The sequence below is a fragment of the Aedes albopictus genome, chromosome 3, assembly GCF_035046485.1.
Source record: "Aedes albopictus strain Foshan chromosome 3, AalbF5, whole genome shotgun sequence".
Lineage (NCBI taxonomy): Eukaryota > Metazoa > Arthropoda > Insecta > Diptera > Culicidae > Aedes > Aedes albopictus.
The window spans coordinates 99,237,482-99,381,660 of NC_085138.1; the positions used below are offsets into that span (position 1 = coordinate 99,237,482).

General features: G+C 40.3%; 1 protein-coding gene and 1 long non-coding RNA gene across 2 annotated transcripts; one reads left to right on the forward strand and one right to left on the reverse strand.

Annotated features, from left to right (window-relative positions):
• The first annotated feature begins 40,115 nt into the window (after nucleotides 1-40,115).
• On the forward strand, nucleotides 40,116-98,569 carry LOC134290296 (uncharacterized). Its single transcript, XM_062857396.1, has 5 exons — nucleotides 40,116-40,440; nucleotides 42,053-42,801; nucleotides 45,015-48,503; nucleotides 84,323-84,339; nucleotides 98,080-98,569. Exons 1-5 carry the CDS (start codon nucleotides 40,116-40,118, stop codon nucleotides 98,567-98,569), a joined length of 5,070 nt encoding a protein of 1,689 aa, XP_062713380.1.
• Nucleotides 98,570-142,296: 43,727 nt separating this feature from the next.
• LOC115269062 (uncharacterized) lies at nucleotides 142,297-143,243 on the reverse strand. Its single transcript, XR_003898609.2, has 2 exons — nucleotides 142,754-143,243; nucleotides 142,297-142,686 (listed from the first exon to the last, which is right to left on the reverse strand). It is a non-coding gene; the product is annotated as an uncharacterized LOC115269062 (long non-coding RNA).
• Nucleotides 143,244-144,179: the final 936 nt, after the last annotated feature.

Consider the following 144,179-nt stretch of genomic DNA (forward strand, 5'->3'; position numbering starts at 1 on the left):
GAGGATCTCACGTGTGTTAAACGGGTGCAAGTGGGTCTTAGATGGATTCGGAGGCGTTAGGCAGGCGTTTTTGGGGGTTCAGATGCGTTACATTGGGTCCGAGGGGATTTTAGAGGGATTTTGGAGGCATTTCAGGAAGTTTCAGAGCATTTTTGGCGGGATTCAGAGGCCTTATGGAGGCGTTTTCGGGGGTTTCGGAGCGTCGCAGGTGCGTTACATGGGGTACGAGGCGGTTTAAGGGGAATTTTGGAGCCATTTCAGGATGTTTCAGAGCATTTTCGGCGGGATTCAGAGGCGTTACGGAAGCGTTTTTTTTTTATGCACAAATTTCCCTCATTGTATGCCTTTTTTAATTTATGCACCCCCAGCCATGTGCATAAATTGAGGTTTTAGTGTAGTAACTTGTAATTGCGCACTCGTACATAGTGCGGCAGACAATTAAACGTTCCTCTCCTCTCCTTTTCTTGGCGTAACGTCCTCACTGGGACAAAGCCTGCTTCTCAGCTTAGTGTTCTATGAGCACTTCCACAGTTTTTAACTGAGAGCTTCCTCTGCCAATGACCATTTTGCATGTGTATATCGTGTGGCAGGCACGAAGATACTCAATGCCCAAGGAAGTCAAGGAAATTTCCTTTACGAAAAGATCCTGGACCGACCGGGAATCAAACCCGTTACCCTCAGCATGGTCATGCTGAATACCCGTGCGTTTACCGCCTCGGCTATATGGGCCCTTTAATTAAACGTTCCATAATAAATAAAAAAAAATCCATAAGGCGCAGTCCACAAATTACGTAACGCTCTTGGGGGAGGGGGGTAGTATGGCCAAGCGTTACGGCCCATACAAAAATTTTTTGATTTCCATACAAAAAAGCGTTACGGAGGGGGAGGGGGGGGTCGCAAAAATATAAATTTTAGCGTTACGTAATAAATGGATGCTGCCTAAATAATTTTTAAGTTATGGCATGAATTGAATTATTAGAACCTGAATTCTTCAGATTTCATTACATCGGAGAAAATTGGGTTGATTTTGAAATTCCTCACATTTTGTATGTATGTAATGAAAAATTGACCCCCTCAATTATAAACGAACGTCGTTATGACGTCACGCGGGGAAAAGCATGCATGCTGTCATTGCATGCTTTATACACCTTGTGTGAAGAATATGATATTCGCTAGGATTTTTATATAATGATATATAAGTGACTAAAAAGTAACTAAAATCTCAACAGGATCATTGAACGAAATATGTTGTTTATTCGGCAATGAATGACATGCATTCATTTTGGGAGCGTTTAAACATAAATCGATTATTTTCTGAAGATTATTGGGGAAATTCTAAGTTCGGCGGCGTGGTGAGTTTTAAGCTGGCGGCGTGCTAGAAAATCAAAACATCCGGCGGCGTGAAGTAATAAATCTCGACGGCGCACATCTCTAGTCCTTGAGACAAAATGAGATGAATATAGGTACTAGGCCGAAGAAGGGGGCTTTTACCCTAGTTTGGAACGTAGCTTAAACAAGCTATCTGCAAAATAATTTATCAAATTGGTTAATAGACGACAGAGCGCTTGTGATGGGTGAAAAATCGGTGACAGGCTGTAGTATGTGACTCAACTAACCCCTTGTGCTCATGCCTCAATCCTCACCGGAGCCACCAAACGTGTGCAATATTTCCCCCTTACCTTAATCTTTATCTATTTGCTAGCTATCTGCCGCTAAGAATAACACCAAATGGTTAAAATGTGAATAATGTGTGAAGCTTAGGCAGCGTCCATTTATTAAGTAACGCTAAAATCACCACTTTTGACCCCCCACTCCTTCCCCATCCGTAACGCTTTTTGTTTTTTTTTTATAAAAACCTTAATATTTTTGTAAGGGCCGAAACGCTTGGCCGTACTTCTTACTCTCCCCAGAGCGTTACATAATTTGTGGGAGGCGCCTTATCGTCGATCGTTACCATTGAGCTCTCTTCAGAGAAGTTTGATATGATCGAGCACTCATCGACACTGATAAAATCAGGTTGTTTCAACTTGCGATTTTTCATCACCTTGACTCCTGTCATAAAATGGACAAGTTCAAACGTTGTACAACTAATCCAATCTACGATTTAACATACTGCCGTTGATTTAAATTCCTCCAAGGACGCGCCGTATACCTCTATCTACAAGAAAATAATACAAATATTTCAGAAAATAAAATGTTACTAGACATAAGATTTGAAGTATTTAAAAAATGACAATTGAAAACTTTATTCCCAAGACCAACGGGAGAGTAAGAACCAAAATATGTTATAGAAATCGGCAACTTTCAATAATAACACTAGTTTACAACATTTTTGAACTCGGTAAGCTTATTATCATTTTAGTGTAGAATCAAGTCCTGAGTTCGAAAACGTGAAGGGTTTTTCCTTTTACTACAGTAGAGCGGAATTTTTTTCGACTTGGTGTTTATTCAAAGATATTTCTTTAAACTTTCTTTTGCATCACGTTGGCAGCACCTCGCTGACGTAGTTTACGGTTTGGGTCAAAAATGACCCTAATGCCTTTCCCTGACTATGATTAAAGTCCAATAATGGCTCAACTGAAAGCGCAAAACCCAAAACAAAACGTTAATAAATGACCTTATGATCCTATGGTTTTACATATATAGCAAATTGGAACGTTTAAAAAAATCCCCTTTTCAACCAAAAAATGAATAAAAAAAATCATATCATTGACAGGAAATTTGCAACGACACGACACATAAATAGCGAAATCCCGAAAAAACCGCTTGAGAATTGTTTCCACATTCGTAGTCACCGTATCGATTTTTTTTGGGGAAACATGATTCCGATATAATCGCGTTTTAAGTTTCAAATATACACTACACGCCAAGAATGAGCCGCGATCAGGGATGGAATCATTCATTTGCAAAGAATTACATTCACTTACTACTAGCTCAGTTCAGAAGCATGATATCAAAAAACAATGTATGGATGAAATTAATCTTGTAGTTTTATCTGAAAGATTGCCGAATGACATTAGGGTCGCACACGCGTACCAAAGTCGAGAGCGAGCTGTGAAGGCAACTCTCCACGTCATGAATGTTAATTACAGTCACGCCATGGAGAGTTGCATTTGCTGCCTTCTGTTGACTTAATTATTGATGCTGCGCTAGTACATTGTTCTACAAAGTTTTAGGTTAAACAAAAATAAAAATGTGTTCCATACATTGATTTTTGCTACGATGTTTCTGAAGAGAGTTAACAGCAAGTGAATGAAAGTGATTGCAAATGAATGATCCCATCCTTGGCCGCGATACGCTATATCTTTGCTTCTACTGCTGGTACTCTATGACAATTTGATCCAGCATTCTTAAGAACCTGTACTTGAAGCTAAAAGAATAAAAATCAATTTTATGCCGTCACCAATATATATGTATATTACCCCCTTAGCTTGAATTTGACCTAAAATTCAAATTTCGTGCGATGAATTCTATGGCATAGTGAAGTGTTGAATAAGGTACTTTACATTATGTGTATTTTTTTATGTTGTTTGTTTTTTAAATGTTATGCATATGAAATGTCAAATAATAATATTTTTTTAGATGTTTTGTTTATATCTCAATTTTTCTAAGAGCTTTAAACCCGCAAAATATTATATAACAAAATAAATACTGCAAAAACAATAAATAATGCTACTTTCCTTTTATTTTTTTTTCAGGTATGTATCAAGATTATTATTGACATATAATCGTTGGACAACAGCGTTCCTAGGTACTGGTACTGTAAGTAAAACTGCAAATAAGCTATATTCTATGATAAACGGTGGATTACCCAATTTCTGCACAAGAACTTAATGGTTTGGAACCACTAAATCGAAACCTTAATATCAATATTGTGCAATATTGATTTCGTATAGTACATAAAACATGAAACTACTAGAATCTGCATCACTTCAACCAAGTTTTTGAATGAAACCCAGCCAACACTCATATCCGAATTGTTATACTGTTTGTGTAACTTTGCGAAAACTTGTAATATGCTTAGGAACACTGTGGTCAGATCGTTATGTTTTACTAATCAACTACAAAAGCCTGTATCCGCAATAATCGGGACACAGAACTACAGCTGTAACTCTGCAATAGATACATTAAAATTGCTCAAATTTGGCCTGATAACATCTTTAGATCTGGTCATTTCACCTACAAAATTGCACGTGAATCGGTGCAGTACTTTTTGTTGTAGCAATGAGAGAGTCGTATGTGTGCCATTGAATTTTGTACAGCCCCTCGTTTTGCTTGTCAAAGCTGTTACTTTTGAATTTGACCAAGGAAATGGCTGAAATTTTGAATACAAACCTCTCAATCTACATTTTTTGCATAGGCTACAGGCAAAATTTCAAAAAAAAAAAAAATCGTTGCACTATCAACAATTTTGTAGTCGAAACATGTATTGGGACTGAACGTGATTTTAGTCCCTCCGACAGCAAAAAGTCAGCACCCTTTATTGTTTCGATTATACTATGGAAATTACTATAACAATAATGATCAAATTTTGCAGGCATAATATTAACTACATTCTGTGAAAATTTTATTAAAATTGACAGAGAATTTAAAAGTTATTTTAAATTGACTGAGAATTTTAAATATTCACTAACACTCACACTTATCAACACCAGTAGCTTTCCCAAGTAACATTTTCAGTTTTATAATACTCTATTAGTGGTTTTCATAACCAATTTCATAAAACTGCTAATAAATCCAAGTATTCCATAAAAACCTTCTGACGACCGCTATAAGAATGCTTCCTAACCTAGTGGACCACGTTTATAAAGGTTTTCTAAGAAACATTAAGAGCAATAATAAGTACGCAATACAACCAACATCGTGTTCATTTTTGTTCGAACAAATTTGACATCTAGAATTCATTCAACATCAACAGTGTGAGAAAACAGAAACAAATAAAGTTGAAGCCATCATGGAACTGCGATTTTAAGCGATAATTGCAAGTGAGAATTAATGGCTTTTGAGCGTTTTCCGTAGCAGTGGAGTGTATGCGGAATCAATTTTACCGTGAAAATAGTGATAATAAGCACTGAAACCTAGCGCGCCCTCTCAATAGTGCTGTTTTGATGAAAAATTATATTCGATACAGAAAATGAAAGTGATTAATTTTAACTTACTGCTCCCATTAATGCCTCTACCAGAATGTGTCTTTGTTTAATTCGCTGGAGAACTCATCAAATTATCAAGGTTGGTGGATATTGCTTAATTTATCGATTCTGTGCCAAGAAAATACAACAAATTTCAATATGGCAGCAGCTGCTTTCCGAGACAATATGTTTGTTTGACGATAAACCTGATATCTCTTCGTCATAGCCTCTATAAGTGCGGTTGATCATGTTGTTACCACATTAAGCTGACAATAAATACATCCATAATTTCCACTACTCATTATGAGATGGCGCTCAGATCGACCATGAACAGTAGCTCACTATGGTCGGCTATGAATGGCCACAAATATTTTTTGAAATTTGTGAACGAATTACAATTGTTCAAAGAACATGTTTGTGAGAAATAACTTTGAGAACGGCGTATTATAAATCAATTAATAATTCAATAACTTATGCATTTGAGTCATAGTTAAGGTTGGCGTTAGTTTTGACCACCTTATATGACATTGTGCATTTGCTGTCATGATATCCACGCAGTGAATACTCCTCCAATATTTGTTTTGTAGTGTCTTTGACATCCACAATAAAACCTTTTATAAATCAAATAGGTTGCTGTGTTTACAATCTTTATGAAAATTTTATTCGTGCTTTGTAGATCGCTTTCAGTATTTAATAAAGCTTATACCGTTGGCATTGTCAAAGACCGGTATAAACTTCTCATAAAACTAATATAAATCAAAACAGGTCTGGAAATGTTACTTGGGTTCAAACCAATTGATCAATTTTTTTCAGTCAGTTGTTTGACAAATTTTACCAATTCTTTACAGAGCTACATCCGTACTTCTGTGTCCCGACTATTGCGGATACACGCTTTATGTACCCGATATTGTCAGCCCCATTTTAACACAAACTCTTGGCTCTCATTATCTTACGATTGAACTTTGACTAATAAGTATATATTTATGTCATTCTCCTATAATGCGCAAAAACGCGGCTAAAATGGACACGATTCTGGAATAAAATCGAAGAACAGGCCCCAGTCCTCCTCGGAGCCACCATACGGTAATACTTGACGGGGAAAACTGATGTAAAATTTCGCCCTCACCACAATTTCACTCGCTAGCTGCCTGCTTCTCCGTAGCCCACTTATACCTGAAATGTACAAAACTTTCCAAAGTAATTTGCGCCGTTCCCAAAACATAGTGTTTTTGTGAAGGATCTTTGATCTCAGCAATGATCAGACTATCAGACAGATACTCCCTTAAAAAATTCTACGTCATTTGTAGAAGCTCCCTAAATATTCGAACATCTATTGTTCACGTTCCCACGCGAGACTAGCAATGACGTAAACATTTATCCAAGTAAAATTGTAAAGCAATTCTCAATAAGAATTGGATCTCCGTACGAAGATTCAAAAAATCCGAAGGTCGGACATCCCAGTTTTCGGGGGCTCGGTTTCTCATAAATATTGCTACAAAATATTTCTTTGATTAATTTTCAAGTCGGTGTATATAATATTTAGCAAAAAATATGTTTTTAACTTGTTGCTTGTTGATTCGATGTTATGAAATAGTTATTTTGTAATTTAGGTTTACACGATAATACTGAAATAGATAAAATTTCCTTAAACCTGATATTTCAAAGGATAAATCTTATACTTCATCAGGTTATTTCTATCCATGCCAAATGATGAGCTGGCCACACTGTCATAATGTTTTAAATATTTTTTTTTACTATTTGCATTAGTTGATTTGAGATGTGAAGTGCCTTCATAGAAGTTGTTTGTATATAGTGTTTCTGAATAATGTTAAAACTACTGTGATAATTTGAGAATCCACTGAATCGTCATTTGTCTGTGACATTTCACAATATTTTGTTCACCGGTTGTGCATCCGACGCCCCTGTCAGGAACTCGATCGAACTTGTGTACGCTAGTCGCTGCAAAATCATGTGTGAAATTCAACTGTGATAACAATTTCGGGCCAAGTCTATTAGACTATTTGAATGTGTGCAAATGTCGCAAAATAAAAGAATTTCTTTCAGATTAATCTGCGCAATAGTAAGACCAAACGTTAAATGAAAGATGTACATGTCTGATGTACAATTTTCTAAATATTCATTGAAAGGTTTCGCCAGGGCGATTTAAAAAATACAAATTTTAAGTAAATATTTATCTCTACCAGAAATCACGACATCCATAATTTTTGATACTATGTATACTCATAAAAGTTTTTCAGGAATCCGTAGTATACCGCCAACCATGCCTGAATCAAAAAATGTATTCTATGTTTGAACAAACTTCCATATGAGGGGCCCGGATGCAAAGAGGTGTATTCGACCATTTAACTGAGCATATAAAAACAGAGGTCAAGCTTTCGAAATTTTTTTTAAGATTACTTTTACGATGATTACATTTCCTATGGGATGACAAATTGGTGAAAAACTTATAACATCATTTACTAGGAAGTGAGATTTTGTCACTTACACCCCTTTGCTTCTAATCTCCTCATAACCGATGTACACTTGTCCGGAGGATACACTATGGGGAAAGTGGTGGCCAAAAATCGAAAAATTTACTTGCTTTGAATGACGTGTCTTATGTACCATTTGATAGCCAGATAGTTCAAACCTAGATTCCCAAAATTTTAGCCCTCTGCGATGGAAACTCATTGCGCCACAGATATCAGACTTAGAAAAATAGTGAAAATTGTAGAAAAAATGCATTTTAAACAAATACAATTTTCTTAGTGAAAAAACGGTTCAATTTTGGAATTTAATCCACCGTTGGAAATGTTATTGTCTGAACTTTAAAATGGGTGTGTTGTTGGGGTTACACGGTTAATTTAAATGAGTAAAAAATGGGTAATTATTGACAAAAACAGCATTTTTTGCCTAAGTTGGTCTATATCTAACAAGCAGGGTCGAGCAGTCTCAAGAGACCGCCTCCACAGTTTAGTTTGGGGTCCATACTATCTGCAGAACGCGAATCCAGCTGCGGATAGCTGCGGATGAGCATTATTTTGACACAAGCCCGAAAAATGGATTTTTTCTATATTTTTTTGTTAATTACGATCATTGATTATGCGAGCACATACAAAAAAGTCGTACAAATTAAACAGTGCTTCAAAGGTGGAACTGTTAATTGTCAAATAAAGTCTTTAAAATGTTATACACTCAATTATTTTTATGTTAAAAATGGGTAAAAACTGACCGAAAATTATCTTTCCATACACAAACTGTATTAACTCATCTGGACTGAAATGCTTCTTTTGTTCACGAAAATCTTGTTTATATTTTGAATACATATTTACCAACGGGGGAAGAAAAACCACATCTTATATATTTGTTTTACTAACAATACCTACTTGTATTTAAAAGACGAGGGCAATATTTTCAAATCATAAGTTTGTTTTGAACTTAAACGCTAGCAACCTGAACATCGCACAGTAGTTAATTAAACGTAAACAAATCTGAAAATAATTGTTTGTGGTAATATGGAACATAGGAACATCGTGTTTCCACAGACAAACAGACGTATCACTTGGAACAAAATGCGATAAAAATCATCGCCACGAAAACATAATCGCCCAATGCTTATTACGTTAAAAAGGGAAACGATCTGAGTACAGTGGGACGTCTGTTTGTCTGCGGTGTTACTTTAGATCTAAAAAAAAATCTCAAATAGTCAATGCAACAAAAGCATTTGAATATATCAAGGCAAAATATAATTTTGATCTTCCTAAAGAAGAACGACTACAGTAGACGATCGCTCGGTGCAAACGCTTTAACTGCAATGCTTTTTAAGTCCGCTAAGTGCAACAATTTTGCAGTTATTGCACCGCTATCCATCATAATGAAATGTCAACATGCACATTGGCTGCATTCTGCAGCAACTGACAGTTCTATGACATCTACTAGTTTTTGCAGTTATTGAATTTTATTCGTTAAGTGAAACGTAAACATGTTGCAATTATCGAACGTCTACTGTACTTCAAAAGTTGAAGTACGTAGCACAATATTTTAACAATGCATAGAAAAAGGCTCACGCAAAAAAAAAAAAGCTTTGAAAAATACAATAACGATTGGCGCGACGCTTATTCGGAACTTGGAAACGATGTTATGTTTGGTGGTAATGTGGGCACTTTACAAAAATAGCATATAGACATAACGATTCGAATATGGTGAATTTGATTGACCATGTTCTGAAAAATCGTGAAATTGATATTGCTTGTGAATTTGATTAAGTTTCTAGAGACAGTGAAAATTCTGTTCTATTTAGCACTTAGCAGTATATTTATTCCTGCAGTATAAAAAATGGAGACATATCATCAACTTTGTGAATGATGTTGATATGTGTTCAGTAAAATAATAGAAGCATATTAAAAAAATATCCATTTGACGAGTTTGAACTTATATTACTGCCTATTGGACGCAGTGGCTTAATTTCCCCAACAGGGGAGGAAAAAAAAGGGGGGGGGGTGGCAGGCAAATTGGAGAGGGGGGGGGCTTCTGGTTGATAAACAATTCTTTACCATTATACCTGATTAACATTAAAAAAATGGGGGGGGGGCAGATTTACCTCGAAGAGGGGGGGGGGGGGGAGTGCTTCCACCTCCGTCTCTCCTTATTTTATCTTATGCATGGCAATCTTATTCTAGTTTTGATTTGCCTTTGAACTGCCTTAAAAATTAAAAACAAACGTTTAAGTTTATGTTCAGGAATAAGTAGTTCCTAACTGGGTTAAATACTAGTTACACCTTCCAAATGTGATGAAAATACATAATTTCGACTAATTTTATGCTAATCTTACTAGAATACTTTAAAAAATGCGGAAAAACCAAAAAAATATTTTTGGCCACCACTTTGTATGGAGCCGCCCCATAGTGGGATGGTTACATGAGAAAAATATAAAAATTGAAATCTTGTTCCTGTTTACATTTTGAATTCCATTTTGGACCTAGTTCAATTGAACAAAATTTCACCTCGATCTTTCTTAATGTACATATGGAGAGAATCACTGCAACTATGTTTTTTTTTTATTTGTCCATTACTAGTGCATACTTTAGAATTTCAAAAAGGTCAATATAGCGCCACCGTGCCATAAGTGATCTTTATTTTATGCTCCCAAGTTCATCCTATTCGAACAAAGAGATTACGGAACCGATTAATTTCGTTTTTTGTTATCATTCGTGCTCAGTTCTAAAAAAAAAATACATAAATAAGATTCAAAACAAACCGCGCTACATGCCTTTGTTTTGAGCAAAATGAAAATGAAAACGTACATGCTAAGTAAGGGAGCGATTACTCTCTAAAATTGTAAAAACGTAATAGGTCAGCTCTCAGACAAAATATTTCATTTTTTTAGTCACAGGAACTTTGCATATGAATAGTACATTCAGGGATAAAATTTAAAAAAATGCATACATTTCTTATAGTCTGGTAAAAAATGCCCAAAAAATAAACATATTAGAACATTAGCGATTACTGCAAAAAAATAATAAAGAATCTGTTGTCAATATAAAATGTTAAGATTTTTTTTCAGAATTTTAAAGAACATTGCTCATTATTCAAAAATTGTCCTGGAGGAGCCTCTAAATCATTTTTTTAGAAAAACGAAATGTTTCACGAGGCTTTGAACATGCATATCTTTTACTTTAGGATTCACCTCAACCTTTCGAACATGTTTTGGGACAACCTAGTCAACATTTTAGAAGTTCCAGAGATGAAATTTTACCTAAACATAAAAAAAACAAAAATACACTCCCGAAAAACTTTTTTGGATCACCCCCACAAAAACGTGTGAATTTTTTAAGGTCAATATTTTTTACTCAATTAACGCCCGATTTCAAGATCCTAGATCTCATTCAAGTCAAAAAGAATATAAAAAATGAATGAAAAATATCAAACAAATCAGTTTTAGATGTTTTTCCTAAGTAAGCTCAAAATTCTGGTAGATAACATCAATAGTTAATTCACTTAATATTTCTATTTCAAGATTGTCTAGTTCATTAAAAAGCTGTTATTTTTTGAATATTTTTTGTTTGTTTTTTTTTTATAAAGTGTCACCTGAATCATCAAAGTTTATTTCACTTATTTTTTTATTGAATGATACTTAGGTCTTTAAAATCGGACGCAAATGGCGAAGATATGAATCTTGAAAAAATACATGTTTATGTGGAGGTGAATTTTGATCTGGAGTACAGGGGACTATTGGTTTTCATCGATTGTCATAAAAAGCTTCATAATACTGGCAACAATTTGTTGATCATTAACTTTTATCAATTTAAAGCAATGTCTATTTTGAAATAAGAAAATTTCCTGTTACGAGTAGGTTATTCAGTGCTTGCTAATGAAGTTCTTTTTGCCAGTCTGATACGAGCGAATGGTTTCTTTGAAGGCACCACAGTCTGGTGAAATACACCAAATATAAACTCTCTACCACCATCACCGAAAAAGACGAATCATTTCGTTCTGCAAAACCAGACGGATCAGAAAGCTCAAAATAGAATTGCTGATTTTATAGCTCATTCTCCACTTCGTATTTATTTGGCAAAACAAGAATAAAAAACAACAACTTAAAAGAAAACCCCAAAACCGAGAGTTCAGCTTTGGATGGCTCAATTTCTGGCATTTCTTTTCTTGATTGGGTACCTACGCTTCCCGTAGCAAACCATTTGCCAAATCTATAGTCTGGGAACTTCGATTGATGAGATGGATCGGTTTGATGCTTTTTGTGTGTCTGGATGGCCGTTTAAAAGGGAGCTTGTGGGAGCTGTGATTGCTTGATTGATAAAAAAAAACTGGGTTATGTACACTGGGAAAACTTTAGAAAATCATGATTATGTGCAAAAAGAGGGATCTTTTGGGGTTTTATTTGGTAACGGGGTTAGAGTACATCCTCAGATTTTTGATTATCTCATTGCCAAGAGCAATTCTATACTCCAAAATACATCTTAATGCTTTCCGACACGAATGCACAAGTGTGTAAAAAGTCCATAATGAACAAACAAACAAACAAACATCTTAGTGCTTGCGTTCTATTAGTTATGGTGAGTGTTCACAGATTTCTAAAATAAAAAAATAAACAGTATTTCAATTGTACAATTGTAATTCAATTGGGTACGATGAAAATGTATTACCCTGCGGAGCAGTACAAACGGTCTCCCAAGCTTGATTTTAAAAATTTGATAATCGGCGTTTTCCCCTTTCAATTTTTGAAATTTTCCTATTTTTTTAATACTGACAACGATTAAACTCATTAAGGCGAAACTGGAAGCATTTCCTCACTTTTTGGTTTTTGATTTTTTTTAAATAACTAAACAATATTTTCAAAATCGGTTCTCGTACACATGTAGAGTATGGATCAAGGTATCATCTGATTTTTTTTGTGGTGGAAAATGTTTTTCGTTTTTGCAGAAACCATATTTGATCAAAATTTCACAAAAAAAATGGTTTCTGCAAAAATGGAAAAAAAAAATTCCACCACAAAAAAAAATCATAAGAAAGTTTGATCCATACTCTACATGTGTACGAAACCCGATTTTGGAAATATTACTTCGTTATTAAATAAAAAATCAAAAACTAAAAAAAATGAGAAAATGCTTCCAGTTTTGCCTTGAAAAGGAAATATATTGACAAATCATCAACATGGAATTAATGAAATCATCAACAAATGCTCTTCAAAACGTAAACTTGAACACAAGTTGATATTCTACCACAAAATATCAACTTAGACACCTTTGCCTTATGTTCCTGTACCTTATTCATTTTTCCAGTTTTTTTTTTTGATCAGTTGAGCTGAATGAATTCACCACAACTTCCCAACCAAATTCGTTTGCTTTGTCCCACACCAAAAAATTGCCACTCCAAACTATTACCAATGATACTGGACGACAGTGACCGCGCTCTCAAAAGCACACATAAAGAACGGATACAAGCCAGGGACGTTTCTGGAATTTTGATTCAGCACTTAGTATAATTGAATTTTCACAAATTAAATATTCCATTCACAGCAGTGCAAAAAAAACTCTCTCTAAACGGAATTCGTCGCTACCGCCGCCACGCCAGTTGCGGTATGTATTGTATCAGATTTTTTGTTTCGCATCCCTCTGATTCTTTCAATGCGCGATGCCACATTTTCACTTTTTTTTTGCGCTACCGCATTTCAGTTCCTCGGCAACGATACAAAGTCAGTTCGTTATAATTTTGTTATTTGATTTCTGTCCTCAGTTGGAGCTGGTTGGAGGAGGTGTTTGAAAAGTTCTTTCCTCGCGGAACTGTGTTTTATGCTCAGGGTTCAGTAGTGGTTGCTCCAGCATATATTTTGGAACGACGCGATGCTCGATGGCGTTTCCATTCAATTTGGGAGTGCGTTTCCGTGCCTTCAAATGTAGCTGTCTGGAGAACGGGAGAGAACGGGAATAGTAGAGATGTAAGCCAATAATATTTCCTAAATCAGTAATCTTAGCTTTTCTTCTGGAATTCTTCCAAAAATTATTTCATGAGTTCCTTCAAGGATTCGATTAAGAATTATATCAGTAATTAGAAAGTCTATGGATTGATACAGCAAGTAGTTCAAGGATTCTTTAAAGGACTTTTTCTAAAAATTACTTACCTTGCCGATCAGGCTAAGGCCTCTACTATACATAGTAGTCGTCTCCGTTCCACTCGGTCCATGGCTGTTTGTCTCCAGTTCTGCACACTGCATAGGGTCCGCAGATCGTCCTCCACTTGGTCGACCCACCTAGCTCGCTGTGCACCACGCCTTCTTATACCGGTCGGATGACTCTAGAGAACCATTTTAGTCGGGTTGCTATCCGGCATCCTGATGACGTGACCCGCTCACCATAGCCTCCCGATTTTCGCGGTATGGACGATGGTTTGTTCTCTCAGCAGCTGATGCAGCTCGTGGTGCATTCGCCTTCTCCAAGTCCCGTCTTCCATCTGTACTCCACCGAAGATGGTACGCAACACCTTCCGTTCGAAAACTCCAAGGGCTCGTTGGTCCTCTGCACGTAGGGTCCACGTTTCGTGCCCATAGAGGACGACCGGTCTAATCCGCGTTTTGTAGATAGTTAACTTCGTGTTACGGCGAACTTTATTCGATCGTAGAGATCTGCGGAGTCCAAAGTAAGCACGATTTCCTGCCACAATGCGCCTCTGAATTTCTCTGCTGGTACCGTTGTTGGTGGTCACCAGTGAGCCCAAGTACACGAATTCTTCAACCGCCTCGATTTCCTCACCTTCGATAGAAATTCAGGGTGGCGGGCGCGGAGATTCCTCCCAGGAGCCCTTTGCCATCATAAACTTTGTCTTCGGCACATTAATGACTAATCCGATTCGCCTGGCTTCACTCTTAAGTCTGATGTACGTTTCCGCCATCGTCTCAAATTTACGAGCAATAATATCAATATCATCAGCGAAACCAAGCAGCTGAACGGACTACGTGAAAATCGTCCCAATCGTGTTTATCCCCGCTTTCCTTATTAGACCTTCTAACGCAATGTTGAACAGCAAGCACGAAAAATCATCACCTTGCCGTAACCCTCTGCGAGATTCGAAGGGACTCGAGAATGTCCCTGATACTCGAACTACGTACATCACTCGATTCGGTCGCCTTGATCAATCTTATCAGTTTATCCGGGAATCCGTATTCGTGCATAATCTGCCATAGCTGTTCTCGATCGATTGTATCATACGCCGATTTGAAATCGATGAACAAGTGATGTGTGCGCACGTTGCATTCGCGGCATTTCTGCAACACCTGGCGGATGGCGAACACCTGGTCCGTTGAAGCGCGTTCATCATCATCATCATCATCATCATCATCATCATCATCATCATCTGTTATTGCCCCACGAACTCTCTTGCAATCGGTGATAGACGGCGGCATAAAATTTGAGAGAGTATCCTGTAGGTAGCGCTCAGAAGTGAGATCACGCGGTAGTTCCCGCAATTCAAATTGTCGTCATTTTTGTAGATGGGACACACGGAATCTTCCATTCATTCCTCCGGTAATACTTCCTCCTCCTAAATCTTGGTAATGAACCAGTATAGTGCTCTCACCAGTGCTTCTCCACCGTATTTTAGAAGCTCGCTTGGTAGTTGATCTGCTCCAGCGGCTTTGTTGTTTTTCAATCGGCAAACCTCCTCCTCAATCTCTTGGAATTCAGGGGTCGGAAGTTTTTCATCCTGTGCACATAATCATAGATCTGTTACCTCGCCACCTTCGATACTTGCAACGTCGCCATTGAGGTGCTCATCGTAATGCTGCCGCCACCTCTCGACCACCTCACGCTCGCTCGTGAGAATATTCCCGTGATTATCTCGGCACATATCGGCTTGTGGCACAAAGCCTCTGCGCGAGCGGTTCAGCTTCTCGTAGAACTTTCGTGTGTCCTTAGCGCGGTACAGCTCTTCCATCGCTTCGCGATCACGTTTTTCCTGCTGGCGCTTCTTCATCCGGAACACTGCGTTCTGCCCAAGGTTCTGCCTGTTCCGTGACACTAGCCGCACGACCATGAAGCCACACAAAATTTTTATCTGGGATTCTTCAAGAAAATCTTAAATTCTTCTTAGAAGTTTTCATGGAAGTATTATTAGTATTCTCTAGAACATTTTTAAAACAATTTCTCCTGGAATTCTTCCAAGAATTTTTCCATAAATTCTTCCATTTTTTTTCAGAAATGCTCCCTACGGTTATCCTTTAAATTCTGCAAGGAATCAATTGAATTTCCCAAAGAAACATTCCCGAAATCCTTCCAAGGAAGCTTTCCGGAATTTCAGCAAAGAATTTTCCAGGGAATATTTAAAGCATTTTTATAGGATGCCCTGCCAACATTCTCACAGGGAATACTCGAGTCTTTCATTCAGAAATTCTTCCGAAAATTCCTTTATTTATTATTCCAAGTATTACACAATTCTAATTATTCCTCCAAAAACATATTAACATATTCCTCTAGCAATTCCTTTAAGGATTCTTCGAGTAATTTAGCTAGAAATAATAACTCGATAAATAATAAATAATAACAAGGACCCTTGTAAGAAGGTCTGCAAGGGCTCCCTAAAAATTATTAAAAAAAATCTTTCAGACATCCTTCAAAGAACTCGATCAGGAATACTTTCAAAGATTACATTAGGTTACAACTCGTTGAACAATTTGGTTGGTAAGATGCAGATTCAACTTTTAAAGGATTCCCCAATAAGAATCCTTTAAAAGTTGAATCTGCATCTTACCAGCCAAATTGTTCAACGAGTTGTAACCTATGCCACATTTGAAATATTTCTTTAAATTTCTCTTAAAACGTGCAATAGAGTTTGAAGATATACTGATTTCAGCAACTTTTCGGCGTGACTTTATGAAATTTTACCCATAGAATTTGTCTTTACGTTTAAATAGAAGTAAACACACACCATCCGTCACACACTACGGCTTTCTTTGGCGAAAACACGGCTAGGACTACATTCTAGTATAAAATCGAAGAACAGGCTCCAATCCTCCCTGGAGCCACCATACGGTTTTTAACCACGGAGGAGGCCGGTGCAATAAGTTACCCTCATCTCAATCTAGATTCATTCGATATCTGCTTGCCACTCGCTGCCCCACCTATCTCTGAAATGTGTTCAACGTGTTCAGCTTATGTCCGCAAGACATGTTTAGGAATAGGATACCTCAAATCGCTTGCTAAATTATGATATACCAAAAAATAAATATCAGAAGTGTAGTGACGTGTAAGATGTTATTTGATATATTAAAAATCTTTTCACTTATGTGATTAATCTACACAGTTGTGAGATCAAACATAAGATAATTCATAAGTAATTGATGTTTTCATTGAAGTTTAAGAGAATGTCATTCCAGGAAACTTTGGCTGACTATTCTGTCAAGGAAATTTAACGAAATGTGTTTCATTTTACGAATAAGTTTTACTGTCAGGCCAAAGTCTACGCTCCATATAAATTTAAAAAAATTTGTATGGACAAAAGTCAACGACGGTGTGGGGGGGGGGGGCAAATTTTGGTATACACTGAAGTTTTTTTTTACGACGGTAATGGTCCCGCGTAAAAAAAAACCGCGTAAAAAAAAACCGCGTTATTTCAAGACCCGTCGTAAAAAAAAACCGCGTTATTTCAAGACCCGTCGTAAAAAAAAACCGCGTTATTTCAAAAAACGTCGTAAAAAAAGTCAAGTCACGTTAGATGTGGTACTGTCTATTTTACGCGTGTTTTTGAAAAAACGCGGATTTTTTTTACGACGGTTTTTGAAATAACGCGGTTTTTTTTTACGACGGGTCTTGAAATAACGCGGTTTTTTTTTAGGACGGACCGCGTAAAAAAACCGCGTAAAAAAAACCGCGTAAAAAAAAACCGCGTAAAAAAAAACTTCAGTGTACGTGGTTTATGAACAGCCCCTTCGGAATGACGAATCAGTCGTACGACCGATTGCCCCCCTCCCCCTAAAGTAATACGTCATCGAAATGGGACAACTGGCATGGATATCCAGCGCTTCGACGCCGACTCAAACCCATCCGATTGCATGGGCTGGGTGGAGGAGGCTGACCGAGCATAGCACCCCACCTCACTGCCATTCATGGTTCGATAGCGATGGCGATGCTAAGTGACGGACGGGAGGCAGCCGAAGGTTTTCGTTTTAAATTACGTTCCTATAGGATATTTACCTACACTGCGAACTCGGCATTACCCTTTAAAGTGCAAAAAGTACCCATTTTTTGCAGATGTATGGAGCTGTCAAAAAAAAGGGTAAATTAAAATTTTACGAAAAGAGTAAATTTTGCCCTTTTTGGTGAATGGAGCTCTTACCCATTTCTGGGTGAAAATCATCTTGAACATCTTCCTTGGTCCCGAGCTTGGTCCTATTCCTAGTGGTAAATAAGGGAATCGCGCCTCTTGGGCGGTGGTTCTATATTCGTCTGTTTTCCACTATAACTCAGTCAAATTTGAACCGATTGGCACAACTTTTGGAATGTGGTGAGATAGGTATAGTATCTACCCGTGTACAACATTTCAAGTCAATTGGTTCAAAATTGACTGAGTTATAGTGGCAAACAGACGAATATAGAACCACCGCCCAAGTGGCGCGATACCCTAGTTGGAATCTTAAATTCAAGTTTCTTCAAAGTTTCGCAGCTTTCAAATAGAAAACTGATTGTAGATGTGCTGGTAAGTGCCTTTTATACATATTTGCAACAAGTTGTAATCCTCGAGAAAATATTTTTTTTTATTTTTGCAGGTTATTTTCGAGGCATCGAAATCCGGACCAGAATTTGGGATCCCAAAAGATGGCATAAATTGTATTCCTCCCACCTACGAAAGATCCCCCGGAATATCTCAGGAAACGAACGGAGTACATATTCCGAAAACAATTATTGTAGTCTAGCCAAAACATAGTTCAAAAGCTAAGTACGGATGATGTCGGCCTCACAATTAAGCAATTATTCATTTGCATTGCAAATAGTGTTAAGTTATAAACGTTTAAGATGATTTTCTGTTGCTTTTAGAGCAAATAAAGTATCCTCCCATGCATTGCTGTAAATCCAAAATTTCCTTTAAAATTAAAAACTTTCAAAAGTTCTGAAAAAATAAATAAAACAGAGTAAAATTTACTCTTTATGCCAGCCGAATTAATTAAGAATAATGGGTAAAATTTTTTGGGCTGCGAAACGGTGAGTCGATAAGGAGAGCGTCCAATATAGCTCTGGTCCTCACAAGTTCCTACCTCATGCTTCCACGGGTCAAGCGATGACAAAGACCGCCAGCTAAGAGTTGTGTGCTTAGCTGGTAGTGCAGCCTGGGCACTGTTGTCCTTCTGACTTCAGCTAGATTGAGGAGGTACGATCCGAGTGTCTGTTCACCAAGGAGGTGCGGCTCAAACAGCGTCTGTTCTGGCATCCAGCGGCTGAGTAAGAAACGCTGCACCACGCCCAGCTAGATCCAAGGTGGTAGCCCCATCAGCGTGGTCGTCCCAGTGTTGGTTGGGACGTTAAACAGAACTGGCACGATGGCCCTCCGGCGAGACAGGAGTGTTGGCGTAGGCCCAATAAGCCACCCGTAAAAATCCCCATTGCGAATAACATAGGAGAAAATACGACTCGATACAATCGGCAAAGACCCACGCGACGAAATAAGGACTACGATTGGAAACTTGGAACATAGAATTGCAAGTCACTAGGTTTCGCAGGATGTGACAGGATAATCTACGACGAACTACATCCCCGCAACTTCGACATCGTGGCGTTGCAGGAACTTTGTTGGACTGGACAGAAAGTGTGGAAAAGCGGGCATCGAGCGGCTACCTTCTACCAAAGCTGTGGCACCACCAATGAACTGGGAACAGGTTTTATAGTGTTGGGCAAGATGCGACAACGTGTGATCGGGTGGCATCCGATCAACGCAAGGATGTGCATGTTGAGAGTTAAGGGCCGTTTCTTCAACTACAGCATCATTAACGTCCACTGCCCACACGAAGGGAGACCCGATGACGAGAAAGAAGCGATCTACGCGCAGTTAGAGCAAACATACGATGGTTGCTCGCCGCGTGACGTGAAAATCGTTATCGGCGACATGAACGCGCAGGTAGGAAGGGAGGAAATGTACAGACCGGTAATCGGGCGAAACAGCCTGCACGCCGTATCGAATGATAACGGCCAGCGATGCGTAAACTTTGCAGCCTCCCGTGGTATGGTAGTCCGAAGCACCTTCTTCCCCCGCAAAGATATCCACAAAGCCACCTGGAGATCACCCGACCACCAAACAGAAAACCAAATCGACCACGTTCTAATCGACGGTAAATTCTTCTCAGATATAACCAACGTCTGCACATACCGCAGTGCGAATATAGATTCGGACCACTACTTAGTAGCTGTATGCATGCGCTCAAAACTTTCGACAGTTATCACCACGCGTCGAAGTCGAACGCCGCGGCTCAACATCGAGCAACTTCGTAACGTAGAAGTGGCCCAAGACTACGCGCAGCACGCTATGTCTGAACTAGAAGATTATAAAAATTGAATGTACATCGGGTTTCTTTCCACAGAATATCAGAATTCATGCTATATTATCATATGCAGAAACTTTTAAAATATTTCATCGGGGAAATTTTGATTTTTTCATCTTTTTAGCTGTTTTTCATACAAATTTGCATGAAATACTCGTTTTCGGCCAATTTATCTCCCATACAAAATGTATGGAAAAATTTTCACCGATAGAGTATTTTTAAACCTTCTGCAAATGAAAATATAGGTTGAATACTGATGTTCTGCGGAAAAAAATCCGATGTACATTCAATTTTTATAATCTGCTGGTTCAGACATAGCGTGCGCAGCAGTTAGCAGTGGCCCTACCAACGGAAGAGCAGCTTGGCGTAGCTACACTTGAAGATGGCTGGAGGGACATCCGATCCGCCATAGGTAGTACTTCGGCTACAGCACTAGGCTTCGCGACTCCGAATCACAGAAACGACTGGTACGACGGCGAATGTGAACAGTTGAAAAACGAGAAGAATGCAGCATGGGCGAGAATGCTGCAACACCGTACGAGAGCGAATGAGGCACGTTACAAACAGGCGCGGATCAGGCAGAACTCAGCCTTCCGGATGAAGAAGCGCCAGCAGGAAGAACGAGATCGCGAAGCGATGGAAGAGCTGTACCGCGCTAAGGACACACGAAAGTTCTACGAGAAGCTGAACCGCTCGCGCAGAGGCTTTGTGCCACAAGCCGACATGTGCCGAGATAATCACGGGAATATTCTCACGAGCGAGCGTGAGGTGGTCGAGAGGTGGCGGCAGCATTACGATGAGCACCTCAATGGCGACGTTGCAAGTACCGAAGGTGGCGTGGTAACAGATCTAGGAGTATGTGCACAGGACGAAAGATTTCCGGCCCCTGACCTTCAAGAGATTGAGGAGGAGGTTGGCCGGTTGAAAAACAACAAAGCCGCTGGAGCAGATCAACTACCAAGCGAGCTTCTAAAATACGGTGGAGAAGCACTGGTGAGAGCACTACACTGGGTCATTACCAAGATTTGGGAGGAGGAAGTATTACCGGAGGAATGGATGGAAGGTATCGTGTGTCCCATCTACAAAAAGGGCGACAAGTTGGATTGCGGGAACTACCGCGCGATCACACTACTGAGCGCTGCCTACAAGATACTCTCTCAAATTTTATGCCGCCGTCTATCACCGATTGCAAGAGAGTTTGTGGGGCAATATCAGGCTGGATTTATGGGTGAACGCGCTACAACGGACCAGATGCTCGCCATCCGCCAGGTGTTGCAGAAATGCCGCGAATACAACGTGCCCACACATCACTTGTTCATCGATTTCAAATCGGCGTATGATACAATCGATCGAGAACAGCTATGGCAGATTATGCACGAATACGGATTCCTGGATAAACTGATACGGTTGATCAAGGCGACGATGGATCGAGTGATGTGCGTAGTTCGAGTATCAGGGACACTCTCGAGTCCCTTCGAATCTCGCAGAGGGTTACGGCAAGGTGATGGTCTTTCGTGCTTGCTGTTCAACATTGCTTTGGAGGGTGTAATAAGAAGAGCGGGGATAAACACGAGTGGGACGATTCTCACGAAGTCCGTTCAGCTGCTTGGTTTCGCCGATGATATTGATATTATTGCTCGTAAATTTGAGACGATGGCGGAAACGTACATCCGACTAAAGAGTGAAGCCAGGCGAATCGGATTAGTCATTAATGTGTCGAAGACAAAGTACATGATGGCAAAGGGCTCCAGGGAGGAATCACCGCGCCCGCCACCCCGAATTCATATCGACGGTGATGAAATCGAGGCGGTTGAAGAATTCGTGTACTTGGGCTCACTGGTGACCGACGACAACGACACCAGCAGAGAAATTCAGAGGCGCATTGTGGCAGGAAATCGTGCCTACTTTGGACTCCGCAGAACTCTACGATCGAATAAAGTTCGCCGTAACACGAAGTTAACCATCTACAAAACGTTGATTAGACCGGTCGTCCTCTATGGGCACGAAACATGGACCCTACGTGCAGAGGACCAACGCGCCCTTGGAGTTTTCGAACGGAAGGTGTTGCGTACCATCTACGGCGGAGTGCAGATGGAAGACGGGACTTGGAGAAGGCGAATGAACCACGAGCTGCATCAGCTGCTGAGAGAACCAACCATCGTCCATACCGCGAAAATCGGGACTACGGTGGGCGGGTCACGTCATCAGGATGTCGGATAGCAACCCGACTAAAATGGTTCTCGAGAGTCATCCGACCGGTACAAGAAGACGTGGTGCGCAGCGAGCTAGGTGGGTCGACCAAGTGGAGGACGATCTGCGGACCCTACGCAGAGTGCGGAACTGGAGGCAAACAGCCATGGACCGAGTGGAATGGAGGCGGCTACTATGTACAGCAGAGGCCAACCCGGCCTTAGCCTGACCGGTAAGGTAAGTAAGGGTAAAATTTACACGGTGAACTGCCGTACGGGCGCATTACTCTTTAAAGAGTAAAGGACGTTTACCCTTTTTATGAGTTCACCTAGTTACTCTCGAAATGGGTACTTTTTTACCCTTTAAAGAGTACTTTGATCTTACAGTGTAGTTGATCGCGGATACTGCCTTTCCGCGTTTCGTCGCGAAACTGGGCCTAGTTTTGAAGTGCATCCCACCAAGGTATTTACATATTCTAAGGTAGTCTTAGATGTCAAAACTGGCTGAGCGGCCATTATTTTTTCACCGTGAGAAATTCTGGAAACAAATCACCCGCCACCTCAAATTCCTTTGAAATTTCGCTTCCTCTGCTCTGCCGTTCTACGCATAATTGTCCCATGTTATATGGGATTCCCATATAACATGGGACAATCGGGCGGAGAACGGCAGTGCTTTTCTCCACAAACTGAACGTCATGCTCAACATTACAATATATAAAAACCTTGCATCCCACTACCGGCACCAATGGACTTATCCACCGATGAACCGAATTCATCGCGGCCCGAGAATTTTGACACTAGAGCGGGGTCTGTTCCAATCAGAATCGTTCAATTCTAATTGGAAAGACCCCGCTCTAGTGTCAAAATTCTCGGGCCGCGATGAATTCGGTTCATCGGTGGATAAGTCCATGCAACATCAATGCTGGGATAGTGCGAGCGAAAGGGTTGTCACTCGCGAATGATGTTGTTGGCCCACCGAAAGTCTGGTGCGCGCGGGCAGGATCAGGATCACGCACACAGCCAGCGGTGATGCGCGGACCGGACAGCTGACTGGTTGGGGTGGGTTTCGGTTCGGGTGGCTGTGGGTGGTTGTTGGGTGGTGCCGCGCCATTCGGATGGACCGAAACGAATAAATTAGATTGATGGATATAAATAAAATAGGGTAAAAGCCCCCTTCTTCGGCCTAGTACCTATATTCATCTCATTTTGTCTCAAAGACTAGAGATGTGCGCCGTCGAGATTTATTACTTTACGCCGCTGGATATTTTGATTTTCCAGCACGCCGCCAGCTTAAAACTCATCACGCCGCCGAACTTAGAATTTCCTCAATAATCTTCAGAAAATAATCGATTTAAGTTTAAACGCTCCCAAAATGAATGCATGCCATTCATTGCCGAATAAAAAAAATCCTTAAACGATCCTGTTGAGATTTTAGTTACTTTTTTAGTCATTTATAAATCATCATAAAAAAATCCTAGCAAATATCATATTCTTCACACAAGTTGTATAAAGCATGCAACGGCAGCGTGCATGCTTTTCCCCGCGTGACGTCATAACGACGTTCGTTTATAATTCAGATCCTATTGCGGATTTTACCCCGTAAAAGACTCATACCTGAAAAATTTTATGCCACCAAAATATTGTCACACCGCTTTTCCCATAGATTGAGTTTTGCCGCCGCTAAAAAAACACCATTGAACGCACTCTCTCGGTTGGCACAATGAATACATGGTTCATTCAGTTGCTAGATGCCATGCAAAGTGACGTGTGAGTATTTATTTTTCCACTTCAAAGATTTGATCGAAAGTCTATCAACGAATGAAAAATGCAATAATATTGTTACAAAAATATTCTTAAGATACCACATTCAATGAAGCAAATTAGCCGCCGCCGTTTAGCTATTTCACCGAGTTGATAGTACACTCTTAAATCGCGTTCTAGCAATCGCTAGAATGAAACCGACAGACAATTCATATAGTATGTGTGTTCCATCATTAACAATCTTACGCTCCCATATTCATCCTATTCGAAAATAAGCGAGTAGGGTAGTGGAAGTATTTTGGCCCGGGGCATGTATTTTGGCCCACCCTGGGTTTTTTATTACATATATCATATAATCTCTACCAAATCTTGGCAAATGATTATTGGAACTTCCAATAATCATTTACCAAGATTTGGTAGAGATAATTATGATAAATGTAATAAAAACCCAGGGTGGGCCAAAATACATGCCCCGGGCCAAATTACCTCCACTACCCTATCTTCTGGAACAGGTTCGTTGACATTTTCCGGTGCTAAACAGGGTGTACATGATGACTGTGATAATTGTTGGAAAACGACGATATAAACAGGTAAAATTACGTTCGGAAATGCCAAAAATTACGTCAGAGGACATTACAAATTTATCTGCTGTGTATATTTTGCATGGAAAATATGTCAAGATATAAAAAATGATTACTTGAATATCTATATGATGAATCAATATTGAATACGGCGATTGTTTTCTAGAATTTATTCTCTGAAACCAAGTAAAATGGTTCTCCTTGGATAATTGAGGAAGATATTCGGAATTATAAAAAATCCACAATTGAAATTTTGATCATGCTCATATAAAATATATCCATATTGAGTGGACTTAATTTATCACTTGTGTTTTGTTGAAAGGATACTTTATGGCACGAGAAAGGCACCATCACCGCTAGGTGGATTAATTAGGGTTTTTTTCTATGCGCGTAGTTTATAATTAATAACAACCTCGCCAAGATCTTCCTGAAAATATACAGATTTCAGAGTAAATGTTTGTGATGTTCTGGTAAAATTGTTGTAGAAAACTTTGGTTTAGTGTTAAGAATTGTGAACAATGAATTTCATGGTTCGCATTTTCAAAGCTTTCAATAATTCAGTCAGAATCGGCACTTGCCTTTAACCTTGACACGCCGTGCGACGAAATACTTTCACCTTTCCGCCGGGAGCTGTCTGGCTGTATTGAGACGCGATACCACCCTCCAAAACGTCGCACCTAGAATCAACTCCTAGGGATTGAATTTAAGGCTGCGGCATTTTTGCCTTTCTCGTACACTAAGTGTACTGGAAAGGCTATATGTTCACTCCAAAAATGACTTTTTGATAGAAGGCCCGGAGGGTCGAGTCACATATACCAATCAACTCAGCTCGACGAATTGAGGTGATGTCTGTGTGTGTGTATGTATGTGTGTGTGTGTGTATGTGTGTGTGTGAGTATGTGTGTGTACAAAATAAACTCACATCACTTTTTGGCAGTAAACCTCAACCGATTTTAATGACCGACGGTTCATTCGACGCGGAATCTGGTGCCATTGTTTCCTATTGAAAATGGTTCGGATCGGTTCAGCCGTTCCGGAGTTATGGCCATTTGGGTGTTCCGGATCGGTACCCCAGGGAGGGGCCAGATATGAAAATGCTACAAAACCATGCATGCGACACATCAAACCACGGCTATTTCGATAACCCGACGAACGGTAAGCAGGAAAATACTCTCAGTTCATATCTGAACCAGTAGTATTCCGGAATCGGTTCCGGATGTCCCGCCGGAAGTGGCAAAATATAAAAGTGAGCCGAATCCATGCATGCGACACATCAAATAGCGGCTTTTTCGATAACCTGATGAACAGTGAGCAGGAAAATAGCCTTGGACCCAGCAGAGACTACCGGTAGTGTTCCGGAACCGGTTCCGAGTGCCCCGCCGGAGGTGGCCAAATATAAAATTGAACCAAACCCATGCATGCGACACATCAAATCGCGTCTCTATAGATAACCTGATGAACGGTTAGCAATAAAATGGAATCAGACTATATTTAGGAAAACCAGTAGTATTCCAGAACCGGTTCCGTGTGTCCTGCCGGAAGTGGTCAAATGTAGATGGGAACCAAACCCAAGCATGCGACACATTAAATAGCAGCTTTTACGATAACCTGAAGAACGGTAAGCAGGAAAATAGCTTTAGACCACAGCAGAGACTACCGGTGGTGTTCCGGAACCGGCTCCGGATGTCCCGCCGGAAGTGGTCAAATATAAAAGTGACCCAAACCCATGCATGCGACACATCAAATAGCGGCTTTTTCGATAACCTGGTGAACGGTTAGCAATAAAATGGAATCAGACTATATTTAGGAAAACCAGTAGTATTCCGGAAGCGGTTCCGTGTGCCCCGCCGGAAGCGGTCAAATGTAGATAGGAAATAAACCCATGCATATGACACATTAAATAGCAGCTTTTCCGATAACCTGAAGAACGGTTAGCAGGAAAATAGCCTTTAATCACAGCAGAAACTACCGGTAGTGTTCCGGAACCGGCTCCGGATGCCCCGCCGGAAGTGGTCAAACATAAAAGTGACTAAACCCTTGACAAAATTCATGCATGCGACACATCAAATAGCGGCTTTTTCAATAACCTGGTGAACAGTAAGCAGGAAAATAGCCTAAGATTACAGCAGAGACTACCGGTAGTGCTCTAGTAACAGTTCCGGATGTCCCACCGGAAGTGGTCAAATGTAAAAGTGAACCAAATCCATGTATGCATCACATCAAATCGCGGCTCTTTAGATAACCTGATGAACGGTTAGCAAGAAAATGGTTTTAGGCCATATTCTAGACAACCAGTAGTATTCCGGAACCGGTTTCGAGTGTCTTGCTGGAAGTGATCAAATGCATATAGGAGCCAAACCCATGCATGCGACATATCAAACCACGGCTTTTTCAATAACCTGGTGAATGGTTTACAAAAAAATAGACTCAGATCACATTAGAGACTACCGGTAGAACCCATTTTGTATGTCTCACCAGAAGGACCAAAATGTAAAATTAATCAAATCCATGCATGCACATCAATTTTCGGCTTTTCACAAAAACCTGTTGAACAGTAAGCAAGAAATTAGTCTCAGACCATATTTGAGACAATAGGTACAGTCTTGGAACCGGTTCCGGGTATCTCACAGGAAGTGGTAATAACAGTTAAAATAATCTATGCAAGCGATAAATATGTGTAAAGTGATTTTTGGTTGTGAAATAAATTATATTTTTAAGCTTGTTATTATCGTCTTGGTATTGATGGGTCTCCAGTAATAGTAAAGGTGGTCACGCAGTCAACTAAGAAGTCTGATATTTTTCAGCTCTGCCTATAAATTGAACTTAATACCGGAAATATGTGTCATCAGTAAGTTTCCCAACGCGACGGTGGCTTGGATAAAATTCTTGCTTTTATAAATAAAGTATTCACAGGATTCAGGATGCTTACGTCGACGGAAAGATCATGAGTACATATTCGACGAGAAAGGCACTATCACCACTAGGTGGATTAATCCGGGTTTTTTTTTTGTTCCAACGCGTTCAGAAAACTTTCTCGTCTGTCGACTAGCCCGCGAATAACGGGAGTGAACTTTGACATTTTAGTTATGTGGTAAGGATTTTTTTATTTTATTCCCATCCAACACTAGCGCCCTCACACCCTAGAAAGTGGAACGTACAAATCTGTGGCTTTTGAGGTTGTGGCATAGTTTTGCTTGTTAGGTAAATTTTTGGTGGGTGACAAATGGCAGCCGGGATTTTCTCGGCTAAAGTTCGGAAAGGTGAAAGTTGAATTAGGGCTTCATTCGTTGAGGCTGGTAACGGAAAATTTAGAATTTTCCCGAATATGTATTTCAAATAATTGCCCCCACGACACAACGCACAGACAGCTCATCTCACATTTTCACAATCCATTTGGGGCTAGCGGATTCAATTTCCGCCGTAGAAGTACAACAAGCAAACCAAACACCAATCAACCATCCAATCGCAAACCAACACGGCCATGGCTGCGACCGGTAGAGCATGTTGTTGGAAAGCGGGTCCCTCGAATAATAACGATTGGATGCGCTTCGAATTCTCTGTCCAGATAGGAGGTCCAACGTTTTCGCATTTGTATTTGTTCGAACTACCTATAACGCGGGAATATTGGTAGAGGCGATTACCAGCATGTGTGGCGATTCCCCCCGGGGGTAGAAGTAATTTCGGAAATGTTTCCCCCACTTGATACTGGTTGGGATGTGTTTATTGGTTTTCGGGACAATTAGGAAGAATTATGATGGGATGGATTGAGAACTTTCGCAGCTGGAGAACTGAATTCCTCTAACAAAACCGATCTGTTTGCACATGGTGAGCAGTTAAGCAGGAAGCCGGCTATCATCAGTGGCTTTTTATTTTGCGTGAGATAGATAATACCTTCAGCAATTCAAAAACAATGAAAATTACGCAAATTGCAGGAAATTTGTGTTTATGGTTCGTACTCAGCGTTCATATTCGGTCATTCCCTTGACCCCATTACGATTACTTTGAAAATTCCTTCTGCAATTTTCAAGAATTTTTTTGACAACTTTTTTTTTGTAAATTTCTTCTGAAATTCCTTTAAAATATGCTAGTCAATTCACTTTTTCAGCTAAGATTTGTGTGCTTGGCTTGAAGTGCAGCCTGAGCACTGTTATCCTTCTGATTTCAGCTAGATTGAGGAGGTACGTCACGAGCGTCTGTTCGCCAAAGAGGTGCGGCTCAAACCGCGTCTGTTCTGGAATTCAGCGGCTGAGTATGAAATGCTCCTCCACCGGAAGCTATACCTAAGGTAGCAGCCCCACTACGGTGGATAGGGGACCTTAGGCCAACAACCTACTGTTTTCGAAACCAAAAAAAAAAAAACACACATACACAAACCGATAACACTGCTCGACAAAATTTTACAAAATTTGGTGTTATGTGATGAGAAAAAAAGAACAGGGGTTTGGGACTCTACACGCAGAAAAATGAGGCTTGTTTAAAACAACAAAACGCATGGTTGATTTTCAAACTGAGAATTTACTTATTCCATTGTCATATTTCATTGTCTTTATTTAGAGTTTATCGATAAAAACTTTTTGGATTCGACTATGATAGATTTTAGCTTGAAAATGGCTCTTCCAGTCTTGACAAAATTTAAATACAGCTATTTAATCTTGTCCGACGTTTCGGTCTCATTTAGACCCTGAAGAAGGGACTAAATGAGACCGAAACGTCGGACAAGATTAAATAGCTGTATTTTAATTTTGTCAAGACTGGAAGAACCATTTTAAAGCTAATATCGATAAAAACAACCGATTACCTTCATTTCATATAACGTTAAAAACTTCATTTGTTGCTACAAAATGGGAGCCATAAACATAGCCCGGAAGCACGCACACATCTTTTAAATGCTTACCCCAACATTGCCACAACGAGGAAGGTGTAACAAATCCATCACTCCAATATCCAAGTGCAGTTTTGGCCGTGATGGATAACGCGCAGGTACTCACGACAGCATCCACAAAAAGTTGGTCGGTTTCGCCTTTTTTTTTTAGTTGTTCTCCTTCCCATCCACTTGCCGGCGGTCTAAAAATAGATTTCCGAGCTGCCGCAGTTGCTGCCGTCACCAACACAATCACATTCCGACTTTGTTAGTGGCAAAAATGCAGTCGTTTAAAATAATCCGTTATTTTATGTTGAAACTACCAAATCTCTGTTTGTTTTAACCAACTGTCAAAAATTTCGACAAATGAAAATAATTGTATTATCAAACAATAGAACAGTTCAGTTTAAACTAGAAATCAGTTTGTCGTTATAGTAAACTGAAAAATCGGTTGATTTGAACTAGAATTTAACTGTGTTTACAAATTATTTTTTTGCGTGTAGAAGTGTCAAAGTGAAAGAATTTTTGAAAAATATTGGACCGGGCCTTCACAGTTTAAGACCGAAGTTTGTATGGAGAACTTGTGGTGTTCAATTGATATGCGTATTAGAATGTGTCGTGCATATATTTAGGCGTTTTCGGTATTTAGATTTGTTTCGTTAATGTCTAACGCCTAAATATATGCACAGCGCGTTCTAATGCACATAACAAGTGAACACCCCAAGTTCTCCATACAAACTTGTATAACTTCAGTCTTAAACTGTGTAGGCCCGGTCCAATATTCTTCAAAAATTCTTTCCCTATGACAGTTTTTTTCTTTTTTTTTCACTTCTAGGGTCCCAAACCCCTGTTCTTTTTTTTCTCATCTCATAACAAAATTTAGTGTTGAACGGTGTAATGATTCGGGCCTCTACACCACCATGGGTGCTCAACGCTAATGCTGAGTACAAAATGCGAGATTTTTTCAACGTGTTGTACAAAATACAACAGCGCGGTTATTCAAGGGTCATGATTTCTATTTAAATTTTACTAAATACTAATCTCTTGGAAATTCTTTCCAAAATTTCTGTAAAATATTCACGACCTTTTTTTTTGAAGATCTATGGGTAATTTCTTTCAAACTTTCTTTTTCACAGGAAATTATTAGAAGAATTCCTTCCACATTTTTTCGGATTTTTTTTTCCGAATCGCTTCGGCAATTTCTTTGGAAATCTCTTAGACAATTCTTTTGGAATTGCTAAAGGCACAGAATCAAAATCCAACCATCGTGCTACAATAATGGCAATGTCGCAACCTTAATTTGTTCAATCACTCAAGAATCACTCAAGAAAATTATCAAATGAAGTGCTTAAACAGTTTCCAATAACATAAAATGCTTGTGAAATTTCCAAAATGATTTGCATAGAAACTTCCGAAGAGAATTTCCCATCAAAATTTTCTTAAAAAAATCAATGGAAAAGTTTCTGAAGGGCAGCTGGAATTCTTGGAAGATTTTATGGGCGTATTCCTGGAATTTCGAAAGCGAGCCACGATCCAGTTTTGGAAGGAACATGTGGAAAGTATTCCAAAGAAATTCTGGGAATTCCTTTGCAAATTTCTACATTAATCCTGAGGGAGCATCCTTTAGCGGCGTAGCATTTTTGTCCGATTTTTGTCACCCCTCCCCCTCGTTGCCCATTCTCCCATACCTATTCGATTTGACAGAGCTCCGACCTGCCATCTAGAAAAAGTTTACCGTGTGCGTGAAGCGTTGCTGGTGGAGTATAGAAATGAAAATGCTTCTAAAAAAATAACAGCCTTTTTTATTGAAATGTAGATTAATGTACAAGGCTAGAATATTTAAAATCTACTTTCGGAAATTTCTTCGGATTTTTCTCAGACAATTCCTTTGGAGTTACAGAATTTAAAATTAATCGGAAGAAACTCATAATGGAATTACGATATCCAGAAGAGTTAACGAAGAAATTCGAAAATGGAATTGCCGAATCAACTTCAAAAAAAAATCTTGAAGGAACTGTCGCTTAAAAAAATCGAAAAAACTGTCTATGAAATTTTCAATGGAACTGCCAACGAAATTTTGGTGAAAATCACCAGAGAAATTCCTTAAGAAATTTCCGCTAGAACTCACAGAGACATTTTTTAAGTTTGCCACAGGAATTTCTAAAGCTATTTTAGAGGGAATTGTCGAAGGGTTCCGAAAGAAATTACTAAAAATGGCAAAGATATTTGCCTGTGAAAGTTTGGAAGGAATTGCAAACAAAGTTTCTTAAGAAGGTATCGAAGCAAGATCTAAGGCGATCACCGAAGCAATACTCAAAAAAAAAAAGCTGCAGAGATTTTCAAAAGCATTGCTGACTAGAAGAATGACTAGAGAATTCATAGGAATTGCGAGAGAAAATTCACAAAATAATATTGAAAACTTCTTCTGTAAGGCATTTTCGAAGGAATTTCTGGCAAAGACTGCTTTGATGAAGAAATTCCCAAAAGTTTTACAGAAAACATGCCCGAAAAAAAAGTGCAGAGGGCATTCCCGAACTAATTGCTAAAATCATTACCGAAGAAAACGCTGGTTAAATTTCTGAAAATTTACAAATTTACAGATAAAATAAAAATTATAAAAAGAATTGCTGAAGCAATTTATAAGAAAATAAAATGCTTAAGGAATTTCCAATATAGAGTGACGTTGGTTATTAAGGGCAGGTTTGTTCTCTTCGTCAGGACGGAGGAGTTTGTGGTATTAACTGCTGGACACGCTTGACACTTGGTCGTATAATCCAGCTTAGTTGGGAAAGATATTACGCCAATTTTAAGTTCAATAGTTAAAAAAAAAACACGACTAATAGAAAAAATCTTCCGAGAATACGTAACTTCCTCAAATGGATGAAAAGTATCTCGTAACAACTTCCGAAAGGAATTTTGCCTGAAAATTTTCATAAAAAAAATCAATTGAAATGTTTCTGTAGAAGCCACTGGGGAAATTTCTGTAAGAATCTTTGGAAGATTTTGAAGGATAATTCCTGGAGGAATTTCGAAAGCAATCCATGAATCAGTTCTGGAAGGATAATACAAATATTGCTGCCACAACAGCCGACTTGTACTCTTACTCACGTTTTTATGAGCACCAATCTTGAAAATCCGTAAACAAATGCGCTCCATTAGGAAAAGCTGCCTCTTTTGCAAGTGCGCAAAGCCAGAATAAACAAGTGCGGCTTGGTTCGATGCTTCGTTCGTCAGATTTGTGCCTCTAAAGTTTGTATGAAAAATTTCAATGGGATTTCTTAATGTTCCACCTTAAATAAACTCTCTAGAAGAATTTCTGGAGAAATCCAAGAAATGTTTTCTAAAGCAATACCTCGAAAAATTTTTGGAAAAATTTTACGAATTGCTGATGAAATAACAGCAGGGATCCCTAGTGGAATTTCTTAAGAAATATTTAGATAAATTTCTGAAGACAACTTCCAATTGGATGTATGGGAAAAAATTTTGAAAATAAAAAACGTGCGTGTTTCTGGTGGAATTCTCGGAAAAATTTCCATAAAAATCGGTTAACCTTTAGTGGATTTCAGGAATTCTTAAATCCTGGATAAATTTCTAAGAGAATCCCTAAGTGAACTTCGGAATATTTTCTAGATTTTTTGGAGAATCCCCTAGTGGAGTTTTCGAAGCAATCCCCGAAAAAAAACTTTCTGATAAAATTCAGGAGTGAATTTTGGAAGGAGATTATTGTCATTAGCATTTCTTCGTGATCATATTTTTGTCAGAGTCTCAATGACGCGCTATACGATCGGTTCAATCGTTAATCTCGAAAATTATGTTCTTTGTGGGAACACTAAATACGTTGTATTTTTTTGTGGCCGACGAATTGTATGAAACCGGCTGTAGTTCAATCCACTCATAAATTGTGAAACTTTTTGATAAAAACATTGAATCTCTGAAGAAATTCTTGAAGTAATTTCTAAACGAATTTCTGCAAGATGTTCTCATAAAATATGTGCAAATTTTCTGAATATACTCTAAGATTTCTTACGAATGTCTGAAGCGATCGTGAGGAAAATTTTCCTTGGATCTTTGGAATGTATCCTTGGAAGATATGTTTTAATAATCTGTGAAAAAAATCTGGAAAATACGTCTAAGAAATTTACAAATAAATCCTATCAGCCATTCCATAGAAAAACGATATAGTGCATCTCCGATTGTCGTGAAACTAGGTGGGCTTGTAGTTCTTCGGAAATAATTAGACCCGTATTTTTTTATTTCGTCATTAGGGTGACACATTTTCATATAGGGTGGTCCAAAAAATTAAGGTTTTTCAAAACTAAAAATTTTCAAAAATTCGTAACTTTTGAATCATTTGACCGATTTTAAACTTCTTTTTTTGTTTGAAAGCTATTGAATTGGAGTTTTCAGGAAAAACACGTTAAAGGGGCTAAAATGTAAAAAGTACCATAAAATATGCAAATATATTAGTTTTTTCACGTTTTCATGGTCTCGGGACCAAAGAGGTATCCTGGTTTTATATTTTTATCAGAAAATTCAGGAAATTTGGCGTAACATATCAAAAAATCAGAAATGTATGTTTTTTGACGTAGGACTACGTCTCTGTTTTCTATACCTGGTGTCATTTCAAAATTTATGATACCGAGAGCGTTACGTTTGAGTGAAAGATTTCAAACGCTCACAGTATCGTCCCTACTTAACGAAATGATAAAAGAATCCCGTTATACGAAAGATGAAACTCCCGCGTTCCATTTGGAACATTCGGTGAACCTGAAAATCATTGATAAATAGTTGAAAAATTGTTTTAAAGTTTGACATTGCAAACGCTGAAATCTATAAATATGGGTAGCGGACAAAATTTCTCGTTCAGTCCACCAACGCTCTCTGATTGGTGCGCATCGTGATGGGCAACTTTGGTGCAGGAAGGAATGCGATCATGCGATAGCTGTTCGTCAGTTCCATTTCGACCAGCATCGGAGGAAGAGCTGGCGAGTGCCTCGGCTTTGGACTTCCAGTGCCAAAGGCGAGTGGCATTGGAAATCCGTTCACGGCAGCAAGCGGCAATGTTTCGGTGGCGGAGAAAACCCACTCGCATTGCATTGCGTGGAGAAATAATTTGAATTAATTGCCCAACATTCGTCCCGGTCCTTTTCAGGACCACCGAAACTAATTCCACAAGAGTTACGAATCGAAAAATGTTTCTTCATCGATCGAGAAAACTGCAGTGCAACCAAAAAGTGAAAAAAATTGAATGCCATTAATCAGCAACATTGATGAAGCCAGTCACTAATGATTCCACCTGGAATTTTGCAACGCTTTTTCCTATTAAGGCCATTTTGTGTGAAACATTGTTTAATTCTAACATTTTTCGAATTACAATGATCTACTCAATTCAATATTTTGGTTACTTTATCCGTTCATTGACAATTTACTCATTTCTGGGTTGGTTATTCGTTTAAAGCGTTGGGGTACACGCGGGCGGGGCATGCAAATGAAATAAACTGGAAAGCCACCCAAATGGGAGGAGCTTCGCCTGCTAATCTAGGGGTATAAAAGCTTTGTCCTCGGTTTTCTTTCGTCATTTTCGTTGGATCAGTCAAGGAGGTGAGTGGCGCCTCCACTACGACAGCAGCACACACCAACCCAGCGACGGCTCGGCTCGGCTAGAAATTTCATCCAAGGCAGCAAGCGGCGGGCCACTATACGACGGCTTCCAGCATTCAGCATGGAGAAAACCAACACGTATTGCGTGGCATGGTGAATTCATCAAAATCGTCCATAATATAAACGGTCCTTTTCAGGACCACATAAAATCTTCCCTGAAGAGTTGGACCACCATCGATCGAGAAAAGCTTAGTGCAATCCAAAGTGAAAGACAGCTCGGCTTTGAAAGTCTCTCTAATAAAGACAAATCAATCAATCAACAGCTCGGCTTCTCAGAAGAAGTGAGCCCACCATTAATTTTATCCACGGCAGCAAGCAGTGGGTCAGTTTTCGGCGGTCCAGTATTTAGCGCAGAGAAAACCAACACACATCGCGTGACATGGTGAATTCATGAACAAACGGTCCTTATCAGGGCCACCGAAAATGATTCATCAAGAGTTAGAAATCGGATTATTTTCATCCATCAGTCGAGAAAAGTGTTGTGGAACCAAACAGTAAAAGAGTGAATACTCGTTGCTTGGCAACAGCGGAGACGGTCACTCAATCTTATCCACGGAAGCAAGCTACGAGGCAATTTTCGATGGTATCCAGCATTCACCGCGGAGAAACCCAACACGCATGCGTGAAATGGTGAATTCATGTAATTTTCTTTCTTAAATCGTCCAGATTCCTTGAAGGTTTAATCCCATCGATCTGGAAAAGCGTTGTGCAACAAAAAAGTGAAATATTGAATGCTTGATGGCTCAGCAACAATGATAAAGCCGGCCACTAATGATTCCACCTGGAATTCTACATCGAATTTTCCAAATTAGAAACATTGCTGAATGAAAATTGGCTCATTTCTCGGTTGCTTAATGGTTTGAAGCGTCTGGGTGCAAGTGGGCGGGGCATGCAAACGAAATAAACTGGAAAGCCAGCCAAATGGGAGGAGCTTGACCTGCTAATCTAGGGGTATAAATGCTTTTTCCCCGGTTTTCTTTCGTCATTTTCGTTGGATCAGTCAAAGAGGTTGGTGGCGCCTCCAGTACGGCAGCAGCACAGACCAACCCAGCGACGGCTCGGCTCGGCTGGAAATTTCATCCAAGGCAGCAAGCGGCGGGCCAGTTTACGACTGCTTCCAGCATTCAGCATGGAGAAAACCAACACGCATTGCGTGGCATGGTGAATTCATCTAAATCGTCCAGAACGGTCCTTTTCAGGACCACCGAAAATCTTTCCAAAAGAGAATTGGATTCGATCGAGAATAGTGTTGCACCCAAAAAGTAAAAGACATCGTCGTTTCTCAGCAAGAGTGAGGTCGGCTATTAATTTTATTCACGGCAGCAAGCAGTGGATCAGTTTTCGGTGACCCAGCATTTAGCGCGGAGAAAACCAACATGCTTTGTGTGAAATTGCTAATTCATTAAATTTTCTTTCTTAAATCATCCTGATTCCTCAAAGGTTTCATTCCATAGATCGGCAAAAACGTGGTGCAATCGAAAAGTGAAAATATGCTTGGTGAAATGGCAAAATGGCTCTGACACAGTGATGAAGCTGGCTGCTAATGGTATACAGAGTTCATCAACGCATTATCCTATCCGGGCCGTTTTGTGTGAAGCATGGTTTAATTCTAACATTTTTCGAATTACAATGATCCAAACCATTTAATATTTTGATAATTTAATTTAATCCTTTCAATGGAAATTTACTCATTTCTCGGTTGCTTAATGGTTTGAAGCGTCTGGGTGCAAGCGGGCGGGGCATGCAAACGAAATAAACTGTAAAGCCACCCAAATGGGAGGAGCTTCGCCTGCTAATCTAGGGGTATAAAAGCTTTGTCCTCGGTTTTCTTTCGTCATTTTCGTTGGATCAGTCAAGGAGGTTAGTGGCACCTCCACTACGACAGCAGCACACACCAACCCAGCGACGGCTCGGCTCGGCTGGAAATTTCATCCAAGGCAGCAAGCGGCGGGCCACTATACGACGGCTTCCAGCATTCAGCATGGAGAAAACCAACACGTATTGCGTGGCATGGTGAATTCATCAAAATCGTCCAGAATTTAAACGGTCCTTTTCAGGACCACATAAAATCTTCCCTTAAGAGTTGGACCGCCATCGATCGAGAAAAGCTTAGTGCAATCCAAAGTGAAAGACAGCTCGGCTTCTCAGAAGAAGTGAAGCCCACCATTAATTTTATCCACGGCAGCAAGCAGTGGGTCAGTTTTCGGCGGTCCAGTATTTAGCGCAGAGAAAACCAACACACATCGCGTGACATGGTGAATTCATGAACAAACGGTCCTTATCAGGGCCACCGAAAATGATTCATCAAGAGTTAGAAATCGGATTATTTTCATCCATCAGTCGAGAAAAGTGTTGTGGAACCAAACAGTAAAAGAGTGAATACTCGTTGCTTGGCAACAGCGGAGACGGTCACTCAATCTTATCCACGGAAGCAAGCTACGAGGCAATTTTCGATGGTATCCAGCATTCACCGCGGAGAAACCCAACACGCATGCGTGAAATGGTGAATTCATGTAATTTTCTTTCTTAAATCGTCCAGATTCCTTGAAGGTTTAATCCCATCGATCTGGAAAAGCGTTGTGCAACAGAAAAGTGAAATATTGAATGCTTGATGGCTCAGCAACAATGAAAAAGCCGGCCACTAATGATTCCACCTGGAATTCTACATCGAATTTTCCAAATTAGAAACATTGCTCAATGAAAATTGGCTCATTTCTCGGTTGCTTAATGGTTTGAAGCGTCTGGGTGCAAGCGGGCGGAGCATGCAAACGAAATAAACTGGAAAGCCAGCCAAATGGGAGGAGCTTGACCTGCTAATCTGGGGGTATAAATGCTTTGTCCCCGGTTTTCTTTCGTCATTTTCGTTGGATCAGTCAAAGAGGTTGGTGGCGCCTCCAGTACGACAGCAGCACAGACCAACCCAGCGACGGCTCGGCTCGGCTGGAAATTTCATCCAAGGCAGCAAGCGGCGGGCCAGTTTACGACTGCTTCCAGCATTCAGCATGGAGAAAACCAACACGCATTGCGTGGCATGGTGAATTCATCTAAATCGTCCAGAACGGTCCTTTTCAGGACCACCGAAAATCTTTCCAAAAGAGAATTGGATTCGATCGAGAATAGTGTTGCACCCAAAAAGTAAAAGACATCGTCGTTTCTCAGCAAGAAGTCGGCTATTAATTTTATTCACGGCAGCAAGCAGTGGATCAGTTTTCGGTGGCCCAGCATTTAGCGCGGAGAAAACCAACATGCTTTGTGTGAAATTGCTAATTCATTTAATTTTCTTTCTTAAATCATCCTGATTCCTCAAAGGTTTCATTCCATAGATCGGCAAAAACGTGGTGCAATCGAAAAGTGAAAATATGCTTGGTGAAATGGCAAAATGGCTCTGACACAGTGATGAAGCTGGCTGCTAATGGTATACAGAGTTCATCAACGCATTATCCTATCCGGGCCGTTTTGTGTGAAGCATGGTTTAATTCTAACATTTTTCGAATTACAATGATCCAAACCATTTAATATTTTGATAATTTAATTTAATCCTTTCAATGGAAATTTACTCATTTCTCGGTTGCTTAATGGTTTGAAGCGTCTGGGTACAAGCGGGCGGGGCATGCAAACGAAATAAACTGTAAAGCCACCCAAATGGGAGGAGCTTCGCCTGCTAATCTAGGGGTATAAAAGCTTTGTCCTCGGTTTTCTTTCGTCATTTTCGTTGGATCAGTCAAAGAGGTTGGTGGCGCCTCCAGTACGACAGCAGCACAGACCAACCCAGCGACGGCTCGGCTCGGCGGGACATTTCATCCAAGGAAGCAAGCGGCAGGCCAGTTTACGACGGCTTCCAGCATTCAGCATGGAGAAAACCAACACGCATTGCGTGGCGTGGTGAATTCATCAAAATCATCCATAATATAAACGGTCCTTTTCAGGACCACCGAAAATCTTTCCAAAAGAGAATTGGATTCGATCGAGAATAGTGTTGCACCCAAAAAGTAAAAGACATCGTCGTTTTTCAGCAAGAGTGAGGTCGGCTATTAATTTTATTCACGGCAGCAAACAGTGGATCAGTCTTCGGTGGCCCAGCATTTGACGCGGAGAAAACCAACATGCATTGTGCAAAATTGTGAATTCATGTAATTTTCTTTCTTAAATCATCCTGATTCCTCAAAGGTTTCATTCCATAGATCGGCAAAAACGTGGTGCAATCGAAAGCTGAAAATATGCCTGGTGAAATGGCTCTGACACAGTGATCAAGCTGGCCGCTAATGGTATAAGGAAGTCATCGATACATTATCATATCTAGACCGTTTTGTGTGAAACATGGTTGTAATTCTAACATTCTTGCGTCATTTTCGTTGGATCAGACAAGGAGGTTCGTGGCGCCTCCAGCCCGGCAGCAGCACACACTAACACAGCGACAAATCTCTGCTCGGCCAGGAATCTCACCAGGCAAGAAGTAAATCTACGGCAGCAATCAGTTTCCGACGGCGGGGAGAACCAACACGGCATGGTGAATTCATGTCGTTTCCTTCCTAAAATCGTCCATTAAACGGTCCTTTTCAGGACCACCGAAACTAATTGCTCAAGAGTTGCGAATCGGATAATTTTCCTTCATCGATTTAGAAATCATGGTAGCTTGCGACTTTGACTAGAATAACTTATGAATACGCTCAGCGAAATGGTTTACATTACAACTTTACTCCATGCATAGCTCCGCCCATTCCAAATTTGCCAACGTATCTTGGTTATGTATTTTGAGGATATAAAAGTCGGAATCTCGCATGGACTTTTGTCCATTTTGACTCTTCAGTCGCCGAAGGTGGTTCTTCCGAGGAAGTGTTTCGTTGTGCCGGTTGTTGTGTGACAGGTGATAGTGAGTACATTCCGTTCGTTGCTGAAAGGATGCCGCGCCGTTTGGAAGCAAAATATCTTGCGAACTTCCGCAAGCGGAAGCGTGAAGAGCAGGAAATCGAAGGAGTCTCGCCGAGGCCTGCTGTGACGAATGCGGAACGCATGAGGCAGTACAGGCAGCGGCGGAAAAATGCGCGGGAAACTATCGGCGTTGGTGTCGGGCCCGGTGTCAATGCCGGTACGACTGCGGCTGCCAATCTTGAGCCGGTGCTCAATTTTGTGCTGGAACCTCTTCCGGGCAGGAGCACTGATCCGGTGAGATTTGTAGCAGTCCCAGTCAACGGTACATTGCCAAATGGTGCGGTTTCATATAGCGGTGAGTAAAATTATCATTTTCAAAGTGCATTCGCGGTCATGCAACTTGTATCACGCAAGCATTAAGTCGTTAGCATAGTATGATCCCGGTGCAGCTGTCAGGAAAAGTTTTCTGCTGTGCATTACTGCTGCAAGCTAGTTTGTTATCTAGTGTCGTACTTTCAAAAATAGCAGATAGCTGACTGAAAGCATTAAAAGTGCATGTATCTAATCTTTTTAAGTGAGCAAGTGTTGTTAAATAATACCATTCTTCAATTCATAATACTTAGTTGGTTTTATTTTTCCATTGAAACTCGGCTTGTTTCTTCGGTTACGTGCTTTTTTTTTACTTACTGACTTTTTACGATTCGGTACAATGTACAGGGTTTGATATGAAATATATCGATTTGAATAGCTTATCGTGGGAAAGCTTTCACGTATTGATGTTTATGCCAATGATTAAAGCACTCCAATTCCACTACTTTTTACTTTTGTGCTTAATGTGGTAGAGTTTAGCGACAAATTCGTAAATTGAAAATCTGTAGCACTCATGGGGGACTCGACGGTTGACGTTAACACGTTGAGCTCGAAATGTGAACGTTGTATAATCTTTGTAATCCAAACATTATTCAATGGCAAGTGTATAGTAAGTTAAAGATTTTCCTCATTTTTCCTAGGAATCGCTCCATCTATTCATGTAGATGGGGAAGCCCATGTTGAACAATTTCGATCCCAAGGTAAGTGCTTATTGACTGTTGTATGCATATTATTGTTGTGAAGATTTTCAAGTTTACCTGTCACCACATTAATTCCACAACGAAACCTATGTTTATTGATTGACGATACTTAATATACACTACTTTAGGAATACCCCTATAAAACTAAGATCATATTTGTCAACAGAAAGCATTTTTTGACGTATACAATATTTTGTGTATTTTTCTTCTCAAGAATATTTCAAATAATTTATGCCAGACACCAAGCCAGACACATTTTACCAAAAGCATTAATGATTTGGCAAACATTTAATCATTATTTTCAATCTCATTTCACAGAACTTGTTCCATTTCGTTCTGAGCAGAACGAGTCTGTTCTAATTCCTGATCACTTTGGTCAGGGTGAGTAAACTATTGGTATTATCATTACTAAATGGTGCGCATAATGAATCAATTAATGTTTACAGGAATTGACATATCTATACCAATTCAAGAAGAACCAAAATTCGATAAAGCTGATCGAGAGTTCCACAAACGGTTCACTGAAAATGAATTTGGTATACCGTGCAGCGTATGTGATAGGCTGTGGTTCATCAATGATCTAAAGTCAATCACCGAAGCTGCAGGGAGAGTGTTGATAGAGGGAAATCATTTTGAATCGGTCAATGAATTCAAAGTATGCCAGACTTGTCGCAGCAGTTTGCAACGTGGTGCTGTACCCAATTTGTCAACATCGAATGGGTTCAAATATCCACCTTATCCTTTGGGCCTTCCACCGCTGGACCCAATTAGTGAAAGGCTTATTTCACCACGACTGCCATTTATGCAGATTCGTCGCCTGCGCCAAGCGCAAGGTATGATTGACATATACATTTTCTCATTTTATTCGATTATATAAAATGTTATCCGAAATTTTAGGCAGTTACACGATCATTGGTCAGGTGATCAATGTTCCAGTAGATGTAGATGAGATGGTTAGGGCACTTCCACGCGAGCTTGAAGATGATTATGCTTTTAACGTGTGCATTAAAAAGCACCTTATTCATAAATCAAATTACTTGTCTGGATTCGTCAAAAAGTCTGTGGTGAAAGCTTGGTTGGAATATCTTGTTACCACTCCTTTGTATAGACGGGAGGGGGTAAGTTTTAACCAGGAACGATTGAGCGCTATTGCTTCTGAGCCTCAACCTGGTTCATCGCGGGATGGAGACGCGATCCAGCTGGATATCATCGAGGAAACCAATGATGTGGAGATGTTTGCTGGTCAACAACAGACACTTATGTGGAATGAGGATAAGTGTTTGGAAATCGCCCCAGCTCAAAACAGGAGACCAGTTTCCATCGTTTACGATGATGATGCCGAGGAGCTTTCCTTTCCGGATATTTATCTTGGACACCCCAGAAAATTCAAGGCTGGGACTCACGTCACGCCTTTCATGAAGGCTACCAGTGAGCTGAGACGGAGTGATAGGCGAGGAGCCAAGCCCAACCATTTGCTGTACATGGCTATGAAGATTCTGCGTCTTCGAGTTACCGAAGGGTTACAGCATGTCTTCAAAAGCGTGGGAACCGCGAACATAACGCGAGGACAGCTCAACGACCGAGCTTTCGTGGAAGGTCTTATGGAACGGAACCTGTCGTTTATGAAGTCGATACTAGGGGTCGCAGTACCGACCACTTTTGGTGAGTACCGGTATTTCGGTACTGGGGCTTACAGTACCGGTAGTACCGGTAAAATACCGGTACTGAGATTTTTTTCACTATAGACTGTTTCAGAAATTATAAATACACTAACGATTAACTGCCATTTAAATTTGAGCACAATATCCAAAAAAGTTTCTTCTAGCTCTTATATTAAACATGCTAACGAAGTAAATAATACCAAATTTGTTGATTTTTCTGGTAAAAGTAAAAAAAAAAATAGGGCTCTGTAAACTAGATGATTGAAATTTGAAGTTGCACAAAGTGGTTAAAAATGTAGCATAATGGAAACGAAAAAAATCTCACAGATAAATTATTTGATATCCAAACACAATAAAAAATTCTGTTCGATAATAAAAGATATTTCTCGATTGGCAAGAGTAATTTTTACTGGAATATTTTATCAAAAACCACCATTACGGGCCTTGTCAATACAATTTTTTTTGTTTCAAATTTCTCAACAACACCAATAGCAACAAACGTTAAGCAAACAAATGTCTTAATTACTGCTTACTGCATTCGTTTTTATGGTATGACAAGTTCTTATGTTCCGTAGAAAACCTTAAAAAATAGGAAACTTGATCTCCGAAAAAATGTTGTGGAAATGCCTATATCGATTTTTCCCAAATTTTTATCAAGGCATTCCTTAGACAACTTGTTAAGAAAGCGAAAGTGATAAAAAATTAGATAATTTTTGGTATTTAGTGATAAAAAATGCTGAATTCATTAAAAACCACCTTTGCGCAAATGCAAATATGAAAAATTAAGTTATTTGTTGAAGAACTCGGCTGTTTTTCAAAATATCAAGTCAATTGAAAGAAAATATAAAAATATGGAGTATAATATGCTAGGGTGCGGGCATCGGTTTTGGCCAGTCTAAGATAAATAATTTTTATAAAACTAACTAATAATCCAATGGAAACAACCAATGCGTCAAATGAAAGATTTATATCTATACTTTATAAGAAAAATGCAGAAATCAAGCTAATACTTGATTTTTGTATTAAAAGTGTCACTGGCCAAAATAGAAGCATTGCCGCAGTTTTGGCCATATTCTCAACTTTGGTTTCTAATTTGGCCAATCACGTGTATTTCTTATGGGAGTGGCCAAATTAGAAGCATCCTGGCCAAAATAGACATATGGGAGCTGATTTTTTAAGGAAAATTTTTTTTTTCTTCTAGTTTTTAATCAAAATGTATGGTTTTCACAGCTTTAATCATCATATTACATTAGAATCTACTAATAAAAAAATAATTTATGCCGATTTAGATCGTAACAGGCTGAATACTGCACTATGGCCAAAACTCCGGGCTGGCCAAAACTGAAGCTTCTACCCTATACGCTGAAAGAAGTGGGTAAAAATCATTAGAAAAGTTAATTTAATTTAATAAACAAAGTGTATTTATAATTCCTGAAACAGTCTATAAAATGAAGAATAATCTATTTGCACAGAAATCAACAATTTATCAGGCATTTGTGAATTTCGGTTTTCAGAGATGACATAAAAGCTAATCAGAAAATATTGAATTAAACAAAATATATATGGATAGACAAAATTATAGAAAGAAATGAGTAGTATGAAATTGTTTTTGGAGCTATTGTTTAGCTTCTGCGCAGTTTCACAGGCAGTATCTTGGTCAGTTTAAAATTTAACAGGAACAACCCTACATGTACCAAAACCAGATAGACAGATACCTGCAAGGTGAAGACAAAAAAAAAATAACTGATTTTTCCCTTGATGATGCTATCAACGAATTCTAAAAACTTTAGAAATAACAAGAAACCCTTATCTAACAAGTTTTATTCTAAGCTAGTAAATCTATTTCCAAAATTCAACATTCATTAAACCAATCATTCCTATGATATCCTGGGTTTACAGAAAAGTTGCATATATAAAATGTTTGTTTGTCAAAGTACTTGGTTTTAAATGTTTTCCTTTGTTTCCATTGCATATTGGCTATACTAATGACAGGATTTTAGCACTTCGGGAGAGATTTTACGGTACCGAAAGTACCGGTACCAGAGTACAGTCAGTACCGGTATTTCGGTACCAAAAATTGGTCGGTAATACCGGTATTTTCGGTACCGGTACTACCGGTACTACATCCCTAGTCGATACCAAATTCAGTGCAATATTGGTATCAAAGGAAACAGGACCTTTTCGCCATGATACGACAGTTGGGGAAGCCAACAATGTTCCTGACTCTGAGCGCCAGTGAAACTCAATGGCCTCTTTTGTTGAAGCAGCTACACAAACTCTCCAGTGAGTATAACGGCATTGATTTAACGGACCCGCTGCAGGAGCTGAGTGCTCTACAGCGAGCAACGCTGGTCAATGACGATGCCGTCACGTGCTGCTTGTACTTCAACAAGCTTGTCGATGTTCTCATGACGATCCTTTCTTCACCAAGGTTCAGCCCGTTGGGAAAGCATTACGTCGTGGACTCCTTCAAGCGCATCGAGTTTCAGCATCGCGGCAGCCCACATGCACATATCATGCTTTGGCTCGCAAACGATCCTAACGAAACTGTTTCTGAAGATATGCCTGCTACAATGGAACTTATTAGGAAAGTTAGTTCCATCAGCGCTGTGCATTTGCCGGAAACGATCAAGAAGCAGATTCATGACCACACGCGTACTTGCTACAAACGTAATGAAAAGCGTTGCAGGTTTAACATACCGTACTGGCCAATGAACGAAGAGCGAACACTGATTCCTCTCACCGCTGATGATAGTCGCCGTGATCGATTGAGGAAGCGTGCCTCGGAAATGAGACAAATTTTGGAAACCAAGGCATTTGACACGTTAGAGGAGTTTCTAGACGACTGTAAATGTACATACGAGTACTACCTTGATGTTCTGCGTTCTTCGATTAAGCGACCAACGATCTTCCTGAAGCGAGTGATGAATGAGCTATGGACGAATCCTTTCAACCCATGGATTGCTCAAAAGCTTCGTTCTAACATGGATTTGCAGTTCATCCTCGACGTGTACTCATGTGCGTGTTACTTGGTTGACTATGTCAACAAGTCCAACCGCGGTATAAGTGGATTGCATCGAGAGCTTATCGCTCTGCAAGAGCAGTATCCGGACCAAGATTACACGGCTTTGCTGAAGAAGGTTAGTTTGAAAATGCTGAACTCTGTGGAGATGTGTGCCCAGGAAGCTGCATGGGTACTTCTGCGATTGCCTATGTCTGAAGCCAGCAGGAAAGTTCAATTCTTGCCAACGATGTGGCCTCATGAAAGGATAAGATCTAGGAAACAGTACAGGCAGATGGATGAAGAGGAAATCGATGAGGATTCGACTGATGTGTGGACCAAGAACATTATCCAGAAATACGAAGAGCGCGATGGCTTAGAAGATGTGTGTTTAGCTGACTTCGCAGCACGGTACACTCAAAGAAGAGGTACTAACACCTACACTATCCGGAATGTTCCACGAATATTGAGATGGCGTGGCTACAGCATGAACGAGTTGGCTGAGTACAAGCGTGAATCGGTACTTTTGTTTTGGCCATTCAGAAGCGAAGTCTGCGACATTCTGGATGGCAACAAGTTTCTTCAGCTTTATGATATGAACGAGGCAGATCTCTTGAGAAAACGAAGGGAATATGACTGCGAGCTGAACTTGGAACAGACTGTAGAGGAATACCTTCGTACTTGTGAGAACGAAGAGGTTGGTGAGCAGGAGAATGCCGCTACAGAGAAGAATAATGAATTTGTGCGAACGATCATCATGGAGCCCAACAACGACGATATTGAACATTTGCCCACAGGAGCACTGAATGCTGTCATCAGGCAACGTACTAATGTCATGTCGAAAGAAGATTACTGTGCAATGGTGAGGACAACCAATGCTGAGCAGCGCGACCTCATCCTGCAAATGATCCACAGTTTGCACAGTTACGATGAAAGCAGCAAGCCGATGCAGATTTTCTTTACTGGACCTGCAGGGTGCGGTAAAACATTCACTCTGCGCATTTTAATGGAGACGATAAATCGCTACAGTCAAGCCCACAACGCGCAGAAGAACGCCTTTGTGGCGTGTGCTTCCACCGGAAAAGCAGCCGTTGCTATAGGAGGAACAACCGTTCATTCAGCGTTTCGGATTACTATGTCAAGGCGAGCCAATTCGAAACTCAGCTTTGAGATGCTGCAGTTGTACCGCAATGCTTTTGCAAACATTAAGGCGGTCATAATCGATGAAGTTAGTATGATTGGTGCGGATATTCTCAACACCATTCATGCGCGTCTTCAGGACATTAGTGGCAATTATGATGATCCATTTGGCGGAATTAACATCGTATTCTGTGGAGACTTGCGACAATTGCCACCCGTCAATGCAAGGCCTGTTTACAAGCCTACAGGTAATTCTTTTCACGGTGCTGTTCTTTGGCAAGCATTGGATTTCTTACCGCTTATTAAGGTTATGCGGCAGACAGATGTAGAGTTCTCCAGTATACTCACTAAGATTGGTAATGGCCAGCAAATGACTGCTGAGGAGACCAAACTGATTGAAAGTCGGTTCCGTACTGTAGAGTGGTGTAAACAAAACGCACCAGGAGCAATAAGGCTTTATCATCGGAATGCGGATGTTGAAGCATACAACAACGAAGTACTGCATAATCAGGATGCTCTGGACTGTATAGCGGATGACGTTTTTGCGGGATACAAGGACGCTGGTCAACTGGCAAGCTCTCGCATCAAGCTCTACAAGATGAGCGTCGTGGAAACCGGTGGGTTACCGTATTTGCTACGCCTTTCCGTTGGTATGCCATACATGATTACAACCAACGTTGATGTAGAAGATGGCGTAGTGAATGGTGCGATAGGTGAGCTGAAATATATTGAAAAGGATGAAGACGGCTCAGTTGTGAAACTATGGTTCAAGTACGACAACGAGACGATAGGTGCTGCGTTGAGGATCAAATCGCGACCAACTGTCTATTCAAGGCCAGGAATTCTGCAACCCGATTGGACTCCTATTGCAAAGCGTTCAGGTAACATAAAGCTAAGCAGCATCATTAAATGCAAACGCATACAGTTTCCGGTGGTTAGTGCCTGTGCGTTAACAGTTCATAAGTCGCAAGGTGGCACTTTCTCCGAGGTCGTGTATGATTATGACAAGAGTCAAGATCAGCAATTGGTGTACGTTGGCTTGTCACGTGTTACGACGCTTCAAGGCCTTTACTTGACGAACTCCGCAAACTCGTTTAAATTTCATCATGCTAAGGGTAGCAACTCACCAAAGATGGTGGATTTAAGGAACGAGTTGTTGCGTTTGAGTAATCACCGACTGCGTACACTAGGAGATGAACTGAGTGAAGTAGTTGAAAACAGCGGCTCTGCATGCACATTGATGAGCCTCAATGTACAGAGTTTGAACGCTCACGCGCAGGACATAGCGACTGATCGAATCCTTTCAAGCGTAGAATTTCTCGCTCTGAATGAAACCTGGATGGATGCTACCTCTCCAATAGAGATTGATGGATATAAGCGCATCACCCAGTGCAAGCGAATGGGTATGAGAGCGGCTGGAGTCGCGATCTATCAGAAGGAAACGGCATCAACCGTGGCTGTTCCGCATCCCATCAAGCAACTCGGTGAGGATCGAGACGAGACGTTTGCCGAAGTGATCAACTATGGAGACATATGTGCAGCAAAGGTTAATGTTATGGGAACCGAAGTACTTCTAATGTCGGTTTACATTTCACCAGGAACAACCATAAGAAATACGAAGTTGTTCATGACGCGGAAATTGTTCAGATATGTTAGACTGGACACACCAATGGTTGTCACTGGAGACTTTAATATTGACGTTTCCAAACAAGAAAATTTTGATTTCCTTAACTTCATGAAGAAGCATTTAAATTTAACATTAGCTAATCCTCATAACGAAGCAACCACACTAGGTGGTTCGTGTATTGATTTAACCTTCATTAAAAACATTAGCGCAGAGTGTAGACGCTATTGCTCTTATTTTTCTTATCACCGTCCAATTTTGTCTGTGCTCGCAGTAGAAGTGCCCGAACTATCAAACATCTAATCTACAGGAAATACATCGCTACGCTCAAGAAACCGGAGCCCGGAATGCAACGTTATTCGATACGATACACAGCAAATGCTCACCACAAACAACACCTGGTCGCTAACAATCATCGGTAGCACAAGAACCTTCCCAGGAACATCAGAACCACCAAACACCAAACGGTCCTTTTCAGGACCACCAAAAATAGTCCACAAGAGTTATTGGAGAATTCCAGATCCAAATATTTTCATTCCTGTTCTTGACACTTCTTCTATTTCTTCTCTACTTCTTTTTCTACTTCTTTTTGTTCTTCTTGGCAGAAATCCAAACTGAAACGGAGCCTGCCTCTCAGCTCAGCGTTTAATCATCACTTAAACAACTATTAACAACTGAGAATTTTCTTTCAAATCTGCCATGTTCGTACGCACAAACACGGAAGTCAAGATCCTCGACCGTAACGGAAATGATGTCCAGACACCCTTGCTGTTGCTAGATAGCTGCGCATTCACCAGATAGGGTAGAAGCTTCAAAAAAGTTTATTACACGCTAAAAGTTGTCCTACGTCAAGCTTGCGGTTATGTCTCAGACATTACCCACCCCTAGTTTTAGTTTTTGAGATATGATTTTTTGAAAATAAAAGGTCAAACTTTCCCATACAAGACACATTTTTCAATTTGATTATATTTTGATTCCTTATAATATTATGGATACCAAAACCATCAGGAATCACTTTAAAAAGCAATACTATGCATAGTTTTATGAGAATTTGCAATTTCAAGCAATTTTAGAGTAGCTAGTACTAAAATATATGACTCTCTATATTCAAAAAAACATATCTCAAAAACAAAACAACATACATTTCTGATTTTTTGATATGTTACGCCAAATTTGCTGAATTTTCTGATAAAAATATAATACCAGGGTACCTCTTTGGTCCCGAGACTATGAAAACGTGAAAAAACTAATATGTTAGCATATTTTATAAAACTCTTTACATTTAAGCCCTCTGTAACGTATTTTTCCTGAAAACTTGAAGCTTGATTTTTTGGACCACCCTATATGAAAAATGGTCACCCTAGTGACGAAATAAAAAAATACGGGTCTAATTATTTCCGAAGAACTACAAGCCCACCAAGTTTCACGACAATCGGAGATGCAGTATATCGTTTTTCTATGGAATGGCTGCTATAAGGAATTCATAAATCAACATAAAAAAATCTAAACAACTTTCGGAAGTACTTTTCAACAGGAAAAAATCTGGTTGAATATATAGAGAAATTGCTGATGGCATCCCTGAAAGAATTTGTGAAAGCATTTTTAGAAGAATTTGGGAAACAATCTTTGCATTTTTCTTAAAAAATCTGTGTCCAATTTCTGGATCTCCGTTGGAATTTCTGAAGAAGTTCATGGAAGAATTTCTGAAGAAGTTCATGGAAGAATTTCTGAAGAAGTTCATGGAAGAATTTAAGAAGAAGTTCATGGAGGAATTTCTGTAACAACTTATGAACGAATTTCTTAAAAAAAACTTTGTGTAATTTCTGACGGATTTTCAAAAAAAATTTCGACCGAATATTTGGAAGATTTAGAAATAATCCTTTAATTTTATCTTGAAGACTTTCGAAAAAAGAACGGGGAAAATCGGAAGGAATTCCTGGAGTACTTTTTACAAGCAAATCATCGGATAAAATTGTAAATGATTATCTAGAAGAAAAACTAGGAGTGTGTAATGTCTGAGACATAACCGCAATGTTGACGTAGGACTAATTTTTAACGCATAATAAAGAATTTGGGGCTCACAGATGAAGTAAACGTGTATCTATTCAGCAAAAATAACGGCCAGAGTAAAATCACTATATGCTAAAGACTCGAAATCTGGCGATTGTTGCTGGTAATGATGATTCCCGTATCATGACGATGATGCTGCCGAGCAATGCCTTTAAAGTTGAAGGATTCGTCATTGAAATAATCGTCATCATTGAAAATTCGAAAGCAGTTTTCTCGTACAAAGCTGAAATTTCCGCAGTGAAAATGTATTCACTGTATTGCGGCTGAAGATTGGAGTACAGTGAACTTATTGTCACTGCAGAAATTTCAGTTTAGAATGAGAAAACTGCTTTCGAACTTTCAATAATGACGATTATGTCAATGACGAATCCTTCAACCTTAAAGCGCATTTGACAGGTATCCTACTCGATTGGAATGACATTGACAGTAAATTTGGAATTTCAAATACCAAATATACAGCGGTGTATATTTAGTATAAAAATTAAACTTTATCGATAAACTAAACTATAAAAATTAGAATTAGTTGAATTTTTAGAAATAATTGAATAATGCTCCAAATAACTCTTTCGGAAGCTTTGGGGCCCTTAAAAGAACCATTTTGGTATAACTCATTGCCACCCATGCCGCCACCACCGATTGATCCGAAAAGAATCGAGGCTTCATTGGACAGAGGGCGGTGCCACCCGCTTGCTCATCCGTTGAAGCGGATCTTTTTTGGGATCTTGCTGCTGCTGCCACCGACAATCCATGAAAGAATCGGGGCCCCGGCAAACAAAAAGTGACGCCAATCGAATTTTCGTTTGCCGAGGCGGATTTTTCTTTGGATGTTGCTTCCGCTGCTGCCTCCACTGCCGATGGATCCGAAAAGAATCGAGGCTTCATTGGACAGAGGGCGGTGCCACCCGCTTGCTCATCCGTTGAAGCGGATCTTTTTTGGGATCTCGCTGCTGCTGCCGCCGGCAATCCATGAAAGAATCGGGGCCCCGGCAAACGAAAAGTGACGCCAATCGAATTTTCGTTTGCCGAGGCGGATTTTTCTTTGGATGTTGCTTCCGCTACTGCCTCCACTGCCGATGGATCCGAAAAGAATCGAGGCTTCATTGGACAGAGGGCGGTGCCACCCGCTTGCTCATCCGTTGAAGCGGATCTTTTTTGGGATCTCGCTGCTGCTGCCGCCGGCAATCCATGAAAGAATCGGGGCCCCGGCAAACGAAAAGTGACGCCAATCGAATTTTCGTTTTCCGAGGCGGATTTTTCTTTGGATGTTGCTTCCGCTGCTGCCTCTACTGCCGATGGATCCGAAAAGAATCGAGGCTTCATTGGACAGAGGGCGGTGCCACCCGCTTGCTCATCCGTTGAAGCGGATCTTTTTTGGGATCTTGCTGCTGCTGCCACCGACAATCCATGAAAGAATCGGGGCCCCGGCAAACAAAAAGTGACGCCAATCGAATTTTCGTTTGCCGAGGCGGATTTTTCTTTGGATCTTGCTTCCGCTACTGCCTCCACTGCCGATGGATCCGAAAAGAATCGAGGCTTCATTGGACAGAGGGCGGTGCCACCCGCTTGCTCATCCGTTGAAGCGGATCTTTTTTGGGATCTTGCTGCCGCTCGGTGCTGTCCGTCCGCTGCTGTGTGTGCCGATGAAATGATCGAAATGAGTGTGTGCACCACTTATATAAGTTTCGTCGTGTCGCCTCACAGAACTATGCTTGATTGTGATTGGTTGGGTAAGACTGATCTCGAGCTTTTACTAATTTTCAGCTCCAGCCTCAGTCAAGGCACATCATTCAATTGAGCCCCAGCTAGGAAGCATAAATTTGTGGTGTTGTAGGTTTAAAGCTTTTACCATAGTTGATGACGTCAAACCCGACATCAACCTATCATTCACCTATTTTGATTTAAGCCACCAAACCTAACATAGACCCAATAGTTGATCGATGTTGGTCCAACAGTGGCCCAACATTCGATAAAAATTGACCCGACTTTAACCCGACATTCGACATTTTTTTCAGTCTGGCGGAATCCAGAAAGAAATCAGAGGGAACAGCTTTTATACCCCTAGATTAGCAGACGCAGCTCCTCCCATTCGGCTGGCTTTCCAGAATATTTCATTTGCATGGCCCGCCCCGCCTGCTTCAGACGCTTCAAACGATTAATCAACCCAGAAATGGAAAAAAATTTCATTAAGCGTTAAAGTAAACAAAATATTGGATGATTTAGATCATTTTAATTCGAAAATTGTTAGAGTTAAACAATGTTTTACGGAAAATAGTTCTGATAGGGTAATGCGTTGCTGGGTGGAACCATTAGTGGCCGGAATTCAATCATTCATTTTTCGGGTGAACCACACTTTTCTCGATTGATGGAGTAAAATTATCTGATTTACAACTCTTGAAGAATCATTTTTTGGTGATCCTGATAAGGACCGTTTGATAAAGTAACGATTTCAGGAAGAAAATGGCATGAAACCGCCTTGCCACGCAATGCGTGTTGGTTTTCTCCGTGCTAATCCTGCAGGATGCCACCGAAAATTGGTAGGCCGCTTTCTGCCGTGGATAAGATTCATGACGCTATCAGCACGATAGCCGAGAGTCGCCGATGGGTAGTGCTCAGGTGTGGAGGTGACATCCACCCTGCTTGACTGATCCAACGAAAATGACGAAAGAAATTAGAGGGAGCAGCTTTTATGCCCTAGATTAGCAGATGAAGCTCCTCCCATTCGGCTGGCTTTTCAGTATATTTTATTTGCATGACCCGCCCCGCATGCACCAGACGCTTGAAACGGTTAATCAACCGAGAAATGAGAAAATTTCCATTTAACGAATAAAGTAATCAAAATATTGTAAGGTTAAGATCATTTTAACTCGAACAACGTTATAATTTATCGATGTTTCACGAAAAATGGTTCGGATAGGGTTGATAAATTCCGGATGGAACCATTAGTGGCCGGCATCATCATTCTTGCGGGGCCACCAAGCATTCAATCTTTCACTTTTCGGTTGCACCACACTTTTACCGATCCATGATGGAATGAAATAATTATCTGATTCACAACTCTTGATGAATAATTTTCTATGGTCCTGAAAAGAACCGATTGAATATTGAAAGATTTTAGACAAAAAATGACATGAATTTGTCATGCCACGCAATGCGTGTTGGATTCCTCCGTGCTGAATGCTGAACGCCGTCGAAAATTGGCCCGCCGCTTGTTGCCCTGGATGTTCCTGATGCTATCATCAATGCGCCACCGCCAATCAATCGGCGAAAGGACCGAGCCCCGAGGACAGCGACGCAACTCGCAAATTCGTATGTCGCTGATCTTTCTGTGGATTTTGCTGCCTCTGCCATCACCGCCGAGCAATCGATGAAACGTATTCTTTCCTTCGTCTGCCGCGTTAGACGGTTAGAAGGCGAATGTGCAACAGCACCCTTGCCGACAACCACCGACGCCGAGCCAACACGGCCGTCAAAGAATAATGAGCGAAAACGCAAACGAAGAAAGTGGGCAGCTCTCGTTCGATGCGTTCACCTCGAGACGACAAAGGCAAATGAGGGAAGATGCGAAGAAGCAGTAGCTTTTATATTCGACGGGAGCATCCAAAATGTGCTCCAAAATGTGCTCGATCGTGATTGGCTGGAATAAACATGGGTTCACTTTTCCCAATTTTTCAATAGTTTGTTATTGAAAAACAGTAAATATTATTATTGGACATAATTGGTGTAAAGATTTGCAATCGATTGGTGCCAAAATTTTGAAAATTCAACAAGAAACGGCTGAGCTATTAACGCTCAAAATCTCCACTTTAAACGTAACGCGACTGATTTCTGAAAATTTAGAATGACACCCGGTATAGAAAAGAGAGACGTAGTCCTACGTCAAAAAAAATCTGAAGGAATCTCTAAAGGACGAATTTCTTGAAAAATCCATGACGGAATTTCTGTAGGAATTAATTATGGCATTTCCTAAACAATTTATGCGAAATTTTCTAACAGAATCCTCCATGAAACTTTCGAGAGAATTCGTAGTGAACTCCTGGATGAATTTCTGATATAATCCATTCTGTAAAGAAATTCATGGATAGATAAATGAATGGTAATCAAGGTAAATACTGTTATGTTAAATTACTCCGGAAATACTTTTGAAAAAATTTTCATAAATTTATCCAGATTAAAAAAAAATCTTCAGAGATTACAGGGATTATTTTTTTTAACATTACTTTAGAAATTCCTGCAGGAACTGCTTAAGAAATTCCTTCAATGGTACCTCTGAAAATTTCCCTTGGAATTTCTTCACTATTTCTTTCAAAGTTCTTCCAAGCATTCATTGAAAAAAAAACTTCTGGATTGGTTTAACAATTCGTTAAAGGATTTTGTCAGAAATGTTACACAGAATAAAATAAAATCACATTGATTGGTGCAGAGGTTCCTTCTTGAATTTCAAAGAAAATTTCCTCGAGGAATTCTTTCAAAAATATGAATGGATTTTTTTTTTCAAAATTCAGATTTATTTTTCAAAGATTTCTAAAGATTTTTTTTACATATTCCATTAAAAAATTCCTCCGCAAAAACCTCCACAAATTCCAGGGTAGATTTTTTTAGAAGATGAAAATTCTAGTCTAAGTTCCTCCAAAAACTCAAAAAATATTCTTTTAGAACATATAGATTGAATGATGATACAGAGATGAACCAGCCACGGGCTGAAAGTCTCTTTAATAAAGATAATAATAATAATTGAATGATGATTAATCCTGGTGTGTTACAGTGTATTGTCCGTACAGCAATTTTTTGATCAACAAAACGCTGCAATTTTTACCAATCATGAATCATGTATTAAAGCTTCATTGGCAAAAATTTTGAGCGAGCTCGAATAAGTTTTCTGAAAGTTATAGAACTTATAGTTATAGAAGATTTTTGAACACAGTTTTAAAACATTAGAACTAAGTATGTATTCGATGAAACTTTTTCATTTTTATGTGTTACAGCTGATACCTAAGGCTTTCATATGCAGCTGCTTTAGAGGTTTTATATTCACTTCAAAAATATTAAAAATGTGCTTATGTAGTTGACGATGTTTAAATATTTTTGCATATTTTGCATTTTTGGAAGAACTTTTGGAAGAAAAAGTGAAGGAATTCTGGGGAAATTTTCAGAGGAATCATTAGGGAAATTTCTAAACAATTCCTGCAGCAATTTTTGAAGCTATTTTTTGAGAGATTTGCTTGCAAAATCTTGGTATCTCTGAATGGGTTCCTATATGAATCTCGGGATAAATTTATGAAAATTATTCAGAGGAATTTTATTATCACTTCCACGGATCATGCGATCTTTATTTGACAATGATTATTTTGCTTTGGTGTATTGTGAGGTTGGCATGATAATTTCCGGGAAATTCAAGAGATCTCTATTACGAAAAGTTCCTATGGGGATCGGGAATCGAACCCAGACAACCCCAAAGTGGTATTGCTGAATGCCCGCACGTTTTCTAATCGGCTATATGGGCCCTCATTCTCGTGCGTGCTAAAACACACCAGCAAGGGATTGCCCTAATCAAATAAAGATCATGGCGCCAAACAAGGCCAGAGATGTATGTCACTATGGCTCCAGCCCAAAACCCTAAATCCCACTGCTCGTCGTTATCGCTGAGCCCTTAGCCGGGCGCATGAAGATAATTGAAACCGATAACATTTTCCCGGATATTGCTATATGTCGCTCAACACCCTCCCTCACATTCGTCGGCATGTGGGCCTGCTCAATGTCGCCTTCGAATTTCCGCGCCAGTCAAGTCAAAAACAACAAGCACAGCAGCAATGCCAAACTCCTAACTCCGGCGCCGGTAACCATCCCCTCACCACCCCCGCTGTTGGTGTTGGTTGCTGCCAGGAAGACGTCAAAAAATTGAATAAACATTATGAGCACGTGATGGTACATAATTTCAAACGGGCTTCTTCCCCCCATGGAGCTGTCTATGACTTTGGAAGACGACAAAATCTCAACCTCATAGTTGTCGTCTTTACCCTTGAAGCGAGCTGTATGGAACTCTGTCAATGCGTGCACACAGCACGATACATACGAGACATAACCAACCCACATGGCGAGACCAAGGCGAAATACTCCTACGTCGTAGGATGGGTTTGGCGTATTGTCTGATGCGACACTTTCACCCACTCGAAGCACTATCGAGCGTCTGCCATCGTCACCAGCCTCCCCCAACACCTCCAACCGCACCGGAAGAACTCCTTCACCACCCTTCACCAGGAGTGTGACGTGTGCGGATGTGTGACAGTTGTTTATCAACAGTGCGTAGGAAGATTATGCTTCCGTTTCTTTGCCAGGATAAGGACTGCAGCTGGTGTTCTGTTCCGACCGACGGATCGAACTTTTCCAACTTTGGTCGGCGAAAACGTTCCCAGTGGGAGCTATAATGGAATGCCATTTCAAACAAGCGAGGGAAACAAGCGGAATGGCTTTGTTTTTCCGTATCGGAGAACCTGGTGTTTTTGTTGTTTGGAGGATGTGAACAATATGCTTCATAAAATAGCTTTTGGAGATGCTGTATGAAATACTAGCTTTGCTTATGATTTCTAGCTATTACTACATTATTACTATGTATTGTTAAATATTCATCCAGCGTCACTTTGTCCTTGGTTCCTCAATAAGTCTACAAGAAAATTCTTCGAACATACCTCTGGGAGCTTCCCCAGAAATTTCATCAAGAGTTTTTTTCTGAATCTCTCGAGAATATTTTAGGAATCCGTCAAAAATACAGCTTAGGTTTTCCACTGCAAATTCCTTCAGAGATTTCATCGAGGATGCTACCAGAAAATCCACAAGAATTCTTCAAAGAGTTCTAACGAAATGCCTTTTCGATGTTTCTTTGGAATTTCTTGCAGAATGATGTTTTCGGGAGTTTCTCGGAGAGTTTTTTTCTGGAGATTTTTTCAACTGGAAATTCTGTTGGTGTGAAATGAGTTACAGAATCTTACCCTTGTAACTGTTGGAGACGTTTTTGAGAGGTGAAGAGCCCAGAGAAATTGGTGAAATTTTTTGACGAACTTTCAAAGGAACAACTGGAGAAATTCAAATAGAAACTAGTGGAAAAAATCTCAAAAAAAAAACTTCCGATGCGCTTTTAGGAAGATAGTTTCTTTTATTTTTATTTTTTTATTTTTTTTTATCTGTACTATCGAGATCTTAGCTCTAGGCTAAGCCGGGAGTGGGATTTGATCCCTGGTCCTCGGCGTGATATTCACTTGCTTTAACCATCACACCAGGAAGGTAGTATCAAAAAAAAGAAAAAAAAAATAAAATTGGGTATTAAGAATAAGAAAAAAACTCTGTAAGATATAACAGATCAAAGCACGAAAAACTTTCCACCGAAACTTCTTATGAATAAGAAACTCTTTAATGTATTTCCCAAGCAACTCCGTGTTAAATTTCTTCAAGAAATTACTTAAAAATATTGAGAAGCTTCTTCACAAAGAGAATTTTCGAAAAATATCCTACTGAAGTAATTATTATTATTATTATCTTTATTAAAGAGGTTTTCAACTTCACAGTTGGTATTAAGATATGTTAGTGATATTGTTTCATATTTTGTTATACAATCCAACATGTACCAGAAATAGTATTAGTTTGTTTTCTTCGGCACGGTAAAGGCTGGGTATGCTGCGCAATTCAGATCCCATTGTGATCCACTAGCCTCTGCCCAGCAACTCCTATCCCTACCTCCACGCGGTACCGGCCGGAAACTATGAGCAACCTTAGGGAAGATCGGGTAACCAACCCCGGTGGGACCTTTGGTCGTAGGCTGACAGGGAAGGGGGGGTTTGCTTCGGCAAACCTGAGCGTCTGTTCTCCAGGAGGAGCGGCTCACAACAGCGTCTGATCCCCATGTTAGGGGCGGCTGATCTACGTCCGAGTGCCAGGGAAGGACTCTAAGCTCAACTGTGCACTATGGTCCTCCGGAAAGTAGGGGGTTGGTGTCAGGCCCTACGAGCCAGCCGTAAAAACCCATTGTAACGGAAAATCAGCAACAGAATAATACGAACCGAGACCAACGGCAACGACCCCAGCGAACAAAAAGGACTTGTGATTGGAAACTCGGTACGTGGAACTGCCGATCTCTCAACTTCATTGGGAGCACCCGCATACTCGCCGATCTACTAAAGGACCGCGGGTTCGGCATCGTAGCGCTGCAGGAGGTGTGTTGGACAGGATCCATGGTGCGAACGTTTAGAGGTAATCATACCATCTACCAGAGCTGCGGCAACACACGCGAGCTGGGAACAGCTTTCATCGTGATGGGTGATATGCAGAGGCGCGTGATCGGTTGGTGGCCGATCGACGAAAGAATGTGCAGGTTGAGGATCAAGGGCCGATTCTTCAACTTCAGCATAATAAACGTGCACAGCCCACACTCCGCAAGTACTGATGATGACAAGGACGCATTTTACGCGCAGCTCGAACGCGAGTACGACCGCTGCCCAAGCCACGACGTCAAGGTCATCATAGGAGATTTGAACGCTCAGGTAGGCCAGGAGGAGGAATTCAGACCGACGATTGGTAAGTTTAGCGCCCACCAGCAAACGAACGAAAACGGCCTACGACTCATTGATTTCGCCGCCTCCAAAAATATGGCCATACGTAGCACCTTTTTCCAACACAGCCTCCCTTATCGTTACACCTGGAGATCACCACAGCAGACGGAATCTCAAATCGACCACGTTCTGATTGACGGACGGCACTTCTCCGACATTATCGACGTCAGGACCTATCGTGGCGCCAACATCGACTCCGACCACTATCTGGTGATGGTCAAACTGCGCCCAAAACTCTCCGTCATCAACAATGTACGGTACCGGCGACCGCCACGGTACAACCTAGAGCGACTGAAGCAACCGGATGTCGCCTCAGCATACGCGCAGAATCTCGAGGCCGCGTTGCCAGACGAGGGCGAGCTCGATGAGGCCCCTCTAGAGGACTGCTGGAGTACAGTGAAAGCAGCCATCAACGACGCAGCCGAGAGCACCATCGGGTACGTGGAACGGAATCGACGGAACGAATGGTTCGACGAAGAGTGCAGAACGGTTTTGGAGGAGAAGAATGCAGCGAGGGCGGTAATGCTGCAGCAAGGGACTCGACAGAACGTGGAACGTTATAAACAGAAGCGGAAACAGCAGACCCGCCTCTTTCGGGAGAAAAAGCGCCGCCTGGAAGAAGCGGAGTGTGAAGAAATGGAACTGCTGTGCCGTTCCCAAGAAACACGGAAGTTCTATCAGAAGCTCAACGCATCCCGCAACGGCTTCGTGCCGCGAGCCGAAATATGCAGGGATAAAGACGGAGGCCTCTTGACGGACGGACGTGAGGTGATCGAAAGGTGGAAGCAGCACTTCGATCAGCACCTGAACGGCGTAGAGAACGTAGGCGCGGGAGCCCACGGCAACGGAAGGAACGACGACGCCAGTGCAGCGGAGGACGGAAATGAACCAACTCCCACGCTGAGGGAAGTTAAGGATGCCATTCACCAGCTCAAAACCAACAAAGCAGCTGGTAGGGATGGTATCGCAGCTGAACTCATCAAGATGGGCCCAGAAAAGTTGGCCACCTGTCTGCATCGGCTGATAGTTAGGATCTGGGAAACCGAACAGCTACCGGAGGAGTGGAAGGAAGGGGTAATCTGCCCCATTCACAAGAAAGGCGACCATTTGGAATGTGAGAACTTCAGGGCGATCACTATTTTGAATGCTGCCTACAAAGTGCTATCCCAGATCATCTTCCGTCGTCTGTCACCTAAAACAAATGAGTTCGTGGGAAGTTATCAAGCCGGCTTCATCGACGGCCGGTCGACAACGGACCAGATCTTTACCGTACGGCAAATCCTCCAGAAATGCCGTGAATACCAGGTCCCAACGCACCACCTGTTCATCGACTTCAAAGCGGCATACGATAGTATCGACCGCGCAGAGCTATGGAGAATCATGGACGAAAACGGCTTTCCTGGGAAGCTGACTAGACTGATTAAAGCAACGATGGACGGTGTGCAAAACTGCGTAAGGGTTTCGGGTGAACTATCCAGTTCATTCGTATCTCGCCGGGGACTGCGACAAGGTGACGGACTCTCATGTCTACTCTTCAACATCGCGCTGGAAGGTGTGATGCGACGAGCCGGGCTCAACAGCCGGGGAACGATTTTCACAAAATCCGGTCAATTTGTGTGCTTTGCGGACGACATGGACATTATCGCTAGAACATTTGGAACGGTGGCAGAACTGTACACCCGCCTGAAACGCGAAGCAGCAAAGGTCGGACTGGTGGTGAATGCCTCAAAAACAAAGTACATGCTGGTAGGCGGAACCGAACACGACCGGATCCGTCTGGGTAGTAATGTTACGATAGACGGGGATACTTTCGAGGTGGTGGAGGAATTCGTCTACCTCGGATCCTTACTGACGGCTGACAACAACGTGAGCCGTGAAATTCGGAGGCGCATCATCAGCGGAAGTCGGGCCTACTACGGGCTCCAGAAGAAACTGCGGTCGAAAAAGATTCACCCACGCACCAAATGCACCATGTACAAAACGTTAATAAGACCGGTAATCCTCTACGGGCACGAGACATGGACCATGCTCGAGGAGGACCTACAAGCACTCGGAGTTTTCGAGCGACGCGTGCTAAGAACGATCTTCGGCGGTGTGCAGGAGAACGGTGTGTGGCGGAGAAGGATGAACCACGAGCTCGCTGCACTTTACGGCGAACCCAGCATCCAGAAGGTGGCCAAAGCCGGAAGGATACGGTGGGCAGGGCATGTTGCAAGAATGCCGGACAACAACCCTGCAAAGCTGGTGTTTGCAACGGATCCGGTTGGCACAAGAAGGCGTGGAGCGCAGAGAGCACGATGGGCGGACCAGGTGGAGCGTGACTTGGCGAGCATTGGGCGTGACCGAGGATGGAGAGCGGCAGCCACAAACCGAGTATTGTGGCGTACTATTGTTGATTATGTCTTGTCTTAATGATGTGGAACAAATAAATGTATGTATGTTGTTTTCTTCGTTTGGGTCGTTACTTAGTATATCACGGATAGAGTGCTTCAATTGGAGCGAGTTTCGTTGCTGTTGATACCGAGGACAATTAGCCAAGATGTGTTCGACAGTTAGATGAACTGAACATGTTCGCTGGAGAAATAATGAGGGTGGGTTAATCGAGTATGACCCACTCGTAGGCGGGAGAGAATTCGTTGTTCTTTTTGATTAGGTCTGTCTTTCCACATTTCCGTTGAATCCTTGAATTTCCGTAGAAAAAGATTGCGCTCCCTGAACCATCTATTCTCCCACGCTGTTTTAAGGTAGTTCTTTACTTTCTTCTTGATGTCTGCTCCGGGACTAGGAATGATTCGTTGCACCATGGTTCTTCCTGCTGCCGCGAGACGGTCGGCCTCTATGTTCCCACGCACCTCACAGTGCCCCGGTACCCAGCATAGTGTTGCAGTTGTTGGCATTACTTCCTCGATCTCTTGTATCCAAGGGTGTTTGGACTTACCCGCCTCTAATGCTGATAAAACGCTTGCTGAATCCGAGAAGATTACTACCGCTTCGTCCCGTACATTTCTGAGTGCCAAACGAATTGCTGCTGCTTCTGCGGAAAATATAGAGTACCAATCCGGCAACCTGGATGCAATCGTCGAGTGTGGGCTGTATATTCCAATTCCAATTTCACCATTTGCACGAGAACCGTCCGTGTAAATCCGAGTGTGGTCCTTGTACTTTCTGTTTGACAGGCACAGGGCGTTAAAGTATGATAGAACCTTGTATGACGGGTCTCCAGCTTTTACATGCGCTTTCATTTCCCAATCTATTCTCGGACCGATGGAGTCCCAGCTTCTATCTCCCACCCGATGGAGTTCGGCTATCGGAGGGAGTGTTCCGTTGGCATATATCTGTAGGAGGTTCTTCGCCTCTCTCAGGAGGTAGATCTCCTCACTGCCACCGTATGTTTTTTCCAGAAAGCTGACTGTCTTTTCCGCTATCGATTTTGTCACTACAAACTCAAACGGGAGTACCCCGGCTTCGGAACATGTAGCCAAGGTTGGAGAACTTGGAAGTAGACCAGATGCAAATCTGATAGAGCGATTGTAAATTGGCGCTAGGGTACTGATGAGAACTTCGGCGGACCGACAAGTAAGTTCGGATCCGTAAAGCAAGCGAGTCGTTATTAGAGCATTAGATACTTGCATAATTGTTTTCCTATTCGATGATTGATATCGACCGCTGATTGCTCGGATAAGACGCATCCGATTTTCGGTTTCCTTTTTGATGGTAGTGAAGTGATCCGAGAATGTAAGTTTCCTGTCTATACTTACGCCGAGTACTCGCAGGACTTTTTTGTACGGTATCTCTATGCCCCTAACGGATAGAGGCATCCTCCAGGGATGATGTCGGTGATTACAGCAGTGAGATATTGCGCTTTTTCCAGGTGCATGCAGAAACCAGCAAGATCCGCCCAGTTTGCCACGGCACGAACTCCAGTCAATAATTTTCTCCTTAAGGCTCTCGTATTAGCGCCAACTGCCACCAGGAGGATGTCATCAGCATAAACAAAGATATGAATTCCTTTTGGAAGTCGATCAAACACCCCATTCATGGCAACCAAGAAGAGGGATACGGCTAACACCGAACCTTGAGGTACTCCCGTCTGTTCTTCCATAACATTCGATTTGTCGTTTCCGACAATGACTTGGAAAGTTCTGCTCGAAAGAAAACCTTTTATGAATTTTGCCATATTTCCAGTGATTCCCCACTTGATGAGTTGTTGTAGCACGCCTGGAGACCAAACTCTGTTCTAGGCCTTGGATAAATCCAGAGCCGCAAGGTCTACATGAAGATTCGCTTTGAGAGCGTCATCTAGGACTTGTCCCAACACTGCATGGTACGTGCCAGTACCTCTTCCGCGTTCCTACTGAAGTAATTTTCGCACAAACTTCTGAAAGAATTTCCGGAAAAAGAGTAATTTCCAGTTAGCCACTGGAAAACTCGTCGCAACTGAAAAGCTCATCGCAAATTATCAAGAGAAGCTACGCTAGTCACGAAAAAATATCTTTGAGTACATCTTATTCGAACTCCAAATAATACCCAGAGAAACTATTAGAAGAATTCCTAGTCAAACTTCTGAAGTACCTGCTGGAGGTCTTGGAACAATTATCGTAAACATTTCTAGAGGATTTTCAAACAAATCTCCTGAGATTATTCAATTCGTTAAGCAACTGTAAGGATCGATTCCCGAAGAAACTTCTGAAAGAAATCCCGGTGAATTTGCAGATGTACTTCAGGAAGAATACCCGGAGGTAGTTTATGAAGAATTCCCGGACAACCTAACGAGTGCATTCTCAGAAAAATGTCTATTATTTGCTACAATTGGCTTTTATCGGTGAAACATAAGTTAACTAGGATGATCAGTGAATCAAAATTCAACCATCGCGCAACAATAATGACAATGTTGCAACCTGTATTTGTTGCGACAAACAAACCCATGCGACATAAGTTTGTCCCAACTTGAAAATAATGGGATTAACATCGTACACCACGAGTTTAGAGATTTTTAAGCCTTGCATTGCAATTTTCGAACGGTAACTTCGAGTCGGTAAACACTGCAACTCTGGTGAAGCTCTATCATCAAACAGTTTCGACTTTGGGTTAGAAATAATTGATTAATCACGAGTTGAAAAGTATGCAACAAATTCAGCTTCCGTTTTGTCTGCAACAAAAAAATTCGAGATCATGTCATTATCTGTTACCAGTAGGGATAAAGAGTAATCGTCGCACCTTCTTTGTTGCTTGTTTTGTGCCTCTTTTGTCTGACAATTCTCTTCACTGAGGATGATCAATTATCCGAAGAATTTTTGAACTAATTCCGGGAGGAATTTCTAGACGAGTTTTCGCGGGGACTTCTAGAATCACCGGGGAAAACTTAGGCAGAAATTATTGGGAATGTTACAAAGGAAATTCCGGAAGAATTTACCGTGGAAATTAAAAAAATACTGGACGACTTCTGGATAAATTCTCAAAAAATCAAGAAATCGATCACGCAGAAACATCTCGAAGAATTCCAAAAGAACTTCTGGAAGTCCTGAAGTAACACGATAAATTCCCGGTTCAACAACTAGAGGAAATCTCGGAAAAATTTCCGCTGAAATAAAACGAGACATTTCCAGTGAAACTTTAAGAGCAATACCCACAATGTACAGAAATTTCCGTTGAAATACCTAAAAAAATTCTTGAAGGAACTTCAAGGGGAATTTCGGGTTCACCCCTACAGGATTTTCCGAGTAAAACCCTACAGGAATTTCCGAAAAACTCCTAGAAAAATTCCCGACTAAACTGCCAGAGATATTTCCGGGGAAACTGAGAAGGAAATTCCTAGAGTCCAAGAGCTCTTTTGGGATTTCTTTATAAGTTTTCCGAGAATCCAACTAGAAATAAACACGTCATTTCCTCTAGGCGTTTCGCCTAAATTTTTTTCTGAAATTTCCCTGTGGTTTCTCTAAGAGTTTCCCCGGGAATTCCTCCGGGAATTTCTCTAGATATTCCTCTAGGAGTTCCCCCGGGAGTTCCCTAAGGGTTTCCGCTAAGAATTCCTCTTGGAGTATTCTTCTAGGAGCTTCTTCAAGAGTTTCCTCAGGAATTTAACTAGGAACTTCTCTGAGAATTCCTCTAGGAGATTCCAACGAAATTCCTCTAGGTGTTTCACTTGAAATTTTTCAAGGAGTTCCCCTGGGAAATCCTTAAAGAATTTCTAGTGGAACATCTAGAGGAATTTCGTTGTAAACTCCGAGAGGAATTCTCAGAGAAGTTCCTGAGGAATTCCTGAGAAATTCCTGAGGAAACTCCTGAAGAATTTTTGGGGAGCTCCTAGAAGAATACTCCTAGACCCTAGAGGAATTCTGAGGGGAAATCCTTAGGGTACTCCCAGGGGAATTCCTAGAGGAATATTTAGAGAAACCCCTGGAGGAATTGCTGGGGAAACTCTTAGAGAAAACCAAGGGGAAATTCCAGAACAAATTTTAGGCAAAATACCTCTAGGAGAGGAAATGCCGTGAGAATTTGTAGTTGGATTCTCGGAAAACTTTTAAAGAAATCGCAAAAGAGCTCTTGGAGTCTTGGAGGAACTCCCGGAGGAACTTTCACAATATTTATTGGAGGAAATCGGTGTCAGGCCATTCGGCCGAAGGCCTTTTGGCAGAAGGCCATTCGGCCGAAGGTCATTAGGCCGAATGGTCATTAGGCCGAATGGTCATTAGGCCGAATGGTCATTAGGCCGAATGGTCATTAGGCCGAATGGTCATTAGGCCGAATGGTCATTAGGCCGAATGGTCATTAGGCCGAATGGTCATTAGGCCGAATGGTCATTAGGCCGAATGGTCATTAGGCCGAATGGTCATTAGGCCGAATGGTCATTAGGCCGAATGGTCATTAGGCCGAATGGTCATTAGGCCGAATGGTCATTAGGCCGAATGGTCATTAGGCCGAATGGTCATTAGGCCGAATGGTCATTAGGCCGAATGGTCATTAGGCCGAATGGTCATTAGGCCGAATGGTCATTAGGCCGAATGGTCATTAGGCCGAATGGTCATTAGGCCGAATGGTCATTAGGCCGAATGGTCATTAGGCCGAATGGTCATTAGGCCGAATGGTCATTAGGCCGAATGGTCATTAGGCCGAATGGTCATTAGGCCGAATGGTCATTAGGCCGAATGGTCATTAGGCCGAATGGTCATTAGGCCGAATGGTCATTAGGCCGAATGGTCATTAGGCCGAATGGTCATTAGGCCGAATGGTCATTAGGCCGAATGGTCATTAGGCCGAATGGTCATTAGGCCGAATGGTCATTAGGCCGAATGGTCATTAGGCCGAATGGTCATTAGGCCGAATGGTCATTAGGCCGAATGGTCATTAGGCCGAATGGTCATTAGGCCGAATGGTCATTAGGCCGAATGGTCATTAGGCCGAATGGTCATTAGGCCGAATGGTCATTAGGCCGAATGGTCATTAGGCCGAATGGTCATTAGGCCGAATGGTCATTAGGCCGAATGGTCATTAGGCCGAATGGTCATTAGGCCGAATGGTCATTAGGCCGAATGGTCATTAGGCCGAATGGTCATTAGGCCGAATGGTCATTAGGCCGAATGGTCATTAGGCCGAATGGTCATTAGGCCGAATGGTCATTAGGCCGAATGGTCATTAGGCCGAATGGTCATTAGGCCGAATGGTCATTAGGCCGAATGGTCATTAGGCCGAATGGTCATTAGGCCGAATGGTCATTAGGCCGAATGGTCATTAGGCCGAATGGTCATTAGGCCGAATGGTCATTAGGTCGAATGGTCATTAGGCCGAATGGTCATTAGGCCGAATGGTCATTAGGCCGAATGGTCATTAGGCCGAATGGTCATTAGGCCGAATGGTCATTAGGCCGAATGGTCATTAGGCCGAATGGTCATTAGGCCGAATGGTCATTAGGCCGAATGGTCATTAGGCCGAATGGTCATTAGGCCGAATGGTCATTAGGCCGAATGGTCATTAGGCCGAATGGTCATTAGGCCGAATGGTCATTAGGCCGAATGGTCATTAGGCCGAATGGTCATTAGGCCGAATGGTCATTAGGCCGAATGGTCATTAGGCCGAATGGTCATTAGGCCGAATGGTCATTAGGCCGAATGGTCATTAGGCCGAATGGTCATTGGGTCTTCTTCTTGCCGTTACGTCCCCACTGAGACAAAGCCTGCTTCTCAGCTGTTCTTTTTAGTATCATTGCTAAAATAGTTTTGGCGCTGAAACTGCTGATATTCAATTCATATTTTTTTCCTTCTTTAAAACATAGGCTATTCTTTCTAGTTTCATTGTTAAACTAGTTTTTTGGCAAAAAATGTTGGAAAAGGTAAAAACAACGGCTAACTTCCAATTCGTCCTGATGATCATTCGGCCTAATGAACATTCGGCCTAATGACCTTCGCCCTAATGGCCTTCGGCCTAATGACCCAGCATCCTCGCAGAATTCCCGGAGAAACTCCAAGATGTATTTCCGGATGAACTCCTAGACGAATAGCGAGAAGAATTCCTATAAAATAGTGGAATTGCCGGAGGAGCCAATAGATAAATTTCTCGGAGGAACTCGTAGAAAAAATAACTCGGAAAAATCCCATTATATTTTTTACAGGATTTTTTGAAGGTACTCCTAGCTAGAGCAATTACCCGAGTAGATACAAGAGAAATTCTCAGTGAAACTTCATGAGAAATTCCATGGAGAACTCCTAGAAGAATTACTGAGGGAATTTCTAGATAAATTCCTGGATTAACTTTAAGAGGGATTTCCGGGAGAACTCTTAGAGCAATTTCTAGAAGAACTCCAAGAGAAATTTCCAGAGACATTTCTTGAGGAACTCCCGAGCGAACTCTTAGAGGAATTCTTGGGTGAACTCCTGAAAAAAAAAATCTGGAGGTACTCCTAGAAAAATTCTCTGGAGAACTCCCAGAGGACCCGGAGCATTTCCTAGAGGAATTCCCGGAGGAAATCCTAGATAAATTCCTACAGAAACTCTGAGAGTAATTCCTGGAAGAACTCCTAGATAAGTAACCGAGTGGTTTTCTGGAAAAATTTCCGGGGTGACTCCTGGAGAAACTCCCGGGGAAAGGTTCGGGGTAACTCTAAGAGGAATTCTTGGGTGGATTTCTAGAGGAATTCTCGGGCGAACTCCTAAAGGAAATCCCGGGGGAACTCCTGAGGAAATTCCTGAGGAAATTCCTGAGGGAAGTCCTGAGAGAACTCTCGGGGATACTCCTAACGGAATTGCTGGTTCTTCTTCTTCTTCTTTTTGGCTCTACGTCCTCACTGGGACTTGGCCTGCCTCTCTTCAACTTAGTGTTTTTCGAGCACTTTCACAGTTATTAATTGAAGGGCTTTCTTTGCCTGCCATTGCATGAATTTGTGTTTTGTAAGGCAAGTACAATGATACATTATACCCAGGGAGTCTAGAAAATTTTCCCGACCGGAACGGGAATCGAACCCGCCGTCTCCGGATTGGCGATCCATAGCCCTAACCACTAGGCTAAATGGAGACTCATGGCTGGTGCAACTACTAGAAAAAATCCCGGGAAACTCCTAGAGGAATTTTCGAGGAAATACCTAGAAAACTTTCTGGGGTGGCTCCTATAGGAATTTCCAGGGAAACTTCAAAAGGATACTTGAGGAAATTCATAGAGGAGTTCCTGGAAAAATTATTACAGAAATTTTCGAGGAAACTCCTGAGGGAACTTTGAGAGATCCCGAAGGAACTCTTGAGAGATCTCCAGGGTGATTTCCAGAACGAATTTCTGAAGAAACTCCCAGAAAAAAATTTCGGAGAAACTCCCAGGAGAAATTCACGAGGAATCTGATTGAGAAATTCCCGGGGAAACACTTAGGGAAGTTTCTAGGAAAACTTCTAGAGGAATTCGCGGGAAAATGCCTGAAGGAGAATTCATAGAGGATATCCCGGGGAAATTGTTATAAAAAATCCCGAAGAAATTCTTGGAGGAATTCCTGGGTGAATCATGGAGGAATTCCGGGGTATTTCCTAGAAGAATTCCGGAGAAATTCCTAGAGGAATTCCCAGGGAAATTTCTGAGGAAACTCCCAGTAACATTACTGGAGGAGCTCCTACAGAAATTTACATGGGAACTCCTAGTGGAATTACCAGGGAACTCCTCAAGGGTGTACCACAGAAATTCCCAGAGGAGATCCCGAGGGAAATCCTAGATGAATTTTCGGGGAACTCCTAGGGGAATATTCTCAAAAATAGCTCTTGAAGGAATTCCTTGAGGTATTCCAGGAATAAATCTTAGGGGAATTGCTGTAAGAACTCCTAGGGGCATTCTCGGATGAAACAACTGGAATTCCCAGAGCAACCACTAGACGAACTTCTGAGGAATTTCAGGAGGAACTCAGAAGAATTTTCGGAGGAACTGGTAGAGGAATTCCCGGAGGAACTTCTACAGGAATTCCCTAGGGAAATCCTAGGATAACTGTCGGTAGAACTTCTAGTGGCATTGTCGGAGGCACATCTAAAGGAATTGCAGGAGGAACTCCTAGAAGTATTCCTGGAGAAACTTGTAGAGAAATTTCCGGAGGACCTCTTAGAGGACCTCCCGGATGAACACGTAGAGGAATTCTCGGAGGAATACCCAAAGGAATTTCCGGAGGAAATCCTAGAGTAACTGCTGTAAGAACTTCTAGAGGCATTGCCGAAGCAGCTTCTATAGGAACTGCAAGGAGAACTCCTAGAGAAAATCCCAGAGAAGCTTGTAGAGTAATTCCTGGAGGAGCTTGTTGAAAAATGTCTGGAGGAACTCTTAGAGAAATTCCGGGATGTTCTCTTCCGAAATTCTCGAAGAAACATCTAGAGACATTTCGGGAAAACTTCTGGCGGATTCCTATAGGAATCCCCGAATGATCTCGTAGAGGAATATTTGGGGAAACACCTGGAAGAATTCATAGATGAATTCCTGGAGTAACTCCTGAAAGAATTCCTGGAGGAATTACTAAGGAAATTCTCGGAGGAAACTCATGGTATCTCCATTGCAACTTCTGGACGAATTTTCGGAGCATGAAGCAGAGGAGCTCCTTGAGTAACTGTTTGTGGAACGCCCACAGTAAATCCCGAGGGAATTCTCGGAGGAACCTCTCTAAATACCCGGAGGAACACCTAGAGGAATTCCTGGCGAAACTGCTGGAGGAATTCCCATCTCTTATTCAGATGAAGACGACAAACAGCGATAAATTATTTTTTTTATTCACCAGCATTTTTTAGAATATTATGAACATACAATAGGAACTGATATTATTCCAAATAATATTTTAATGGCCAATTAGTATTTTGGAGATGTAATACCATTTATATTGGTTTATGGTGGTTCTAAGAACATCTGCTAGTCAATTCGACTAAAAAATGTTACTTTGGTATTCTCCAGATTCTATAGTTTCTTTGCAAAACCAAGAACTAAGCTTAGGCACACCCCTACACCACCCCCACCCCTATGAATTATTTCAAACCTCTTTACTTCTTTACCTCTGCTATAAATTTGACCCAAAAATATTTGGTATGAGGCAGATGTCCAAAGTCCAAAAATAACAACCAGAATATCCAAGATGGCGGTCTAAAACTTAAGATGGCGGCTTCAAATTCAAGATGGCGACTGTAATAGAGTTTTAGGACCTGAAACCATGCAATATGGGTATATTTGGTATGGGGGAGAAGTGTGGACTCCAAAAAAGGCGACCAGAATATCCAATATGGCGGTTTAAAATCCAAGATGCCGGTTCAACATTCAAGATAGCGGCTGTTTAATGTAGCTCTAAAATCATGCAATATGTATATTTGGTACTGGAAAGATGTCTGGAGTCCAAAATAGTTATTTATGTAACGAGTTGCAAAAAGTTGATTTTTTCAGCACGAGTCGTACATTTATCCAACGAGGCTTGCCGAGTTGGATAAATACGAAGAGTGCTGAAAAAATCGAGTTTTGCAACGAGTTCCATACAAAATTTTATGCAATGATTTTTTCATAATGCAACCCATTTGAGTTGCATAATGTTCATAATGCAACTCAAATGAGTTGCATTATGAACATTATACAACTATTTTTCATTATGCAACTCATTTCAGCTGCATAATGAACCAGTTCGGAAAAATCGGCTATTATGATACCAAAATGAGTTATATAAAATGTTAATTATGAAACTGAATTGCATAAAAGATGATTAAAATATCCAAGACGGCGACCAAAATATCCAAGATGGCGTCTCAAAAATTCAAGATGGCGGCATAAACTTCAAGATGGCGGCTGTTTAATGGAGGTTTAGACTCTAAAACCGTACAATATGGGTTTATTTGATATGGGGAAGACAACCGGAGTTCAAAAGTAGTGACCAGAATATTCAAGATGGCGTCTCAAAAATCAAAATGCCGGCTGTTTAATGGAATTCTAGGCTTTTAAACCATTCAATATGGGTGTATGGGGAAGAAGTATGGAGTCCAAAAATGGCGACCAGAATTTCCATGCTGCCGGACTTAAATCCAAAATGGCGATTCAAAGTTCAAGATTTCGGCTGTTTTTCAAGAGTTTAAGGCTCAAAAATCAAAAGCTAGATAAACGACATGGTCTGTGATGCCATGAAATGGATTTCTGTTAAACGTATGAAAGTGCGATATTCACCAACATGTCATTTGAGTTTTCGAAGGCACGAGAAAGGCGCCATCACCGCTAGGTGGATTAATTAGGGGTTTTTTAATAGTCGATTGATCCGGAAACGCCAACTGTCGTCGCAATTTGCTGACAATTTTTTCCCTTGTGCCCGCCACTGTTTCTAAAGAAATCACTGCTCAATTTCTCGGGTGTCCACCAGCCCACCAGCCAGCAGGGGCACAATGTCCTAAGCTGGAGAAATAATGACAAGGATTCGATAACGACTGTGACAACAACAGTTACAGCTTCGTGAACGATGTTTGTCCTGTGCAGAAATGCCTTCCCTTCTCGTGCATGATGGCTTTTGACCGGCACGGACGTGGAGCCGAACCGCGCCATCCAAGGGACGACTAGGTGGCCGATGTCGTAAAACTTGGCACCGTCTACGGGGGCGCGTGTCGTGCCGTGCTGGCTGTTACGGTAATGGCATTGCCAATAAGGAGATATAAATTGTCTTCGGCGACGTCTACGGTGCGCCGGGCGGCCGTGTCGTCATTTCCTCCTTTGAACGACCCAGTTTATTGCGAATCTCGATACGATGAGGTGAGGTGTGTGGTGGTTTTCGCTGCCCTAGTTGATGGCGACGAGGATACACACCACCAGCACGCGTCTCCTCATAATATATAATCCACGTCTGTGTGTCATAAATTTTCAATCAAACATGTACACACAAGTGGAAATGATAAATATGGAACCGATCTGTTTTCGGATCAGCGTCGACCCTCGTCCCTTATCATCGCACCACTCTTCCCGGAAATCCGTTACATCACCGCTTCGACCTAGGGACGACGGTCTGCCTGGTGGAAGTTGAGTAGGGCTGGGGGACCTGGCTTCGTGTTACCAAGTATTTTCCTATCTGGTTTCGATAAGGGCATAAAGAGCTGGCGTTTGCAGTTATTGCGATTTAATATTCCGGCAGCCAGCGGTCGTAAATTGAACTGAATTGAATTTCATTGAGGTTCGGCCCGAGCAAATATGAATTGCTGGAAATGATGTGGTTCCGAAGTCCGGACAAATGGTGTTGGTTGACAGTCGGTTGTGTTTATTTGTGTTGACGTTCGGTGGGTAATGTGTGTGTTTGAAAATAGAGTTGATTCAATATTGAATGGGAATATGAGTTAAGTCCTATTTATTATAGATTTCCATATGAAGTTCAACCGACTGTTAACCATTGATGGTAATCAAAAAGCCAACTTTCAACTTTATGACAACCTAGAAAATTTTACCTGAATGAAGGAAATATGATAGGGTCTTCATTTAATTTATATGTAAGCTTCGACCAATAATGATCGATTTTATTCTTGCACCTCGCCTATGAGGCCAGTTTGGTTACAATAATTTATAAGTAAGCTTTCATATCATATACACAAATATTGAAAAAAAAAAAACTATAATTTCCTTAAAATAATAATTGAATATTGAATATTTGTGTCTCCAATTCTATCTACGTGACATTATGGTACATTGATGGACTCTCATATGACGGACTCATATTCAATATCGCCCAAGAAGATGTTATGCGACGAGCCGGGCTCAACAGGGCACGATTACCAAGACATCCGGCCAATTTGTATGTTTTGCGGACGACAGGAATATTTTTGCTAGAATATTTGAAACTGTGACACCGTTCTAAGATAATCTACCCACATAACGGAACTCGACATTTAAAAAAAAAAGTGCTCTTAAGAAAATCAGATACCACGTCCATAAAAGCACTTATTATTCCTTAGTAATCTGAATGCTTTCACACCAACATAAATGGGTAAATTCACATGGTGGCTCCAGAGAGGAGAGATTACGTGTGCGGCCAATAAGGCCCACATCTCACGCATATTCTTTTTTTTTCAGGAACGAAAAGTAAGATCACTATGTTCAATAATATATCCCTTTCGTGACAAACCAGCACAATTGTGCTGTTGAGCAATAACAGTTTTGCGTATTTTTTTTCAACATTTTAGTCTTTGGTTTACCTGATGTAAATTGTTTTATATATTGATCTATTACATATACTTGTATGTGTGAAAACAAACTTTTGTTTATGTTGTGTGTGAGATTTTTTTTATTCTTCAATTACTTAACCTAATTTACAGCTCTATTGTTCACTAGGGCACTGCGTGAGCGATTCTAATTGGAAGCTGTACATACACTTTGTACAGCGCATAAATGTATTCTATTTATAATTTACTACATCGAACTGGTGGCCGTTGCGCTGCTTTCACTTTCTACCTTATCATGGTAGAATGATGAGCACGAGGAAGCTGATGTGTGGCTGTTGGTTGTTCCTGTTTTCAAACCGATTGGGGGTCCATTATAGGTTGCCGTTCGCCGATGTCCAAGTATCCGGGTCCATTTGAGCCATTGGCTCAGAAGAGGTTCAGTGTCAGCTGCTCTCAGGGGGAAAGAGCAACTGACGAAAGTGCCAGGGCTGAGATCGAACCCATGACCATCTGCTTATGAAGCAAACGTGTAGCCACTACGCCACGGGCCTCGGCAGGTGTGTGAGATTTACCACAACAAGTTAATCAAAAAGTGAGCAAAAATTGTAAAACATGAAAAAGTTTTATCTGTCGCAAATAATCAATTTTTAATTTTGCAAGGTGAACAAAGCTAGGAATCGAAAGTTAAAGAGTAGTTTTTGTAAATGACAAAGAAAAAGTGTTGATATATTAAAAAGTCTGGGAGTTCTGGAGAGCCAAATTTGAGCAATTTGTATGGAAATTTCAGTTTTTTGCTCTCCGTCCCGATGTAAACTTCCAGATTAACTATGGTCATCCCATTGAAATCGAATAATTTTAAACACAATAGCACATTTTTATCGGTTTTGGAAAAAAATCCCCTTAGTTTTGGATCAGGAACCTCGTTTACATCAAACACCGTAAAAATATTCCTCAAAAAAAACAATGTGTAGAATCACAGTATCAACGTGGCGTCATTAAATGGAACAATTGAAATAGTTAATATATAAGTGGAAACCAAACATTATTGAAAAAGTTCATCGAAGTACTGAAAAGTAGTTGTGCCTATGGACCGAAATTCTAACAGGATCATTATTCATTGAATGCCAAATTGCTCTAGCTAGAACTAATCTAGCCGGTGAAATAGAGTAGCTTGTAAACCTTAAATGGCGAAAACGACCTCCTTAATCGAAGAACTAGGAAGCTCCTGAAGGTGGCTCCAGAGAGAAGTTTTCAGGGTATTGCACCGTCAATTGGAGACCAATGTAGCACAAGACAAATTTGGACGAGACATTGAACTTCCAGTTAGTCGATATCTCACTGCGGAGCGTTATTTATACTGAAGTGAGCTCCGGCAAACAAAATTGTCTCAGTGAGGCCAGAAAGAGGACTATCCACCTTGTTGAGAGGCCTAGTACCGGTCTGTGCTAAATAACGTAAGTTAAAGTTTTATCTTGTACAATATTCTCAAAGTTGTAGTAAACATAATAAAACAAACATATTTTGAATATTTCAAAATCGAAACAAAATTTAAAAATAACACAAGTAAAAATGGTTGTCATTGCCAGGAAAAAAGGACATGATGGCCAGCGACGATTGTGATCGCTGAATTCACCTGTCCTGTGTAGAGTTAACAGAACAATCATGAAGAAAAGTTCCTTAAGCATATTGCAAGTGCAACAAGATTAGATTTCTAAGGGATTTCTGGAGATTTCAGGAGTCGCAAAAATTGTCACGGAGTTTCAACTATTCAAGGAGGATTTCAGAGAAGATTGGGTTCAGAAGCGTTTAAGGGGGTTCAGAAGGATTTTTGAGAATGTTTTAGAGCCGTTCTATGGAGTCTCTGGATATCTCGGGAGCAGCGATGCCAGATGAATTTCTGTATCACTGGTTCAAAAATCTGTATCCCATACAAATTTTGGGTGGAAAATCTGTATCCTATACAAATGAAAAATCTGTATTCCATATAAACGCAATCTGTATAGATGTTCAAAAATCTGTATAATACAGATAAATCTGTATATATGGCATCCCTGCTCGGGAGGCTTCGGGGTCTTCTGGAGTTTTTCAAGGGCATTTGTGGGGTTTGTGAGGAATTCCATCTGAAACACCGTGTGTCAGAGAGTTTTCAGAGGCGTTTCGAGAGGCCCATTGAGGATTCATGGGGATTCAGGCATGTTTCGGAGGATTTCAGGGAGTCTCGGTGAGCGTTTTTGGGAGATCTAAGGAGTTTGCTAGGGTGATTTTAGCGATTTCAGGTACCTTACTGGATGTTTCAAAGGCTTTTCAGAAGCGTTTCAGCTCAACGGCCACAGAGACGATTCGAACTCGAATCCGAACCACGTCTAGGCAAGCAAAAGCGTTATTGGCCCTGACCGAGTCCCTACAAGATCCCCGTAGAGGAAATGGAGGTAAAACGTCAATGTTAAGATGATTTTACAGTCGGGGCCCGTGGCGCAGTGGTCCACACGTTCGGTTCATAAGCGGATGATCATGGGTTCGAACCCAGCACCGGCACTTGCAATTTTTCGTCAGTTGCTCTTCCCCCGAAAGCAGCTGGCACCTGACCCTCTTTGGAGCATATAGCTCTAACGGACCCGGAATTTGGATATCGGCGAACCGCAACTCATAATGGACCCCCAATCTGACTGGAAAAGGAACAGCAGCCAAACATCAGCATCATCGTGCCCATCATTCTACCATGAACACAGGGTAGAAGAGTGAAAGAAACACAAAGGCAACCAGTTCAATAAAGTAGAATAGAATAGAATACATTTAGACGCTGTACAAAGTGGAAGTGCAGTGCAGCGTCCAATTGGAATCGCTCACGTTGTATCCTAGGGGACAAAAGAGCTGTAAATTAGGTTAAGTGATTAAGAATAAAAAAAAAAGATGATTTTATCTACGAAATACCGTACAAAGTTACAAGAAACCCCCTAAAGGCCCCGGGAATCCCTGAGACTCTTTAAAACCCACCAAAATGCCTTGGAGCTCTGGAAATTTTTCTGAAACTTTCTTGAGCCCTCGTAAGCTTCTCTTAAACTGAGTGTAGAATTAGCATTTAAGTTAAAATACACATGAATAAAAAGAAAAAAAAATTCTCTTAAACTCTCAAGCCTCTTAAGAACCTTATATGTAGTCTCCCTTCAAATCCCCACGAAACCCCTGAAACACATTGAAACGCCTTGGTATGTCTTGAAACGCCTCAAAACTGCACTGGCAGCTCCTGGAAAGATCTCCAGAAACCTTCCGAGCAGCACTGTAACTCACAAAAACACACTAATGTTTTGAAACGCTCTGAAATCCATCTGAAACCCACTCGAAAGCTCTCCTTGAACCCACTGAAGCTGCCCAAAAACATCTGACAACCCATGAAAAATCTTCCAAAAATTCGCTGAGAGCTTTGTAAACTATTTTCAAACTCGTCTGACGCTCCCTAAACTGCCTAGAAGTCCGAATAAAAATCCTTTAAAGACTTCTAAGTTAAAAGCCATAAAAGGTCCTGAAACCTCTCTTGCAACTCCATATTATATTTCCTTAAAGCTTCCCTGAATGCTGCCTTAACCCTTCTGAGCCGAAAGGGTTATGTATGCGGATCATATGATCTCAAATGAAATATGGCGGTGTTGAATCATCCACTCGACGAAAGTTAATCTGTCTTTGGTAAAGTTATTGCAAACCTACTGCTCTATTTGGGAAAGACATAAGTAGTTGGGTTTTAAGATAACATTAACATCCTAGAACATCCTGAACATCAAGGATTGATTTGCCAAACAAAACAATTCATACACCACAAGCGTTAAATACTGATTAACCCTAAAAGGAATACCTGGGGTCCATTGGACCCCAGGCGCCTTTCAGAGCTCGTCTTTGATGGAACACACTCAGAGAGGTGACGAAACTGAGGCCATGAAGGTATCCCTTTTTGGGTTAAGAACATGGCTAATATTCATACGTTTTTGAGCAGCCTTCTATGTGTATTTGATAAAGTTTTTCATATCTTGGATTGTTCTAGGTATATTCCAAACTGTTCTGAAATTTAATCCTTCAAATCTACAGGAGTAATTTTGTTCATTTTAGCAACAACTTGTAACATTGCATAATCTGCTGAAATCCTTGAATCTTAAGGAAACTCGGAAGCCACTCAACGATATTACTTATTAGGATAATGTAAGTCTTCAAAGCTAACTTGGAGTTTGAAACTTCAGATCTACACCCGTAACAGTAGCCATATCCCAACACACAAGTAATATAAAAGTTACGGCAGCGCAGATTTTGGTAGTATAGTAATTAATTTGACGTTATTCTGGCTTTGTGTTGAAATAACGTAAAATTAACTTTTATACACCCAAAATTTGCGCTGCCGTAACTCTTATCACATGCATGATACTTGGGATCCGCTATACAGAGTTACTTTGTATATTCAACCATGTTCACTAGGATTCTGTCACATTCGCCCGAATGACAAACGGCCAAATGACATACGCCCGAATTCCATTCGCCCGAATAGACCATTCGCCCGAATAGACCATTCGCCCCAAATTCATCAGCCAGAACGATTCCATGCAATTTCTTAGAACAAGTTTTTTTTCTGGTTTGCCATGATGAAAGTTTAAGGACAGACGCATGGTGTATTTAGTATCCGATCAATCGCAAGAATAGCTAGACTAGCGCCAATAGTAATCATATTATTAGCTTAGTTTGAAAGAACGGCCTATGTTCTGAAGAAGGCCAAATTGCTTGTGAAAATATTACATAATAGGACATTAGCTGTTATAGCATTGTTGATCGAAAGGATGAAGACAACACTTCAACACAGAGTAGTCAACACTTTTAAGTTAATAAGGCATTGTCCACTTAGAATCCGGACGGACAAAATCACGTATATCTCAGGGATGGAATAACAAACATAAAAGGTGAAGCCCTCAAAACAAAGATTATTTATTGTAGTTTCATGGAAAAATTACATTGAAATTATTTATTTTTATTTCAAATACATTTTTTCACTTTTTCCGTATTAACTTCCTTAAAAATCTGCACAACGGTGGTAAATTTTAGAATCAACCCCATCGGCATGTTAGACCAACAATCAGGTCGTCTATGCAATTTCCTGAGTACCTTGATTAGTCTGATTAGGATTCCGAAGAAAAAATTCAAAAAGTTTATCTTATTGCGAAATGAGAGGCAATTTGGTGAATAGAGTGAACGCGAAATTTGAGTGTTTTTTCGTTGATAATACTACCCATCTATGACGAAACCACTGAACGGTTCCGGCTGCCGTGACAGATCATCGAAATAGGTAAAACCTCTATAGATCCCTTGTGTGCGTTTTTGAAAAGCAGCACGCGGTTATTAAGGCTGTCATCCATGTATAAATTTGTTCTCATCATCTTGTTTTTAAAAAACGATGCCCAGATTTCGTACTTCTTGCCAAATCTTTGAATTCCAAGCAGATTAATCAATGAACCCAAGCTTTAATCTTCTGGGACACTTCTTTATGCCATGATTAACAACATCTGTGCACAAAACACATAATGGTTTTGGAGATATTAACATTTTTTGCGACTGCCGTACCTGACCACGCTAAACTTTCAACGTGTTTGTGCAAGATTTTTTTCCTTCTCTTGTCTTCAATCTGAAATAACTTTTCACTCGTTGCAACAAAATCGATGAAATTTTCACCGTTAAAAGAGGACTAGTGTAGGATCAGACTGCTGTAAAAAAATTAAGATTGTGATCATTGAGAGCGTCCCTAGAAAATATGCCATGCGTCCGGATTCTAAGTGGACAATGCTTAAGTGTTCACGACTGATCTACTCAGAATAACTACGTTTCGTTAAACGAACTATAATTAATAAAAATTAAAACGTGTCGTTAGCTCACACGCAGAAAGAACACTAAAATCGTGAGAACTCACCATTCTTATTTAAACAAGCTGTTCTTTTGAAACCATGTTTGGAATCCAGAAGTTCAAAAGTTACATGTATAACGTCACAGTTCCCCATAACAGAACAACTTCAAAGAACAGCTCATGACTAAAAGAAGGGCAAATTTCTGGCAAAATGTTTTATCAAATTGAATGTGATTTCCTAGGAGGTGATACTAGAAAGAAAAGCCTATTAACAAAAGAGGGGACAATGCCAATCAATGTTTCCACAGCTATATTGCCGAAAATGTCTGTAACTCTCACATCAGACTGTGTTCAAAGAAAGCAAAACCCTCTGACGAAAATGGTTACAGTTACTTTCGTTGATAATGGCGTTCAGCAATAAGCGTGGACGACGCCTAAATTGATTTCAGAAAAGTGTTTTCAAGATTATTATGGTTTTCGGGCGAATGGTCTCTTCGGGCGAATGGTATTTCAGGCAAATGGTCTTTTCGGGCAAAAGGTCTTTTCGGGCAAATGACTTTCGGGCGTTTGTTACATTCGGGCGTTTGTCATTCGGGCATTTGGAATTCGGGGGAAAGGTTATCGGGCGAATGTGACTGAACCGATCACTAGACTTGATTGAAATGGTACAATAAAGGTCATACAAAATATCCTAGAGTTTAGCCTTTGGCATCTACAGCTGTTACCCAAGTAACAATGGTAGCTGAACAGTGAGAGTCAATGCTGAACAATGGTTGGTTAATGGTGCCAATAGCTGAATAAGCCGGAAGCTGAACATCTAGTTGAAAAGTAGTTTGTTGAGTTTACAAAGCATTTTTTGTTCAGCTTATCAAAGTATGCTGAATATGATACTCAATAGAAGATTATCCAACTTCCTCTATATCCATTTATCCAGCCTTTCTGCAATATTGAAAGTTATGCGCTAGGACTCTTTTATTCAGCCTTTAATGATAATAACAAACCATCAGTGAGAAAGTTGTGCGGATCATAATAATTCACAAAAATGGATTGTAAATCAAAAATAACATTCAAATCGAATGATACTTATTACCGCAATTTAAAAAACCCTAACTAATCCACCTAGCGGTGATGGTGCCTTTCTCGTGCTTTAAAATATCCTTTCAACAAAACTCGAGCGACATGTTGATGACATTGACATAAATACAAAATGAAAACTGCTTGCTAAATCTACTCAATATGGATACATTTTATATTAGCATAACATCCAATATTCAGAAAATATAAGACAACGATCCAAAACTCAAACCAAACAAGTGTCATGAAGCCGCAAAATATTCGGCCTCCTTTGCCTCCGACATTCGCAACACAAGCAATCAAACTACTGCGGTAAAATAGAAGAAATCCAACGGGGTTGCGGTGGTTTCGACCGCCGCAGTCGTTCCGCAAACGTCAAAAGTGCTCGGTTCACGCTAAAAAGCTCTCACTCACTTGGTTGCCATAAAATACAAAAATAATGAAAATGGTTTCATTTATGGTTTATGTAATCGCAATTGCTGCCACAACATGTAACTTATTTCTAAACTATACTAGGTGTAGTTTTAGCAGCTGTACGTCATTAAACATAATTTAGATTCTCAACTATTTATTTTTGTTTCAAGGTTGTGTGCATACTTTTTGAAGTGTGCAGCAGTTTGACGTTTGCGGAACAGGTCTTCTTTGTCTTCTTCACTCCGCCAGGTTGGAAGATTTCTCTGGATAAGCAATACTGTTCGAAACAAAAATGTCAAACGAATGCACTTCACCACGATAGCAGCTTCGGGAGACAGTTCGGCTTTTGTTATTCCTGTCTTCTTCCATAATAAGAGCTATGTTGCCCATCTGTGTGTCGCAGAGATGCCAGATCATTTTATCAAAAAATCTGTATCAATACAGATTTTTCTGTATCGTCGTATTTGAGGGTATAGCAGACACCTAGAGTCCTAGATTTCAATAGAAACAAACAAATATGTACTATTTTTTGACGATTTTTAATTTTGACTGGTATTTATTTTTCTAAAACATGTAAGAAAATGTACAAATTTTCATAAATTCTTTGAAGTTTAAGCAGCGATTGATAAAGTTTTCATTAAATTCATTGAAAATAACTTCAAATTTTATGCTTTCTGGAGAAATCTGTATCACATGTTAAAAATCTGTATTTTTCTGTACTCTGTATCTTGTCTGTATTAAAGGTCAAAAATCTGTATAATACAGAAAAATCTGTATTTCTGGCATCTCTGGTGTGTCGTATTCAATGCAACATGCAATAATAAACTAATATTAACATTCATAATCGGAATTGGCTGAAAATTTATGCGTAAAGCTAGAATTAGACACATGTCATCGTGTCAGATGACATTGATTTGACCCTTTCTTATGTTTATTGATCTTCGTTCTACTGCTCGTGTTGTGTGTAGGTAAGAGGTAACGAAATGACGGTAGTAAAAAGTGTCGAATGTTTACAAGACTGGTCGTGGTTTGATGTACCGCATTCATGGGTTTGGTTAAATTTTACATTTTACTACCCGGATCTGATTCCGGGTAACTACCGGCTGAACCAAATATGGTCTAACTTTATTGTCTTGTTAACTGCTCATCGGTTAACCAAAAACGCTGCAAATTGAAGGTGTCACATGCAGGGTTTGACAATTTCGACGGGACTCTTGGAACCAATTCCGGAACACTACCAGTTGTCTTTAGTGGGACGTAAGGCTATTTTCTAGCTATCTGTTCATCAGGTTATCGCAAAAGCCACGATTTGATGTGTCACATGCCTGGATTTGGTTTACTTTTACATTTGGCCTCTTCCGGTCACTCAAAACCCATTCCGAAACACTTGCTGGCCGTTCATTAGGTAATCTAAAAAGCCGCTATTTAATGTGACGCAAGTACGGGTTTGTTTCTCTTTCAGATTAAACCACTTCGGCGGGAACCCCGGAACGGGTTCCGGAACACTACTGGTTCAGATATGGTCTGAGATGGTTTTCCTGCTCATTGAAAATGCCGTGGTTTGATGTGTCGCATGTATGGGTTTGGTTCAATTGTATATTTGGCCACTTACAGCGGGACGACTAGAACCGGTTCCGGAACACTACCGGTTCAGATATGGTCTGAGATGATTTTCCTGCTCATTATCCATCAGGTCATCGAAAATGCCGTGTTTTGATGTGCCGCATGCATGGGTTTGGTTCAATTGTATATTTGGCCACTTCCAGCGGCCACTATTTTTCTGCTTACCGCTCATTAGGTTATTGAAAATGCCGTGGTTTGATGTGTCGCATGCATAAGTATGATGCATTTTCATATCTGGTCCCTTCCTGGGGTACCGTTCCGGAACACCTAAATGGCCATATCTCCGGAACGGCTGAACCGATCCGAACCATTTTCAATAGGAAACAATGGGACCAGATTCCGCGTCGAATGAACCGTCGGTCATTGAAATCGGATGAGGTTTACTGCCAAAAAGTGATGTGAGTTTTTTTGTACACACACATACAGACACACACACACACGCACATACATACACACACACATACACACACACAGACATCACCTCAATTCGTCGAGCTGAGTCGATTGGTATATGTGATTTGACCCTCCGGGCCTTCTATGGAAAAGTAATTTTTGGAGTGAACATATAGCCTTTCCAGTACACTTAGTGTACGAGAAAGGCAAAAAAACGTGAGAAATGTGAAAAAGTGTTGAAGACCATATTTTCTGAAAATAAAGAATGGGATTTTGTCGTCTCTAATTTTCCAATTTTGAAAGTACCTGGTTTCGACATGATTAAGGATTTTGTGATAGCAGATTCCCTTCAATTGCTTGAGCTTGGAATTATGAAACGGTGTCTAATTGGATGGCGAGATGAAAGTCTTGGATACGAAGGAAAACTGTGTGCTCGGGACATTGAAAAATTAACAACTTCCCTCATAAATACCCAACTTCCATCAAAAATTCATCGATCTATGAGAGGAATGAACTGCTTATCATTTTGGAAGGGAGTAGGATGGAGAAGTTTCCTTAATAACGTAGGGATTGTTGTCTTAAAAGATATTCTAAATGAGCGTGTTTATAAGCATTTCTTGCTATTATTTGTTGCAGTAACTATTTGTTCAACTGATGCTCATAAACAACATCGAAAAACTGCTCAACTGATGTTTGAGAAGTATATTGAGGATTTCAAAACTATCTATTGGGTTGAGTACATTACAACGTTAATAATTTAGAGCATGTCGTCGGTTTTTCCGCGTTCTACCGTTTCGACAACGGCGAAACAACCAACGTTCTCCAAAAATAGATAACAGATACTTGTTATTTACACCGTGGAATATTAATTATGAATATTTACCTGTATTTCTGTTCATTTTCTCTGACTGCAGCGGAGCACTGAACTGTAAACAAAACAATGATGATTTGACAGCTAGTCCATGCATTCATAACAAAGCACTTTCACCGCTTATTCAACCTCAACACAGCCTTTGTTCAAAATTGTTCAACCTTTATTCAGACACGGCGGTATAGCTTGTTCTTTCACAAATCACTAAGCTCGTACCATTTCAGGTAGATCAGATGCTAAGGTAAGTGACTATGAATCAGTGCACCGAAGTTCGATTCTCAATTATATTCATCATTTATATATTTCAATTTCAGAAACTATGAACTGCTATTCCACATCTAGACCAAGAGTCCTGGCAATTCTGGCTAAAATTCTGTGGGACTAATTCTGATTTTTTTATTTGGTAGTGCTGCATAAGTGATGATGAATTGCTGAACTAAAGATGAATAAGCGAGTCTACAGCTTCGACTGATCCTGATCTGTTCTATAAATAGAATCATAAATCATTCCCATTTGCTGAATAAAGGCTGAAAAGCGTTCTTCGCTCGGATATGAGCGCTTCTTCAACCTTAATCCAGCTTCATGGAGAGCTCAAATCAACTTATGGCTGGATAAAATCACCAAAATTGGGTGTATAAGAGCTGAACAAATGTTTACAGTTCTTTCGCTCAGCTTTTGTACAAATTAAGGCTGATGAGCATAAGTTAGAGAAGCGCTTAATCAACATCAAATTGTTACCTGGGTAGTTTGGTGATTTTCGCATTTAAATGTAACATAACATATACAATTGACCACCTTAGAAATGTACGAATCATTCCAAAATTCTTTTGAGATATTCGAGGCCAACTAAACAACTCCAAAGAGCAGAGCTTCAAGCAGGCCCGTGCACAGAAAAGGCGACAAGGGAGAGGTTTTTCAAAATTTTAGCAGAGGGCGGAAGGGCGCCTAGTGTATGGAACATCGGCAATGGGAGGGGTTTAACCCCCAAAACCCCTCCCTTGTGCACGGGCTTGACTTGAAGTCTACACTTGTTATAGTAGCCATCCCGACTAGAAATTCCTAAAAAAAGTATAACATAATTAAAACAAACCATGATATTCATAACTCATTGTGATATAATCATGTTCAACATCCTTGGTGTCTTTGAAATACTATAACTCAATGATATCACATAATGTTATAAATGCTGTTTGATAACTCATTGTAATATAATTTATATTTGATTCTTTGACATTTGAACAATAATCTATCAAAATTGCATCACATTCTGATAGAAACTAGTAAACCTTAAGCTAACATCCATATCACATTTTGTTATAATTTTGATCTGATCATATTAAAATAGGTTATAATCCTGATTAGACCAGGATGTACTATTTGTTACAATTTCAGTTATTTTAACATCATCCTGCATCTAGTTTATAACATAATAAGTTATAGAAAAATATTATAACATCATAACACAATATGATATAATCTTGATATAATTTTCAAGTCGGGATATCTATTTTTCAGACTAACGTTGCATTATCAACTATGGTTCCACAGGAAGTCTGATTTAGGTTATAAAATACTTATTCGGCATTTAGGGTAGTCCAAACTATCCTGGAGTTTAATCCTTGGTATCTACAGCTGTACAGTAGCAATTTCCGCCATGATATTTTGTTAAACTACATTCTATGATCCCCTTGGGGTTCGTTCAAATATTACGTAACGCTAAGGGGGGAGGGAGGGGGTCCAGCGCTGCGTTACGCTTCATACAAAATTTCTAAATTTTCCATGCAAAAGTTATTACGTGGGGGAGGGAGGGGGTCTGAAATTGGCAAATTTTGCGTTACGTAATATTTGAATGAACCCTTGGAATTGAACGAACTATTCCAAATCTCGTTTGGGATGTTGCAGGTTAAATTCCTCATTTTTCCTGATATTTTATTCCTTCTACTGAAATGGAAAACCTATATCAAAAAACTAAATTTACGATCCAATACTGATTCTTTCTGCAGCAAATATTTACCTCCCACAAAGCGGCATCGATTGTGTCCCACTGGACCCGACGACTGAACCGTATGCTTTCAAGGCCGTTACGGTACCTTCCAAACCTCCTTCTTCGCCGCCCAGAACAATCCATTTGAAACGCCCCAAAAAGTGGCAAAACTGTGGGAAGAACTGCTCCCGAACCGCATAAACTTTGCAACAATACGAGTTTTATTTGCCGAGCTTGTATTTTATTGCCAGTTCGAGCCGACTCCACCGCCGCGCCGCCAGCAATTTTATTGTGCTAAACAGGGTGCTTAACGGTCATGTCAAGAAAAGATTCGTCCCACCAACCGGCGTGGTGATGCTCGCCTCCTAGTTGTGACGGTCGTGACATACAGGACTCTCCTTCTGGGACTTTTTTTATGGCACAACGCACGATGTGGAATGCCTTCGGAGAAACATAAAAATGAGAAGTTTCAACGACCACGGCACGGACATGGCGAAGACGAAGACGGTTCTCCTGGGGTTTTAATAACGATCAGCTCAGCAGCCTTGGGGGATCAAGGAATTTACTTGTTGTCGAAAGATTCGCGATGGACGGGACACGGGTTACAAATCCATAAATAACTGCTCGGTGTCGTGGTTCTATAGAATTGCTATTATTGCCTTCTTTTGCTCAACTGAAATGTGTCATGACGTTTGCTGTGTCGTGTGAAGAATGTTTGAATATTGTTTCACTTTATATTTGTCTTAAAAATCACCAAGCCAAACTTTACAAAACCAAACCAAAACTTAACCAGCACCAAACCTCAAACAAACCAGAATAAAATCAATATCACACCATAACCAATCAAAGATCAACCAGAATCAAACCAAAAAAGAACCAAACTAGAGCCATATCAAAACCAAACCACAATTGAAGCAGAGCCAAACCAGAATTAAATTAAAACCACACTAAAACCATATCACGGTCAAACCAGCAAACCAAAGCCACACTAGAACAAACCAGAGCCAGTATCAAACGAGAATCAAAGGAAAGTGAAATGAGAATCAAATCTAATAAAACCAGAACTAAACCAGAACAAAACCAGAAACAAAACAATCCAAACCAGAGATAAACTAGAACCAACCCAGAACCAAATCATAATCAAATCAAACCTTATGCAAACCATAAACAAACCAGAGTCGAACCAAAACCAAATAAGAGCTAAACCAGAACCAAAACAGAACAAAACCAGAGCTAAATCAGAACCAAACTAGAATCAAATCAAAACCAACCCAAAATCAAACCAGAATTAAATCAAAGCCTGGACCAGATCCCTATTATAACCACACCAGAATCAGTTCCGAGCCAACCAAACCAAACCAGAACCAAACCAGAACCAAACTAGAAACAAACCAAACCAAGCCAAAGATAAACTAGAACCAAACCAGAACCTAATCACAATCAAACAAATCCTTAAGCAAACCATGAACAAATCAAAGCCAAACCGGAATCAAACCAAAACCAAATCAAAACCAAACCAGAATCAAACTATGACTAAATCTAACCGAATCAAAACTTAACCAAGACTACTCTAGAAAATGTTCAGCCTGTAATTTGTTTACACATACAGTTTTTTCAGGTTTTTCAAATATAATCTTGTACCATCATACCGCCGTCTGACCAAGAGCATAAATTTCTCGGTTTCACACTCTTTCTCCATATCCACCAGCTGTCATTCCGCCATCCAGCAGCATTTTTTTTTGGATCACAACGTGTTCAATAAATTTCCCGCCCTTCGTCATATTATGGCACGCGCGTTGGGGGCTAGATTTCTCGGTGTGTAATTCTGGCTTTTATATTTCCTACTACAATGCGGATAAAAAAAACTTCCTCCCTCGTCAACGGGCGGGTGACGCTGTCATCGTCCAACAATGTCCCCTGAATTGGACCGACCCCGTTTGTTGGATGGCAAACTCGATTTTCGGTATTGAGCGACGCATATTATGTATGTGTAAAATGGGGCAAGACATTTTGATTGTTGGCATGTCGAAGTTCAAACGCTCTCATGGCTCTGGGAAACTGGGATCGAATTCATGAACCTACACCAAGTTTTTCGACCAAGGTGGTGTCGTACAGACCGTAAATGGAATGCCATAACCATCATAGCGGCGGCGTGGCATAAACCTGAAGGCTGAAGGGAAAAAAATGTGCGAAGGAAATCGGTATCCATCCGGTTTGATTGTCGTATGGGTCGTAAAAGTTCAAAGGCCGACATGGGACGGCTGGCGGCGCGTTCTCCGGCGGTAACAATAACCATTTGTGCGAGTTTGATCGACGGATTGAATTGAAATATGTTCTTCTTTCGTTCCTAAAAACTTGTTTTTTACATAATGGGAAGTTAAGGATAACTGCGGAAGTTAAAGCAGTTTTCAGTGATAATTTTTAGATGTTTAACCGTATGGAGCCGTCGGAGTCATATATGTCCCCGAAAGATGAATCCCCATTTGAACTTTGTGTTTGAGAAAGTAATTGAAAACCTACTCCTCTACTCTTCCTTTGACTTTATGAGACGAGCTTGGTGGTCTAATGGCTTCCGCTTCTGATTCATATGTAGAACGTTCTGGGTTCAATCCCTGGCTCGTCCCTTTCGATATACTTTCTCTCTCTCTCCGACATATACATCTAATGTATATTCGTATATTCGTAGCGATCGCTAGAACCAGAACAAGTTATGCATCCAAGCGAACTGCGCCGCTTCGCAGTAATCTACACACAATCTATCACTTTACGCCTGGCATTCATGCACCAATGCGTGAACCCATATGCCAAAAATAAAACGATTTCCTCCAACACATCGACATCCGCATGGCATTGTGCAGGCCAGGCACAGAGGTCTCAACGGCCTGTTGGCAACGAGCGATTACAATTATCATTTCCCTCCCCTTCCCCACATTGCCCTGCAACCTGACGCAGCAGGCGCCATTGTCGCCCAAAAATAAAAGACCACCAACGTCCACACACAGAATATACCTGTTAGTCACAAGCTCAAGGGTTCCTTGTGTGAGTGTAGCTGATCTGGCGATACTGGTGTGGGATGTGAATATAGTTTACTGTTATTCCCCTTGCGTGTCCGTCCCCTAGCAAGCATCAGTGACAGCCAGCACCATGCCGACGGTGTGAGTGTGAAGCTGTCTCATTGAGGAGAGGCTTTGGTGGAGCAAGTCGCTTTCATCGTGTGGTTCCGGATCATGCCAAGTGATTCTACTGTAGTTTGCCAAGATGGAAGGCAACGGATTGATCCAGTGAGTTACTCAATATTCACAACTGAAGTAGCAACTTCGGGCGGTCACTCAAGTTCAAGTTTCAAGTCTACTCCTCCTTAGATTTTATGGACATCCAAAATCATCCTAAACTCTATGAAGTTTGGAGAAACAATAGAGTAAAGTGGGGCAAAAGTTCGAGTGGGGCAAGAGTTTCTTTTGAAGTTTTTGAGCTCTATTCAAATTATTTCTTTCGGGTGATAAGGTTGTTCGAAGCCTTTTTGAAATAGAGTCTTTCACTCCAAAAATTATGAAAATTGATCAATATTTCGAAAAGTTATGACAAAATGTCGGTTTTTGATCATAAAATTGTAATATGCGATGGTCCTTCCAACGCATGGAATGGAATTGTAATGAAATTTAATCCGATATTTTATTTTGGGGCGTAAAAAAATACCTATTTGAAGATGCTTTAGCATGTATAACATTTTGGAAAAAAGATTTGGAAATCACATTTTACACATAGTGGGGCAAAAGTTCGAATTGTGGGGCAAGAGCACCGACGAACCGACGTGACAGTGGTGATTCAAAACTGTCCCCCCCCCCCAAATTTAACGGTCGACCAGCGAAGCGAGCGATCGCTTCTGTCAAATCAGCGCAGACGCGAACCGTTTCCTATATGAACACACGGGGGTTTGGTGTCGGGATAGCAAATCATCGCGGGCTGTTATAGAGGTGGCGATAGTGTTCGGCTATTTTTCATCATGGCGTCGCGGACAACAAATTTGAATTTATTTGTTCTAGCTGTCACGTCGGTTCGTCGGTGGCAAGAGTTCGAGTTATGTAGCAACTTTAGGTAAAAACCTAAAATTCTGAAAAATGTACATATTATCTCTAAAAATTATGGAATTAGTGAGAAAATTCGATCAAAGTTGAAAAAAAAAAGTTGTTTCATCTGAATTTGGCGGAAAACTACTAATTTTTGGTATAGTAAATTTAACCCTAATTTGGGTAAAATTCAGATAGAACTTTAAAGTGTATATCAGTTCCAACATCAAATATTAATTGGTTTAAGGTATTCAGATTACCAAAGTGTCGAAATAGTGTAATACGGTTAGCGAAAACCCACAAAAACTAGATTTGAACTTTTGCCCCAGTGGTGGGGCAAGAGTTCGAATTAGACACACACATACAAAAAGTGTTGTAATTCAAAATTGAGAAGACATTTACTGTAACTTTGTTCAGCAAATTTTTAGCTCCTGGATGGTAGAATCACCACACGGTATTCATTTAATTTTATCTGCTTCGATTTCTTGAATAAAGTTGAATTTTCAACTAAGGTCGAACTTTTGCCCCACCTTACTCTATCAGTGATACACTGCTAGCTGGGATTATTTGAAACGCTTCAAAATTCCTTTGAAATATTCTTGAAGTTCACTTGAGAACAGTGATCCAAAATCCAGTGTTGCAAATGCTTCCGCCTTAAGCCCCCGTAACGTCCCGAAGACCCTTCGGTATCCCTCGAAATGCTTCTAAAGCTTCCTGAAATACCTTCGAAACCAATGGCTCCGAAAGCCCCTGAAATTATCTTACACTTAGGATCCCCTTACTGTCGTTCTATGCAAAATTGCCCCACTCTGTGTGGGATTCCCTATACACATGAGACCCCTTTGCGTACACACTTAGAAATTCTGAAATTTCCACGAAACGGAATCATTAAAAAACGTAAATGTTTTCAAGACTGAATCACAAATTGGACTCAATTTTACGCGCATCATGTAAATGCTGGTTGGTTAACAAATCCGTTTCACCAGAAACGTAGAATCAGTATCACGTTCATCAGCCACCTTCCAACTCGGTGAAATAGCCGAGAGGTAAGAGATGTGGCTCACGATCAGGAGATCCGGAGTTCGAATCCCATGCATGACAATATTTTACTTTTCTATGTTTTATCTGTCAAATCGGTTCTAGCGATTGCTAGACGCTGAGCAAAAATAAGTTTCATTTTGGGGTGTCTTGAAAGACGTAAATTTACATGTTATAACCTCTAAATTTGTGTTTTTGAAGATGCTCGTATATGTCAGGTTCAGGACACTTAAAATTACATGATATTTTCTAGGTGTGTACTGCAAGATGTCCTCCAATTTTTTTTCCAGGAATTCCTCCAGTGATTCCTTCATAAATTTCTCCAGTAAATGCTCCAGAAAATTCTTTAGAGATTCCTTCAGAATTCCTTCCTGTATTTCCTCCAGGAAATCGTCCAGAAATTTCGCCAGTGATTCCTTTAATAAATCTTCTATGGATTCCTCCAGGAGTTCGTACAGAATATCCTCCAGAAATTCCTCCAGACATTCCTCCAGAAAACACTCCAGGAATTCCTTTAAGAATTTCGTCAGTGATTTCTTTCGTCCAGAAATTTCGCCACTGATTCCTTTAATAAATCTTCTAGGGATTCCCCCAGGAATTCCTACAGAATATCCACCAGAAATTCCTCCAGGCATTCCTCCAGGAATTCCTGCAGAAAGTACTCCAGGAATTCCTCCAGGAATTTCACCAGGAATTACTCCAGGAATTACGCCAGGAATTCATCCACGAACTTTTCCAGAAATTCCTCCAGGAATTCCTCCGGAAATTCCTCCAAGAATTCTTTCAGGATTTTTTCCATAAAGTCTTCCAGGATATACTCCATGAATTACTCCAAAAATTGCTTCAGGAATAACTCGAGGAATTCCTCCAAAAATTCCTCCAAGAATTCCTTCACAAGTTCCTTCAGGAATTCTTCCATAAAGTCTTCCAGGAAATACTCCATTAATTACTCCAAGAATTGCTTCAGGAATAACTCTAGGAATTCCTCCACGAATTGCTTCAGAAATTACTTCAGGGATTCCTACGGGAATTCTTCCAGGAACTACTTCAGGCTGTCCTCAAATAAATCCTCCAGGAATTCTACAAGGAAATACTTCCGGGATTCCTCCAAGAATTACTCCAGGAACTACTCCAGGAAAGCCGTCAAGAATTCCTCCCGGAAACAATCTAAGAATTCACATTATTTCTCTTTGAATTACTCCAGGAATTCGTCAAAAAATTACTTCTGGAATTTTTCCAGAAATTCCTCCCAGAATTCCTTTTAGAAACACCTCAAGGAAATGCTTCAAGAATTTCTTCAGAAAATCCTTAAAGAACTCCTCCAGAAGTGCCTCCAGCCAATCTTTTAGGATTTCCTTCACGATTTTTTTCTGGAACTTCTCCAGATATTGCTTAGGAATATCTCCAGGAATTCGTCTTAAAGAACTATTCCAGAACGTACTCCAGGAATTACTCCAGGATTTCCTCAAGAAATGTCTCTAGAACTTCCTTCAAGAATTCCTTCGGTTAACTTTCTAGGAATTCCTCCCGGAATTATCTCAGGTACAGGTATTCCTTAAAGAGTTACTACAGGGATTCCAGGAATAGCTCCAGATACTCCGTTAGAATTTACTCCAAGGATTCCTCCAGGGATCACTCCAGTAATTCCTCAAGGTAGGATGTCATCCAGGAATTTCTGTAGGAATTCTTGGAAAAAATTTTGAACGGATTCTTGATTGAAATCTTGAAAGAATTCTTGGGGGAGTTCCCGTAGCAGTTTCTGGAATAATTTCTGGAGGATTTCCTGGGAGAAATCCTAGAAAAGTTTATTTAGGAATTCCGCCAAGAATTGCTTCAAGAATCCCTCGGACAGTTCTTCCTGGGATTTTTGAAGAAATTTATTCAGGAATTACTTTACAAACTCCTCCAGGAATTCCTTCACAAATTCCTCCAGTAATTCCTTCAAAAATTCCTCCAAGAATTTCTCCATGAATTCCACCAGGAAATCCTCCAAAAATAACTTGTGAGATAGCTCCAGGGATTCTTCCTTGAATTCCTCCAGGTATTCCTCCAGTGACTCTTTCAAAAACTCCTTCAAGGCTTACTACAGGTATTTCTCTAGGGATTCCTAATGAAATTTCTCCAAGGAAATCCCCCAGGAATTCTTCCAAGACTCCCTCCAGGTATTTCTTCAAAAATTCCTCCAGGGATTATTTTAAGAGTTCCTCCAAGGATTCCACCAGGGATTCTTCCAGAGAGTAATTTCTGAAAGAAACTCCGAAGGAATTCCTGGGAGGAATTCTTAGATAAATTTCCGGATGACATCCTACCTAGAGGAATTACTGGAGTGATTCCTGGAGGAATTCTTGGAGTAAGTTCTAACGGAGTTTCTGAAGCTATTTCTGAAAAAAAAAATATGAAGCGCTTCCCAGAGGAATACATGGAATCCAGCTCTTTAAAGAATTCTTTTACCTGAGATAATTCCAGGAGGAATTCCTGGAAGATTAACCGAAGGAATTCTTGGAGGAAATTCTAGAGACATTTCTTGAGGAAATCCTGGAGTAATTCCTAGAGTAGGTTCTGAAATAGTTTTTGGAGAAAGCCTTGAAGTAATTCATGGAGAAATTCTTAGAGTGTTTCTGAGAGGAATTTCTGGAAGCCTTCCTGGAAAAATTCTTGAGGAATTTCTTGAGGCCTTCCTGGAAAAATTCTTGAGGAATTTCTAAAATAAAACCTTGAGAAATTTCGGGAAGAATTTCAGGACGAATTCCTGGAGATATTCGTAAGCAATATCTGGAGGAATTCCTGAAATAATTCGTGAAGGAATTCCTAAAAGATTGGAGCCACTTCTGCTCTTTAAAGAATTTCTTAATAAATTCTTCAAGCATTTTCTTGAGGTATTTCTAAAAGGAATTCTGGGAGGAATTCTGGAAAAATTCCGGGAGGTTTTTTTTTGACGAATTCCTGGAGTAATTCAAAGAGAAATTAGGGGAATTCTTGGATTGTTTCCAGGAGGAATTCTTGACGGCTTTCCTGGATAAATATCGGAAAGAATTCGTGCAGAAATCCCTGGAGTAGATCCTAGAAGAATTCCTGGAGTCATTCTTAGAGGAACCCCGTAAGTATTTCCTTGTAGAATTCCTGGAGGATTTTTTTGATGATATTCTGAAGTAGTTTCTGGAAAAATTCTCGTAGGAATCCCTGAAGTTATTCCTGGAGCAATTCCTGGAGGATTTTCTAGCGTTATTCCTGAAGCAATTCTTGGAGTAATTAATGGAGTATTTCCTGGAATACTTTATGGAAGAATTCCTGAAGGAATTCTTGGAGGAATTTTTGGAGGAATTCCTCGAGTTATTCCTGAAACAATTCTTGGAGTAATTCATGGAGTATATCCTGGAAGACTTTATGGAAAAAATCCTGAAAGAATTCTTGGAGGAATTTCCGGAGAAATTCCTGGAGGAATTTCTGGAAAAGTTCGTGATTCCTGGCGTAATTCCTGGAGTAATTCCTGGTGAAATTCCTGGAGGAATTCCTGGAGTATTTTCTGTAGGAATTCCTGGAGGAATGCCTGGAGGAATTTCTGGTGGATATTCTGTAGGAATTCCTGGGGGAATCCCTAGAAGATTTATTAAAGGAATCACTGGCGAAATTTCTGGACGAAAGAAATCACTGGCGAAATTCTTAAAGGAATTCCTGGAGTGTTTTCTGGAGGAATGTCTGGAGGAATTTCTGGAGGATATTCTGTACGAACTCCTGGAGGAATCCATAGAAGATTTATTAAAGGAATCACTGGCGAAATTTGTGGACGATTTCCTGGAGGAAATACAGGAAGGAATTCTGAAGGAATCTCTAAAGAATTTTCTGGATCATTTACCTCTGGAGCAGTACCTGAAGTAATTTCTGGAGGAATTCCTGGAATAATTTATGGAGAAATTCATGAAGTAATTCTTGGAGAAATGCCTGGAGTACTTTCTGGAGAAAATTTTGAAGAAATCCCTGTAGAAATTCCTAGAGGAATTCTGTGAGGAATTACTGAAGGAATTTCTGGAGGAATTACTGAAGGAATTTCTAGAGGAATTTGATTTCCTGGGATGAATTTCTTGATAATTTCCTGGGAGAAATTCAGGAAGGAATTCTAGAGGAATCCTTGGAGGAACCTCTAGAGAATCTCCTGCAGCAATTAGAAATCCCTGCAGGATTTCCTGGTAGAATTTCGGGATGAAATCCTGCAGGAACTCATGGAGGAATAACTGGAAGAATTCTTGGGGGACACCGTGGAAAAAAAAAATCTAGAGGAATCGTCAGAGGAATTCCTAGATAAATCCTTGCAGGAATTCTTAAAGAAAGTCTTGGAGCAATTTATTGAAAAATTGTCTTGTGAAATCCCTTCCACAATTCCTGAAGAGAAATTCCTGTAGGAATTTCGAGATGAATTTCTGGAGTTATTCCTGGAAGAACTACTGGAAGAATTTTTAGTTGACATCGTGGAGGATTTTTTGGAGGAATCCCTTGAGGAAGTCCTGGTGGTATTAATGCAGGAATTTCTGGTGAAATCCCTTGAGTCCTTCAATAATTTTCGGGAAAAATCCTGAAGAGAAGCATGCATTATTGCTGGAGAACTCCTGCATTAATTTCCAGAGTTATAATGGAAAAATTCCCAGTAAAATCTTGGGGTGATTCTACGACAAATGCTGGAGGAATTCTTGGGCTAATTCTAAAGGAATTCCCTTGGTATTTTTTGGGGGTGCCCTGGAGGAATGCCTGGGAAGCTCCAGGACTCACTCTCAGGAACTTCAGGGGGGCTTCCCGTTGAACTGAAAATAAATAAACTGCGGGAAGCTACTCCTGTAGGAATTTCTGGAGAATAATTCTAAACCAGTTCTTGAAAGTATCCCAGAAGAAATTTTAGTAGAACTCAAGGACAAAGACGGAGTAGCTGGAGAAATACCAGGAAGGACTCCTAGAAGAATCTCATTAGAGGTTTTCCAGAAAGAACTACGGGAGAGTCCCAGAAAGCACTCCAAGGGAAATCATAAAAAAAGCTGGAGGAATCCCAGATTCCTGTAGAAATTACAAAAGAAAGTTCTGGATGAATGTACATCAAACACACTGGAGAAAGTGCGCAGAAACAAAAACAAAAATAAATGACAACCGCTTCATACTGTGCGTGCGTTCGCGCAACATAAATTGCTGGTGCGTAGGCGCTATAGCCCGGTGAGCATTGTGTGCAGTGAGAACGAAGCGACAAAAGCCCTATCGAGTCTGGCCGCGGCCCGGCCCGGACCCAGTCTCGGCCCGTAGGTTTGAATATCCCTTAAAACGGTGCCAACCAGCGGTATGACCTCGCTAAATTCCACCAGTGAGTGGGTTTGGGTGTATGGCATCTAGGCGAATTGAATCTTCACCCAAAGAAAAGGATGCCTTGAGATTGATTCATAAACATTGCGCGCAATTTGCCGTTCACTGTTAGCTCTGTCAAACGATGACCGCCGCCGCGACGCTGGACTTCGTTGCCATGCGCACGACGACCAACAGCAAGCAAACGTGTAGGGTTGCCAGACAGTATTGCAATAAAAACATTGATTTATTTCACAAAATTTTGAATTCAAGATTGTGACAAAACTATGAAAGATACAATGTTGCACCAAAGGACAGTTTGGTAGCGTATCAAAAAATGAATGTTTTGTAGAAGAACATTTCTCACATTTATCACGTTTTTCACGAGTAAACTATCAAAAAAGGTGAAAAGGGGGTACATTTTTAGGCACTTTTTACATAAGAGTCAAAATTTCTGCATTTAAATGACTTTTTATCAATTACCTGTCCAAAGAGCATTAAAAGACAAAGCTTTAAGCTTTCTATCCATGCGCTAAGATTGATTAAACGGTTCATAGTTTCTGAGTTAGAGATGTTTAAAGATGGGGTAATTTAATAACACTATTTTTTGAATAACTCACTTAGCAGTGATTTCCGGACCTACCTGTAGAACAATTTTTTGCTGCAAATATGGTCTACTTTCACCTCCTTTCGGGTGTAACACGAATTACCAGTCACCGTGTATAATGAAGCCTCTTAGATATAAAATCTATTTAGACAAATTAACGTAAATAAAGGATTTTGTGTTACATATTTGTGTGCTATTCAGAATGATCCAAACTGTCCTGGAGTTTAGTCTTGGACATCTACAGCCGATACAGTAGCGGCTTTAGCTAAGAAAATTACCATCACATATCCAACTACAATCTACAATCCCATTTGGAATTTCATGAACTATTCTTAAACTGTATTGGGATATTCCAGATCAGTCTTCGTATCGGTTGGACGTGTTTTCAATTGCGAGAAGCTTCTCCGTCAATGTGATGGCTCTCAATTCACGAGAGAACACGTTTAAAGTAGATTTATCAAATTTTCTGCGACGACCTACTTATGAACAAATTCACGGTTTCGTTAATCGGACACTAGGTATACATCCTAATCAAGTGAAGCGCCTGCAAATTAATCATGCTTCGAAATGTGTGCATGTGAAATGTGTGGACCAAGAAATGGCTGAAAAAGTAGTTGAAGAACACGACGGGCGCCATGAGCTGGAGGTGCAAGGCAGCAAGCATCGAATACGGTTGGTAATTGACAACGGTTGCACTGAGGTCAAAGTTCATGACCTCTCCGAGAGTGTGAGCAATGAAGATGTGGCGGGTTTTTTGCGTCATTTCGGCGATGTGCATGATGTGAAGGAATTGAGTTGGGGTCCCTCATTCCCATATCAACATATTTCTTCTGGCGTACGTGTAGCACGTATGACACTTCGTACCCACATCCGATCGTTTGTAACGATACAAGGTGAAGAAACATTAGTTACATACCGTAATCAACCAGCCTCATGCAAACATTGTACTCAACCACTACACCCCGGTAGTACATGTGTGCAAAATAAAAAGGCCACCATAGTCAAACCCGACAACCCTTCGGCATCAAACGATCCCGCGGGCGATGATAGCCCGATACTCAATCATGTAATCAAATTGAACGAGCCGAACTTCTGTTCACGCTACTCCAGTGCAGTGGACGAGCCACCAAAGAACAAGCCATCGATCGACGACGTCGCAACCGGCGGCGGTGGGAAAAAGAGGAGAAAACCGAAAGAACAGCAACAGCGCGTACAGCAGCCCGCGTGCGTAGCGACAACGGAATCGCCGCCGAGGAAGAAGCAGGATAAAAACGAGACATTTTTTCGCAAAGTGGAACAATCGCAGCGAGGAGAGTGCACACCAGATTTCGAAATGAGCGGTACCCAATGGAATGATGACGAGTCCGAGCCCGAACCCGATCGCAATGATACGGACGCATGGCTTAGCTGGATACAACGTAGCATCGAAAGAGGAAGACGACGGAACTGTAGTAAATAATTTGTGATTTGTAATTGAATTTTATTATGTTAATGAATTCGTATTCCGACCCGAATGATCATTACTGATTAAAGGGTCGTTAATAAAACAAACAAACAAACAAACAAACAGATTAAACAATCAATATTAAAAAAATACATAGCGAATTCCTTCAAAAATGTTTTTAAAAATGCCACCAAGAATGCCACCATTCCTACAGAATTATTTCCGAAAATCTATGAGACATCTTGTTGCTATTTGTATGAAGATCCTTTCAGAATGCTTTCGAGAATCCTTTTGGAACTTTTTTCAAGATTTCATCAAGCATTTTTTCAGGAACTTCTTTAATGAATTCTCCAGGAATTGCTTCGAAAGTGTCTTTTGCAATAGCAGCTCTAGAAGCTGCTCTAAAGATATCCTCAACGTTGTTCTTTTCAATAGGAATTCCTTCACTGTTTCTACGATCATTATTTCAAAATACCTTCGAAAATATTTAAGAAATTTTCGATTTCATCAAGCTTTTTTATTTTCAATTTTTAGGTTTTTTTCCTAGGGTTCTTCTTGAAATTTCCCCAATGATATGTTCAAGATTTGTTATAAGTTTTTTAAGCAATTCATTCAAGATATCAACTTTTCTCTTCTTCGTCTAAACGGTTCATCTAATCGTTTCTTCATGGATATCTTAAGCAATTTTCTTTCAATAATTTCACCACAACTTCCTCAGAGCACACCTTAGGGTTTTGACGTAGGACTACGTCTCTGTTTTCTATACCCGGTGTCATTTCAAAATTTATGAAACCAAGAGCGTTACGTTTGAGTGAAAGATTTTAAACGCTCACAGTATCCTTCCCACTTAATGAAATGATAAACAAATCCCGTTATCCGAGAGATGAAACTCCCACGTTCAATTTGTAATATTCGGTGAACCTAAAAATCACTGATAAATAGTTGAAAAGTTGTTTTAAAGTTAGACATTGAAATCGCTGAAATCTATAAATATGGGTAGCGGACTAATTTTCTCGTTCAGTCTACCAACGCTCTCTGATTGGTGCGCATCGTGGGGGCAACTACCTACGATGCAGGAAGGAATGCGATCATGCGAGAGCTGTTCGTCAGTTCCATTTCGACCACCGTCGAGGTGACACCTCGAGCTGGGCAGCGGCACATCGACTCAGCGACGACACTCGGCTATCGTACTGATAGCACCGGGAATCTCATTCACGGCAGCAAGCGGCGGGCCAGTTTTCGATGGCGTCTAGCGTTGAGCACGGAGAAAATCAACACGAATTGCGTGGCATTGTAAATTCATCAAAATCGTCCATTATTCAAACGGTCCTTTTTAGGACCATCGAAAATGATTTCTCAAGAGTTAATTGGATAAATTTCCACCCTCGATCGAGAAGTGTGCAAAGCAAGGACAGAGCATCGTTTTTCAGCAAGAGTGAAGCCGGTCATTAATCGCATCCACGGCAGCAAGCGGGGGGGGGGGGGCAGTTTTCGACGGCGTTCAGCATTTAGTGCGGAGAAAACAAACACGCATAGTGGCATAGTGAATTCGTTTAATTTTCTTCCTAGAATTATTCATTATCCAAACGGTCCTTTTAAGGACCATCGAAAATGATTTTTCGAGAGCTGTGAATCGGATAATTTCATTCCAACGAACGGGAAAAGTGTAGTACAACCGTAAAAGTGAATTATTGAATGCTTGGTGACTCAGTCAGCAACAATTATGACGCCTAATTGTTCCACCCGGACTTTGGCAACGCATTATCATATCCGGACCATTTTGCTTGAAAAATGTTTCAATTCTAACATTTTCCACATTAAAATGATCTAAATCATCTAATATTTTGGTTACATTATCCGTTCAATGGAAATTTTCTCATTTCTCGGTTGATTAATCGTTTGATGCGTCTGGAGCAAGAGGGGCGGGTCATGCAAACGAAATTAACTGAAAAGCCAGCCGAATGGGAGGAGCTTCATATGCTAATCTAGGGGTATAAAAGCTGTGTCCTCTGTTTTCTGTCTTCATTTACGTTGGATCGGCCAAGGGGGTAGGATGTCATCTCCAGCAAGCAGCCGCACATCGACTGCGATGACTCTCGGTTGATAGCACCAGGAATCTAATCCACGGCAGCAAGCGGCGGGCGAGTTTTCGGCGGCGCCTAGTATTGAACGCGGAGAAATCCAACACGCATTGCGTGGCATGATGAATTCATCAAATTCGTCCATTATTCAAACGGTCCTTTTCAGGACCATCGAAAGTGATTCCTCAAGAGTTAATTGAAGAAATTTCAATCCTCGATCGAGAAAGGTGTACTTCGTTGCCAGCAAGAGTGAAGCCGGTCATTAATCTCATCCACGGCAGCAAGCATCGGGGCAGTTTCAGGTGGCGTCCATCATTCAGCACTTAGAAAACCAACACACCTTGCGTGGCATGGTGAATTCATGCCACTTCTTTCCTAAAATCGTCAATTAATCATACGGTCTTTTACAGAAACACCAAAAATTATTCCTCAAGAGTTGTGAATTAGATAATTTCATTCCATCGAACGAGAAAAGTGTGGTTCAACCACATATTTTGGTTACTTCAGCCGTTCAATGAAAATTTTCTCATTTCTTGGTTGATTAATCGTTTGAAGCGTCTGTAGCATGCAAACGGAATAAACTGCAAAGGCAGCCAAATGGGAGGTGCTTTATCTGCTAATCTAGGGGTATAAAAGCATTGTTCTCTGTTTTCTTTCGTCATTTTCGTTGGATCAGTCAAGGAGATTGGAGGTGGAAGTCACCTCCGGCAAGGCAGCAGCACAACAACCCAGCGACTCTCGGCTATCGTGCTGATGATAGCACTTGGAATCGCATCCATGGCAGCGGAGCGGTGGGCCAATTTTTGACGGCGTTCAGCATTCTCCGCACTCCGTAGAGAAAACCAACACGCATTGCGTGGCATGGTGAATGAATCAAAATCGTCCATTATTCAAAACGGTCCTTTTCAGGACCATCGAAAATGATTCTTCAAGAGTTAATTGGATAATTTCCAACATCAATCGAGATGTAGTGCAACCAAAAAGCAAAAGACAGAGCATCGTTGCCAGCAATAGTGAAACTGGTCATTATTCTAATCCACGGCAGCAAGCGGCGGTCCAGTTTTCGGTGGCGTTTATCATTCAGCACGGAGAAAACCAACACGCATTGCGTGGCATGGTAAATTCATGCCATTTCGTTCCTAAACTCGTCAAATAATCAAACGGTCATGTTCAGGACCACCGTTAATTATTCCTTAAGAGTTTGTGAATCAGCTAATTTCATTCCTTCGAACGAGAAAAGTGTAGTGCAACTGAAAAGTGAAAGATTGAATACTTGGTGGCCCAGCAATAATGATGAAGCCGGTCACTAATGGCCTAATGGTTCCACCCGGAATTTAACAACGCATTATTCTATCCGGACTATTTTGCGTGAAACATTGTTTAATTAAAATTAGTTTGAACATTTTTCGAATTAAACTGATCGAAATTATCCAATATTTTGGTTACTCTATCCGTTCAATGAAAATTTGCTCATTTCTCGGTTGATTAGTTGCTTGATGCGTCTGGAGCATTCGGGGCGGGTCATGCAGACGAAATAACCTGGAAAGCCAGCCAAATGGGAGGAGCCTAATCTGCTAATCAAGGGGAATAAAAGCAGTGACCTCTGTTTTCTTCCGTCATTTTCGTTGGATCAGTCAAAGGGAGTGAAAGTCACCTCCGCAGCTGCGCACCAATCCTGCGACGACTCTCGGCTATTTAGCTGATAGAACCAGGAATCTCATCCACGGCAGTAAGCGATGGCAGTTTTCGACGGCTTCCAGCATTCAGTGCGGATAATTTTCAATTGTCTTGCCGAAATCTTCTATTACTTAAATCGAAAATGATTCCTCCAGAATTATGAATCGGATAATTAAAAGCGACAGACTGAAAACTTAGCAACAGTATAGCCGGCCTCTAATTGTTCTAATTGTTCTAGTATCTTATTCGGACAAATTGTGCCTGAAACATTGTTGCGTTCTAATATTTATCGAATTAAAATGATCTTAACTTTTCAATACTTCGGTTAGTTCATCCGTTCGATTAGAAATTGTCTCAAAGAACGGCTTTGATTAGTCGTTTAAAGCGTCTGACACAATGTGGGCGGGTCATGCAAACGGAATAAATTGGAAAGCCCGCCGAATGGGAGGAGCTTCATCTGCTAATCTAGGGGCATAACAGCTGTTTCCTCTGTTAACTTTCGTCATTTTCCTTGGATCAGTCAAGGAGAAGGGAGATGTCACCTCCCAGCTAGGCAGCAGCACACAAACTCAGCGATGACTCTCGGCTATCGTGGTGGCAGCACCAGAAATCTCATCCACGACAGCAAACGGCCGCATTCCGTATGGGTAAAATCAACTCGCATTGCGTGATGAATTCATGCAATAATTGTCTTGCCAAAATCTTCCGTTTTATGAACGGTCTTTTCCAGGATCAGCGAAAATGATTTCTCAAGAGTTATGTTTCGGTAATTAAAAGCGACAGACTGAAAGCTTGGTAGTTCAGCAATAGTGAAGTCGGCCACTAATATGTTCTTCCCAGATGAAAACAACGTATTATTGAATGAGTTTCACGCTAATCTTCAATTAAAAGGATCTATCTAACGCCGTTCAATTATCTAATAATTTTATCCGCTCGATGAAAATTCTCTCGTAGAAGAGTAAATTGATCATTTCTCTTCAAAACGAAATAACTCTTGAACTATTCAAAATCTTCCCAAGTAACCGGACCAGCTGAATAACAGCTTCTTGAGCTTAAGTTAGCTTAAGAGTGATTTGTTTTACTCTTATACAGCAAAAATGATTGTTGGGTTATGAATGCGTTCAGCGATAGCGATCACACAACAACTTTACTCAACACATCAGTCCACCCATTTGTATTATCATAACAACAAACATTGTATTATGAGAATATAAAAGTCCTTCCAGCCTTTGTCCTACGTCAACATTGCGGTTATGTCTCAGACATTACCCACTCCTAGTTTTTTTTTTCAAATAATTTCCAAAGAATAGGTATACCTATATGGTTTCTTTCCTACATTCTTCTAGTGATTTTTTCAAGGTTTCTTTAATTTTTTTTACAATAATTGTTATAGAAATTTTCGGCAAAGATACAAACAAGTATTTGTTCAAGTAATTCTTCACGAATTGCTTCAGGACTGCGAGGATCCTACCATGGCTTTCAATGGATATATTCAGCTTTTTCTTCAAAGATTTCTTTAGACAAAATCCTCCAAGAATAACTTTGAAATAATCTGTAAAGAGGAAGTTATTTCAAGATTTTATAGAAGCTTCTCAAAGGACTTTGACATGAACTCCTCCAATGATTTGAAAATTCCTCCAAGAACTATCATACTATTTCCTTCTGGATTTACATTCTGAATTGCCTGAGAATTTCTTTGAGAATTTCTCCAAAATTATCTTCACGAATTTTGTCAAAAATGCCTTAAGTAATTCTCCCGAAAATTTCTTTGTGAGTTCAGCAAGAATGTTTCTAAAGATTCCACCGATAATTATTATAGAATGTATTCTTTCCCATGTACTTTTTCAGAATTTCTCCACAATTTTCGCCAGATATTTATAACGCCAGAAATTTATTAAGGGATTTTTTGACGTAGGACTACGTCTCTGTTTTCTATACCCGGTGTCATTTCAAAATTTATGAAACCAAGAGCGTTACGTTTGAGTGAAAGATTTTAAACGCTCACAGTATCCTTCCCACTTAATGAAATGATAAACAAATCCCGTTATCCGAGAGATGAAACTCCCACGTTCAATTTGTAATATTCGGTGAACCTAAAAATCACTGATAAATAGTTGAAAAGTTGTTTTAAAGTTAGACATTGAAATCGCTGAAATCTATAAATATGGGTAGCGGACTAATTTTCTCGTTCAGTCTACCAACGCTCTCTGATTGGTGCGCATCGTGGGGGCAACTACCTACGATGCAGGAAGGAATGCGATCATGCGAGAGCTGTTCGTCAGTTCCATTTCGACCACCGTCGAGGTGACACCTCGAGCTGGGCAGCGGCACATCGACTCAGCGACGACACTCGGCTATCGTACTGATAGCACCGGGAATCTCATTCACGGCAGCAAGCGGCGGGCCAGTTTTCGATGGCGTCTAGCGTTGAGCACGGAGAAAATCAACACGAATTGCGTGGCATTGTAAATTCATCAAAATCGTCCATTATTCAAACGGTCCTTTTTAGGACCATCGAAAATGATTTCTCAAGAGTTAATTGGATAAATTTCCACCCTCGATCGAGAAGTGTGCAAAGCAAGGACAGAGCATCGTTTTTCAGCAAGAGTGAAGCCGGTCATTAATCGCATCCACGGCAGCAAGCGGGGGGGGGGGGGCAGTTTTCGACGGCGTTCAGCATTTAGTGCGGAGAAAACAAACACGCATAGTGGCATAGTGAATTCGTTTAATTTTCTTCCTAGAATTATTCATTATCCAAACGGTCCTTTTAAGGACCATCGAAAATGATTTTTCGAGAGCTGTGAATCGGATAATTTCATTCCAACGAACGGGAAAAGTGTAGTACAACCGTAAAAGTGAATTATTGAATGCTTGGTGACTCAGTCAGCAACAATTATGACGCCTAATTGTTCCACCCGGACTTTGGCAACGCATTATCATATCCGGACCATTTTGCTTGAAAAATGTTTCAATTCTAACATTTTCCACATTAAAATGATCTAAATCATCTAATATTTTGGTTACATTATCCGTTCAATGGAAATTTTCTCATTTCTCGGTTGATTAATCGTTTGATGCGTCTGGAGCAAGAGGGGCGGGTCATGCAAACGAAATTAACTGAAAAGCCAGCCGAATGGGAGGAGCTTCATATGCTAATCTAGGGGTATAAAAGCTGTGTCCTCTGTTTTCTGTCTTCATTTACGTTGGATCGGCCAAGGGGGTAGGATGTCATCTCCAGCAAGCAGCCGCACATCGACTGCGATGACTCTCGGTTGATAGCACCAGGAATCTAATCCACGGCAGCAAGCGGCGGGCGAGTTTTCGGCGGCGCCTAGTATTGAACGCGGAGAAATCCAACACGCATTGCGTGGCATGATGAATTCATCAAATTCGTCCATTATTCAAACGGTCCTTTTCAGGACCATCGAAAGTGATTCCTCAAGAGTTAATTGAAGAAATTTCAATCCTCGATCGAGAAAGGTGTACTTCGTTGCCAGCAAGAGTGAAGCCGGTCATTAATCTCATCCACGGCAGCAAGCATCGGGGCAGTTTCAGGTGGCGTCCATCATTCAGCACTTAGAAAACCAACACACCTTGCGTGGCATGGTGAATTCATGCCACTTCTTTCCTAAAATCGTCAATTAATCATACGGTCTTTTACAGAAACACCAAAAATTATTCCTCAAGAGTTGTGAATTAGATAATTTCATTCCATCGAACGAGAAAAGTGTGGTTCAACCACATATTTTGGTTACTTCAGCCGTTCAATGAAAATTTTCTCATTTCTTGGTTGATTAATCGTTTGAAGCGTCTGTAGCATGCAAACGGAATAAACTGCAAAGGCAGCCAAATGGGAGGTGCTTTATCTGCTAATCTAGGGGTATAAAAGCATTGTTCTCTGTTTTCTTTCGTCATTTTCGTTGGATCAGTCAAGGAGATTGGAGGTGGAAGTCACCTCCGGCAAGGCAGCAGCACAACAACCCAGCGACTCTCGGCTATCGTGCTGATGATAGCACTTGGAATCGCATCCATGGCAGCGGAGCGGTGGGCCAATTTTTGACGGCGTTCAGCATTCTCCGCACTCCGTAGAGAAAACCAACACGCATTGCGTGGCATGGTGAATGAATCAAAATCGTCCATTATTCAAAACGGTCCTTTTCAGGACCATCGAAAATGATTCTTCAAGAGTTAATTGGATAATTTCCAACATCAATCGAGATGTAGTGCAACCAAAAAGCAAAAGACAGAGCATCGTTGCCAGCAATAGTGAAACTGGTCATTATTCTAATCCACGGCAGCAAGCGGCGGTCCAGTTTTCGGTGGCGTTTATCATTCAGCACGGAGAAAACCAACACGCATTGCGTGGCATGGTAAATTCATGCCATTTCGTTCCTAAACTCGTCAAATAATCAAACGGTCATGTTCAGGACCACCGTTAATTATTCCTTAAGAGTTTGTGAATCAGCTAATTTCATTCCTTCGAACGAGAAAAGTGTAGTGCAACTGAAAAGTGAAAGATTGAATACTTGGTGGCCCAGCAATAATGATGAAGCCGGTCACTAATGGCCTAATGGTTCCACCCGGAATTTAACAACGCATTATTCTATCCGGACTATTTTGCGTGAAACATTGTTTAATTAAAATTAGTTTGAACATTTTTCGAATTAAACTGATCGAAATTATCCAATATTTTGGTTACTCTATCCGTTCAATGAAAATTTGCTCATTTCTCGGTTGATTAGTTGCTTGATGCGTCTGGAGCATTCGGGGCGGGTCATGCAGACGAAATAACCTGGAAAGCCAGCCAAATGGGAGGAGCCTAATCTGCTAATCAAGGGGAATAAAAGCAGTGACCTCTGTTTTCTTCCGTCATTTTCGTTGGATCAGTCAAAGGGAGTGAAAGTCACCTCCGCAGCTGCGCACCAATCCTGCGACGACTCTCGGCTATTTAGCTGATAGAACCAGGAATCTCATCCACGGCAGTAAGCGATGGCAGTTTTCGACGGCTTCCAGCATTCAGTGCGGATAATTTTCAATTGTCTTGCCGAAATCTTCTATTACTTAAATCGAAAATGATTCCTCCAGAATTATGAATCGGATAATTAAAAGCGACAGACTGAAAACTTAGCAACAGTATAGCCGGCCTCTAATTGTTCTAATTGTTCTAGTATCTTATTCGGACAAATTGTGCCTGAAACATTGTTGCGTTCTAATATTTATCGAATTAAAATGATCTTAACTTTTCAATACTTCGGTTAGTTCATCCGTTCGATTAGAAATTGTCTCAAAGAACGGCTTTGATTAGTCGTTTAAAGCGTCTGACACAATGTGGGCGGGTCATGCAAACGGAATAAATTGGAAAGCCCGCCGAATGGGAGGAGCTTCATCTGCTAATCTAGGGGCATAACAGCTGTTTCCTCTGTTAACTTTCGTCATTTTCCTTGGATCAGTCAAGGAGAAGGGAGATGTCACCTCCCAGCTAGGCAGCAGCACACAAACTCAGCGATGACTCTCGGCTATCGTGGTGGCAGCACCAGAAATCTCATCCACGACAGCAAACGGCCGCATTCCGTATGGGTAAAATCAACTCGCATTGCGTGATGAATTCATGCAATAATTGTCTTGCCAAAATCTTCCGTTTTATGAACGGTCTTTTCCAGGATCAGCGAAAATGATTTCTCAAGAGTTATGTTTCGGTAATTAAAAGCGACAGACTGAAAGCTTGGTAGTTCAGCAATAGTGAAGTCGGCCACTAATATGTTCTTCCCAGATGAAAACAACGTATTATTGAATGAGTTTCACGCTAATCTTCAATTAAAAGGATCTATCTAACGCCGTTCAATTATCTAATAATTTTATCCGCTCGATGAAAATTCTCTCGTAGAAGAGTAAATTGATCATTTCTCTTCAAAACGAAATAACTCTTGAACTATTCAAAATCTTCCCAAGTAACCGGACCAGCTGAATAACAGCTTCTTGAGCTTAAGTTAGCTTAAGAGTGATTTGTTTTACTCTTATACAGCAAAAATGATTGTTGGGTTATGAATGCGTTCAGCGATAGCGATCACACAACAACTTTACTCAACACATCAGTCCACCCATTTGTATTATCATAACAACAAACATTGTATTATGAGAATATAAAAGTCCTTCCAGCCTTTGTCCTACGTCAACATTGCGGTTATGTCTCAGACATTACCCACTCCTAGTTTTTTTCAGGAAATATCAACAATATTCAGGGATTTCTATAGAAAAAAAATTATGCAGGATTTCCTTAAAAGATTACAGCAAGAATTCCTTCAAACATTCATGACCATGTATACAGAGATTCTCTAAGGAATTTATCGAGGAGAGTCAAGAGTTTCTCAAGCATATTCTTTGAACATTCATCTTAAAAATGGTCCTACGGACTTCTTTTGAAATTCCACCTGAGATTCCTTAAGAGTTTCTTATGGAAATTCCCCAAACATTGCTACATACCTGCATATATTCTTTCCATGTTTTTTTTTTTAATATTACTGAAGGGATTGCCTCAGGAATATTGTAAGAATCTCCATTAGGAGTTTTTATTTGGTATTTCTTCCGGAATTCTTGTAGGATTTTCTCCTAAAATTATTCCAAAGATTTCTCCAAAAGATGAATTCAAAAAATAGAAAGTTTCAAGAAAAAAAAACTTTGTCACAGGAGTTCTGAGATTCTTTAGGAAATTTCTTTAGAGGTTTTCTTTAGAAATTTAGATCTTTTTCTTCCGGAACTAATTCATAAATTATTGTTGGAGTTTCTCCAGGGTTTACTTCAGGTAGAACTGCATATATTCGAGAATTCCCTCAGACATTTGTTTGAAATTTCTCTACAAAATTCTCACGGGATTTTTCTGAAAGTTCCTCCAGGGTTTTCTCCAAAAGTTCCTCAAGGCATTCTTCTCGGGATTGCTTAGGATTTGTACGGGCCCTTCTTCAGGGATTCTTTTTGGAAACTTCCCGGAATTTCTCACAAGATTCTATCGGTTACTTCTGCTGAAATAACTCCAGAATCTATTCCTTGATATATTTCAAAGATTTTTTTCAATACTTTTTTTCTTATCAATACCCGCTGAAGCTCCAGTTCATTGAGGAATTCTCTCAAGAATATCTCCACAGAAACCATATTTTTTTAGAAATATATTCAGTGTAACTCTAAAGAATTCCTTCGAGATTTTGTCTTTTTTCTGTATAATTTTTTGTAATATCTCCAGGTAGTAATTAAGAATGCTTTATGTATTAATCCATTCAGCAATTGTATAAGATTTTTTTTTTGAAATTTCCTCCGGTTGTTACCCTGGGTTTTTTTTTCAAGTATTTACTCCTTCAGAAAATCCTCCAGAGGTCCCTTCGAAATTTATTGAGGAATATCTTCAAGAATTTTACCAGTACCTTTGTCTGCAGTTTTCACAGCGATTTTTGCAGACATTTTTTAGGAAATTCCTTCAGAAACTCATCAATGGAATTCTCCTACAATTAATGCCGAAAATTTTAAAGCAATTTTTGCGTGAAATTATTTGCAAATTATCTACAAAAGCTTCCAAAGATTTTTTTTAGGAATTAAGGAGGTTGCGTGATTCCTCTGATGCATTCATCCAGAAATTCCCCGAGAGATAATTTCAGAAACTGCTCTAGGGATTTCTGCCCAGATAAAATATTAAGAAATATTAGGAATCTCGAAAGGTATACGAGATGTTTGATGAGAGTCGTAGTGAATTATGTACCTGAATTTGAAAATGATTTAACAATAAGTTTTGTAAACCCTATACACTGTGGTTGTTAGAGAAGTGTGCGTAGAAGAGCACTATTGACCGATGGCATGTACTGGTCATCGGAGAGTGTAGATAAATAGGTAGGAGACAATTAACTTTCTCTCTCTCTTCTTGGCGTAACGTCCTCACTGGGACAAAGCCTGCTCCTCAGCTTAGTGTTCTATGAGCACTTCCACAGTTATTAACTGAGAGCTTCCTCTGCCAATGACCATTTTGCATGTGTATATCGTGTGGCAGGCACGAAGATACTCTATGCCCAAGGAAGTCAAGGAAATTTCCTTTACGAAAAGATCCTGGACCGACCGGGAATCGAACCCGTCACCCTCAGCATGGTCATGCTGAATACCCGTGCGTTTACCGCCTCGGCTATATGGGCCCTAGACAATTAACTTGTGCAGGCCAAGTCAGTTGAAATTATATCAGAGCGAAGATAACTTGTTCTGGTGGGACTCGGTCGGTCGTGATAGAAATTAAGTTTAGTGGTATCCAAAAAAAAGTGAATTTGTAATTAATCCGAAATACTCATTGATGTCCGTCGCGCGCGAGTGCTTGAAGCAAAACTTGTGTGAGCAAGCTGCCCAGCAGCGAAGAGGCCAAAAGTGTTGTGTGATACCGTTCAGGAGTGATTTATTACGGTTCCATCTGTGCTGATTGCAGCGCACATTCATATCAAATACTCCAGGTTGGTGTGATTCGTCGCAGTGGAGCTTCTGGACCGCCGATATTCCACGGCGGTGGAAAATCCTTCGATCAGGAACGGGTAAGCCCCATCAATGTTTTTATGCGATTCATTCAGATAATCCTTCAGGGTTAGGTTAGAAATTTCTTCAGTACTTTTTTCAAGAATTTTTAGATTTTTTTTTACAATTTCAAGAAGAAGTTCTAAAAAAATTCTGGAGGAATATCTGAAACAATTTCCGCAGAAATTTCAGAAGGAATCCCAGGGGATATTTCTGATGGAACCGTAGGAGTGATTAAAAAAAACCTCATTAAAAATTTTGAGGTGAACCAACCAAGGGTTGAAAACCTCCTTAATAAATACAATAATAATAATTAAAAATTTATGTAGGAATCCCAGGAGGAGTTTCTAAAAAGAAATCGAAGGAATAACTATTGAATAAAGCTTGGGGTAGCTGAAGCAATCACAGGAAAATTATTGAAGTAATCCTATTTGGAATACCCTAAGAACTTCCTGTTATGCTCTAATGCTCTTATTTTCAATGGAATCTCTAGAGCAATTTCTGATCAAGTCTCTGGTGGACCTCTGGAAGTATTTTTTTATTTCTAAAGTAATCTCTGGAAGATGTTTTGATGAAAACACTGGAAAAGTTTATGAAAAAATCATAGCGAGAATTTTTGAAAGCAATCCCTGTAGAAAATCCGACGAAACTTTATAAACTAACCCCTAGAAGAAGTTTTAAAGTAATCCCGGGCAGAAATTCAGAAGTAACACATGAAAATTTACCTTTAGAATTCTTATAGGTTTCTGGTGAAAGTCCCTAGAAGAATTTCAGAAGCAACCACTGGAGGAGTTGGTTTCAATCTACCAATTTCCTGTGGGAGGAATCCATTGAAGATTTTTCAAATGAAACCTTGGACAAATTAATGGGGAAATCTCAGAAAAAGAAAACCCTGGAGAAATCTGCAGAGATATTTCTAAAGGAATCCCTGGAAGATTTTTTGAAGGAAAAAATTCTGAAAGAAAAATTTTTAAGGAATGTTAAGGACGATTAATTTTAAAATGCTTTTAGAAATTCCCACAAGGATTTCGTGAAGTTTTTCTGCAAGTACTCATTCAGGAATTTCTTCAAGAGTTCCTTCAGGAATTTTACTAATTGTTTCTAAATACTAACGATTATTTCAAAAATTTTACCAGGGGATCTGTCAGGATTTTTTTTTTCAATTTTTAATGATTTTTCAGAGCTTATGAAAGTTTTTGTTTTCAACATTCAGAAATTCTATCAAGGATTTCTAAAACTTCCATCAAGGATTTATGTAGAAATTTCTATATAGATTCATTTCAGGGTGATGATCAGGAGTTTCTCCATTAGGTCTGCGATTTCTTCAAATATTCCTAATTCTTTTTGATTTTTCTTCAAAAATTTCTCGCTAGATTTTCTAAGTTGATTTTTCAAGCGTTCATAAAATTATTTTCTAATGATTCTTTGAAGAGATTCTTTCAGAATCTTCTCTCTCCATGACATATTTTGGAAGCTCTTACAAGGGTACCTGGATATCCGAGGATTCCTCAAAGAACTTATTAAGAGATACCTATAGCGATCTGTTCAAGGATTCTGACAAAGATCCTTCAACAATTTTTGAACAAATTACTGCAAGGATCTTTGAACAAGTTTTTTTCCGATAATTTCTACAGGTATTCCTCCCTGGGCTCTGCTGGAAATTCCTCCAAGAATTCCTTCAAGGATCTCTAAAATGCTTCACCTAGGAGTTCATTCAAGAATTTCCTATGAAATTTGTTCAAGAATTTTTCTATCCATCTATTCCTTAAGGGGCTGTCCATAAACCACGTGGTCATTAGGGGGGGGGGGGGGGGTTCGACATATGATCATTTTGTATGGACAAATAAAAAATTTTGTATGGACTAATGACCACGCGGGGGGGGGGGGGGTTTGAAAAGTCCCAAAAAAATGACCACGTGGTTTATGGACAGCCCCTAAGGGCTTTCTTGTAATAGTTTTCTAGGGTTTTCTTGGAAAATATTTAAAGATTTTTTTCCCAGAATTCTTTAAAAAAATCCACGAAGGAATTTTTCCAAGGTATTGTTTTGAAATTAGCTCATTGTTTCAATCAGGATCTCCTTTCAGATTTTTTTCAGAAATATCGTCTTGCTTTTATCGTCTATTTTTTCCAATGACTCCATTATGGTTTTAATAAGAATTCTTCTAAGGATTGCTTCGGGAATTACTTCAAACTTTGATTTTGGAATTCTTCCATTCAATAACATAAAAGCATAAAAGATTTCTATAGATGTTTCTTCAAGAATCCCTCCAATAATTCCTTCAGGATTTTCTCCAAGTTTTTTACTAGAAGATAAGAAGTTCAACCTTTTGCCGGGGCCCGTGGCGTAGTGGCTACCCGTTTGTTTCATTAGGAGATGATCATGGGTTCGATCCCAGCCCCGGCACGTTCGTCAGTTGCTCTTTCCCCCTGAGAGCAGCTGACACTGACCCTCTTCTGAGCCCATGGCTCAAATGGACACGGACACTTGGACATCGGCGAACGGCAACCCATAATGAACCCCCAATCGAACTGGAAACAGGAACAACCAAACAGCCAAACATCAACATCCTCGTGCTCATCATTCTACCATGATAGGGTAGAAAGTGAAAGCAGTGCAACGGCCACCAGTTCGATGTAGTTCAATTAGAATAGAAACCAGGAAAAAAACAGTGTGTATGGAAACCGAATTTAAAAATATTGCGCCGTTATTGAATAAAAAAATAAAAAGAAAATAAAAAAATAGGAAATACCTCCACTTCGTTTTTAGAACGTGATCAAATATCGCAAGAGAATACTTGAAAGAATTCCTAAAAGAACTCTTTGATGAATCCCTTACATACGATCTGTCACTTCATCTCATAGGCGCCAACTTGTGACGTAGTTGGGGGGGCGAAGCTCTCCAAAATTGGTCAAAATTCAACTTTTTTCAGCTCAATGCACTAGTTTTCACGTAAATATGCCTAAACTAGGTGAACTGCGTCGATATTTTCCGAATTTGATTGATTTTGAGAGGCCTCGCCCCCCCAACTACGTCACAAGTTGGCGCGTATGCTTCATCTCATTTATTCTTTACTGTATATGTATTTCAAGCTTAAAATGCTTGGAAAGAAGCAGCCCAAGCTCATTGAGTTCCAGCCGAAAGACTTTCCCAAATTATCCCCCCAATGGCTGCTGTAACGTACAAGTTTTAAGCTTTCTTCTTGCAAAACACATTTTTGCCTTTAAACTCTTCTGTGCCTGAGCTCGGCTTACCACCTAATGATCCTTTAAATTCTCCCAGAGCCCCACGATGGTGCTGCTGCTGGTGATGGTGGTGGTTGTAAAGTATTCACATTTTATTGCTCACTACAAATTGCCTGAATTTCAACCGATTTTAGCCCAACTCTGGAAAAGTTACTTTTCCAAAACCGATCCACGCCACCTCCCATGATTCGTCTCCAGTTCACCAGTCCGCGAAAGGTACGTAAGCTTTTCGCGGGAGTCCTTTTTTCGCCGAACAGTCAGACAGTCGACGACGAGATCCGAAAGAAGAAATAATTCAAAATTAAATTCTTCACCAAACTTTATTATAATGTTAATTAAGCAACGAACGGCGCGGCGCGAGAGCTTGCAAAGGCAAAGAGTTGCACAAAGTTTTCAGCGCAGTCTTCCGGACGCGCGGGTTTCGCTCTTTGTAGGGTCGTGTCTCAATTATTTTCGTTTCTTTTTTTTTTTCTTTCTGGAAGAGACGGGGAAGGGGTGACTGTGGTTGTGGGTGGCGGAGAGGTGTGGAAGAGATGATACAACAAAGACGTTTTCTTCCATTTGGCCATTTTGCGCCTTTTTGCAAAAAAAAGTTCGCTCGGATGGTGGTACTTCCGGATGATGAAATTGAGTTCCGGAGTCGATTGACCCGGGAATGTTATTACAGAGATGATTTAAGAGGTATAGGAGTTCCTCAACTCAAATTTTGAAATTTGATTAGCTAAAAATTAAAGATTTTTATGTTCATCGCGTATTCAAACGTAAAACAAAATTCTAAAATTTCTGAACCATTCAATTCTAAATTAGTTAACCCACTTGCCGACAGAATTAAATACAAGTCAGAAAATTCTAAATCATTTGACCTGGAATCCATCCAAATCCGCATATAAAAAACTGTACATCGACTGATATACTCTGCCCGACATCAAAGAGAGTTCAAATCGTCGTTTAGTTCGTTTGATGATCTGTTTGAAATCCGGCCACTGAACCGAGCGAGAATTCAAGGCTAACATACCTAATCGATTTTTGAAGGCATCCATCTCCATCCTCGTTTGAATGACCTGATTTGTCGGCATTCCACCCGGGGAGCTTTTGCTAACGACCACCACCACTGAATAGCTTTGTGTTTCTTTCATCTCCGAAAAACGAATTTAGGCAAAAAAAATGCTAAAAACTGGCGCAAACTACTTCGCTCCATTTCCGCATTGCTGTTGGGTTGGACAGTTGAATGGCAGACATTGAATTGCACTGCCGTCATCCCCGCCGCCGTGCCTACCCAGAGATGTGACGGATCTGGGATGAAAAGTTTGGGCGTCCTCGAAAAGTGAACGGGTGGTGAACGCCGCAATCCGGCGTCTGCGGGACAGAAGCGTAGTTTGAAAAGAAATTGTGCCTTGTTTGAATTTAAAAGTGATAAAATGGGAACAGACGAACAAAACTTAGAGTTTCATTGGCATCATTCAAGAAAATCTGAATCAAAAATTTATTTGAAGTAGAGTGGATGTTTTTGGCCTTGGAAGCCTTCAAACGTTTACGAAAACGGTTGTTCCATTGAAACCCGACGGTTTCGGTTATTTATTTAACCTATTTAAGGATTCTAGAGAGAAAATTTTACAATTACAAATTTAAGTTTACATTTTACAAGGTGTTCTTCGGTTTAGGGCCCTATCTATCTAACACTTACAGATGCACGTTTTCCCCAAGTAACAATCTTGATTCTATTTGGTTTTATTTGTTTTTATGATAGTTTTATCGGTACATTGCCTATTCTAGTTGATCTTATCGGACTTTCAGCTGAGCACAACTATTCTTCGTCAATATATGGTTTTAAAAACACCTCCAAGAATACTTGAGGTTCAGTTCATAAAACCATAAACACAACAAGAACTGTTCTTATTTTCGGTTTTATAAAGCTCTTGTACTTCCTTCCTTGACTTCCTTGGGCATAGAGTATCTTCGTGCCTGCCACACGATATACACATGCAAAATGGTCATTGGCAGAGGAAGCTCTCAGTTAATAACTGTGGAAGTGCTCATAGAACACTAAGCTGAGAAGCAGGCTTGGTCCCAGTGAGGACGTTACGCCAAGAAGAGAGAGAGAGAGAGAAGGCTCTTGTAGTTAACTTCAATCATCCGTTCTTGATCAAGAGCAACTGTTCTCGCATAAGAACAGTTTGGTACATGAAAAATACAATAAAAACTCAAGCATCAGATTTTGATTCTCATCGTTCCATTATTGCTGCCAATCAAGAACACCTACCCGGAAACCCAACCGCGACGCGGTGCGGTGCCGTGCCAAGTTCCTCCGGTTGCAGCATCCGAAATGAGGTGGGTTTGGTCATCCAGGACGTCGATTCCCGTGCAATTCGGGTTTCAATCATCGATCTTTAAAATCAACAACTACTTACCTGTTGGAAATACTGACCGGAGGAACGGTACCGCATCAAGGCCGGTTATCGAAAAACGTCTGCCTGGTTGGCAACGGTACCGGGCTGATGATAAAATTAATCGGACGAGATTCACAAAATCCACCGCGGTGCGATAATTTATTGTGTGTATACAATTTGGCGTACATGATTTATTACGTTCTCGGCGGAGTTTGTATAAACCTACATCAAGAACGTTATAAACCTGAGTACTCTTGAGAAATACTTCTCACCCTTGCTTAAGATGAAATAAAGTTAAGACGTTTTTGATGGAGGCCAACCAGGCTGCATTGAGAAAGTTATAAATCCTAGTATTCTTGAGTTATGCTTTTAGCTCCGGCTTGAGTTTAAAGAAGTTTAAGACGATCTTATGGTGATGTTGATTAAAACCATCGATAACACTAGTTTACAGCATTTTTGAACTCGGTAAGCTGATGATCTTTTTTGGTGTAGTTCGAAAACGCAAAAGAAAAAAAATACAGTAGAGCGGAAATTTTTTCGACTTTCCATACAAGGTTGATGATTTGAAATCGATTTTTGTTCTATTTTTGAGCAAAGTCGCTCACTTCAAACATCTCATTCTCTGTAATCAATGCTCCGATTGAGCTGAATTTTTTACTGTAATTCGCCTACATATGAAATGTCAAATAAACGTCGAGAAAGAATTTTTAAATTGTTTTATTCTTATTGAAAAAAATACATTTCTCCAAAAAATTGTGGGATTTTTGCTAAAATTTAAGGAGATCGTCCCTAAAACTCGCCAATATCTTGAATTCCATCAATCTGACGCAAAACCTGTATTCAGATGATCGAATAGTATTGTATTCAGCTATTAATTTATGGAAAAAGATTTTAAATTGGTTGAACAAAACGCAATATATTTGAATTTTAGTAAATTACATATTTTGAAAAGTTGTAAAACTCGATATTGAGCTAAAACTCAAAAACTGTTCTACTTAAAATTTTTTGAAGGTCGGTTTCGAAATCAGTGCTAAATTGTGCTTCAAAAATTTTGGTCGTTGACAGAAGTTCACGACTTTCGTTTTATTTTGTAAACTAGTGTAATGAACCGACCACCGGCTTAGATTTCAATGGAAGCCATGTTGAGAAAACTCATGAACAGTGTTCTAATGACCAGGAATAATATGTTTAAATATTTTATTAGTGCATTATAATGGAAGCGCGTTGGAATTTTTGGAAGTATCTTGCAACATATAGGGTGCGGGCACCGGTTTTGGCCAGTCTAAGGGAAATCATTTTTATAAAAATAACCAATAATCCAATTAAAACTACCAATGTGTTAAATGAAACGTTTCGATCTATACTTTATTAGAAAAATACAGAAATCAAGCTAATACTTGATTTTTGTATTAAAAATAGCACTGGCCAAAATAGAAGCATTGCCGCAGTTTTGGCCATATTCTCAGTTTTGTTTTCTATTTTGGCCAATCACGTGTATTTCTTATGGGAGTGGCCAAATTAGAAGCACCCTGGCCAAAATAGATATATGGGAGCTGATTTTTTAAGGAAAATTATTTTTTTCTTCCAGTTTTTAATCAAAATGTATGGTTTTCACAGCTGTAATCATCATATTATATTGTAATCTACTAGTAAAAAATAAATTTATATCAATTTAGATCGTAACAGGCTGAATACCGCATTATGGCCAAAACTCCGGGCTGGCCAAAACTGAAGCTTCTACCCTATGCGATGAATTTTGCTTGGTATTTGACATCCTTGTTACAGCACGGAAATATTTTCAATTTTGTGTAATAAATTAATCCCAATTACAATAATGTGTCATTTTCATTTTTTTTTCAATTTATTTCATCAAACTTTTCTGTCGACATAAAAGCTGCATTAGCAACAACACTAACAAATTTATTATCGTTTTATCGTGCACTTGAAGAATTCTACAAGAAGAGAGCAATTCACCTTGAGGAGAACTTGGGAAGTACAACACGTTTTAAGAGAAATTTAAAAACAACTCTCCAAGAGCATCTTAGGATGAGCCTCTTTGGACTTATGGCGGGTTTATGGTTGAGTTGATGTTGTTTTGCAGAGCAATTTGGTTTATGCATGGTTTTATAGCTCAGGTGTTGAAGAATACTTCAAAAGCATTATAAAATTAATTTTGTTACTTGGGTTGTTAGATTTCTGGTAACGTTCACGAACATCGTGGTTGTGGAGTCCGCTTTGTATCAATCCGTTTGTACCTCACTGTACCTTTAGTGGTGCTTTCACCGAAAGTCGTCGTAACAAACATCAAAATAAACATGGAAATTGCGGAAATTCCGCAGGCAATCCCTGGAAGAATTCGAGAAGAAATCTCAAGAAAAATTTATGAAGAAATCCATGGAAGAAATTTCTAAAAGTATTCAAGGAACAATTTCGGAAAAAAAATCTCCGAAGTAATTTCAGTGGGAATCCCAGGAGCAATTCCTGAAGAAATCGCAGGAGAAATGCTTCATGGATACTGTTGAAAATCCCTAAAAAATTCCAGAAGGAATTCAAAAAGCAATCCCAGGAATAATAACTACAGGAATTCCCGAAAGCTTTCCAGAAAGAATCTCAGAAGGATTTCCGGAATTCTAAATGAAAATCTTCAAAGATAGTCTTAGAGAATTTTTCGAAGAATGGAGGAATTTATGGATTTATTCCTAAACAGTGCTGCTGTGGTAAAGTCAGAGCTGGTTAATCAAGGTTCCTTAATTTTAGCGCCCCCTTTAGGGGCTGTCCATTAATTACGTAAGGGTTTATGGAGGGAGGGGGGGTTTGAGAAATCTTACGCGCCATACAAAAATATTTGGGTTCTCATACAAAAAATCTTACAAGGGGGGGGGTGGGGGTGTCGAAAAATCGTAAAATTTCCCTTACGTAATTAATGGACAGCCCCTTACCAATATTATTTGAATGACTGTGTCAATCTTGACGAATCTAATGCAGAAAGGAAATTCTTGCTGATTTTTTTTTAATGATATCGGCAACAATTCCTCCCATCCAGGTATCCCTTTGGAATATATTCCTATCCTTGCATTTTCAAGAACTATTTTAGGATAAATTTGTGAATGAGTTGCTTTAAAGTTTCGTGAAGGAAATCTTCAAGAAATGTTCGAGTAAATACATAGAGGAATACAAGATGAAACTCATGAAGGAATCTCTGTATCAATTTCTGCAGGCATCTCTACAGAAATTTCTGCTGAAATCTATGAAAAAAATGAATTGAACAATATGTCTGAAGTAATACACACTGGATTTTCTGGTTGAACTTCTGAAAAAAAACCTGCAGAAATTCCTGCATTAACTTCTATCGGGATTCCTAGGAGAATTCCTGAAGAAATCTCCGAAAGATTGGTGGAGCGTGTTTGAAGAAATAATTATAAGATTTTCTTGAAAAATAATAGTTAGAATTCAAGAAAACCTTGGATGAGTTTTAAAAAGAGTGGAAATCTCTAAACTTTTGAGCAAATATCTGAAAAAAGACCTTGATTTTTTTTTAAAAAAACATTGAATAATTTCTAAAGAAACTGTCGGAGAAATTTCAAGAGTTTTTTTTTCGAAGAGAATCAAAGCGCGATTTTGAAAGGAATCCATAGAAGATGTTATTAGAAAATTCTGAAGACATCTCTGGAGAAATTTTAAAAGTTTTCCGTAATAATTTATAAGAAAAGTGCTAATGAATCCCTGGACTGTGGAGCGGACATGGTGTGATGGTTAGAAAACTTGACTATCACGCCGAGGATCTGAGATCCTATTCTGAGGTATCCCTGGAAGAACACCGCTGTTCCTAAAAATCCCTGGAGGAATTTTTAAAAGAATCTTAAGAAGAACTCCGAAAAAAAAAAAACTCGGGAAAAAATGCTAGTAAGAATCCCTGGAGAAACTTTTGAGGAAAAAAAAATTGAAGAATATCAGAAGGCGTCCCAGAAGGAACTCCCAAAGGAAACCAGAAGGTAATCTTAAGAAGAACCCAGGAGTAATTGCGGAAGAAATCCAAGAATTCCTCATGGAGCTTTTGATTGAATTCCATGAGATATTCCTGTATCCCAGCCTAAATTTCTAAATAAATCAAAGCAGACTTTTTTAAAGAAAAAAAAATATATCATTTCGTTATTGCGGATTTTACCCCGTAATATTCTCACACCTGAACAATTTTGTCCCACCAAACTATTGTCACGTCGCTTTTCCCATAAATTTGGTTTTGCAACCACTAACAAAAACAACATTGAAGGAGTTACAGAACGAACCCCAGAAAGAATTCCGGAAGGAATCTCAGTAGGGATTCCGGAAGCTATCCCATGAGCAATTCCGAAAGCAATCCCAGGTGGAATTCCTGAAGAAATCCTATTAGGAGTTCCAGAAGAAATTTCAGGGTAAACTCCAAAAAGAATTCCAGAAAGTATTCTGGATTACGGAAGGAATTTTAGGGGGAATTCTAGAAGGAATCCCAGGAGGAATTCCGAAAGGAATCCCTAGAGGATTTCCGAAAGAAATCCCTGGAAGAATTCCAGAAGGAATGCCTTTACTGAAGGAATCCCTGGAAGAATTCCGGAAGGGATCCCTGGAAGAATTGCGGGAGGAATCCTTGGAAGAATTCCGGAAGGAATCCTTGGAAGAATTCCGGAAGGAATCCTTGGAGGAATTTCAGAAGCAATTTTTGGAGGAATTCTGGAAAGAATCCTTGGAGGAATTCTGAAAAGAATCCTTGGAGGAATTCCGTAGGAATCCTTGAAGGAATTCCGGAAGCAATCCTTGGAGGAATTCCGAAAGGAATCCCTGGAGGAATTCCGAATGGAATCCCTGGAGGAATTCCCAAAGGAATCCCTGGAGGAATTCCGAAAGGAATCCCTGGAGGAATTTCGAAAGAATTCCCTGGAGGAATTCCGAAAGGAATCCCTGGAGGAATTCCGGAAGGAATCCCTGGAGGAATTCCGAAAGGAATCCCCGGAAGAATTCCGAAAGAAGTCCCTGGTGTGATGGTTAGAACACTTGACTATCACGCCGAGGACCTGGATTCGAATCCCACTCCCGACAAACTCGCCAAATGTGAGTTCTTCCTTCGGAAGGGAAGTAAAGCGTGGGTGGTCCCGAGATGAACTAGCCAAGGGCTAAAAATCTCGTTAATACAGATAAAAAAAAATCCGGAAAGAATTTCTGGAGGAATTCCGAAAGGAATCCTTGGCGGAATTTAAAAAACGACACTTGGAGGAATTCCGAAAGGAATCCCTGGAGGAATTCCGAAAGGAATCCCTGGAAGAATTCCGAAAGGAATCCCTGGAGGAATTCCGAAAGGAATCCCTGGAGGAATTCCGAAGGGAATCCCTGGAGGAATTCCGAAGGGAATCCCTGGAGGAATTCCGAAGGGAATCCCTGGAGGAATTCCGAAGGGAATCCCTGGAGGAATTCCGAAGGGAATCCCTGGAGAAATTCCGAAAGGAATCCCTGGAGGAATTCCGAAAGGAATCCCTGGAGGAATTCCGAAAGGAATCCCTGGAGGAATTCCGAAAGGAATCCCTGGAGGAATTCCGAAAGGAATCCCTGGAGGAATTCCGAAAGGAATCCCTGGAGGAATTCCGAAAGGAATCCCTGGAGGAATTCCGAAAGGAATCCCCGGAAGAATTCCGAAAGAAGTCCCTGGTGTGATGGTTAGAACACTTGACTATCACGCCGAGGACCTGGGTTCGAATCCCACTCCCGACAAACTCGACAAATGTGAGTTCTTCCTTCGGAAGGGAAGTAAAGCGTGGGTCCTGAGATGAACTAGCCAAGGGCTAAAAATCTCATTAATACAGAAAAAAAAAATCCGGAAAGAATTTTTGGAGGAATTCCGAAAGGAATCCTTGGCGGAATTTAAAAAAACGACACTTGGAGATCCGAAAGGAATCTGTGAAGCAATGCCGAAAGGAATTCTGGAAGGACCAAGGATATCCGGACGAAATTCCAGGAGGAATGCTGGATGACATTTTGGAGACAATCTGGATGGAACTCCTGACGAAATTCCTCAAGGAATTACTAAAAGTATCATCGGAGGAATTCCGAACGGACTCCCAGGATAAATGCTGCATTTTGACGGTTAGCATCATGTGTTTATTAAATTATTTTGAAATGTTTACAAAGAGTATTATCGGCAGATTTGTTCTCTTTATCATGCGGGGTTTTTGTCGAGCAAACTGCCTGAAACTTGGCCATATAGTTCAGCTTAGTTGAAAAGAATTTGAAGCCAACTCAGAGTTTTTTTAACTGTCTTAGCGAGATTTTTAGCCCTAGGCTAGTTCATCTCGGGACCTACGCTTTACTTCCCTTCCGAAGGAAGAACTCACGCCAGGTCCACTCCACACCAACTCAGAGTTCACCAGGTTTCAAAAACCCCTTATAATGAAAAGAACAAAACTGCTGACAATACGTATCTTCAGTGAATAACACATTTAAGGTCACCTTTTCATATTTCTGTTCATCCGCACAGTAATCAAGGATTATTCATAAGGGTGTTTGTATGCTTCCTAATCTGCCCTTGGACGCACAAATGTCACATGTTACAACAGAAAAACACAAGAAAACCACATTTAAAGTTTCAATATAAACTTCTGCTATTGTCGCATTTGAATTACTTCAACGCAATTCAAAAATCAAAATATATAGAAACTAGCTGAACCCGGCAAACCTTGTCTTGCCTACTGCGAATTAAAATATGACTTTTTACACAAAAACCGAAATGTAACATGTGACATTTATGCGTCCGACGGTGCGTGTAACGGTCCGTGTAACTTGGAAACCTATGATCCCCCATTCGATTCGAATCAGATAGAAGCCGAGGACGCACCACATGCGGAAAGCTACAGAATTCCATTCTGATTGGCCAACAATGACGACGACGGGTCGGTATGCTTCCTCCTGCACCAAAAAGCTGCTACGGGGTGCTTCTGCTGGCTGGTTAGTTCACGTTAGGGACAGCTTTCTTGTATAGCGAAGTGACTTTACTGACTCGCCTTGAACGTGTACTATATGTAGAGGAAACTTCCAGAGTAGCCGGGGTCGCTTGAGTACACATACATGCATTCCCAAAGGCAACCGAGGATAAGGGAAAAGGAGCTACGTTTCCGGTTGCTTCCGGGAAGCGCAGCTCTTCCTAACCAAACCAGTGGAAAATACTTGAAGATTTGCTCCGGTATCACAGTGGCTGCACTCGATACACAAGTTGGTTAGAAGTAGTATTGAGACAACGCACTTCAGTTACTGTCATTCATTAGCTTAGTCGATTGACGTGCCACTCATGATAACAGTTCGATTCTAGAATCCACATTTTTTTAGATTTGAAAAGATGTCACCACCTACTAAGTCCACTGTGCATCCGATCCGAACGGATCCAGAGATCCCGGAGAAAAGCCGTTTATTGGAATGGACGAGATGAGGACGCGCGCGCGCCGGATACATGGTGGATGGAATCTGAGTGGCATTTTTCAATAAGTTTCCGGACACTGCTGTATGTATGCACTGCACACATCCACACACATGCATTGCACATATATTGAATGCGGGAGTAGATTCCTCCGGTGCTGGTGCTTTTTTTTCTTCGCATTCGCCGTCCTTCGTCAAACCCGGTGGCGGGCACTGGTGGTTCATAAAGTTTTGGGAAAGAGGAGGTCAGGGCGGACGGCATGGACGAAAAAAGTGCTGACAAGGCGTCTTTCTCTTTGAACATGCTCGGGGACGAACGGTGAATTCCGCTCTCTTTTACAAGCTCGTTCTCCGGGGTGCATTAGGTAGTTTTGGATTTTTGCGACAAGAATCCACTGACTGCTGCAGGGGGCGGGATGCCGGCGTTTGAGGGCGGATTTCGTTTTTTTTTTTCGGTCTTTGTTCACCCTGTTACGAGATGTCAGCAGGTTTTTCGATGCAATTACTGGTCAGATAGTGGCCATTCGTGTGGAGATGCTTTCCGGTGGTCAGGAAGTGATTATGATGTTTTTTTTCTGCACTTCGTGGTGGATCATAGAGTGTGGGTTGTGGGATGTACAGGTTCATTTTCTCTTTAAGGGTGCTTTCTGTGTGAGAACATAACATGGTTTTCGTGCATTAGACAGTTTTGCCGATAATAAAATTCTACAGCATGCCGTATCTAGCATCCGTGGTAAAAGCAACCATAGTATACGGAATTATTGAATGAGAGGCTGAAATTAGCGAATGCATTGAAATATTGAAATCGGTATCTACCATTAGGAATTGGAGAAGCTGGTATTTTCACCATCGTCTGGATGCCTTGTGTTCAAGACAAACTTGTATGAAACTAAATTGTTTTATTTGCATTGCTCGGGCTCACATGAACCCGACAAGATGTACACATTCTACATTGTTTGTACATTCCTCCAACTTTATTATGACTAATTAAGTTTGACAGTTTGAACCAAGCCCGCGCACATGGGGGGATGGGGGTGCGGGGAGTTGGTTGTAACCCCCCCCCCCCCTATTACCGACGCTTCATACACTAGGCGCCCATCCGCCTTTTGCTGAAATTGGGAAAAACCCCTCCCTTGGCGCCACTTCTGTGCACGGGTCATGTTCGAACCATACATTACTGGTAACGATGACTTCACATTGTATTTTCATTCTAAACGGACACAAAATTCTCTACTGGTGGAACCTACCTAGGGGAACTTGCATATTTTCGGTCGTTTTATTTTCTTCCTCATGAGGGGTTTTTAAAACCTATCGAATTCAAAAGTGGCTTCAAATCTTTCCCAAACAATAATGATTTAACCCTTTGGTATTATTGTAGGTGACTATATGCCAAACAATTTTGTCAAAGACCGCAAAGTGATACGACGTCTATTAAAAAAGTTATACTCTGAGTAAAGTGGGCGAGACATTATGATTGTTTTTCTAGTGCATAAAGGAATAATATCAATAATGAGATCTCAATACTTCGCCTTACTTTACCTAGGGTATAACTTTTCTCACAGGCGTCGGATCACTTTGCGGTTTTCGTAAAAGTTATATAGTCACCTACAATGATACCAAAGGGTTTTATCATTAAACACTTACAGCGCCACCTAGCGGCAAAAAGTCGAAAACTTTAGATTTCTGCATATATTTGGCCACGTTTTCTCATACAAACAGCAAGCATTTTGAGCGTCCCCTTAGGCTTAACCGATTTTGCTCAAATTTTAAACGCAGCTTCTGGGAGTCCAAAACAACTAAATAAGGAGGTAAGTCTCGGTATTTTTTTTTTTTTTTTTTCGTACAAGTGTGGGTCACCCTATCCTATATACTACCAAAAGCAGTGAATCAAAATTCAACCATCGCGCAACAATAACGACAATGTCGCATCCTGCATTTGTTGAGATTTTTAAGCCTTGCATTGTGATTTTCGAGCGGTAACTTCGAGTCGGTAAACACTGAAACACTACTGAAGATATATCATCAAGAAGTTTCGATTTTGGGTTGGTAATAATTGATTAATCACGAGTTGAAAAGTATGCAACAAATTCTGCCTCCGTTTTGTCTGCAACAAATATTTTCGAGATCATGTCATTATCTGTTACCAGTTGGGATAATTGATTGTTTTGTGCCTCTTTTGTCTGATAATACTCTTCACTGACCAAAAGTAATACAATTGGGACACCGCTTGGATTAATCTAGCGCAGTGAATCAAAATTCAACCATCGCGCAACAATAACGACAATGTCGCAACCTGAATTTGTTGCGACATTCTACCCAATGTGACATAGGTTTGTCCCAACTTGAACAGAATAGGACAAAGATCGTGCACCACCAGTTTAGATATTTTTGAGCCTTGCATTGTGATTTTCGAGCGGTAACTTCGAGTCGGTAAACACTGCAACGCTGCTGAATATGGATCATCAAAAAGTTTCGATTTTGGGTTATCAATAATTGATTATTCACGAGTTGAAAAGTACGCAACAAATTCAGCTTCCGTTTTGTCTGCAACAAAAAATTTCGAGATCATGTCATTATCTGTTACCAGTTGGGATAAAGACTAATCACCGCGCCTTCTTTGTTGCTTGTTTTGTGCCTATTTTGTCTGACAATTCTCTTCATTGATCTACACGGTAAAAATTCTGCACGCTAGATGTAAGGGAAAAATCCCTTAACTATTCAATGTCGTAATCAACATGATCAGAAGTGCTTTTCCTTTGAGATCGCAATGCTGTCAGTGTTGATTTGAGGACCAAAACAAACCCACCAGAGAAATCCCTTCGATTTGCACTACTGTAAAAAGCAATACGATCCAAAGTGAAAAGTTGTTGATTTGGTAATGACTGTTTTGGGCATGGAAGTAAATATAGATGACAGGCGGTAGAAAGTGCTTCACTTCGATTCGCACCTTTCTAACAGATGTGAAGCAGTGTAGTGGTAAAATAGTTGATCGTGACTCTAAAGGTTCTGGTATCGAATCTGGGTGCGGTTGTGTACACATTTTTTTTAAATTTTAGTTTTGAAATCAAAACATTGTCAACAACGAATTGATGTGAAGTTACATTAAAATTGAAGAGGCATTGGATGTTCTTTGTCAAATGATATGTAATTGATAACAAACTGATTGAACAGTAGTGCGAATTCAAGTGCCAATCAGTTTATATCACAGTGCAGATTTTTTAACATTAACAAGAGCTCTCCGCGTAGAGAAGAGGACCGCGTATTCCTTTGTTAAGCAGGGCTCGAGAATGAAGCCCTTGCTTCGAGTGAGTAGCAGAGCTTAGAACTCTGAAATACCTACGCTAATGACGTTTCTAAATATCTCCCCAGAGAGCAGAACGAGTTAGCATTGACACAAAGATAATTGATGAAGTATAACAATTTTAGTTGCTTTATAATTTTTTATTTTTTTTTTTTTTGAGAACAATTGTTTCAATAACAATGCACATGTGAGCTGGCAAGAGCTAGGTTTTAGGGGAATGAGTCATTTTACGAACCAACAACAATGATGTTGATGATATTGATTTTAACGTGGTAGTGACACTACCTCCTGTCAAATTTTCATACATATGATAAGCCCATAAAATGGACTAGGGTATTATAATCAAGAAAGAACCCCGTACTAGCTTTTCTACTTATTGCACATAAAAACCATACAAAACACCTTATATTTCTCATACAATAATCAATTAAAATCTTGCTAAATTTATCCTATAGCGGACCCCCTGGGTGCTAACATCGCCAAGTACTACATATTGCGGTTCTAGAAGAGGGTTCAGATGGTGATGACTTCATGAACATGAAGCCATCATCTCTATCCTGTTCAATTTTGATAAACATATCATATAAAACAGGAAAAAATCTAGAAAATCATCAAAAGTTCTTACTAAAAGTATGAATGTTGTTATGAAAGAATTTTAATCATATATATAATAGCCCTGTTTGTCTGTCCGGTGACTAGCCAACCAGTCGCAGCACGCGGAAAAATTCTCACAAAAAATAAAATATTTGACACTTCAATTCTTTTTTACTATCAGATTTTTCAGATGCAGAGAACAAAACCAGTGACAACCATAGACAACCAGATACAGCATTTGATTGAAAAAATCACAGACAACAGACGTTGAAAATTTTGATTTTTTTTAAATATTCGACACTTTAATTCTTTTTTACTATTAGATGCAGAGAAAAAAAAACCAGTGACAACCTTAGGCAACCATACACAGCATTTTGAGGAACAAATCACAGACAACAGACGTTGAAAATTTTGTTTTTTTTTAATATTTGACACTTCAATTCTTTTTCACTATTAGATGCAGAAAAAAAAACAGTGACAACCTTAGGCAACCAGACACAGCATTTGATGAAAACAATCACAGACGACAGACATTTTTTTTAATTTGACACTTCAATTCTTTTTACTATCAGATGCAGAGAACAAAAGCAGTGACAACCTCAGACAACCAGACACAGCATTTGATGAAAAAAACCACAGACAACAGACGTTGAAATTTTGTTTTTTTTTAAATATTTGACACTTCAATTCTTTTTCACTACAGATGCAGAAAACAAAACCAGTGACAACCTAAGACAACCAAACACAGCATTTGAGGAAAAAATCACGGACAACAGACGTTGAAAATTTTTATTTTTTTTTAATATTTGACACTTCAATTCTTTTTCACTATTAGATGCAGAAAAAAAAAACAGTGACAACCTTAGGCAACCAGACACAGCATTTGATGAAAAAAATCACAGACGACAGACATTTTTTTTTAGTTTGACACTTCAATTCTTTTTACTATCAGATGCAGAGAACAAAAGCAGTGACAACCTCAGACAACCAGACACAGCATTTGATGAAAAAAACCACAGACAACAGACGTTGAAATTTTGTTTTTTTTAAATATTTGACACTTCAATTCTTTTTCACTACAGATGCAGAAAACAAAACCAGTGACAACCTAAGACAACCAAACACAGCATTTGAGGAAAAAATCACGGACAACAGACGTTGAAAATTTTTATTTTTTTTTAATATTTGACACTTCAATTCTTTTTCACTATTAGATGCAGAAAAAAAAACAGTGACAACCTTAGGCAACCAGACACAGCATTTGATGAAAAAAATCACAGACGACAGACATTTTTTTTTAGTTTGACACTTCAATTCTTTTTACTATCAGATGCAGAGAACAAAAGCAGTGACAACCTCAGACAACCAGACACAACATTTGATGAAAAAAACCACAGACAACAGACGTTGAAATTTTGTTTTTTTAAATATTTGACACTTCAATTCTTTTTCACTACAGATGCAGAAAACAAAACCAGTGACAACCTTAGACAACCAGACACAGCATTTGATGAAAAATTCACAGCGACAGATGTTGAAAATTTTGATTTTTGAGAATCTGTCACTCTTAGACAACCCAATGCAGCAGTTGCCGGAAATAATACAGATAGTCCTGTTTGTCTGTCCGGTGTCTTCAACGAAGTTTTTCAGATGTATATTCACTGCATTAACTGTATATAGCTGCATTGAATTAACCAAATAAAAAACTATTCAAAACGTAAAAAAATGTATTTTTTTTTAATTTAAAATCTACAAGCGTGAATAACACATGAACCGTTAATATTGACACACTTGCAAACACTTGCGACGGGCGCTACTGCGTCCATAAATAAACTAGTCTTGCATATTTAGCCATTCTAGAATTAGAGAAGATTCCAAAAATAAAGCTGGAACTCCAAAATTGAAAACTTCTATTGAAATCCTTCTTGAAATCTACAGAGATTCCTTCAGGAATTTCTTCAATGATTCCTCCAGACACTCTTCCAGAGATACTACCAGGGATCCCTCCTGAAAAACCTCCAGGAAATTCTCCAGGAATGCCTACCCGAATTCCTTCAGAAATTCTGCCAAGGATTCCTGCAGGAATTACTCCAGGAATTCAACCAGGAATTTCTCCAGAAACACTTCCAGGGATTCCCCCAGAATGCCTCCAGAGATTACTCCGGAGGCTTCTCCAGGAATTTCTCCAGAAATTTATCTAGATATTCCTCCGGAATTTCACGAAGAATCCCTGGAGGCATTTCTGGTGAAATCCTTATCAGAATTCCTGGAAGAATCCGTGGAGCAATGCGTGGAGGAATACCTGCAGGAATAACTTGAGGAATTCCAGGAGGAATAAATTGAGGAATTCCTGGAGAAATAACTGAAAAAAATGTTGAACGAATTCTTGGATGAATCCGTGAAAGAGTTCCTGGAGGAAATCCTGGAGGAGTTTTTGGAGAAATTACTGAAGAAATTTCTATAGGAATACGTGTAGGCATTCCAGGAGGAATTCCAAGAGAATTTTCAGGAAGAATCCCTGACGTTATCCCTGTAAGAACTAAAAAAAAATGCCTGAAGGAATTTCTGGAGGAATCGTTGGAGAAATTTCTGGAGGAATCTGTGGAGGTATTCCAGGAGAAATTCCTGAAGGATTTTCAGGAAAAAAATCCTGGAGGAATCTCTGGAGAAATCCCTGAATCCCTGGTTGCAGGAAGCTCTTTAATATTCCGGGAGAAACCCTGGAGAACCCCTGAAGGAATCTGTAAAGGAATCTCACGATGCGTATCTGGACTAACTGGAGGGATAGATTACAGGAGGAATTTATGGAGCAATCCCTGAACGAATTCTTGGAGGAACCCGTGGAAGAATTCCTGAATGCATTCCTCTAGAAATTCCTCCAGGAATTCCTCCAGCAATTCATTCAGGAATTCCTCCACGGTTTAATCCAAGAATTCTTTTGTGTTTTTTTTTTCAGTAATTCCTCTACAGAGATGCATCGTGGAATTCCTTCACGGATTCCTCTAGGAATATTCCAGAGCTTCCTTCAGGAATTCTTCCAAGGATTCCTTTATGAATGCCTCCTGGGATTTCTTCAGGAATTCCTTCTGAAAATCCTCCAGGAATTCCTCCTTGAATGCCTCCACGGATTTCTCCAGGAATTCCATCAAAGATTCCTTCTGAACATCCATAAAAAATTTCTCCTGGAATGCCTACATGGATTCCTTCAGAAATTCCTACTGGAATTCATTCACGGATTTCTTCAGAATTTTTTGCACGGATTCCTCCAGGAACGCTTCCAGTGATTCTTCCAGAAATTCAATCGGAGATTGCTCCTGGAATTCTTCCACGGATTCTTCCTAGGATTCCTCCTGAGATTACTCCAGAGATTTCTGCAGGAATTGCTCCAGGGATTCGCCAACGAACTCCTCCAGGAATTCCTCAAGAACTTCCTCTAGAAATTCCTCCAGCAATACATCCAGGAGTTCCTCCACGCATTCTTTCACGGATTCCTTTGGGAATTTCTTCAGAAATATTCCAGAGCTTCCTCTAGGATTTCACCTAAGTATTTCATTGGAAATGCCTCCAGGGATTCGCTCAGAGCTTCCTTCTGAAAATCCTCCTGGAATGCTTCCATGAATTCCTCCAGAAATTCCTTCAGGAATATCTTCACGCATTTCACCAACAATTCCTTCAGGAATCCATCCTAAAATTTTTCCTGAGATTCCGTCAGGGATTCCTCAAAATATTTCTCAAGAAATTTCTTCAGGGATTCGTCAATGAACTCCTCAAGGAATTCTTCCACGAATGCCAAGAAACTCAGGAATGTCTCCAGGGATTACACCAGGAATTCTTCCAGAAATTTTTCAGGGCTTCCTCCAGGGATTTCTCCTGAAATTCTTCCAAGGACTCTGACAGGGATTCCTCAAGATATTTCTCAAGAAATTCCATCAGGGACTCTAATCTAATCTAATCTAATCTAACTAAGTTATTAAGTAAATTAACTCTTTATGTCATCGACCAAAAGTTTGGGGTCACCTTCAATATGATGTATCAGCCAAAAGTTTTGGGTCACTTTTGTAAAACATGGAAAAGTGATTTGGTGATATCTTCGTCAGCTATAGTTCAATTTTAATTCTTTTTGGCTCATTTTAAAGATAATTAACTAAATAATAATTTAAGTTAAAGACATCAACTTTAACTTAACGTATTTAACGATTTTTGTATATTAAAATGTTATGTAGAGTTAACACATTTCACCACACTTCAAAAAATTAGGCTACTTAACGTTAAGTTTTAGTATGTAAATTTCAACAAATATGTTTGGTTCAATGTCCATGCAGTAGGTATCATTCATTTTGTTTCAAATAAGCCAAGAAGAATTTAAATTGAATGAAGGATGACAAAGATATCAACAAATCACTTCTCCATGTTTTACGATAGTGACCCCAAACTTTTGGTCAATGGCATCAAGGATTAACCCTCTAATACCCAAATTTATGATTTTGATCTAAATATCATGTTTCGTCATCTAAAATCGATTTAAACATGTTTTTGAAGATGATTCTTTTTAATTATCTATTTCGTGAATTTCAGTTTTCTAATTTTTATTTTTGAACATTCCCACACTTTTATATTTTTCCTGGAAGCCAATTTGGGGAACGGATTTTTTGAGATGAAAACATTTTGAGAATTTATGATTATTGTTGATATATTATTATTTTAAATGAGTGTCTTAATGTCGCGCTTTTTTTTTGGATCGCCAACTTGTTTACTCGTTTTACGCGATCTCGTTTTATTATTTATTTATTTTTTCGATAAATTGAGATGTTTTTATTGTTGTTTAACGCGATTTTTTGTTTATTTTTTTCTTTTATTTTATTTTGTTATTTCTCGAGCCGCCAATTTTTTTTCCTCGCGATTTAAACATTTATTGCAAAGTTCCGATGACCCTGGAGGGATCGGTTCTGCTTGTGCCTCGCACTAAGCCGAAACATACTTAGTTATGCAATAGGAAAAAAATATCTTTTGATTTTATTTTCGTTCAACTCGTTTTACGTGATTTTTTTTAAATAAATTAAGATGTTTTTTCGTTGTTTTCGCATTTTTTATGTAAATTGAGGGTTTTTTTTCGGATCGCCAATTTTTTTTTTCACGCGTTTTAAACATTTATTGTAATGTTCCGATGACCCTGGAGGGATCGATTCTGCTTGGGCTTCTCACTGAGCAGAAACGTAATTATTTAAACAACAAATAGAAAACAATCTCTTTTGATTGCCGGTTTCCAAAAGATTAAATTTTAACCAAGTAAACAACCAATGCCGTGGGTCCATCGCCAGATTTTCAGGCGAATCCTTGACCTACACAATACACCTCCCAACCACCCACTCCGTAGTACTTATGGGAGTGTCACTGAGTCGGAGGCCTCTTAAATAAGTGCTACATCAACATTTCCTTCCCCTATCCCAAGTTAGGGGCTGTCCATAAACCACATGGTCATTTTTATGGGACTTTTCAACCCCCCCCCCCCCGCGTGGTCATTTGTCCATACAAAATTTTTAATTAGTCCATACAAAACGGTCCTTGGCCGACCCCCCCCCCCCCCCTATGACCACGTGGTTTATGGACAGCCCCTTACGGTAAAGATGGGCCTGGCCGGGAATAATGACATTTATGCTTTTGGTATTCTTGCATTAGATTGGAGCAAAGTTAACTCCGCGGCTTTGTTCAGAAAAGCAATCCGAGCAAGATTAGCAAAAGGTACATGAATGTTGTTAGTATCCAATCTACGAGGTATACCGTAACTACGCTAACGCTTACGCTAACGCTAGCTAACGCCAGCTATCGCTAACGCTATATGTATAATGGAAAAATGCCAATAATAATAGATTAAGCTGTAGAATCAACTTCAACTAGGGTAATTGATCCGATCATGGAGGAGTTAAGCACTGGGTTCATGCTTAAACCACTATTGTATCGCCCCAAGCAAATTTTTCACATGGATTGAATTGAAAATAATAAAATCTATCCTTTATCTACGAGAAAATAACGAAATATTGCCACTTTGAGGTTGTTATGAGCATTTTATTCGTTTTTATCTAAAAGAATATTGTGTTCCTATTGTTGCGGTATTTGTTCCTAATGTTGCGGTATCGCATTGAAATCATATGGGATACCGCAACAATAGGAACACAGCAGCAAACATATTAAGGAAAATATTTTTTTTAAATAGGTTTTTGGGCAAATCTTAAGCAAACAAATGGTGCAATCTCATAATTTAAGCACAATACATCTATTAAAAATACCTTTTGGTAACATTTCAGTCGAAAAAGTGCTCAATTGGCCATTACCGCAACATTAGGTACTACCACAACGATGGGAACAATTACCCTAGTACCATTCAATTCTGTTTTTAATCAGTTAAAATTGATAATATCCAGCAGTTGTTGGGGCATATGGAGTAGACCTGTTCACTTTGAAACTTTTTTTCTCCGATTCTCTGTGACACATCAAATTGTCAATCCACATGCAAAAACAAGTCTTCAGTCCAAAATTGAGCCAAATTGATAAAGATTTAGAGGTGTATCAAATCGATTTTGTGTTTTTTTAACCGTTTTCACAGAACTTTACTCATAAATCCAGAAAATTGCTCCGAAAGGGTGCCGTAAATACCGTTAGGATATAGTTAGTACAATACTCTACAACTTTGCCGAAGACATAACGGTGTTCAAATTGCTTATTTCGAAGTTATTCAATAATTTTAGTTGAAAAATCACGAAAAAAACACGATATTTTTACGATTTTACATATAAAAGTCATGTAATTTTACATTATTTTACGTGACTAATTTAATTAGCTATTTCTCCTTTTTGTAACGAACATTTCGTCCATACATCGTTTTTATGTAGGAATTCGTTTTCAATAAATAATTATCAAAAGTATGTCACGTTGATACTAAAAATCGCGTAGAGTTGCCAGCACGAATTAAAACAAAGTTACCCATGATTAAGACGTCATACCATCATATTCTAATGTCTTTTGATTTAAGTATCAGAAATGGTGCAGATGATAAGGCTCGAGCCTGCGGATCAGAAGGTCCCAGGTTCAAGCTCAAATACATAATAAACTTTTTTTTCTTTCTTTGTAGCAGTTAGGATGATGAATCTGCCATGGCTTACACGCAATCTCCCAAATAATGATGATCGGTACCTGCCAATTAAGCCCATTCCAGGACTAGCTAGATATTTAGTTTACTTGTTGACAAGAAATCGTGTCGACGAGATCAGCTGGACGAAATATTGGACATCTGTTTGATACCGATTAATTTGGCTAAAACAATTCAATACGATGATGGAACTGCTTCTGGATGCAAAATTTATCATACAACTGTGGAGATTACTTGCATCTATCTAGCCACAAGCAACACAACTACACGATAAAGGGAAACTTCATTCTTACTATGCACTCTACGGTTACGAAACAAGGCTATGATGCCCAATTGCAATGAGATGCAGAGCGTAGTCTCACTAACTTATAGCTGGATCGAGACGCAAAATATCCCATTCCAGGGCTCGAACCTTGAATCTTCGAATCGGCAGTCTCATGCTCGACCATCTACACCAAATTGAAACTTATGCAGATGCGACAAAGAAATGTAATGACGTTTTAATCATGGGTAACTTTGTTTAATTTTGTGCTGGCAACTCTATGCGATTTTTAGTATCAACGTGACATACTTTTGATAATTAGTCAATGAAAACGCATTCCTACACTACAATGATGTATGAACGAAATGTTCGTAACACATAGGAGCAATAGCTAATTAAATTAGTCACGTAAAACAATGTAAATTTACATGACTTTTACATGAAAAACCTTAAAAATATTGTATTTTTTCGTGATTTTTTAACGAAAATTGTTGAATAACTTTGAAATAAGCAATTGAAACACCGTTGTGTCTTCGGCAAAGTTGTAGAGTATTGTTCCAACTATATTTTAACGGTATTTTCAGTACCTTTTCGGTGCAATTTTCTGGATATTGGAGTACATTTTCGTGAAAATGCTCGAAAAAAACACAAAATCGATTTGATACACCTCTAAACCTTTATCAATTTGACTTATTTTTGGACTGAAGACTTGTTTTTGCATGTGGATTGATAATTTGATGTGACACGGGTAGGTCAAAAAAAGTGAACAGGTCTAATATGGAGCAACATCCATTTTTTTAAGGATCTTCAATGTGTTCTAATGGTTACTGGCCTATGATTCCGCTTACAGTAGTGATTGTTGTTTTTAAAGTATTGCTGTGTGCATTAAAAATGCAAATATCAAATGCGGGAGCACCAAATGCGGTAAGATTTTCTAACAAGTAACCCGATGTCAATAAGAGCTTTCGAATCCTAGGTTGGCGGTGATATTGGCTATGGTTGCTACGTTGCCTTTGGTAACATGTGTTACCGCGTTTGAAGCGCATTTGGGCACCGTTTGCATCTTGAACGCACACAGCAATACATTTCCATTCTTCTTTGGTATGAAAATAAGGCAAAATGTACCTCTTCTTTTCTGTCCTACTTTCCCTAGAATTATTTTAGCGCCGATCGATTTCTCGCATTTTTTTTTAACATCAAAAATGGCCAACTCAGCTTACCGAAACCAGCGGCGTTAAAAGATCCGTTATCTGCGTCGATTTTCCAAATGTATGTCCGTCGAATCCATATCAAGTATTGGATCAATCGTTGTTTCTAGGCAGAATGATTTATGCTGTCTAGTGATTCTACTTTTTCCCAGGTAAACACACTAGGGGGATTCACTTAACAGCGTAAACAGATTAAACTGATTAAACGTCGCGATCACCAAGGCAATCTTTGATTATTTCATTCGCAAAATCATGAAACATTTCAAATAAGCAGAAAATCATGGCTTACGCAGCAATTTAATCTGTTTAGTGAGTACCCCTACTACTTTTCACATGAATATGACTAACAATAAGTTAAAATGAGTCCAGTGTTGCATTTGAACGCGATCAATTTGCGTTCATGTTCAAATTCGGCACGCTGCGATCAAAACGATTTGAACATTGTTCAGTTCAAAATTTGGAACGCGAGCGAGCTCGAAATTGAACGCACCTTGAACAATGAGCAAGAACTGCACCAGTATAATGCCAACATGCTAACATGATACCCTGGTACCCGCTAAACTGAAATGGTCATATTTCTGCCATTTTTTCGCCAATTCTAGCAATCTTGGGCTCATTGGATTCAGAATCTGACCCTCTATTGTGGGGGGAACCGGTCCGGTCACCGTGGATTGCGGATAATCCGTATTTCGGTGCAGAATCTTAATGCCCGATGCCACAATGTCTAAGGTCGTATGGCGCATTTTCCGTGCAACAACGAGTGTATACAAATGCGTCACAAAGTCCTAGGAGAGAAGGCATATGGGATATGATGACGCAGCCAAGCTTTTGGACGTTATTTCGCATAAAAACGCGCCATAAGGACCGAGGCGTTGTCACCCCGGACGATTCGATCCGCTCACTTCCCAACCCCACAATGCAATGTGTGTACGTATTACTAATACGGTATTATGTAAAGGGCCATGTTCCATGAAGTCTTATTTCTACGGAACTCTGGACGACTGGACCGATTCATTAGCTTTACATATTGATACAATAGTGCATTAGAACATTGAGCCGAATGGGGATCTGAACGGGCGTTCTTGAGCAATGAAAAGCTCTGACACGCAAGTTCAATGTTTACTGCGTTCACGTTCAAAAAATTGAACGCGTTCAGTTTATTTTTGGCTCGCGTTCAGTTCAAATGCAACACTGATGAGTCGTTTTTGTTGAAAAATTATATTCTGTGGTCTGTAGGAGAAAGGTATGTAGCGGCAAGGCATGAACCACGAGCTCGCTGCGTTCTACGAGAACCCACCATTCAGAAGGTTGTAAAATGCGGAAGGATATCGTGGGCAGGACATGTTACAAAAATGCCGGATAACAGCACTTCAAAGATTGTGTCCGCAAGAGACACCTATTGATATAGGTGCAATCATACTCATACTGTTTTGATTAGCCTCACTACTAGCAGAAATCTAGTAGCATGGTCTTCGCCCTCTCTTCGCCACTTTGATGAACAGTTACAATGTTCATCATTACTGCCAAAGGGCTCTATTTATTCCAGCAACACACCTTTCGGAAAAAAATAGCACAACACGACGATGAAAGCACTTCCCTGATTCTTTTGTTCTCTAATGCACTTGAAACGCTTTTTTTTTCTGCATCATACTTCTGAACTTTTTTTTTGATTCCGGCGTCGTTGTTGCCATGGGGTGTGGGTGGGTGGTACACTTTTTCCCCGGGTGGCTGGGTACTCATTTCATTTGTGAGCAATTGCAATTTGCATATTTCCTCCGACTGCAGCACCGGCCGGGGCCACTTCATTACGGTCTACTTCTCACTTAATGAAACAATACCCTTCAGTGGAAAATCAACTCACTCACTGGTTCTGGGTGAACTTTTGCTCTCAATTGCATGGAAAGGTCCTTTTACCACCACCCGACAACCGGTGTGCTACCTTCCAACAGTAGCAGCAACGGGTTGGTAGGTGCTTTGCGTTCATTTTCCCGTTCCGGATGGTTTTATTTCAATTTGCGATTGCACTCAACGAGCTGTTTGCGGTTGGACCACCTCGTTTGTGACTGATGCTGTCGGTTGCATTCATTGGATGAGCGAGCAGGACTGCTGCAAAGCGTTGGACTTCGAACATCATCCTTTGTCGAATTATGCTTTTTAATTTGGGTTTATCAGAAACAAACAGAAAACGAAGGTGCATCATCAGTGGATGTCTCGCTTACTATTAGATCCAGAAGAAATTGGTGTTTAATATGGATTCAACAGAAGTTTACTAGTCTCTGTAAAACCCGATTTCCCTTTGCCGAGAAACATTGAAAAGGCCAAATTTATGTTTGCTCAACGGTCTGCAAGGCCATTATCGAAAACTTCAAAACAAGATTAACGTAGTTTGTTACCCAATTCCACTGATTTCAACCTGATCCTCTATCAACACACATGACCCAGTTGATTGAACCATTTATCCAAATCCAAAGACGGCCCTACCCCCACAGCGTTGCCCAGTCGAAGGTAGGTACTAAAAAGAAAAACTTCCACAAAACCACTGCGAAAGGCAAAATCGTTTCAGGTTATCCCCACAGGGAGGAAAATGGCTGGCCTCTCCCATTCGATTCAATCGCTTTTCGCTTTTGCACACCACTGCGGTCATGCAATACTTTTCTCGTTTTGGGTTTCTTTTTTTTTCTTACTTAAAACCTGGCCCCTTTTTCCGTAACTTGAGAACACGCCGGCATCGACCGCAGTAGTGGGGACCGAACCGAACCGGTGGTGAAAAAAAATCCTTCAAATGCGAAATCAAAGAACCGCAATATGGCGCAATATGTACCTACGGACCAGGGCGGCGCGACGTGGTGTCGTCGGCTGGAGCTGAAGGGGGCAAACGACAGCAACAAAATCCATTCAAAGGATTTCTGCTCTGATCCCATTTCAAAGTTATTCATACACACAGTGCAAGCCGAAACGGAGCCGATGGGATTTGGGGCGAAGGTAGGATCGGTGCGGGAACAGGAGGGCCTTTGGCTTGTGAGTTGATTGGGTAGTCCTTCTAGATACAGATGGAAGTCCATCATGGATCAAATCACAATGCTTGAACCATTTGGAAATAGTTGGTTGCTTCGAAAGTGCTTTCCAAGATCATTAAATGTCGTCTGTCACCTAAAATGAACGAGTTCGTGGGAAGTAATAATGCCGGCTTCATCAACGGCGCGGCCGGTTGAAAACTGACTACATCTCCACCGTACGGAAAATCCTCCAGAAATGCCATTAATACTAGGTCTCAACAAATCAACCTGATCATTGACTTTAAGATGGCATCCGACAGTATCTTCCGTACAGAGCTCTTGAAAGTCACGGACGAAAACGGTTCTCCTGAATCTGACCAGACTGATCAATGCAACAATAGACGGTATAAAAAAACTTCGTGAAAGTTTTAGAAGAATTATTCTGATCTTGCCGGGGACTACGACAATGTGACGGATCCTCAAGTCTATTCTTCAACATCGATCCTTTTTTTTCTTTTTTTGCCTTTCTCGTACACCAAGTGTACTGGAAAGGCTATATGTTCACTCCAAAAATGACTTTTTAATAGGAGGCCCGAAGGGTCGAGTCACATATACCAACTAAGCTCGACGAATTGAGGTGATGTCTGTGTGTGTATGTGTATGTGTGTATGTGTACAAAAAACTGAAATCACTTTTTGGCAGTAAACCTCAACCGATTTTAATGACCGACGGTTCGTTCGACGCGGAATCTGGTCCCATTGTTTCCTATTGAAAATGGTTCGAATCGGTCCAGCCGTTCCGGAGTTATGGCCATTTAGGTGTTCCGGATCAGTACCCCAGGAAGGGGCCAGATATGAAAACGCTCCAAACCCATCCATGCGACACATCAAACTACGACATTTTCAATAACTTTATGAATGGTAGGCAGGAAAATGGTCTCAGGCCATACCTGATTCGGTAGTGTCCCAGAACCGGTTCCGGGTGACCCTCCGGAAGTGGCCAAACATAAAACTGAACTAGACGCATGCATGCGACATATCAAACCACTGCTTTTATGATAACCTAATGAACAGTAAGCAAGAAAATAGTCTCAGACCATATCTAAACCGGTTGTGTCACGAAACCGGTTCCAGTGTCCCGCCGGAGGTGGCCAAGTATAAAAATCATCCAAACCCATACATGCGACATATGAAATAGTGGCTTTTTTTATATCCTTATGAACAGTAAGCAGGAATTCTCAGCAGAGAATTCTCAGAACGTATCGGAACCGGTAGTGCTCCGGAACCGGTTCCAGGTGTTGCGCCGGAAGTGGCCAAATATAAAAGTGAACTAAGCGTCTTTTTGCCTTTCTCGTACACTAAGACCAAGCCCACTCATGGGCTCAATCAAGCGTTTTAACGTTAAGTAGAGCCCCGAACAAAGAAGCGAACCGCACCGGTCGCTGCTAAGTAGGGCTCGAAAGCGAAAAGTTTACGTACGGTTCGTAGCAGGGCTTAGAATATAGAGACACGCAAAGTACGGTCTCTATCCGTAGGCTCGTGCGCTCTCTCGCGTTTAGCTCTCCGGGTAGCGTAAAGAGGAGACGAAAGAACATGAGTATGGATTTGTTGCCAGATATATAGTTTCTAGAGAATGATTTTCTTGTTTTGTATAGGTAGAAATTTATTTTAGTTTGGTTTACATTGACAAGCTTTGCTTAAGTATGTTATGAATAAAGTTTTCGCTTTTTCGCCAATTTTAGGATCATGCATATCGAAAATGTATTGATTTTCTCTTAAAAGTAGTTACGATTGCTCATAATCGCACCTTTAGTTTTTGATTTGGCCGATCGTTTCGAAACTAATATTTGAAGAAAAAATGTATAGTGATTCAGTGAGCTTTGCTGTTTTAACACGTACATGTTTGAGCCGGGTTTTCTACGCAGCAAGTAAAGCTTAGTTTCGCACATTTAGAAAAATGTCCAAATAAATAACTCGCGAAGTTCGTTCCGACAAGTTTCAAAATTATCGTCATCCGACGCAGATTCCGGTGAGAAGATGTGCGTATTTTCTAACCCGAAAAGAAACTATTTGACGGTAATAAGTGACCACAAGGTTTTCTTTCTTCACTTTCCGGGCTGAGATCCTCCGCTTTGAAAGAGCTGTGCCTCGTGTTTCGTTTTGTCGTGTATATTTCAAAAAGGCAAAAGAGTTTTGGTTTGATTGCTGTTTTTGAAAATGGTGGTCGTCAGTGGGTGGTTTATTAAATATAAATTTAAAAATATAAATTAAATAAACGAGACATTAGGGAGAAAGTGTGTGAAATGGGTAACTTCACCGTCCACGCACCCTTCCTCCCCTGTAAATTCGAGAAGTACCTTGCCAAAATAAAATATTCTGTACTCCAAGTATTTCGAAGAATCATCTTTGCGCGTAAATACAACGCAGTAGACCAGGCCGCTGTGATGCATGTGTCATATCTCTGATAAGGCAGCAAGCATCAGTATTGACAAGAAAAGTAAAACGATTGCTTTCCAGGGTGATTCCGCGTATGTATGAGATTAGATAAGAGTAGTTACGATTTTTCAAAGATGCATTGACTGCACCTAACTCAACTCAGATATCATAGAAACACTACAGTTATTTCTTTTTGTAAAAACTAAATCATACCGATGAAAATCTTAAAAAATATAGTCGAGCTGCCAAGTTTCACCAATTAAAATAGGCGGTCTGCAGGACTGCCATATTGTAGGTTCCTCGTTATAGAAAAAGCAAGGCGTTGGATGTTAAAATACAACAATTGTTGTATGAAGTGCCAAAAAGGTGTTATCGCTCAAAGGGGATAATCCCGAGACGCTCGCTGGGGACTAGACCTTACAGGCCTGGCCACCAGGGGTTCCCAAACTCTTGGTCACAGGGTCGGCTCTTCGCGATGATCAGAAGTCCAAACACTATTAGCTATTTTCCACAGTTTATTATTAACTTACGGGTGTACGTGTGGGTGTGTAATGCGGGGCCGGCCGGCGGGAAGGATCACTCTGGTGGTTCTCAACGGGTGCTAGCTGCTCACTCGTCGTCGCAGATGGGATGGCTTGAAGGGGTATGAGCGTGCAGAACGTGCTCGAGGAACGGGCTCCCAATGTCGGGGTTGGGCGTAGCTATCACGGAGGAAGCAGCTCAGGGTTTGGAAATGCCTGGTCGTAGAAATGGCTCTCCACGTGCTTCACCGGGTATCGTAGTACCGGCAGGCAGGTATGGCGACGCTAAACGGTCCTAGCTGATACCAAATGGGTCCTAAAGGGATTTGGGGAGGTTTTAGGGCACACGAATGCCACTTAGGTTTGTTCACCGTTTGGTTTACCTGACTCTTGCGGATATCTAGGCGAGGATAAAATCTTCTCCACTGTATAACTGACTAAATTGTCACTTCTATTCACTTTGTAAAAAAAACGTCTGGATTGCTCCGAGTCTCAAGTGGAAAAGACCGACTTGTTCCTACTTTCCTTATGGCATACCCAATTCCTTACCTCCCCTTCCCATTTCCCAGCCTCCATTACCCTCTCCTTAGCCCTTCCTTTCAATCCTTCCAATCGTTGTTCCATTATCCAACTGATCCTCCCACTTTGTAGGTGTTCTGTGTGTTATGTGTGTTACGAGTGTTACATTTTAATGTCCTTTTTAAATTCACAGTTGAACTTCGGGAGTAGGCCTAATATTTTAGCTACAGTTACAATTAAAATCCATCTTTCATACAATATTGTGTACAATAAACAAGTAAGCTTTACGACAATAATTCATAACGAACAGTATATACATATGTTCTCGCTCTCCACCTAACCACCTACGATTCGCTCAGGAGTGGATCCTAGGGTAAAGTACCCGAAACGGTAACAAAGGAGAGTGGGCTCATTATGTACTTTGACAAATACGCAGTCTACTTCAAGCGCATAGAATCTGCTTCCAACAAAATATTCAGATACCAGCACCCAAAAGATCGCAATATATATTAAGATTTGCGAGTGATGGTTTGTAACTAAAAGGTTGTGACTGAGTATAGAATTAGCTGATGTTAAAATACACGTTAATGAAAAAAGGTTGCGCAAACTTATCGCAGACTGTTAGAAGACAGCTTCTACTATGACCAGGATTCAAGAATCTTGACCTACGCGAAGTTGTAAAGGAGACAACTACGTTATAAATGTGTTGGAAATGCAAGGGATGTAATTATTCAATAAATCTAATTATTAAAAAAGATGCTCATAATCTCAAATTCAGATAAATTTCTTGCGAGAAAGGCAACATGAATATTGAAGAGATGGATATTATTTTAGATAAAAATTCAACCTACAACCTACATACAGTAAGCAACAAACATATAATTTAAAAAAAAGATTGCTTGAATTCCGGGATTAAATACAATCATAAATTATTGAGAAAATGATATCTTTAAACGTACCAAAACTGGTACAAATCTCTAAGGGAATTATTTATTTGAATTCAATTTTTTCTAACAGTTTTCAGTCTTATCCAAACCCCCATCTTTCATAATATGAGCACAAATTATTATACTGAATAAGATTTGCAATAACCCCATAGAAATACACAAAATATTGCGATGATTTACAGAAGTGCAAAAAAACCGATGGTACGGAGAGAATAGAGACCACCGGTGCGCAAAGGCGACCGATCATTATTTTACTCACATGGAAACGAACGACCGGTGCGAAAATGGGTTGATAACGAAATTAAAAATCGTTAACGACGTGCTGTTGCGTGTGTAGTGTTAA

What these genes read in the sequence shown, in the direction of transcription:
- LOC134290296 (XM_062857396.1), top strand. Translation starts at nt 40,116, where the DNA reads ATGCCGCGCCGTTTGGAAGCAAAATATCTTGCGAACTTCCGCAAGCGG. An exon ending in TGGTGCGGTTTCATATAGCG is followed by an intron (nt 40,441 to 42,052) that starts GTGAGTAAAATT and finishes CCGAAATTTTAG; the next exon opens with GCAGTTACACGATCATTGGT. An exon ending in AGTCGATACTAGGGGTCGCA is followed by an intron (nt 42,802 to 45,014) that starts GTACCGACCACT and finishes ATGATACGACAG; the next exon opens with TTGGGGAAGCCAACAATGTT.